Source organism: Salmo salar, chromosome 19, assembly GCF_965601325.2.
Source record: "Salmo salar chromosome 19, fSalSal1, whole genome shotgun sequence".
NCBI lineage: Eukaryota > Metazoa > Chordata > Actinopteri > Salmoniformes > Salmonidae > Salmo > Salmo salar.
This window is the reverse complement of record NC_138309.1, coordinates 68,733,546-68,856,953: the sequence shown is the minus strand read 5'-3', so window position 1 is coordinate 68,856,953 and position 123,408 is coordinate 68,733,546. Positions and strand designations below refer to the sequence as shown.

The 123,408-nt window shown below is 42.9% G+C and overlaps 2 protein-coding genes and 1 long non-coding RNA gene across 10 annotated transcripts; 1 reads left to right on the top strand and 2 right to left on the bottom strand.

The window, feature by feature from the left end:
- Positions 1-22,708: 22,708 nt before the first annotated feature.
- On the bottom strand, positions 22,709-48,439 carry LOC145862325 (uncharacterized). Its single transcript, XM_082965923.1, has 2 exons — positions 25,159-48,439; positions 22,709-24,968 (listed from the first exon to the last, which is right to left on the bottom strand). Exon 1 carries the CDS (start codon positions 30,084-30,086, stop codon positions 28,221-28,223), a length of 1,866 nt encoding a protein of 621 aa, XP_082822049.1. The 5' UTR covers positions 30,087-48,439; the 3' UTR covers positions 22,709-24,968; positions 25,159-28,220.
- On the bottom strand, positions 22,709-53,592 carry LOC145862326 (uncharacterized). The gene is made up of 2 exons (XR_014381686.1): positions 52,809-53,592; positions 22,709-25,245 (listed from the first exon to the last, which is right to left on the bottom strand). It is a non-coding gene; the product is annotated as an uncharacterized LOC145862326 (long non-coding RNA).
- eif3c (eukaryotic translation initiation factor 3, subunit C) lies at positions 48,474-118,251 on the top strand. Of its 8 annotated transcripts, XM_014159281.3 has the most exons (27): positions 48,474-48,626; positions 59,235-59,355; positions 59,441-59,506; positions 60,299-60,488; positions 60,578-60,703; positions 62,919-62,970; positions 63,350-63,462; positions 75,028-75,152; positions 75,563-75,725; positions 77,492-77,583; positions 77,936-78,077; positions 78,593-78,721; positions 79,035-79,128; positions 79,423-79,610; positions 81,571-81,795; positions 92,582-92,773; positions 97,126-97,297; positions 103,076-103,235; positions 103,541-103,606; positions 104,303-104,390; positions 104,582-104,747; positions 109,452-109,493; positions 111,069-111,113; positions 111,328-111,375; positions 111,942-111,983; positions 112,468-112,509; positions 117,581-118,251. In XM_014159281.3, the coding sequence occupies exons 2-27, from the start codon at positions 59,255-59,257 to the stop codon at positions 117,850-117,852; spliced, it is 3,141 nt and encodes a 1,046-aa protein (XP_014014756.3). In that variant the 5' UTR covers positions 48,474-48,626; positions 59,235-59,254; the 3' UTR covers positions 117,853-118,251. The 8 variants fall into 8 exon arrangements, with proteins under 8 accessions (XP_014014756.3, XP_014014758.3, XP_014014757.3 ...); XM_014159283.3 differs by lacking the exon at positions 111,069-111,113; XM_014159282.3 differs by lacking the exon at positions 111,942-111,983.
- The last annotated feature ends 5,157 nt before the right edge of the window (positions 118,252-123,408 follow it).

Sequence of the window (123,408 nt, the reverse complement as noted above, 5' to 3'; positions counted from 1 at the left end):
ACTTTGGTTGCTCTTATAGATTTGGACTCTTATACAGAAAAGGAACAAGGTTATTGTCTTTTTATAGTCAAGCCGACATGGGTCAGTGAAAGAATGTTCCAATTGCCAGATGATTAAGAATCCATGTGGTATAGCACTGTCTGCAACTAATCTTGATATAAAGTAATAGATTTAGACACAGTTTTAAAATATGAATATAGCCTACATTACAGCCGTACACTATCGATCCTATTCAATCACGCTTCCCTCAATGATGCGCATGCAATGTGCCAAAATTAGTAATGCGTTCAGTTATCCTCTTCCTCATATGGATGTATACTGGACATCTCAGCCTCAAGAACAGCATTTCTATGAGCTATTACCAAAATGCCAATTTTTAAATTTGCTCACGTTTAGACCGCTCATCAGAAAAGTTATTTGTAGGACAATTAATAGGCCTATTTTACAACTGACTAATGGGATTTTATGTTGTCTCTGTGTTTGATAAAATAATAAATACCAAGAACTAGCTTACCTCAGGTTCCAGTTTGTTGCAGGCCTACTCTGAACTGAAGTTTATCATCTTATCGAAGAAGCCACTGAAACACCAAAAGATGGACTCACCAGCAGGCCCACTTTCTCATGCTGGGAGGACTTTCTGGACAGTTTGGGTGAGTTTATGCACTGAAATTATTTACTGAAGGACACCGTTTCTATAGCCTACAGAGAATGATATATTATGCACAGTTGTCCGTGGTACTAGCTTTTGTTACTATTACTGGGTCGTTCCACCAATTCTGTGCCTTTTGAGAAGTCTAACTTGGACCAAAAAGGTTTCACCTAATTTTAACATTCTGTCATAAAGAGCACATGTTCAACTTAATGAAAAACATGTTTCCCATCTCAAAATGTTAAATAAAAACATACAAGTAAGTGTCTATTAACTAGAGTCGATTGACAGACCGGTGCGTCAATCTAAGTCACATTATTAAAAAAATACCCATCAAAATCTGTCCGTTTTTTTGTTGTTGCATTGGATGCATCTAAATCCACCGCATCCGCCGATGTTGCACTTACGCATCTGAGGAAACCAGGCACCATCCTTACGGTGAAGCATGGTGGTGGCAGCATCATGCTGTGGGGATGTTTTTCAGCGGCAGGGACTTGCAGACTAGTCAGGATCAAGGGAAAGATGAACGGAGCAAAGTACAGAGAGATTCTTGATGAAAACTGGCTCCAGAGCGCTCAGGATATCAGACTGGGGTGAAGGTTCACCTTCCAACAGGACAATGACCCTAAGTACACAGCCAAGACAATGCAGGAGTGGCTTCGGGACAAGTCTCTGAATGTCCTTGAGTAGCCCAGCCAGAGCCCGGACTTGAACCCGATCGAACATCTCTGAGAGACCTGAAAATAGCTGTTCAGCCAACCTCCCCATCCAACATGACAGAGCTTGAGAGGATCTGCAGAGAACAATGGGAGAAACTCCCCAAATACAGGTGTGCCAAGCTATGAAGCTGTAATCGCTGCCAAGGTGCTTCAACAAAGTACTGATTAAAGGGTCTGAATGCTTGTGTGAATGTGAAATATAAATGAGCAAAAATTTCCAAAAACATGTTTTTGCTTTGTCATTATAAGGAATTGTGTATAGATTGATGAGGGAAAAAAACGACAATCCATTTTAGAATAAGGCTGTAATGTAACAAAATGTAGAAAAAGTCAAGGGGTCTGAATACTTTCCGAATGACTTTTTCAGACCCCTTGACTTTTTCCACATGTTATGTTACAGCCTTATTTTAAAATTGATTAAATAAAAACAAATCCTCCAAAATCTACACATAATACCCCATAATGACAAAGCGAAAACAGAAACCTTATGGACATAAGTATTCAGACCCTTCACTATGAGACTCGAAATTGAGCTCAGGTGCATCCTGTTTCCATTGATCATCCTTGAGTGTTTCTACAACTTGATTGGAGTCGACCTGTAGTAAATTCAATTGATTGGACATGATTTGGAAAGGCACACCCTTGTCTATATAAGGCCCCACAGTTGACAGTGCATGTCAGAGCAAAAACCACTCCATGAGGTCGAAGGAATTGTCTGTAGAGCTCTGATACTTTTTATTTTTTATTTTATTTTACCTTTATTTAACTGGGTAGGCCAGTTGAGAACAAGTTCTCATTTACAACTGCGACCTGGCCAATATAAAACAAAGCAGTGCGACACAAACAACAACACAGAGTTACACATGGAAAAAACAAACGTACAGCCAATACCACAATAGAAAAAATCTATATACATTGTGTGCAAATGAGGTAAGACTAGGGAGGTAAGGCAATAAATAGGCCATAGTGGCGAAATACTGGGGTGCAAAGGAGAAGAAAAAAAATAACAAAATGGGGATGAGGTAGTTGGATGGGATATTTACAGATGGGCTATGGACAGGTGCAATGATCTGTGAGCTGCTCTGACAGCTGATGCTTAAAGTTAGCAAGGGAGATATGAGTCTCCAGCTTCAGTGATTTTTGCAATTCGTTCCAGTCATTGGCAGCAGAGAACTGGAAGGAATGGCGGCAAAAGGAGGAATAGGCTTTGGGGGTGACCAGTGAAATATACCTGCTGGAGCATGTGCTACGGGTGGGTGCTGCTATGGTGACCAGTGAGCTGAGATAAGGTGGGGCTTTACCGAGCAAAGACTTATAGATGACCTGGAGCCAGTGGGTTTGGCGACGAATATGAAGCGAGGGCCAGCCAACGAGAACATACATGTCGCAGTGGTGGGCAGTATATGGTCCTTGGTGACAGAACGGATGCCACTGTGATAGACTGCATCCAATTTGCTGAGTAGAGTGTTGGAGGCTATTTTGTAAATGACATCGCCGAAGTCAAGGATCGGTAGGATAGTCAGTTTTACGAGGGTATGTTTGGCAGCATGAGTGAAGGATGCTTTGTTGCAAAATAGAAAGCCGATTCTAGATTTCATTTTGGATTGGAGATGCTTAATGTGAGTCTGGAAGGAGAGTTTACAGTCTAACCAGACACCTAGGTATTTGTAGTTGTCCACATGTTCTAAGTCAGAACCGTCTGGAGTAGTGATGCTGGACGGGTGGGCAGGTGCGGGCAACAATCTGTTGAAGAGCATGCATTTAGTTTTATTTGCATTTAAGAGCAGTTGGAGGCCACAGAAGGAGAGTTGTATGGCATTGAAGCTCGTCTGGAGGTTAGTTAACACAGTGTCCAAAGAAGGGCCAGAAGTATACAGAATGGTGTCGTCTGCATTGAGGTGGATCAGAGAATCACCAGCAGCAACTGCGACATCATTGTTGTATTCAGAGAAAAGAGTCAGCCCGAGAATTGAACCCTGTGGCACCCCATAGAGAATGCCAGAGATCGGTACAACAGGCCCTCCGATTTGACACACTGAACTCTGTCTGAGAAGTAGTTGGTGAACCAGGTGAGGCAGTCATTTCAGAAACCAAGACTGTTGAGTCTGCCGATAAGAATGTGGTTATTGACAGACTCGAAAGCCTTGGCCAGGTCGATGAATACGGCTGCACAGTATTGTCTTTTATCGATGGTGGTTATGATGTCGTTTAGGACCTTGAGCGTGGCTGAAATGCACCCATGACCAGCTCTGAAACCAGATTGAATAGAAGAGAAGGTACGGTGGGATTCTAAATGGTTGGTGATCTGTTTGTTAACTTGGCTTTCGAAGACCTTAGAAAGGCAGGGTAGGTTAGATATAGGTTTGTAACATTTTGGTTCTAGAGTGTCTCCCCCTTTGAAGAACGGGATGACCGCGGCAGCTTTCCAATCTTCAGGGATCTCAGACGATACGAAAGAGAGGTTGAACAGGCTAGTAATAGGGGTCGCAACATTTGCGGCGGATAATTTTAGAAAGAGAGGGTCCTGGTTGTCTAGCCCAGCTGATTTGTAGGGGTCCAGATTGTTCAGCTCTTTCAGAACATCAGCTATCTGGATTTGGGTGAAGGAGAAATGGGGGAGGTTTTGACAAGTTGCTGTGGGGGGTGCAGGGCTGTTGACCGGGGTAGGGGGTAGCCAGGTGGAATGCATGGCCAGCCGTAGAAAAATGCTTATTGAAATTCTCAATTATAGTGGATTTATCGGTGGTGACAGTGGTTCCTAGCATCGGTGCAGTGGGTAGCTGGGAGGAGATGCTCTTATTCTCCATGGACTTTACAGTGTCCCAGAACTTTTTGGAGTTTGTGCTACAGGATGCAAATTTCTGTTTGAAAAAGCTAGCCTTTGCTTTCCTAACTGCCGGTGTATATTGGTTCCTAACTTCCCTGGAAAGTTGCATATCGTGGGGGCTATTCGGTGCTAATGCAGTACGCCACGGGATGTTTTTGTGCTGGTCAAGGGCAGTTATTTCTGGAGTGAGCCAAGGGCTATATCTGTTCCTGGTTAAAAAGAAATTCAGTGGGGCATGCTTATTTAAGATGGTGAGGAAAGCACTTTTAAAGAATCACCAGGCATCCTCTACTGACGGAATGAGGTCAATATCCTTCCAGGATACCCGGGCCAGGTCGATTAGAAAGACCTGCTCGCTGAAGTTTTTTAGGGAGCGTTTGACAGTGATGGGGGTGGTCGTTTGACCGCAGACCCGTTACTGACGCAGGCAATGAGGCAGAGATCACTGAGATCCTGGTTGAAAGCAGCAGAGGTGTATTTAGAGGGCAGGTTGGTCAGGATGATATCTATGAGGGTGCCTGTATTTACAGATTTGGGGTTGTACCTGGTAGGTTCATTGATCATTTGTGTGAGATTGAAGGCATCTAGCTAAGATTGTAGGACGGACGGGGTGTTAAGCATGTCCCAGTTATGGGTCACCTAACAGTATGAGCTCTGAATACAGAAGGGGGGCAATCAATTCACATATGGTGTCCAGGGCACAGCTGGGGGCAGAAGGTGGTCTATAACAAGCAGCAACGGTGAGAGACTTGTTTCTGGAGAGGTGGATTTTTAGAAGTAGAAGCTCTAATTGTTTGGACACAGACCTGGATAGTATGACAGATCTCTGCAGGCTATCTCTGTAGTAGATTGCAACTCCGCCCCCTTTGGCAGTTCTATCTTGTCGGGAAATGTTATAGTTAGGGATGGAAATTTCATGATTTTTGGTGGCCTTCTGAAGCCAGGATTCAGACACGGCTAGGACATCCGGGTTGGCAGAGTGTGCTAAAGCAGTGAGTAAAACAAACTTTGGGAGGAGGCTTCTAATGTTAACATGCATGAAACCAAGGCTTTTACGGTTACAGAAGTCAACAAATGAGGGTACGGCTAAAGGCTATAAGAACTGGTTGTCTAGTGCGTTCGGAACAGAGTAAAACTAACAGGTTTCTGGGCGCGGAAGAATAGATTCAAGGCATAATGTACAGACAAGGGTATGGTAGGATGTGAATACAGTGGAGGTGGGAGGTGAAACAGAAGGGCTCGCTAAGGCATATTGAGCAGGGCTGGAGGCTCTACAGTGAAATAAGACAATAATCATTAACCAAAACAGCAATGGACAAGCGATATTGACATTAGGGAGAGGCGTAGCCGAGTGATCATAGGGACCGCTGGGAAGCATAGGGGGACGTCGCGACGGAAAAAGTCTGTTGTAACCCTCTCGGACGGTTAATTCAGCAGACCAGACGTGTTTGATTGGCAGGGCTCTGTGTAGGCGGTAAAAGGGTCCAGGCCAATTGGCAAAATAGGTATTGTAGCCCAAGGAGTGGCTGATGGACCTCTTCAGCTAGCCGGGAGATGGGCCTAGCACGAGGCTAGCTCCAGGCTCACTGGTGCTTGCTTCGGGACAGAGACGTTAGCTAGGGGGTAGCCACTCAGATAGCAGGTAGCTAGCTGCGATGATCCAGGTGAAAAGGTTCAGGGCTTACGGTAAGAAACCGGAGATGTGGAGAAAAAGCAGTCCGGTATGCTCTGGGTTGAATCGCGCTGGGCATACTGGCAGGAGTTGACCAGGCTAAGGTTAGTTGATGACCGCTAGCAGTGGCTAACTGACTACTAGCTAGTAGCTAGTTAGCTGGCTAGCTTCTGTTGGGAGTTCTGGTTCTAAAGTATAAAAAATTGCAGATCCATACCGCATTGGGTGAGGCGGGTTGCAGGAGAACATTTTGAAACTGAGGTTAAAAAATATAAAAAATATATGTGAAATATATACGAAGGAAAAAAAGATATATACACAGGACACGACAAGACAAAGACGTCTGAACTGAGACAGGATTGTGTCGAACATTTCTGCAGCATTGAAAGTCCCCAAGAACACAGCTGCCTCTATCATTCTTACAGGGCATTCAAAAAGTATTCAGACCCCTTGACTTTTTCCAGATTTTGTTATTTTACAGCCTTGTTCTTAAATGGATTAAAGTGTTTTTTCCCTCATCAATCTACAAGCAATAGCTCATAATGACAAAGCAAAAAACATTTTTTGCAAATTTATATACATTTATATAAAAAAACTGAAATATCACATTTACATAGGTATTCAGGCCCTTTAGTCAGTACTTTGTTGAAGCACCTTTGGCAGTGATTACAGCCTTGAGTCTTCTTGGGTATGACCCTACAATCTTCTCTGCAGATCTTCTCTGCAGATTCTCTCAAGCTCTGTCAAATTGTATGGGGAGTGTCGCTGCGCAGCTATTTTACAGGTCTCTCCAGAGATGTTCGATCGGGTTCAAGTCCGGGCTCTGGCTGGGTCACTCGAGGACATTCAGAGACTTGCCCCGAAGCCACTCCTGCGTTATCTTGGCTGTGTGCTTAGGGTGGCTTTCCTGTTGGAAAGTGAACCTTCGCCCCTGTCTGAGGTCCTGAGCGCTCTGGAGCAGGTTTTCATGAAGGATCTCTCTCTCCAGTCCCTGCCACTGAAAAACATCCCCACAACATGATGCTGCCACCAACATGCTTCACCATAAGGATGGTGCCAGGTTTCCTCTAGACGTGACGCTTGGCATTCAGACAAAAGAGTTCAATCTTGGTTTATCAGAACAGAGAATCTTATTTCTCATGGTCTGACACTTTTAGGTGCCTTTTGACAAACTCCAAGCGGGCTGTCATGTGCCTTTTACTGAGGAGTGACTTCCGTCTGGCCACTTAACCATAAAGGCTTGATTGAGGTGCTGCAGAGATGGTTGTCCTGTGATAGGTCTCACAAGCTCACAGTACAGGACTGTAGAGTGCTGAAGCGCGTAGTGCGTAGAAATTGTCTGTCGTCAGTTGCAACACTCACTACTAAGTTCTAAACTGCCTGTGGAAGCAACGTCAACGTCAACTCTTCGTCGGGAGCTTCATGTAATGGGTTTCCATGGCTGAGCAGCCGCACACAAGCCTAAGATCACCATGCGCACTGCCAAGCGTTGGCTGGAGTGGTGTAAAGCTCGCCGCTATTGGAGTCTGGAGCAGTGGAAACGCTTCTCTTGAGTGAGGAATCACACTTAAAAATCTGACAGCCCTTCGGATGAATCTGGGTTTGGCGGATGCCAGGAGAACGCTACCTGCTCAAATTCATAGTGCCAACTATAAAGTTTAGTGCAGGAGGAATAATGGTCTGTGGCTGTTTTTCATGGCTAGGCCCCTTAGTTCCAGTGAAGGGAAATCTTAACTCTACAGCATTCAATGACATTGTAGACGATTCTGTGCTTCCAACTTTGTGGCAACAGTTTGGGAAGGCCCTTTCCTGTTTCAGCATGACAGTGCCCCCGTGCACAAAGCGAGGTCCATACTGAAATGGTTTGTCGAAATCGGTGTGGAAGAACTTGACTGGCCTGCACAGAGCCCATGATCTCAACCCCATCAAACACCTTTGGGATGAATTGTAACGCAGACTGCAAGCCAGGCCTAACGCTTCGAACACACCGACTGCGTCATTGCATCACTGCTACGTAACATTTTGCGCAGCTAGGCAACTATACTGATGCAGGTACCTTTTGCAGATGGTCGCATGCGGTTGTACACATGGAAGAGAGAATCATTTTCACAGTATCCTCAAAACCGTGTCTTTTTGACACAACTGCTGACAGCTACAGGGACATAAACACAAAATATGCTGCTTGGAGACAAGTGTCCACGATAGTAGGATTGCCAGGTCAGCTTAGTAGTGAGCATGTGCTAGATGTGGCTAGTTAGCTAGCTAGCTAACCTAGCTTGCTAACCTAGCCAATGAGGTGTGTGTGTGTGTGTGTGTGTGTGTGTGTGTGTGTGTGTGTGTGTGTGTGTGTGTGTGTGTGTGTGTGTGTGTGTGTGTGTGTGAGAAAGAAAGAAAGAAATAGTCAAATAAATTATGCTAGTTACTACCCCTGATAACTTTATCAAATAATCATGTTTGAAAGAGTGTGAGTATGTATGTCATAAATAGTCATAGAAATGGAAGATACTACTGTACCCCTGATAATTTGGTCAGATAACCGTGTGTGTGTGGGTGTCTATGTGTACAGTAGGTGACATGTCCATGATAGCTATCTAATAACTATAGGTATGCTAGGTAATGGTTTGGCTTATCATGTCTATGTAGAAGAAGACTGTAGGAGGAAGTGGAGAGGACTCAGGGACAGGTATCAGAGAGAGAGAAGGGCAGAGAAAGAGAAGAAGAGGTCTGGGTCAGCAGCTTCAGGCCAGCAGCCTTGGCGCTTCTGCCACATTCTTTCTTTTCTGGATCCATTTATTGTGCCTAGGGCAACGAGTGGCAATTTTACAGCCAGACCCTCTACTACGTCATCCACAAGTGTTGTCGCCACCGGTGCATCAAGACCCTCAATGTCACCTACAAGTGCGACCATCGCCTCCACCGGTGCAGCGAGACCCTCTACAATGTCTACATCATCCACAAGTATGACCACCATCGGTGCAGCCATGGAAGACGATGAAATGGAGGAAGCACCTCTGGATCTAGGACCACCTGAGATTATTATGAACCTCACGGAAGTGACCACTGAGGACCTCGGTGAACAGGATGTGGCCGTGGAGACAGAGAGAGAAACGAAGAGGAACAACGTCACACCAGGCGTCATCGAAGGTTCCAGCCCCCAGATCCACTCAACTCATTTCAGCAGAGGCTCCTCCAAGCCGTCGAGAGGGATGCAGCCCAAGCTGATGCTCACAGGAAGGAGGATGAAGAGACCCTCTTTGCCATGAGCCTGGTGCCAACCCTGAAGAGGCTGCCTCAGCAAAGAAAAGCAGCAGTCAAAGTTAAAATGTATCAGCTGCTTTTCGAAGCCGAGTTCAATGGTACGTTTTTTTTCTTCTTCACATCACAGGTAGTGTCATAAGTGTTGCGACAGTGAAGTAGGTAATTCTTTACAGTATACTCATGTAGGCTAATTGGTATTTCAGATCAAAGTATTAATATGAGGCAAATGTACAGCTGTTGTTTCTAGGTTAGAAAATATCCCAAAACAACAGTTTACTGTCTAAATATTTTCCTGTCATATTCATCTTTATCTCTGAAATACAAATTCCATGAGTAAACAGCAAGTATTACCAACTTTACTGCACTGTTCCAATATTTATGCCTCTAACTACACTATACAAGCAGTATTTAGTTAACATAAATCTCACCTTTTATGGTTTTCTTTTATGTTAAGCTTGTATGTGTTGTTTTTCTCTTCCCTTCCAGAGATGGAGTCCATTTAGCCGACCAGCTCACAGGAAGGACAGGAAGAGGAGAGGAGTTGTCTGGTTGTTGTTTTTGACCTCCCTCATTGTACCTTTCTTTTCACACACGTCCGTTCCGTTTAAATTCAGTCAATTCATAAAGTCATTTGTTTATAAAGTCTCGGGATAGCATTCATTATTAGTGTTACATAGATTTCTGAATTGACAGAATTGAAACTCTGTTATAGGAATTTTATACCTTGATGATAATAATCAATAATCAATTCGCCTTGACTAATGCCCAAGGTTTGTAAGACAATGGGTTAAAATAATTAAGCAAGGACTCAGCTTTCTGCAAAAGGTTTCTGTAGCTTTATTCAGAGAACGTTCTGCCGTCAGGATAACAAAACAGTCATTATATAGTTCTTGCTTACTTACGCACATGCATTTACACACAATCTGTTGGTGACCTGCAACCCCCATAAACTTCTCACACTGTTTGTCACCTTCTGGCTCTTATCAAACTCATACACCGAATAATTCACAGATGCTCTTTTTTAAATGTTTACACGCACACACACCTCTTTCAATAGTTGTATTTTTTTTAAACATTTTTTACAACACACATACCTGTCATGTTCTTTCCTGTACTTGAATACTTATTAAATTATGTTTTCATAGTCAGTTGTTTCATTTGTTTATTAATATCTCATTTAGACTTAATCTGCTAATTTCTTCCCTACACCTTCGCAGATCTAAGACAAGATGAAAGTAAAAACACATTCTCTTCCTAATTCATTTTTTTCCCACCTGTATTTTGTCAGGCCAGTGAACATGGTGGTAAACTGTACTATTTGTATGGACCCTAGGTTACCCTTTCCCTTAGTTATCATACTAACTGTATGTCGTATAACCTTAATTAGTGCTCCTGCTCACCTGATGTACCATGCCAGGTGTGTATAATACTGACGTTAATGAGAGAGGGAAGGGGTTTTAAGGTGTGGTCTTTACTCCCAAATGTCACTTAAATATAGCTTCCAAATGAAGAGAGACAATGATACATAAAGTAATCTGGGGGGAAAATTATATTTTATGGACAACGGTGGATGGTTCTTAAAATAACCTTTGTGTTATTGGGCTCTTCAAAGAGCTGTTTCACTCCATGGCATACTGCCATGGAACTTCACCTGCTGGCGATGAGAAGTAGGTGGTCAGCTTCTCCCTCACCTGGAGTGCCTGTCTGGGGGCGTTGTTGGCACCTGCCCTGGTGACATCAGGTAGGTGACCATTTGGTGTGCCCATCTCCATCCGGAGCGGGTCCTGGAATGACCTCCGGCAGGTAGTTGTGGAGAACACATGTGGTCTTCACGCAGGCATCGACATTTGAGGGGCTGAGACCAAGCACTCTCCGATACATTCTACACCGGGCTGCCAGAATCCAAAAGGTGCATTCAACAACTAACCTTGCCCTGGACAGTCGTTTGTTAAAGATCCTTACAGGCTTTGGCAATGGCAGCTGGCGTCCAGCGGAGGGCCTCATGAGGTTGGGTCTTAAAGGGAAGGCCTCGTCGCTGACGAAGACGTGGGGAACAGGTCCCAGGTCTTCAGCCCCAGGGAGTGATGCAGGTGGTGGAATCTCCAGGGTGCCATCCTGAAGTGCCTGGCCAAAGGCAGAGTCCCGGAGGGTCCCGCCATCACTTCCCTTGCCATAAGCACCAACATCGACAACACGGAAACAGTAGAGGGCATCTACTACAGCCAAGAGTACAACTGAATATGTACCCTTGTAGAATTGCGAACCTGAGCACGGTGGAGCCTGAATTACTACATGTTTCCCGTCAATGGAGCCAAGACAGTTGGGGAAATTCCACCTCTCCAGGAACTCGGCAGCGATGGCCCTCCAGTCTTCCTCCTTGGGGACAGGCATGTATTCACCAACCAGACAGTCCCAAATGGCTTGTGCCACAGAGGGGACAATGTCTGCCACCGAGGACCGTCCAACTCGGAAGCTGAATCCAATGGTCCTGTAGGAGTCCCCTGTCGCCAAGAATCTGAAATATAATTCAAAATAATGATCAGTATTGTGTGTAACTTGAATTCCACCCACATATTCTATCTACTCATATATCTACCTCATTACTGTTTATTATGCTCTACAAATTATATTGTAATACTCATCAACCATCATTAACAATGCCTTGAAACAGTACAATTCAGTCTATGACTATATCATTAAACTATAGCCCAGGCCAACTCTACTCTTAGAAAGAATGGTACTATCTACTTCAAATGGTTCTCTGGCTTTCCCCACAGGAGATCCTTTTTGTTTCCAAGTAGAACCCTATTGGGTTCCATGTATAACATTTTCCCCAAAGGGTTATACCTGGAACCAAAAATGGTTATCCTATGGGGAAAGCAGAAGGACAGTTTTGGAACCTTTTTCTCTGAGTGTATTTGAGTCCAATAAGAATGTAATGAATGACTGTAACTGTCTTGAACAACAAGGGGTCCTGGAGAAGAGTAGCCTACCTTCATCAGAGCAGAAGGCACCCCAATTTTCTTTTCATTTGGTAACATTGCATAATTAAAAAATTATTATAAACCAACTTTGGGAAAAGTTATAGTCCTAATGAACATTCTGTAAAAGTACATCTGATGTCTAATAGGGACTATTAACTAGAGAGCCCTTTAGCTAGCTAGGTTGCACATAAAAACAATGTATCAAATATCAATAGTAAAAACTAAAATAGTTGTATTTTTGAAAAATTTGAATTTTGACATTTATTTGGATTCAAATTTGCCGCTCTTGAAATGCACCTGCTGTTGATGGAGTGCACCACGGGTGGCACGCTAGCGTCCCACCTAGCCCATAGAGGTTAAAAATGTACTAGAATGTAGCTTACCGGAGACAAATCGCCAGGCGTTCAACTGGGCTGATGGACTCCCGGTAGTTGGTATCCATCCGGGCGATCCTGGCTCCAACCATCTGGAGCAGGTGATCGAACTGGCTTCGGTCCAGACAAAAGTAACTTCGGAATTCCTCTCCAAACAGTCGAAGCTCTTGAATGAGACGGTGGGACTCCCCTGCCTGCTTTCGGGACTTTAACCATCTCTGGACCCACACAGTTCTGCGCTTTCGGCGGGGCTGGTCCCGGCCCAACAGCGCAATCAAGACCACCTTCCTCAACGTTGGTCTCATTGTTGAAAGAGCCGACTCTGCCACCTTGACTATTTATTATGCATTTCGCTCCAAAGCAGCATTTTGGAGGGAAATTATATTATAGGCTCTCACAATTCATTTGTGGATGTCATCGAATAAATAATATACTTGGCAAATAAATCAATAAAAAAATGTAAAGAAATTCTCCAGTCAAACTGTTGTTATTATGTAATCCCACTTTGTTTTACTGGATATGTGTGCAACAAAAATTCAACATTCACATTTTGCTACTTTCTGTCAAGTCTATGCATAGAATTTGACGCATACGTTCGATAAATAGAACGTATGCACCACACAGAACGCACTGCAACTGCCTCTGCAACGCAATGCTGCTAGGCAAACGCAGCGTTCCATTGGAAATGAATGTACTTCTGGTGTATCGAAACGCAATAACACAGTCGGTGTGTTCGAAGCGTAATCGCCCAGCATCAGTGGCTGTCCTCAATAATGCTCTTGTGGCTGAATGGAAGCATGTCCCCGATGCAATGTTCCAACATGTAGTGGAAAGCCTTCCCAGAAGAGTGGAGGCTGTTATAGCAGCAAAGGGGGGACGAACTCCGTATTAATATCCATGATTTTGGAACGAGATGCTTGACAAGCACATACTTTTGGCCATGTAGTGTATGATTAAATGTATTTAATAATTTAACCAAATACTGGTGTTGTGGTTATTTTACTATGAGCTGAGGAGGTTTAACATAGTACACCAGTCCTACAGTACGTTACCATTGCAGAACGAGTAGTCAATGTATCATGCCTTGACTACTGCAATGGCTGACAAATTGTGGGATCACAGACCATTGTGTCATGGTAATACATTGTAAACCACTAAAATGCTTTCATGTTCTTTCACTACATGCCGCAAAACCATGGTATATTGACTCCATCCATGGTAGAATGGTCACTACCATGGTCATTACCATGGTCACTTCCTGCCATGATTTTTTGGTCACTACCATGGTAGGAAAATACCATGATATTTCCACTAGTACCATGGTATTTTCCTGCCATTGTGTTTTGGTCACTACCCTGGTAGGAAAATACCATGGTAATTCCACCAGTACCATGGTATTTTCCTGCCATGGTTTTTGGTCACTACCACGGTAAGAAAATACGTACCATTGTATTTCCACCGGTACCATGGTGTTTTCCTCCCATGTTTTTGTTGGTCAAATAACATGGTATTTTCCTGCCATGGTAGTGACGGAAAACTTGTGATAGTACCGTGTTTTATTTTCATTGTACTACCATGGTACATTTTTGTATGGGAATTATCAGAGACGCTTAATAAAGTAACTTAAAACATGTATTTTCTGCTGCTTCCATCACTCGGATCTGATCTGACAGGGTCTGGATACAACCAGGTCTATATGGAATGGGTCAAGTTGTCCTCAGGTCCGTTCGGAACAGGGACTCTATATTTTATAAATGTATTTATGCATATCAGGTCCAGGTGGGAAAGCCAGGTCCAACTTTTTGGAGCCGATAAGACCTCTAAATTGGAGTTATTTTCATGAAATAAACACACACAGTGATTTATTAGACATACAGTGATGATTTAAAAATAAAATTAAAAGGACTGCATGGGGGATTTAATCCTGTCAACTATTTAGTTTATGTCTCCTCGTTGAGGGGGTTGACCCCGGGGGGAGGTTGACCCCTCTAGGTATCCCAAAAATATATTAAACAATAATTTTGAATTGGGCCGTTACTACTGTAGGCCGGAGAAACGCATTGAATAACACATTCAGAAATGGCAAAAAAAGACAGTAAAAAAAGAAATAATAAGAAACAAGGTTTTGAACAATCTTACCCCTTCATTCGGGTAGGATTTGTGTTTCATTTTATCGTCTTTCCTCAACTCACTTGTAGTTTTGTTCATTCAGTAAGTATTGATAAACTTGGCCAATTCCTCATTGTTTTCTGTATGAGAAAATGTAAAGTGTAAGTGTGATATCTTTCGCTCGTTCCCATTCTCTTTCCGATTCTGTCTCAATGTCTCTTTTCCATTTCTCATCTCTCACTCCATCCATCCTTTCAATATGCAAATCAAATGTATTTATATAGCCCTTCTTACATCAGCTTATATCTCAAAGTGCTGTACATAAACCCAGCCTAAAACCGCAAACAGCAAGCAATGCAGGTATAGAAGCACGGTGGCTAGGAAAAACTCCCTAGAAAGGCGAAAACCTAGGAAGAAACCTAGAGAGGAACCAGGCTATGAGGTGTGGCCAGTCCTCTTCTGGCTGTGCCGGGTAGAGATTATAACAGAACATGGCCAAGATGTTAAAATGTTCATAAATGACCAGCATGGTCAAATAATAATAATCACAGTAGTTGTCGAGGGTGCAACAAGTCAGCACCTCAAGAGTAAATGTCAGTTGGCTTTTCATAGCCGATCATTGAGAGTATCTCTATCGCTCCTGCTGTCTCTAGAGAGTTGAAAACAGCAGGTCTGGGACAGGTAGCACGTCCGGTGAACAGGTCAGGGTTCCATAGCCGCAGGCAGAACAGTTGAAACTGGAGCAGCAGCACGGCCAGGTGGACTGGGGACAGCAAGGAGTCATCATGCCAGGTAGTCCTGAGGCATGGTCCTAGGGCTCAGGTCCTCCGAGAGAAAGAGAGAATTAGAGAGAGCATACTTAAATTCACACAGGACACCGGATAAGACAGGATAAATACTCCAGATATAACAGACTGACCCTAGCCCCCCGACACATAAACTACTGCAGCATAAATACTGGAGGCTGAGACAGGAGGGGTCAGGAGACACTGTGGCCCCATCCGATGATACCCCCGGACAGGGCCAAATAGGCAGGATATAACCCCACCCACTTTGCCAAAGCACAGCCCCCACACCACTGGAGGAATATCTTCAACCACCAACTTACCATCCTGAGACAAGGCCGAGTATAGACCACAAAGGAGAAACCTCTACTCCTAAACAAATATCTAAACAGTACAACTACCGAGTGAAAAGAAAACCCCGTGGTGCAGACACGCACCCCTAACATAGTAACACATACAACCAATCCCGCACAAAGACTAGCAGGCAGCGGAGGTAGACAAACCCACTGAAATCAACTAAATGAAACACAGGTGTGACAAAACAGACAGACACAAACGAAAAGGAAAAATGGATCGGTGGCAGCTAGTAGGCCGGCGACGACGACCGCCGAGCACCGCCCGAACAGGGAGAGGAGCCACCTTCGGTGGAAGTCGTGACAGTGGGAGAGGCCACCAGTTGGCCAATTGACCATCACCAACTCAGTGAGATCTATCTCCTTGTCCTTCTTGCCTACAAGCCACTGTGTTAAACCAAGTCCCAAGGAGGGGACTGGTTTGTCTTTGAAGAAGACTTCATATTCCTGTTTTGCCATAATTAAGCATGTGAATCAGAAAGAAAGTGTCATTACAACTCAAAATTCTTCATAAACATGCAGCTGGCTAGCTATTTCCATATGAGCTAAATCCACTGTTTCATTAAGTTATCACATAGCTGACTAACACACTTTGCAATTTAGGTAGCTAATAGCAGACTTAGAAGCTATAGTTTATTATATGACATAAACTTGTATTAAATCATAAACAGCGGATTTGGCCAATATAGATTAGCTGGTCACCTGGCTAGCTACATGTTTAATTACAACCATAGAGACATAACTGTTCTAACTAGCTAGCTATGTCAACACCAACCAGTTAGTGGAGCTTGCTAGCTAGAACCTAACTAGAACCTAACCTAAAGTTAGCTTAGCTAACGTTAACAAGCTATCTCGCTAGAACGAATGTTAGCTGCCTAGTGCTATTTAGCTAGCATTACCTAGCTAGCACCAAATATGATGTATTCCTTTGCTAGCACTAAAGTTAGCTAGTTAAGCTAACACGCTAGCCTTAGCTTGCTAACATTGCAAAGAAACCACTACTTAAGGACACCAATAATAAGAAGAGACTTGCTTGGGCCAAGAAACACGAGCAATGGACATTAGACTTGTGGAAATCTGTCCTTTGGTCTGATGATTTTTGGTTCCAACCACCGTGTCTTTGTGAGATGCAGAGTAGGTGAACGGATGATCTCCACATGTGTGGTTCCCTCCATGACGCATGGAGGAGGAGGTGTGATGGTGTGGGGGTGCTGGTGACACTGTCAATGATTTATTTGGAATTCAAGGCACACTTAACCAGCATGGCTACCACATTCTGCAGTGATACACCATCCCATCTGGTTTGCACTTAGTGGGACTATCATTTGTTTTTCAACAGGACAATGACCCAACACACCTCCAGGCTCTGTAAGGGCTATTTGACCAAGAAGGAGAGTGATGGAGTGGTGCATCACATGACCTGGCCTCCACAATCACCCAACCTCAACCCAATTGAGATGGTTTGAGATGAGTTGGACCGCAGAGTGACGGAAAAGCAGCCAACTCATGCTCAGCATATGTGGTAACTCCTTCAAGAATGTTGGAAAAGCATTCCTGGGGAAGCTGGTTGAGAGAATGCCAAGAGTGTGCAAAGCTGTCATCAAGGCAAAGGGTGGCTACTTTTAAGAATCTCAAATATAAAATATATTTTGATTTGTTTAACATGTTTTGGTTACTACATGATTCTATACGTGTTATTTCATAGTTTTGATGTATTCACTATTATTCTACAATGTAGAAAATAGTAAAAATAAAGAAAAACCCTTGAATGAGTAGGTGTATCCAAACTTTTGACTGGTACTGTATATTCATGACAAGATATAAAACAGTAATTTGTTGATTTTATCAGACACTGTATCGTGCCCTTATACGCATGCCTTTAAGCATTAATCATTCTCGTCTTGTCTTTATGCTTCGGGTCCACAGTCAGCACACAGCTTCGGGGGTTTGTGTAAGCAAGTCCCACAAACAAATCGGTAGCACTGCACACAGTTTTCATGGGCCTTGTTTTGTGTGCACCTGTCGCAAGTGTCGCATAATTTTTCTGAAGCGGTTGTGTGGCATAGTCTCTCGGGAAAAAGTCCACCCCATACCTGTCAGACCAAAATAACTTCTCATCCATATTCTTTCAGCTGTATGCCCCGCAGACATACAAGTGTGGAATAAATGCTTTGAGTTCATCTATAGACATGTCCCAGGTACTGTTTCCTTTTCTGTGCGCAGCAGAACAATCTCTGGTGTTCTGCAACATTTGCATGTCATATAAACTCGTCACTCTTTTCTACCCAAACCGTGCCATCCCTCCCAGACTCCTGTCTCACCATGGTAATTGGGATCACCCTCTCAGTTATCTCTGTTCTGGTTTTTCTGTGGCAAGGCTCAGGCACCGGAGACTCGAAGTCAAAATCAAAATCAGATGAAGACTCTTCATCAGGAACGTAGATTTCAAGCTCAATATGCGTTCCTCCATCCTACTCCAACTAATTTGTTCAGTTCGGCTTGCCATTGTGAACTACACACATTGTATGTTGTGTACTCAGTGTCTGGTTTGACTCTCCGAGGGGAATTATATAACTTTTCCAGCCTTTCATAATAAAATAATTAGACCGCCCACAATTCTTCAATTCTTCATCATCATTACACTATTGTTCTAAATTCAATCATCCTCTTCACCCTCATCACCCTCATCATTCAGATCAATCAAATTCAATCACCCTATTCACGCTCCTCATCAGTCACATGCACCATTATCAATTTCAATATGTTTTCTATCGCCCATTCATCGACTGACAACAGAATAACATATTTTTATTTTATAATGTTACTGTTTTTTGCTGAGTAGCCAGAGCAATGCTGCCGCACGAGTGGTCATGTGCTGAATGCATGGATATTCTTGGAAAAAGTGAAATTTGGAAATAGAGTAGCACCTCCTGAATTTTGAGTTATTTGACAAAGGTAAGTATCATAGAAATTGCAGAACATGCTCTTTCTGATACTATATAGAAATCAATATGTTTTACCTGCATGTGACTCTGAAGGAAGATTTAATAAAGTGATCCTCTTTTCCCTGAATCTGTCAATTGCAAGATGCGCCCATCTCTTCATGTACAATTTGACAACTGATAGGCCTAATTGTCACGTCCTGACCAGAAAAGGGGTTATTTGTTATTATTGTTTGGTCAGGACGTGGCAGGGGGTATTTGTGTATTTATGTAGAGGGGTGTTTGATTTATGTATTCCGGGGTTTTGGTCTATGTTGTATGTTTGTTTATTTCTATGTCTGTTCTAGGGTGTTTAATTCTATGTTTAGGTATTTGGGATTGGGGCCTTCAATTGGAGGCAGCTGTTTATCATTGCCTCTGATTGAAGGTCCTATAATTAGGAGTATGTTTGTTTTGGGAATTGTGGGAGGTTGTTCTTTGTACTGCTATGTGAACCTACAAGAATTTCGTTTGGTTATTGTTTTGTTTTGTTTATTAGTCGTGTTCACAATAAAAGTTAAGATGAGCACTCAACCCGCTGCGCCTTGGTCCAATTACTACGACGACCGTTACACTAATATTGTCACTCATCAGATTATTGTCAATTTAATCTTGTCATAGGCTCTCTTATTATGTGTGAAATTAGTTTATGTATAGTTTAGGTGTAGTTTTGATGGGCCTGCTGTGCAGGCTGACTGGCATTGTTTGTTTCCCGCTCATCAACTTGGATAGAGTCAAGGATATGTTTTGCATTATTCTAAAGACCTAGAATGTTTTTGTTTCCCTTACAATAAATTTGTTTAGTAATAGAGTTACAGTAAATAAAACAGTCCTGTAACACCTTTTTACAAAGTAAAACGTAAAAGAGAATGGTATCAACCTGCCAAAGCTGGGGCTACAGAGTGGCACAGCGGTCTAAGGCACTGCATCTCAGTGCTTGAGGCGTCACTACAGACACCCTGGTTTGAATCCAGGCTGTATCACAACTGGCCGTGATTGGGAGTCCCATAGGGCGGCGCAAAATTGGCCCAGCGTCGTCTGGGTTTGGCCGGTGTAGGCCGTCATTGTAAATAAGAATGAGGTCTTAACTGACTTTCCTAGTTAAATAAATGTTAAATATTTTTATATTTTAAAATTAATTGTCATAACACAAACTCATCATTACAATAATGTTGTTCTAAATTAAATCAACCTCTTCGCCCTCATCATTCAGTTAGGCCTAATTTAAATTTGATTATGAAGTAACTTATGAAGCAATTATCGCCCATTCATCCATTTGTCATTCATTCAGTGAGGAGAGAGAGGTGCATTAGATGGGTACCAATGTGAAAAAAAAACAAGTAAAAAGGCTCGAAATACTTTTCTGTTTGTGATTTTAAAGTTCTGACAAATGAGCAGTGTAAAATACAAACATTTAGGAAATGTCAGAAAGGAGCAGGACACATCTTTTTTGGAGGCGATGTTTTTTCTTTACAAAATCAAACATCAATGGCCGTTGGCCTATGGCGGATTCTAGTGTTAAGAACGGTAAAAAGGCCCCTATTGTTGGAACTACTTCAGAGGTGTCCTTTATCTTCTTCAACTGTCCCGTATATGAAAAGGATCCCTCACAGATGTTACACTAACTTAAATTTTATACGAGTCGGACAAGTTACAACAACATATCAAGCTGAGACTCAGCTGAGAAAATATGTGTTGTACAAGATATAGCTACATAGAATGTTATATGAGAATCCCATGTAGGCCTGTCTCTGACAACAACAAAAAAATCTTGGTTGACCGAAAGTCGTCTGGCAGAATCTGCAAAAGACAGCAGGAGTGGGAGGATTGTTCAAAATTGATTGGCCCAACATTTTTATCGTGTATTTTTCCATATGTGACCGACCGGCTCAAATCGGTCTTATGTAGCAAAATTTGAAATTGTGTTTTTTACATTGGATAAAAGTTTGAGGAACAATGGGAAAGTATTTCTGATTTGAAAGTTAATAAACTTGTAAACTCACTTTTGAGAAAATGGCCTTTGAATGTTTTGGTACCTACTGGAGAGCTCTCCTTTGTCTACACCCATTCAGCATTGTTCACAACCTCTTAAGCCAGCCCCACCATCTCTTTAAGGATTCATACAGTATGTGAGGTGACTTCAACTTCTTCAGTGACAACAACACTGTTGATAGCCGTTTCTTCCCCATCACTGTCATCAGAAGACTCTACAATATCTTCAATTAAAATGTTTTTACCGAAATCAGGATTTCCTCATCGTCTGATTCATTTTCAGAGTCAGAGAGAGTCAGCATGACACGATCATCCTCCAGAAAGTAGCTACAAATTTTTCCCACTGACCTTTGTCAATAGCACCTGATAAATTCAGGGCATCAATGTTATTGAGAGCAGTAGCAACATATTTGCAGTTCTCCATGATTAACGCTATATTTAAAAAAAAAACTGCAGTAGGAAGGATTATCTACGTATAACAAGCAGTTCATTTTATAGACACAAGATGCTACACTGCAGACCAATCTGAAACTCATCTCTCGGGCATGTCCAGCCCACTCATTATCTCAGTCAATCATGGCTAGCGGGAAGGTTCCTGACTTTTTCTTTGGCTGAACCAACTAGGCTCGTAATTTAACAAACGTATCCATATTTACAGATTGCATTAAAGTTTATTATTAAGTCACATGAAAGTTCACATGTTCGAGAAGGCATTTCTGCCCCAAAAAATGCATTTTGATAAAAATAAAAATAAATAACGTTCAAACAGCTCCCCTATGAAATCATGACTTGCGAAATGCGCCTAGTTTCCTGAAACGGGTAAACATATACACACCCTATGTGTTTTAATAAAATCAACTATATTCATTGAGCTTGTCTGATGCTTATGGTTTGATGAAGTAAGACAAATGCCTGAAGAGGGCGCCAGAGATCTAGATAACCAGAAGAAAAAAAACTTTTATTTTTAACCTTTATTTAACTAGGCAAGTCAGTTAAGAACAAATTCTTATTTACAATGACAACCTACCCCGGCCAAATCCTCCCCTAACTCAGACGACACTGGGCCAATTGTGCACCGCCCTATGGGACTCCCGATCACGGCCGGTTGTGATACAGCCCAGAATCGAACCAGGGTCTGTAGTGACACCTCTAGCACAGAGATGCAGTGCCTTAGACCGCTGCGCCACTCAGGAACCTTAACCTGACCCAGCTATTCTCCTCCCACTCCTGCTGGCTTTTGCAGATTCTGCCATTACTCTCCTGAAGTTGCCGGTAATAGGCTACACGAGGAGTCGACAACCTTGCTCATGTGGAATGCATATTTATCTTACCATATCTACCGATCTGCGTGCCAGTTATGGTTTTCATATATACATTTTGGAGAAAGTTTCATTTAATTTATAATAACGTCTTCATATCTCAATCGTTGTCATGTTGTTAATCAAAATTCTATCCAAATCTAAAAGAAAATTATACAAACCTAAAAAGTAATTTTTATTGCCATTGCCAACTATGTAAAAACAGCCTACATAAAGCCAACAAATGAAAACATTGCAGACCACAGGTAGAAAATAACATGATAAAAATAAATATCCTATTCCTCCAGCCCAAAGCTTGTGCTAGAGAACTTGTAACATTGTATAAAATATTCTGGGCCCTCTAAGTTCCAGTGCCAGTGAGCTCAGGACAGACACAGCTGTAGGCTATTTGCGCAAGGGATAAGAAGCAGTGCTCGACTTGAGTACCTGAAATGTCCTATTGCTTGAGCTCCTGTTCCTCTAATACAGTGGTTCCCAAACTTTTTATAGTCCTGTACCCCTTCAAACATTCAACCTCCAGCTGCGTATCCCCTCTAACACCAGGGTCAGCACAGTCTCAAATGTCATTTTTTTGCCATAAGTGTAAGCCTGCCACACACACACTGTGTGAGTTTTTGTCACAACCCGGCTCGTGGGAAGTGACAAAGAGCTCTTATAGGACCAGGGCACATATAATAATACAGCAATAATCAATCATTTTGCTCTTTATTTAGCCATCTTACATATAAAACCTTATTTGTTCATCAATAATTGTGAATAACTCACCACAGGTTAATGAGAAAGGTGTGCTTGAAAGGATACACATTACTCTGCAATGTTGGGTTGTACTGGAGAGAGTCTCAGTCTTTTAAATCATTGTCTACACACAGTCTGTGCCTGTATTTAGTTTGTATGCTAGTGAGGGCCGAGAATCCACTCTCACATACAGTTGAAGTCGGACATTTACATACAGCTTAGCCAAATACATTTAAACTCAGTTTTTCACAATTCCTGACATTTAATCCTAGTAAAAATTCCCTGTCTTAGGTCAGTTAGGTTCACCACTTTATTTTAAGAATGTGAAATGTCTGAATAATAGTAGAGAGAATTATTTCTTTCAGATTTTATTTCTTTCATCACATTCCCAGTGGGTCAGAAGTTTACATACACTCAATTAGTATTTGGTAGCATTCCTTTAAATTGCTTAACTTGGGTCAAACATTTCAGGTAGCCTTCCACAAGCTTCCCACAATAAGTTGGGTGAATTTTGGCCCATTCCTCCTGACAGAGCTGGTGTAACTGAGTCAGGTTTTTTCCTCATGATGCCATCTATTTTGTGAAGTGCACCAGTCCCTCCTGCAGCAAAACACCCCCACAACATGAGGCTGCCACCCCCATGCTTCACGGTTGGGATGGTGTACTTCGGCTTGCAAGCCTCCCCCTTTTCCCTCCTAACATAACAATGGTCATTACGGCCAAACAGTTCTATTTTTGTTTCATCAGACCAGACGACATTTCTTCAGAAAGTACGATCTTTGTCCCCATGTGCAGTTGCAAACCGTAGTGTGGCTTTTTTATGGCGGATTGGGGGCAGTGGCTTCTTCCTTGCTGAGCGACCTTTCAAGTTATAGGACTCATTTTACTGTGGATATAGATACTTTTGTACCTGTTTCCTCCAGAATCTTCACAATGTCCTTTGCTGTTGTTCTGGGATTGATTTGCACTTTTCGCACCAAAGTACATTCATCTTTAGGAGACAGAACGCGTCTCCTTCCTGAGCGGTATGACGGCTGCGTGGTCCGATGGTGTTTATACTTGCGTACTATTCTTTGTACAGATGAATGTGGTACCTTCAGGCATTTGGAAATTACTCCCAAGGATGAACCAGACTTCTGGAGGTATACCATTTGTTTCTGAGGTCTTGGCTGATTTCTTTAGATTTTCCCATGATGTCAAGCAAAGAGGCACTGAGTTTGAAGGTAGGCCTTGAAATACATCCACAGGTACACCTCCAATTGACTCAAATGATGTAAATTAGCCTATCAGAAGCTTCTAAAGCCATGACATCCTTTTCTGGAATTTTCCAAGCTGTTTCAAGGCACAGTCAACTTAGTGTATGTAAACTTCTGACCCACTGGAATTGTGATACAGTGAATTATAAGTGAAATAATCTGTCTGTAAACAATTGTTGGAAAAATGACTTGTGTCATGCACAAAGTAGATGTCCTAACCGACTTGCCAAAACTATAGTTTGTTAACAAGAAATTTGAGGAGTGGTTGAAAACGACTTCAACTGTATATACTTCAACGGTGTTTACAAATCTTGGTCCTGGGATATCAATGCTTACACATTGTAACTATGCAATTGACTATAAATATGATTTAACTAGGTAAAGGCTGATTTGTAATTCATATATACAGAAATAGAATTTTAAAAACAGTACACTTCACTTCCTATGCATCATGTAAATACTCAAGCCGGTTCATCTCAGTATCAAATTTCCTTCATCTGCATTGATCTGATAAACACAGGATTGGTGTATTATTTCATCAAATGAGAGACTAAATTTCAACAAGTAGAGAATGTGAAACGCTTTATTGAAAGAATTTCATTATCCAAGTGTTTTAAATATTATAATATTATATTATAAATACAAGTTCTATCTGTACTTCAATACACATATGGTGTGCATTATAAAAACAGAGGAAGAAAGAGGAGGTGGCGAGAGAGGTGTAAAAGACAAAGGGAAACAGGTAAGAACAGAGGAGCAGAGAAGGCAGCTATGATTAATGAATCATAGTGCTACCCTAATATTCTCTCAGTTCATCACAATTACATAATAGTGTCTCTAGTTGTGTCTCCTAACCAGCCTTGGGCTCCCAGTCGGCCCGAAGGTTATCTTAAGAGCGGGTGAGGTGGCGATGACGGGTCTGGGGATTGGAATCCTCTCTCACATCAAAACATACCTGCAGACGAGAGACAGATTGAGAGAGAGAGATAGCATGTTTAAGCCTTTTTTCTAACACTGTCAGTCATCATACTGATCAGGAGGTGAAATGCAAAACTGACCTTGTATCATGAACTCTGGGACTACTGCATCTCTATCTGTATTTAAATGTAAAACATCTCTTTAATAATACTTCCTGTTGACCCTACCAGGTGACCTCTCACATCTGATCATGCTGCGCCCTCTATGTAGCCAGTTCAGATGTGGGAGGGGTTCACCAACACAGCTGATATAACCTAGAGGATTTAGGGAGAAGGGGAGAGAGGGATGAAGTGAAGGAGAGACACTGTTATTGACAAAATTAGATAGTTAAAGAGACAGTGTTCAACAGGAATATGTGTGTGTGGCCTCACTTTGTTTCCACACTGCGTGGCTGCAGAGTACTTTATGCTGAAAAACCTGCACAGACACACGAGGACAAACAATATAGCGTAGTTCTAGAAATAAAGAAGTGTCTTACTGTTCTCCATGGTTGGCCCTCTTGCCTATTCTTTGAAGGTGGAAGGAGTCACAGTTATACACCTGAGCCAGCTTACTGCACAACGCAATCAATCAATCAGATTGATACATGTGTGTAGGTGTGGGTAATAGGGTGTCTAATTATAGGGTGTTGATTTTAAGTCACCAATATGGGTGACTTAAATAGACTGTTTTGTTTTTGTACAGACATCACACTCTTACCTAAACAGCTGTCACGTCCTGGCCAGTATAAGGGTTAATTGGTATTGTAGTTTGGTCAGGACGTGGCAGAGGGTATTTGTTTTATGTGGTTCGGGGTGGTGTTTTGGAAAAAGGGTGTTTGATTTAGTGTTTTTGGGTTATGATCTATGTTTACGTATTTCTATGTTTATCTAGTTAGTTGTATGTCTATGTTTGGTTAATTGGGGTGGACTTCCAATTGAAGGCAGCTGTGTGGTGTTGCCTTTGCTTGGAAGTCCTATATTAGTTGGGTGTGTTTGTTTGTTTAATTGTGGGAGATTGTTCTGTGTTTAGCCTTGTGCCTTGCCAGACTGTCGGTATATCGTTCGTTCTCTTGTTTGTTGTTTTTGTGTTCATTTTGATTTAATAAATGTTCAAAATGAACAAACACAGTCCTGCTGCATTTTGGTCCTCCTTCACCGACTATAACCGTGACAACAGCACCCTCACTTGAGAAGTAGAAATCAAAGGGAGAGAAACTGGGAATTGAAAAACTGCAGACATAGCTAAGTAAATGGAAGTATACTCTTATTGCAATGTGGATGTCTCTTAAAATAGCATTTGGTTGTGCATAGTTTGGTTGTGCATAGTGTAGTCTATGGTGTTGCCAGGGAACAGCACCCTCTTCAAAGAAGTAGGAGGTCAAGATCTCCCGCACATAGATTGCCTCTCTTGCTGCATTGATGGACCCCATCCTTGAAATATCCTGCAGAGCAGCGGACTTCTCCTCTGGCACACGGTGGCGAGCTTCAGATCCCCTCCTGGTCCTCGTGTCCATCCTCATGAAGTTATTCCGGACATAGGTAGCCTTCACACGCCTGAATTTCCTCCAGGAGGCAGTTCCACATGGCCCTGTTCACCCAACCTTGCAGTGCTCTACATGGTAAGTGCAGGCAATCGTTTTGAAGGAATTAGTTACAAGGTAACTGTAGGAATATGGAAGATAATGTCATTATTAGACTTTTATATCACAGGATCATTGTGGATTACTAAAGTATAATATCCCTTAACAAATCATGATAACAATGGATTTATAGATGTTGTCACACCCTGATCTGTTTCACCTGTCTTTGTGCTTGTCTCCACCCCCCTCCAGGTGTCACCCATCTTCCCCATTATCCCCAGTGTATTTATTATCCCCAGTGTATTTATACCTGTGTCCTCTGTTTGTTTGTTGCCAGTTCATTTTGTTTGTCAAGCCTACCTGCGTTTTTACCCTTGCTCCTGTCTTTTTCTAGTTCCTGTTTTCCTGGTTTTGACCATTCTGCCTGCCCTGACCCTGAGCCTGCCTGTCGTTCTGTACCTTGTCACACCACCCTGGATTATTGACCACTGCCTGCCCCGTGTTCTAGTAATAAACTTTCGTTACTTCGAAACTGTCTGCATCTGTGTCTTCTCCTGAAACGTGATAGATGCATGTGCACAGACATGTGCATGTGACAATAGCAGGATCATATCAAGGATAGCATCACAAATGAATACATAAATACCACTTGAAGCTTGATGAGTTGATCAATTGAATCAGCTGTGCAGTGCTAAGGCAAAAACAAGAATATGCACCCCTTTGAGTCCCCAGGACCATGACTGAGAAACACTGATCTTTATTGGGACATCTTCATCTGCAGACAGGCTTTCACAGCTCTCTGTATCTGAGGACAGAAAACATCACAAGAAACTGACTTCATAATACTCAAATTAGACCACACTGAATATTATGTTACTATTATATCTATCCTTACTTCTAGGGACTGGAACTACACAAAGTACCTGCCCTATCCAGAATAGCCTACTCTCTCACTTTGACAGTTGGGGCTGCTATCCTTTCACCCTCCTCCATTGCTGTTAGCTAACGTTAGCTACCTACAAATGTATTTGTCATTTTTTTTTACAGTTAAATACATCAAAATAGCTAGCTAATATGAAGTTAGGTGTCACGGTCGTCGCTAGAAATGGAGGACAAAAACGCAGCAGGTATGTGTATACTCATCTTTATTTACCGGAAAAGAAGGAAAAGCCAAACAAACACGTATACAAAACGATGAACGACAAAATGACAGCCTTGAAGGCACCATAGCAATCCAAGAACAATCTCCCACAACAGACAAACACAAACACACCCTCATATATGGGACTCTCAATCAAAGGCAAATAGACAACACCTGCCTTCAATTGAGAGTCCCAACCCCAATGAACTCAAACATAGAAACAGACACACTAGACTCAACAGAATTACATAAACATAGATCAAAAACCCGGAAATACTAAATCAAACGCCCTCTTACCAACACACCACCCTGAACCACAAAACAAATACCCTCTGCCACGTCCTGACCAAACTACAATAACAATTAACCCTTATACTGGCCAGGACGTGACAGTACCCCCCCCTTAAAGGTGCTAACCCCGGAAGCACCTTAAAAAATTAAAAAAAAAAAAAAAAAAAACACAACCCCAAACAACAAAACAAAAATTTCCCCTCTACTAAAAGGGAGGGAAGGGAGGGTGGCTGCCGTCAACGACGGCACTGTGCTACACCCCCCCTCCCCAACCCACCTATATCAGGAGGTGGCTCCGGTTCTGGCCGTTCCAGGCAGTCTGGGCGGTCTGGCAGCTCGGGACAGTCTGGGCAGTCTGGCAGCTCGGGACAGTCTGGGCAGTCTGGCAGCTCGGGACAGTCTGGGCAGTCTGGCAGCTCGGGACAGTCTGGGCAGTCTGGCAGCTCGGGACAGTCTGGGCAGTCTGGCAGCTCGGGACAGTCTGGCAGCTCGGGGCAGTCTGGGCAGTCTGGCAGCTCGGGGCAGTCTGGGCGGACTGGCAGCTCGGGACAGTCTGGGCGGACTGGCCGCTCCGGACAGTCTGGGCGGACTGGCCGCTCCGGCAGTTCAGGGCGGACTGGCCGCTCCGGCAGTTCAGGGCGGACTGGCCGCTCCGGCAGTTCAGGGCGGACTGGCCGCTCCGGCAGTTCAGGGCGGACTGGCCGCTCCGGCAGTTCAGGGCGGACGGGCCGCTCCGGCAGTTCAGGGCGGCCTGGCCGCTCCGGCAGTTCAGGGCGGCCTGGCCGCTCCGGCAGTTCAGGGCGGCCTGGCCGCTCCGGCAGTTCAGGGCGGTCGGGCCGCTCCGGCAGTTCAGGGCGGTCGGGCCGCTCCGGCAGTTCAGGGCGGTCGCGCCGCTCCGGCGACTGTTGACTGGCGGGCAGCTCCGGCGACTGTTGACTGGCGGGCTGCTCCGGCGACTGTTGACTGGCGGGCAGCTCCGGCGACTGTTGACTGGCGGGCAGCTCCGGCGACTGTTGACTGGCGGGCAGCTCCGGCGACTGTTGACTGGCGGGCAGCTCCGGCGACTGTTGACTGGCGGGCTGCTCCGGCGACTGTTGACTGGCGGGCAGCTCCGGCGACTGTTGACTGGCGGGCAGCTCCGGCGACTGTTGACTGGCGGGCAGCTCCGGCGACTGTTGACTGGCGGGCAGCTCTGGCGACTGTTGACTGGCGGGCAGCTCCGGCGACTGTTGACTGGCGAGGCTGGGTTTACGCACTTGAAGCCTGGTGCGTGGTGCTGGTACTGGGCGTACCAGATTGTGAACACGCACCTCCAGGCTAGTGCGGGGAGTGGGAACAGGACGAGTCGGACTGGGTTGACGCACTTCCGGGTCCGCACGAGAGACAGGAGTTGGAAACCCAGGGCTATGGAGGCGCACAGTCGGTCTTGATCTTACCTCCTGCACAACCCGTCTTGGCTGGATGGAACTAGTAGCCCTGTACGAGCGGGGTGCTTGTACAGGGCAGACTGGGCTGTGCAGGGGCCTGATGGTAGCCGTGCGTAGAGCGGGAGTTGGGTAGCCTGGTCCTCGGAGGCGTACCGGCGACCAGATGCGCTGCGCAGGCATCCTCCTACCAGGCTGGATGCCCGCTCTAGCACGGCACCTGCGAGGGGCTGGAATAACGCGCACCGGACTGTGCGTGCGTATGGGTGAGATAGTGCGCTCCTCAGCGAAACATGGCGCTCTCCACCTCATACGCTCCTCCATATAACCACGGGTAGCTGGCTTCCGGCTCTTCCTAGGCCTAGCCAAACTACCCGTGTGCCCCCCAAAAAAAAATTCTTGGGGGTGCCTCTCGTGCTTCTCCCTCAGCGCGTCCATGGCCTCGTACCTCCGCCTCTCTGCCTTGGCTGCCTCAATTTCCCACTGCGGGCGGCGATAATCCCCAGCCTGGTGCCAAGGTCCAGCCCCGTCCAGAACTTCCTCCCAGGTCCATTTCTCCCGCCAGTCCAACTCGAAGTCCCCTTTCTTCTGCTGCTTGGTCTTGTATTGGTGGGAGATTCTGTCACGGTCGTCGCTAGAAATGGAGGACCAAAACGCAGCAGGTATGTGTATACTCATCTTCTTTATTTACATAGAAACATAGAAACAGACACACTAGACTCAACATAGAATTACATAAACATAGATCAAAAACCCGGAAATACTAAATCAAACGCCCTCTTACCAACACACCACCCTGAACTACATAAAACAAATACCCTCTGCCACGTCCTGACCAAACTACAATAACAATTAACCCTTATACTGGCCAGGACGTAACATTAGGTAGCTGGTGATATTTATTTAACATATCTAGCTATCCATACAGTATGTAAAGTTGGCTAGATAGCTAGCTATGTTAGCAGCTCATTTGAGTTAGCCTGCACTGTAGCTAGTTAACTAATAATACATCGTTTTTTTTACATTTTCGAAATGTATTTACTTACTTGAATAGGTTCTCCCAGCCATATGGACGATTGGAAACAGGGCAGCAAAGTTTGTTTGTCACCAGAGCGTTTTAGAGCATATTACTATTTAACTATTTACCCATTTAATAATCAGACATTCATGCAAACTTGCTATGCTGAATTCTTGATGCACAATCGAACGTGCTGCCATATGCTGCCAGCACGCCCACAAGCGAGCCATTCTGGGCGGCCTAAGCAGCAAGATGCAATTTACCGTGTGCTAGTGAATACGAGCAGTCAGTGAGCATTTATTCTTTGCCAAGATAATCCATCCACCTGACAGTTGTGGCACATCAATAAGCTGATTAGACAGTATGATCATTACACAGGTGCACCTTGTGCTAGGGACAATAAAAGGCCACTCTAAAATGTGCAGTTTTTTAACACAACACAATGCCACAGATGTCTCAAGTTTCTTTTTTTTTGTGGATGGGTGGTCCTCATAATCCTCATATTCTCTTTGTGTTCAGATTTTGGCTCTCTTTATTTAAATTGCAATAAATAAAGGCCAACTAAGTAGTTTCCACTGTCATGTGGCAGCACAAGTGGGCATTTGATTTGCGAATTCTATTTACATGTGTGTTTACTGTGCTACAGAAACACCGAATGCGCACTGAATTAAAGGGTAACTACATTAACTACATTGCAGTGCTTTACCAAGATGCATGACAAGGTTAGAAATACTTTGTGAAGCCTCAATTTAAAATGATTTATAAAGTCTTTATTAGATCGTTTTTGAATAAGTTCCTCAAGTTCTTTTTGTTTTTCCTCTAACTTATTTTGTATCTTTGTAGTATTGTTTTTTATTGCTATCTACCTGTACTATTAGTTCATGGATTTCCCTTGTTAGTCTTGTCTCTTTAGCCAGAAACTGCTTTATTATTATTGATGAATATTGAATTGAATGACCTCTGAAGGTACATTTAAAGGTATCCCAAACAATAAGGGGATTTGCTGAACCTATATTATACTGGAAACATTCTGTTATAAATTATTTTGTCTTAATTAAAAATATATTTTTATATTTGACCTTCATTTAACTAGGCAAGTCAGTTAAGAACAAATTCTTATTTTCCAATGACGGCCTAGGAACAGTGGGTTAATTGCGTTGTTCAGGGGCAGAACGACAGATTTTTACCTTGTCAGTTCAGGGATTTTATTTTGCTACCTTTCTGTTACTAGTCCAACGCTCTAACCACTAGGCTACCTGCTGCCCCGAGTTGTCCTCCAGTAAACTTTGATTAAATTTCCGATATCCCTGTCTACGTGGAAAATCTATGAGTTATGTAAAATACCAATTAGATGATGATCCAATCGCATTCTGTCTCCTACTCAAACTTTTTAACCTTTGATGCAAGAGAGAAAGAGACAAGAAAGTTGTCAAGACGACTAGCTTGATTAAGTCTCCTCCATGTATATCTCACTAGGTCAGGTTTTTTTAGTCTCCAAATATCCACTATTTCTAATGTGTCCATAATATTTGTGATTTCCTTAAGGGCACTGTGATGATAGTTTGTAGAGTGATTACCTTTACGGTCCATTGAGGTACTAAACACTGTGTTATAGTCTCCTACCATAATGATTTGATCATTTGTTGCCTGTAAGTTCAATAAATTGGTATAAATGTTTTCGAAGAAGAATGGATCATCCTGATTTGGACCATATAGATTAATGAGCCAAATCTCTTTTTCGTCCACTTTCTTATTCAAAAAGATCCACCTTCCTTGCAAATCATTCCTGACTATTTGCACATTCAGATCAACATTTTTGTTAATTAATATCATCACACCCTTTGAGTTCCTTTGTCCATGACAGAAAATGATTTCACCACACCAATCCTTTTTCCACGCAACTTCATCTAAGGATGTAGAGTGAGTTTCCAGTAAACAGTATATGTTAAATTGCTTTTCGTTTAGCCCATGTAAAGACTGATCTTTTTTTATAATCTGCTAAACCGTTACAATTATTACTGGCTATATAGTGCGTATAGCCTTAATATTTATGATGATAATTGTAATCCATATCATATCACCGTCATTGTTGCATCATAATTACCTTTAACATCATTGAAAAACACATCCCAGCATTTCCATAGCAAATGACGTTTCAAATGATCATAAAAGAGACCTTGCATTACTCTAGAGATGGCTTCACTACAGTACAAATGTATTCCGTACAATATTGTATTATTCCCCAATGCCCCTATTCTGATATCTTCCCCTTGCTTGTTGTAAACATAGAGCAAACAATAAACACATTAAATTATAAAACAGTTCTCGACAATAGAGGGAGAGAAGAGAAGGAGAGAGAAGACAGCGAGATCAGCTGTGTGTATGTATAAGTCCATATGTGTAAGCGAGCATGCAATTGATTATGTGTGTGTTCATATCCACTTCATAGTGTTCAGATATTTTTACAGTTCTCATACTTTCTTTTTTGCGTAATCTTTAAGTCCCTGTAGAATTTAGTACAGCCATGGTTTTATGGAGCTGTCTCAGAATAGCTGTCCACAATGAGTAAGGCACGCTTACCCTTCTCCCTTTGTTGCCTTTGTACTGGATACAGTCTCTTACGACGTTCGTTTGTCTCCCTTGGAAATTGGTCATTGAGACCGAATTTGTTCCCTTTAAGCTCCCTTCCCCTGCTTTTGATCAGCTCCTTTTGTTGGTAGTGTTCAAATCGGTCGGGGACCCTTGGTCTTGTCGCTCCGAGCTCCAAGTCTGTGTACTCGGTGGAAAGCCACCTTGTTTACAGTCTCTATAGGAAGTTTCAAGGCGGATTGCATGAATTCTCTGATCGCTCCCTCTGGATTATTGGATGCATCCTCAGGAATCCCAGAAACTCGTTAGCGATGTTAGATAAATTAGCTGGCTAGCTAGCTACATATTCTTCATCTTGTTTAATTCAACCAAGCTATTTGGCCGGCCGATCTCATGCTTGCATGGTGATTGATTGAGCTCACTACCGTTACTTTACTGGTTTTTTTTCAATGGTTTCTGACAGCGGCAGCTGTAGTCGGACTTGTGAAGTTGAGGATGGATGCAAATTCCTTTAGCTAGCTAACATTAGAGTTTACCTTAAATTTGATGTAGCCAAGTTAGTTTAGCTAGCTAGCTATGTTTCTAAAAAAAAATATTTATGTACTTCAATGTAGAGGTCAAGTCCAATGAATAGACAGCTTTGTTTAGATACACTGAATGAGTGGAAACTGGCCTCTTTGATTCCAAATTTTGAGGTTAATTAAAACTGAGAAATTCATTTTTGAGAGTAGGGACTTAGCTTTGGTTGGGGGGGGGGGGCACTGATGTTCCTTAACCCTGTGTAAAACAGCATCTACGTCTTCCACATTGTCATTGAAAACCAAAAGTACAACCTTAATGGAAACTTGAAAGACAATTTCACCAGAGCCTCTTAGAACCATGCAGTCACTTTGGGACTAGATGCGTTAAATGCACAGCTACCATAGATAGTCTGGCCTTCATTTTACCATACTTGCTTTATTGTTAATTTGTACAAATATTCTGTCACTGTGACCAACCTGACACACAACACACACATCAGGCTGGGAGCAGCTCATGGGAACTTAGGGGTAAAATGCCTTGCTCAAGGGCACAACAGCAGTAGGTAGTATACAGAGATATTGTGGCTGGTAACCCTCTGGCTGACGGATCACTCCCTGCAGATTTCCCAGCAAGCAGACAGGGGTTCGAATATCGGCCTGCCTTTCTAACCTTGAAGCTACTTGTGGTGGATATTTTAATCAATAATGAGGAGAGACAAGGTCAATCACCAATCAGGATATTAACTTTATTAAAAACTTATCGATAAGGGAGCTGGTCACACCACCCACAAAGTGAATAGAGTGAGAGACCACTTAGTGGAGTGAGCCTCTGGTTTATATACTATCTCAGGATAGGTGCAACCTCAGAGATGACTTACAATGGTTCCAAACACTAACCTCACACATCCTGTGACAGACCTTGGCCCCAAATACAGAGAACTTGTTGTTTTGTTCAGTACTAAGACCTTAAAAGGACATTTGATGTTACTTAATCTCCACCCTGCTAAAAAGGGAACCAGGGGAAAGAACAATCTCCCCCATTGCCCAAGGAGGCTGTGACTGATGCACAGACATTGTGGAGACAAGTGATTGGTTCCCCATTACTCACACCACCCCTTCACATGGTTTGCAATAGGTAAAGACACATATTCACACATGGAAAAGATGTTCCCTTCTGACCTCCTTTGCCCTATTCTCTTTCTGATATGCTGCACCGCAACAGGGACATGTGATAGACAAGCCTGACTTCTCCCCTCTCTGGGCCCCAGGCGACTGAGGCCCATATGAGGGAGGAAGTGCAGCCACCAACACCAGAGTCTAAAAGGAGACATAACAACAGTAATTAAAACATGTAAGCATATTCTGCAAATGAGACACCTTATAGCAATGTTACTTAGCTAATTCTGATTTTCCCCCCACATACTGCAGCCCCTATTCATTTAGCTCTTTCCTCACTTCCTTGCCTTTGTTCAACCATTTGATCTGGCTTATCAACCCTTCCCTCAAAGTATTTCATTTTTACATTTAGTTATTTAGCAGACACTCTTATCCAGAGCGACTTACAGTAGTGAATGCATACATTACATACATATTTTTTTTTTTCTGTGCTGGCCCCCCGTGGGAATCGAACCCACAACCCTGGCGTTGCAAACACCATGCTCTACCAACTGAGCTACAGGGAAGGCCCAATTTCATACATTACATACATATTTTTTTTTTTTCTGTGCTGGCCCCCCGTGGGAATCGAACCCACAACCCTGGCGTTGCAAACACCATGCTCTACCAACTGAGCTACAGGGAAGGCCCAATTTCATTTAGAAATGTCCCTTACAATCTCCCCCCTAGTGGTTAAGCCTAGCATTTAAGAGCGTTGGGCCTGTAACTGATAGGTTGCTGGTTCGAATCCCAGAACCAGCAAGGTGGAAAAATCTGCCGCTCTGCCCTTGAGCAAGGCAGTTAACTCCCAACAACAACTGTTCCCCAGGCGCCGAAGACATGTGTCGATTTAGGCAGCCCCCCCCCCCGCACCTCTCTGATTGAGAGGGGTTGGATTAAATGCAGAATACACATTTCAGTTTAATGCATTCAGTTGTGCAACTAATTAGGTACTCCGTTTAACCATCTGTTAAAAGCGGAGGAGATAGACCAGGAAACACTCTTGTTTTTGGATGACTTGTCTATAGCCTTAAGGTAAGAAGAACATAAAAGCCTTACACGCAGTAAGTATTCTGTAAACACCACCTTTTTTATACATGAGGGGAGGTCCTCGGACACCCACATGAATACATAGGACTGTGGACACACCAAGCGACACACAGTCTTGCCAGGTACATGTTGAAAGATGTTTAGATTTTTTAAACTGATTGTTAAAAGAAGCGTGTAATTAATTGAATACTTTGTGCTCACAACAGAGTCAAATGTGAGAGGGCAGCCCAGATGACCAAGTGGCTGAACAACATCTGGCCTGCAAACCAGGTTTCAGAGTACATGAATGAGACCGCAATCCAGAGGGCTCAGTGGACCAGACAGAACGGGGCAAAGACAGTTGAGATAGTCAGAAAGTATCCACGTCTGCTGGATACTCCAGGCATGATGGGTTAAATTTTTTACAAAAACATTAGACTTTTCATTCTGTTTGCTGTGAATAACTAGCCTGGCTGACGCGACCCACGTGACTCACAGCACAGGGAGAGCTGTGACTACACTGGTCTGGAAAGGAGGCTGTTTGTTCATGCAATATTAGCTAATACATTGTGCGACGGTGTTTGAATGGTTCTCTCAAATGTAATTTTTTTCTCAGGGTTGATGCCTCTCATTGTTTGGATTTGAAAATCTGACCATTGTAATAGTAGGGGGTGGCGCTCCACGTCTACTCCCGCTCCCCAGCGCTCAACATCGCCAGTCTACTAACCACCGGTCCGGGCAACCCCTCATTATGCACACCTGACAACCCTCATTATGCACACCTGCGCCCCATCATGAGGCACACCTGGACTCCGTCACTACCCTGATTACTCCCCCTTTATCCAGCACAACCTAGCAACACTCTTCAGGCAGTATTGGTTATGTTTCCTTGTCAGACATTACGCTTGGTTTTTATCATTCTACGTTCATTATTATTAAACTCACTAACTGCACCTGCTTCCTGACTCGACGTTACAGAATACTGCCTCAACAACAGGAAGCAGCAGTTAATCAGGACATCTCCCAGATGGTGAGCAAACAGAGACACCTACTTGACACCACACACAAGGTTCTGCAGGCTCTAGTTTTGTCAAATCTTGATTATTGTCCAGTCGCATGGTCCAGTTCTGCAAGGAAAGACCTAGTTAAGCTGCAGCTGCCCCAGAACAAAGCTGCGCATATTGCTCTTCATTGTAGTCAGAGGGCTGATATAAATACTATGCATGCCAGTCTCTCCTGGCTAGGATTTGAGGAGAGACTGACTGCATCACTTCCTTTTTATAAGAAACAGGAATGTCATGACGTTGGCCTGTGGGTAAGGTTTATGACCCCCCCCCCATAAATACCTTTCTCCCTTCCCCTCTCTTTCTGACCCTACTGAAGGACTTGAATAGCCTGTGTTAAATATAGAGAGTCTGGGAACATCAAACAAATGGGGAAAAGGAACCATATTTTGGTAATAAAACAAGTTGGAAATATGCTTGGGAACGTAATGAGTATGGATGTCAGTTTGGTTGTCATCTGAGACATTATGACTGATGACAGGACGACATAAACTGTACCTGAGAAAGTATACACCCTCTAGTTATCAGAGTAACATGGAATTGTTATGCAATTGAAATGTTTGATATTGAAATTGTTTGTTAGGAGATTAAATGTAATTTTAGCTTCCAAATGAGAGAACTGGGTTTTCATAAGGAAAGTGCCCTGCTTGATCAGTGGCCCACCCCTGTGAAGAGACAGCGGTTATAAACGATGAAACACATCCTTCCCCCTCTCCACTATATAAGCCTTTGACGAAAAGATAACCACATGTTCCAGTACGTGAGGTCTGCAGCCTCTACGTTAGAAGGACACACGTCAAGTACAGAACTAAGCCAACCTCGGCGTGAGCTTTGGTGGCGAATGGTATGAACTTTGAGCTTATTCACTACAGAAGTGATGCTCCCTAGCCGTTGAGTTAGCAGCGCCGCTGTAGACGGGGGCTAGGAAAGGACGGACGACGGATCCAGTCTAACAGACAGACGAAGATACCACCACGTATCCAATTTACCACCAGAGACATTCTTCCGAGGACAGGAAGATCTGTTGGCCAACCCAGCCAGCATCTACGACCAATCTACCGAAGCGCAGCTCAGAGTAAATATTTATTGCATTTTCCTTTTCCAAATGGGCGGTAATTTAGAATGCATAAGATAATGTATTTACAATAGCATAGGTGCTGTTTCTTTGTTCCTAAGTCTTCCCGCTCTTTCATTCAAGCCCAACCCCCTTTCCTTTGTGTAACCAGCCATCATGTATGACATCATTTGTATTCGGTGTATTTGTAATTCTGTGTGATTAGTTTAGGTATTTAGTAAATAAATAATTAAACCCAATTTTGTATTGCTGATTCAACTTGTTAGCCAGGGTTCGTGAAGATAGCCAAGAATTTACAACTTTCATTATGAGACTGAAAATAAGATAAGGGTTAATATTGACTGCTATCGATGTAAAATATGACTAAGTATTTTAAGAGTTTATTCGGAAGATAACGGCTCTATAAACGTTCTTCCGTGGTGCCCCGACTTTCTAGTTAATTACATTTACATGATTAGCTTAATCAGGTAATATTAATTACAGAGAAAGGATTTTATAGGTTAGCATGTCATATCACTTAATCCGGCATAGCCAAAGACACGACAGGAATGTGTTAAATTCCAAATTGTTTGCATTGTCAACTTACACACAGCTCTGAAACACACACTTACCCCACTAGACATGCCACCAGGGGTCTTTTCACTGTCCTCAAATCCAGAACAAATTCAAGAAAGCGTACAGTATTATATAGTGCCATTATTGCATTGAACTCTCTTCCATCTCATATTGCTCAAATAAACCGCAAACCTGGTTTCAAAAAACAGAAAGCAACACCTCAGGGCACAACGCCGCTCCCCTATTTGACCTAGATAGTTTTTGTATGCATTTTGGGGTGGCAGGTAGCCTAGTGGTTAGAGTGTTGGGCCAGTAACCGAAAGGTTGCTGGATTGAATCCCCGAGCTGACAAGGTAAAAATATGTTTTGCCCACTGTAGGCCGTCATTGTAAATAAGAACTGACTTGCCGAGTTAAATAAAGTTTTAAAAAAACAAATATTTTTTTAATGGATATGTAGGCCACGTGTGCACTGGATACACTAATCTCCGTGGCCATCGGTCTGGAATACCTTCTCTGGGACAGTCGGCACACCCATCGCCTCTCTCCCTCCTTCGTTGACTAGAATCAGAGCCTGAACCAATGGAGGTAGGGGCCACATGCCTCCCCGCGGCTGAGCGACGCTGTCAGAGACAGTTTGACCTCTGTCCCGATTGTGGCCAGGAGGGGCACCAGCTTCAATGGTGTCCCAACCCGGAATCCACGAGAGCAGAGGGACAGCTCCGTGATCATCCATCTCTTGGGTTAGGTGTGAATAATCCATCACTTTCCGCTAAACCTTTTTTAGTATCGATTTCACTAGCTGGCTGTCCCTCATATATTGTTTCTACAGCTCTAGTGGATTCCGGTGCTGCTGGGAATTTTATTGACCAGGCCCTTGCCTCCTTCCTGCACATCACCTCATAGCTGCGCTCCTCTCCATTTCCAGTTCAAGCGTTGGATATACGACCATTGGGATCTGTCACTATTACGCACGTCACAGCTCCACTCACCCTCACCGTGGGACCCAAGCACCAGGAAAACCTTCTCTTCCTCATTACCTCTGCACCCATGCACAAAGTCATCCTTGGCCTCCCGTGGCTCCAACTCCATAATCCCACCATCTCCTAGTCAGAGGGGAGGATTACCACCTGGGGCCAAAATGTCAGATTATGTGTTCTCCCGCACCCTGTGGTTCCACGTCGGTGGAGGGCCCTGTGAGTGTCCGCGAGCCCATTAATCGGTCCTCCTGTATTGTTAGCCCCGTGTTTTGGGATGTAGATGAGGACATCCGCCAGGGTCTGGAGAGGGTTCCTGCCAACTGGCCCCCTGAGCGCAGCTACATCTCCACGGGGGTCAGAGATTGGTTGCTGACCTGGGCACATCCCTCGCCACTGGACACCCAGGTGTCACCCGGACCACTCAATCCCTTTCTGAGAAATACTGATGGCCCACATTGATGCAGGACGTTGCACACTATCAACTCATGTTCAGTATTTACTCAATCTAAATCTCCCTGGCACGCTCCAGCAGGTAAACTCCTTCTCGTGCCTCAGCAACCCTGGTCTCATCTGTCTGTTGATTTCGTCACTGATTTTCCCATCCTCTGATGGTTTCACCACCATTTTGGTGGTTTTGGACAGATTCTCAAAATCATGCAGTTTCATCCCTCTCTCCATACCTCTCTCCAGGTCGTAGAGGCACTGTTCCAGAAGGTCTTCCAGCACTATGGCCTTCCGGAGGATATTGTCTCCGATCGTGGCCCCCAATTTACATCACGTGTATGGAAGGTTTTCATGGAGAAGCTAGGGGTCACGATCAGCCTCACTTACCATGGCAATCTAACGGGCAGGTGGAGAGGACAAACCAGGAGCGGGGGAAGTTCCTCAGTAGTCACTGCCAGGACCAGCGGGGGGAGTGGGCCCGATTCCTTCCATGGGCTGAATACGCCCAGAATTCATTGCGACACTCCTCCATCGGGCTGACTCCCTTCCAGTGTGTTCTGGGTTATCAGTCGGCCCTGGCTCTGTGGACTACGAGCCAGACCAACGCTTCTGCAGTGGGCGAGTGGTTCAGGCAAGCAGAAGAGGTATGGAATGATGCCCACGTGATCCGCCATCAGAAAGAGCAGGCAGCTCACCACAGCAGTGAGGCTCCCGTGTTTCATCCTGATGTTCGCATCTGGCTCTCCACCAGGAACCTCCCACTCTCTCTGCCCTGTAAGAAGCTGAGTTCCCAGTTTGTTGGGCCAGTCAAGGTCATACGGCGAGCCAACAAGGTAACATACAGATTACAACTCCCCACTAACTACCGTATCTCTCCATCTTTCATGTTTCCCTTCTCAGGCCGGTGGTTCCTGGTACCCTGGCTGATGCCGTCCACCATGACACACCTCCGACTCCCTTAGACATCGAGGGGAGCCCTGCCTATGTCGTCAGATCACTCCGGGATTCCCAAAGTCGTGGGGATCGGCTCCAGTACCAGGTGGACTGGGAGGGGTGCCGTGCTGAACATTCTAGTTCCCAACATCATCCAAGAATTCCACCTTCGCCGTCCGGCCCGCTCCTCGCCCTCGGGGCTGTCCTCCTGGCCGGCATTGTCCTGTGGCTAGTGCCACACGTCGGGGATACTGTTACGTCTATTCCCTGTCTCCGGTGCGCGATTTCACCGGTCCTGGCAAACCCTCATTATGCACACCTGGCAACCCTCATTATGCACACCTGCACCCCATAATGAGGCACACCTGGACTCCATCACTACCCTGAGTACTCCCTCTTTATCTAGCACTCCCTAGCATCACTCTTCAGGCAGTATTGGTTATGTTTCCTTGTCAGACGTTTCTCTTGTTTTGTATTGTTCTATGTTCATTATTAAACTCGCTAACTGCACCTGCTTCCTGACTCCCTACGTTGACGTTACGCTGTGGGGTGTTTTAAGTGAGAAAGACTTTGAGGATAAACAACCAGAGAAGAGCCAACCACAGCCCCCTTCGTTTTCTACGCATTGTGCCGACAACATCAAAGAGCCATACCAGACTATGAAGTTAGGAGGACTTCAAAAGTTAAGTGTTAGCCAGGCAAGTGATTAACTACAATGGAAAGTAACTGTTTTTCTGGCTACAACAAAACACAATTTGGGGCAGGCTCTCACAATAATTAAACAGCATTGGGTGTGAATACAGTGAGAATGTGGATCTGAGCAAGTGTGATGTCAAACATTTATGGATATGTACAGTATGGAAATTCTAACCAATAAGGAGAGACTTTGTTATTTCTTCAAACAATAATTTTAATATCAATTCATTATTGCAATAATGGAGCTGGTCAATGACCACCCATAGGTGATTGTTGAGGGCCCAATGATTCTGAGTTGGGGCTTGCCTTATATAGCCCAACCTTGTTACATTTCCTTAATCCATAAGCTATGAAAATAGTCGCACACTCCATAAACTCACAGTAATTTATTGGGTAAATCACCAACCTCATCTCCTGTTTGTCGGGGAGATCACTTGAATGGGCCAACGCCGTATGGGGGAGAGAAGGCGCAGCGTTGGTCCACTACGAGGATTTCACCTGCCGCTTCTGGGCAGTATTCGATCATCCACCTGAGGGGAGAGCGGCGGGGGAACGGTTGTTCCATCTTCGACAGGGGATGAGGAGCGCACAGGACTTTGCAATGGACTTCAGGACCCTGTCAGCCAGCACGGGATGTAATGAAAGGGCCCTGATCGACCATTACCGGTGCAGTCTACGTGAGGACGTTCGTCAGGAGCTGGCATGCAGGGACACCACCCTTACCCTCGACCAGCTGGTGGATTTATCCATCCGGCTGGATAACCTATTGGCCACCCGCGGACATCTGGATCGGGGCCCATCCATTCCATCCCGCAGCACCTCCAACCCTACACCTATGGAACTCAGAGGTGCTGCTCTGAGGGTGACTGGAGGGGGGGGGGGGGGGCGTTTCCTGCACCACATGTGGCCGCAGAGGGCATACTGCTGGTCGGTGCTGGGGAGGTTCCCCAGGGAGTCGAGGCAGCAGGCAGGGCACTGGTGGATCATCCCAGGTGAGTAGGCACCCGACTCACCCAGAGCTCCCTGTTGCGCACGTGTGTGTGTGTAGAATTTCCTGAGTTTTCCCCGCATTCCCAGCAGAAGGCGCTAGTAGATTCAGGCGCAGCTGGGAACTTTATTGACCGTTCATTTGCACTTAGATTAGGGATCCCTATTGTTTCTGTTGATGTGCCCTTCCCTGTACATGCCTTAGATAGTCGTCCTTTAGGGTCGGGGTTGATTAGGGAGGTCACAGCTCCACTATGTATGATAACGCAGGAGGGTCATGAGAAGAGAATTAGTCTCTTCCTGATCGATTCTCCTGCGTTTCCTGTGGTGTTGGGCCTTACCTGGTTGGCCTATCATGACCTCACTATTTTGTGGCAACAGAGGGCTCTCAAGGGATGGTCACGTCAGTGCTCAGGGAGGTGTGTAGGTGTTTCCATAGGTGCAACTATGGTGGAGAGTCCAAACCAGGTCTCCACCATGCACATTCCCCCAGAATATGCCGATTTGGCTCTCGCCTTCTGTAAGAAGAAGGTGACTCAACTACCAACCCATCGACGGGGGGCTTGTGCGATAAATCTCCTGGTAGACGCAGCACTTCCCAGGAGTCACGTGTATCCTCTGTCACAGGAGACGGCGGCTATGGAAACATATGTCTCCGAATCTCTGGGACAGGAATACATTCGGCCTTCCACTTCACCTGCCTCCTCGAGTTTCTTTTTTGTGAAGAAGAAGGATGGAGGTTTACGCCCGTGTATTGACTATCGAGGTATAAATCAGATCACGTTGAAGTACAGTTACCCACTGCCTCTCATAGCCAGTGTAACAGAGTCATTGCACAGGGCGCGCTTCTTCACAAAATTGGATCTCAGGAGCGCTTACAACCTGGTGCGTTGTCCGGGAGGGGGATGAGTGGAATGCTCCATCAGTCTTCCAATCCTTTGTAGATGAGATTTTCAGGGACCTGCACGGGCAGGTTGTAGTGGTGTGTATATAGATGACATTCTAATATACACCGCTACACGCGCCGAGCATGTGTCACTGGTGCGCAAAGTGCTTGGTTGACTGTTGGAGCATGACCTGTACGTCAAGGCTGAGAAATGTCTGTTCTTCCAACAGTCCGTCTCCTTCCTAGGGTACCGCCTTTCCGCGTCAGGGGTGGAGATGGAAAATGACCGCATTTCAGCCGTGCGTAATTGGCCGACTCCAACCACGGTAAAGGAGGTGCAGCAGTTCTTAGGGTTTGCCAACTACTACCGGAGGTTTATCCAGGGCTTTGGTCAGGTAGCGGCTCCCATTACCTCCTTGCTGAAGAGGGGACATGTGCGACTGCAGTGGTCAGCTGGGGCGGACGGGGCTTTTGGTCACCTGAAGGCTCTGTTTACCTCGGCTCCCGTGCTGGCTCATCCTGATCCCTCCTTGGCATTTATAGTAGAGGTGGACGCGTCCGAGGCTGGGATAGGAGCTGTGCTGTCTCAGTGCTCGGGTACGCCACCAAAGCTCCGCCCCTGTGCTTTCTTTTCAAAGAAGCTCAGTCCGGCGGAGCGAAAGTATGATGTGGGGGACCGGGACCTGTTGGCTGTTGTCAAGGCTCTGAAGGTGTGGAGGCATTGGCTTGAGGGGGCTAAACACCCTTTCCTCATTTGGACTGACCACCGCAATCTGGAGTACATCCGGGCGGCGAGGAGACTGAACCCTCGCCAGGCAAGGTGGGCCATGTTTTTCACCCTATCCTACAGACCAGGTTCCCAGAACGCTAAGGCAGACGCACTGTCCCGGATGTATGACACAGAGGAGCGGTCCACGGATCCCACTCCCATACTTCCGGCTTCTTGCCTGGTGGCACCGGTGGAATCAGAAGTAGACGCGGACATCGAGCGGGCGTTACGTACAGAGCCCACTCCCACCCAATGTCCAGTTGGGCGTCTGTACAGTCCGCCTGATGTCCGCGACAGCTTGATCTGTTGGGCCTACACGTCACCCTCCTCTGGTCATCCTGGCATCGGTCGGACAGTGCGCTGTCTTAGTGGGAAGTACTGGTGGACCACTTTAGCTAAGGGCTTGAGGATTTATGTTTCCTCCTGCTCGGTGTGCACCCTAGACAGCTGCTCAGAGGGAAATTACAACCCCTACCCGTTCCACAACGGCTGTGATCACACCTATCGGTGGATTTCGTGACGGATCTTCCTCCGTCACAAGGAAACACCACGATCCTGGTCGTTGTTGATCGGTTTTCTAAGTCTTGCCGTCTCCTTCCTTTGCCCGGTCTTCCTACGGCCCTACAGACTGTGAAGGCCCTGTTTACACATGTCTTCCGGCACTACGGGGTACCTGAGGATATAGTGTCTGATTGGGGTCCCCAGTTCACGTCGAGGGTCTGGAGGGCGTTCATGGAATGTCTGGGGGTCTCGGTCAGCCTTACCTCAGATTTTCCCCCCGAGAGTAACGGCAGGTGGAGAGTTAACCAGGATGTAGGTAGGTTTCTGCGGTCCTATTGCCAGGACCGGCCGGAGGAGTGGGCAGCTTTCATCCCCTGGGCAGAGATGGCCAGGTTTGTGGGGCCATTTAAAGTCCTGAGGAGACTGAACGAGGTTTGTTATAGGTTACAGCTCCCCCCTGATTACCGTATTAAGCACTCGTTCCATGTGTCTCTCCTCAGGCCGGTGGTGGCTGGTCCGCTCCAGCAGTCTGAGGTGTGGGAGGTTCCTTCGCCCTCTCTGGACATTGAGGGGGCCCGGCGTATACTTTACAAGCCATCATGGACTCAAGGCGTCGGGCGAGGGGCCTTCAGTACCTCGTGGAGTGGGAGGGGTACGGTCCGGACGAGAGATGCTGGGTGCCGGTGGAGGACATCCTGGACCCTTCCTTACTGCAGGAATTTCACCGTCCCCACTCGGATCATCCTGCACCTCGTCCTCCGGGTCGTCCCCGAGGCCGGTGTCGGCGCACTCAAGGGGGGATATTGTCACGACTTCCACCGAAGTTGGTGCCTCTCCTTGTTCAGGCGGCGTTCAGCGGTCGACGTCACCGGCTTTCTAGCCGCCACCGATCTACGTTTCTTTGTCCTATTGTTTTGTCTTGATTGTACACACCTGGTTTCCATTACATTATAATTTATTCCCTATTTAACCCTCTGGTTCCCACATGGTTTTGTGCGTGTTTCATTAAATGAAATGTAAGTCGCTCTGGATAAGAGTGTCTGCTAAATGACTAAAATGTCAAATGTAAAAAATGGAAGAAGTGCAACTGCCAACACCAGAGTCTGAAGGGATATATTCTAATATTCTAATAACAAGTATATCACATAAGCAGATAAGACATCTTAGTTATCCATGTTACCCAACTAATTCTGATTCATCCACCACACAGATCACGCTGTAGTATGGTTTCTATTTGCATTTATTAAGGGTCCCCATTTGCTGCTACCTTCTTACTGGGGTCCAAACACATTAAGGCACTTACATTACACATAAAACAGTACATTATATAACATTATTACACCACTACATATCTACAATACAAAAAGTTATAATACCACCATACAATAATATTACAATGTACGTGTGTGCTAAAGTTTGTGTGCGTATGCGTGTGTCTGTACCTGTGTGTGTGTGTCTCTTCATAGAAGAGACCAAAAAGTGTATTTTTATCTGTTCCATAAGGTGTATTTTTATGAGTTTTAAAAAAATCTGATACTACTGCTTGCATCAGTTACCTGATGTGGAATAGAGTTCCATGTAGTCATGGGTCTATGTATAACTGTGCGCCTCCCATAGTCTGTTCTGGACTTCGGGATTGTGAAGAGACCTTTGGTGACATGTCTTGTGGGGTACGCATGGGTTTCTGAGTTGTGTGCTAGTAGTTTAAACAGACCCTCGGAGCATTCAGCTTGTCAACACTTCTTACAAAAACAAGTAGTGATGAAGTCAGTCTCTCCTCCACTTTGAGCCATGAGAGATTGACATGCATATCATTAATGTTAGCTGCCCTGTTCTGAACCATTTGTAATTTTCCTAAGTCCCTCCTTGTGGCACCTGACCGCACGACAGAACAGTAGTCCAGTTGCAACAAAACTAGGGCCTGTAGGACCTGCCTTGTTGATAGTGTTGTTAAGAAGGCAGAGCAGCGCTTTATGGACAAACTTCTCCACATTTTAGCTACTGTTGTATGTTTTGACCATGACAGTTTACAATTTAGGGTTACTCCAAACAGTTTAGTCACCTCAACTTTTTCAATTTTAACATTATTTATTACAAGATTTAGTTGAGGTCTAGGGTTCAGTGAAGGATTTGTCCCAAATACAATGCTTATAGTTTTGAAATATTTAGGACTAACTTATTCCTTGACACCCATTCTGAAACGAACTGCAGCTCTTTAAGTGTTGCAGTCATTTCAGTCGCTGTAATAGCTAACATGTATAGTGTTGAGTCATCCGCATACATAGACACACTGGCTTTGAGTAAGCCAGTGTGTCTATGTTGTTAGTAAAGATTGAAAAAAGTAAGAGGCAGCTGCCCAGGGGAATTCCTGATTCTACCTGGATTATGTTGGAGAGACTTCCATTAAACACCCTCTGTGTTCTGTTAGACAGGTAACTCTTTATCCACAATATAGCAGGGGGTGGAAAGCCATAACACATATGTTTTTCCAGCAGCAGACTATGATCGATAATGTCAAAATCCGCACTGAAGTCTAACAAAACAGCCCCCACAATCTTTTTATCATCAATCTCTCTCAGCCAATCATCAGTCATTTGTGTAAGTGCTGTGCTTGTTGAATGTCCTTCCTTATAACTGGGCTGAAAGTCTGTTGTCTGTTCGTTTACTGTAAAATAGCATTGTATCTGATCAAGCACCATTTTTTCCAAAGTCTACTAAGTGTTGGTAACAGTCTGATCGGTCGGCTATTTCAGCCAGTAAAGGGGGCTTTACTATTCTTAGGTAACATAATTACTTTTGCTTCCCTCCAGGGTTGAGGACACACTTATTAGTAGGCTTAAATTGAAGATGTAGCAAATAGGAGTGGCTATATTGTCTGCTATCATCCTCAGTAATTTTTCCATCCAAGTTGTCATACCCCGGGGGCTTGTCATTGTTGATAGACAACAAAAAAAAATTCGCCTCTTCCACACCCCCATACGGAATTCAAAATTACAATGCTTGTCTTTCATAGTTTGGTCAGATACACTTGGATGTGTAGAGTCGGCATTTGTTGCTGGCATGTCTCATTTGAGCTTTTCTCCTTTGCCAATATAATCCATCCACCTGACAGGTGTGGCATATCAAAAAGCTGATTAAACAGCATGATCATTACACAGGTGCCCCTTGTGCTGGGGACAATAAAAGGTCACTCTAAAATGTGCAGTTTTGTCACAGATGTCTCAAGTTTTGAGGGAGCGTGCAATTGGCATACTGACTGTAGTAATGTCCACCAGAGCTGCTGTCAGGGAATTGAATGGTCCTTTCTCTATCATAAGCCGCCGCCATTTTAGAGAATTTGGCAGTACATCAACTTCAGAACCACAGACCATGTGTAACCACGCCAGCCCAGGACCTCCACATCTGGCTTCTTACCTACGGGATCGTCTGAGACCAGCCACCCGGACAGTTGATGAACCTGAGGAGTATTTCTTTCTGTAATAAAACCTTTTGTGGTGAAAAACTTGTTCTTATTGGCTGGGCCTGGCTCCTCAGTGGCTGGGCGTCTCCCAGGCCCACCCATGGCTGCGCCTCTACCCAGTCATGTGAAATTCATAGATTATGGCCTAATTTATTTATTTAAATTGACTGATTTCCTTATGTGAACTGTAACTCAGTAAAATCGTTGAAATTGTTGCATGTTGCATTTATAACTTTGTTCAATATACCTTTTAACTTCTTTGCAACTACTTAGCTTAGCTACTTAGCTAACCCTTTCGCCTAACTTCTAACCCGTTCCTCCCCGTCTCTGGCCCACACTCCCGTACAGTAGGTGGCGGTAAGGCACCATTGGATGTCAACCGCCGATACACGCCACAGAAGCTGTTTTGTGAATTCTTCCCTCACTTTCTTTCTTGACGCAAGTGCCCGGAAGAGACTTTCCACGCTCTCAAATTTGCCCGTTAAATCGCAAAACTGGATTATAAATCATTCCCAAGTGATCAGACGCACCACAGGACGATTTTCAAAAGGACGTAGGTTAGTCCCTCGCAATGATTTGTTTGATCTGTCTTAAATAGCGTTTATATTTGCTGGGAAAGTTTGGGCCGAGTGTGTTAGCAGCACTCAAGTTAACCTGTCATCGTTTTTGCCGTGAAAAGGAAGCGTTCACCGTTATTTATCTCGTTGGCTAACTATCCATTTCACAGTGCGAGAAATACGGCAAAAATGGTTATTTTACTTGCTACCTTGTTTATCTGAATTAGTTAACATGCTAGCTTGTCAGTCGTTTTACAAACGTGTCAGTTTAGCTAGCTACTCAGTGTCTTTGGGTATACGACTTGTGCATCATTCATACGTAGATTGCTAGCCAACGTTAGGTACTGATATTGTTCACTGGGCTGGTGTTTGCTACATTGCTAGCTAACTAGTTACTAGGTGTTATTATTGTGCCGTGAAATATCAGTTGCAACATTAACGTTACTGGCCAGCGCTAGCTAATTTAGCTACTTGAAGTGTGTAAGTAAATTCTATATGGTGTGCTAGAGTGCGCTCTGGGCGATCGTAAACTTCAGAGCGTTCCGTTCTGGCAGAGGAGTTCGGTTGATCCGAGCGTTCTGACCTCAACGGCAGTCAAGCACCCAAGTTAACAGGCTGGCTTGCTACTGCTACACAAATGAGAGAACCTCACTGACTATTTCTACTCGCCCTAGCAGAGCTTGTAAGGCAGTTCGTTATCCAGGGCTTTGGCGACTAACTGTGCTGCTGGCAACATTGTTTTGCGACGTTTACTGACACGTACATTCATACACTCAGATGAGTGCTCTAAATAGGCTGGAAACATGACATTTAACGCTTTTTCTTCTGATAAAAACTAGTTAATTGCATCCGCCGTGGAGCTCAGTTTCATAATATTACCATCTGTCCCAACTGCATGCCGTAGTAACCTCGAAAAAACAGGCATTATTTTAGGGCATTTTTCACCCTGCCAGCTCCTATTAGTTCTATTGAGCACCGTGGCACAAACTCGCCTTCTGAACGTTCTATTCCCAGCCCATTGTTCTGTTACAATGCCTGCGTTGCTATTGTTGGCAATGAGACATACCCACGTTAAACTCATATAGGTGAGCGTTGCAAAATAAATGTAGAAATCTGTTATTCAAATATTACACCCACACTGTTCGTGTGAGTCAACGAGAGTCTGCGTTGCCAAGGGCTAAAATAGAAGTCGTTCCTATTTCTGACGCAGATCACGCTGCAAGTCCTGCCTCTCCCATCTCCTCATTGGTTTATAGAAGCAGGTACCCACGTGCCATCTCCTCATTGGTTATGAAAGACGGAACTGTTGCCGGTTGTCGTGGTAATACTATGAAAGTTTAGATGCCAATCACCATACAATTTAAACGAAGAAAAAGCCTGGAAGGAGGAGAGATGACTAGAAACGATTCAGTTGACTGTTTTTGTGTGTGGATTAATTGTCGGTGTAGAGGACCTTGTGCATTTCAGCTAAAATAACAACCTAATGTTTAACCCCGGACAAATTAGCTAGCAACAGTAAGCTAGTTAAATAGGACAAATTAGCTAGCAAGTGCAAGCTAACTAGCTAAATTGCCATAAATGTTTCATGCTTTTTGACCTGTCCCCAAATTAATGTCATTGGTTCAGAGTTTGTTTTGATATTTTAACCTGTTATGGCTAGGGGGCAGTATTTTTTGCATTGTATAACATAATGTCCTAGGGTTGTCATCTGATGAAGATCATCAAAGGTTAGTGCTGCATTTAGCTGTGGTTTTGTTTTTTGTGACATTATATGCTAGTTTGAAAAATGGGTGTCTGATTATTTCTGGCTGGGTACTCTGCTGACATAATGTAATGTTTTGCTTTCGCTGTAAAACCTATTTGAAATCGGACAGTGTGGTTAGATTAACGAGAGTCTTGTCTTTAAAATGCTGTAAAATAGTCATATGTTTGAAAAATTGAAGTTTTCGGATTTTAGAGGAGTTTGTATTTCGCGCCACGCCCATCATTGGATATTGGAGCAGGTGTTCCGCTAGCGGAACGTCTAGATGTAAGAGGTTAACCTGCTTGTCGTGATCGCGTTTGGTGTAGGGGGACAAAATAAATTTATGCACGCCCGTTTGGGTTCCGTGTTTCTGCATAGTGCAACTTTAACCTCTCTAGGGTCGGCGGGACAAATTCGTCCCACCTACTCAACAGCCAGTTGAATCCCGTGGCGCGTTATTCAAATACCTTAGAAATGCTATTACTTCAATTCCGGTGAATTTACTAAATTACTCACGATAAACGTTCACAAAAAACATAATTATTTTTAAGAATTATAGATACAGAACACCTCTATGCACTCGCTATGTCCGATTTTAAAATAGCTTTTCGGTGAAAGCACATTTTGCAATATTCTCAGTAGATAGCCCGGCATCACAGGGCTAGCTATTTAGACACCCACCAAGTTTAGCACTCACCAAAGTCAGATTTACTATAAGAAAAATGTTATTACCTTTGCTGTCTTCGTCAGAATGCACTCCCAGGACTTCTACTTCAATAACAAATGTTGGTTTGGTTCAAAATAATCCATAGTTATGTTCAAATATCCTCTGTTTTGTTCGTGCGTTCAAGACACTATCCGAATGGTAAAGAAGGGTGACGCGCACGACGCATTTCGTGACAAAAAAAATCTAAATATTCCATTACCGTACTTCGAAGCATGTCAACCGCTGTTTAAAATCAATTTTTATTCAATTTTTCTCGTAAAAAAGCGATAATATTCCGACCGGGAATCTGTGTTTAGGTTCAAAGACGATAGAAAATAAAAACATGGGGTCGACTCGTGCACGCGCCTCAGCCCATTGTCCTCTGATAGAGCACTTACCGAAAGCGCTAATGGGTTTCAGCCTGGGGCTGGAATTACATCATTCAGCTTTTTCCCGCCTTCTGAGAGCCTATGGGAGCCGTAGGAAGTGTCACGTTACAGCAAAGATCCTCAGTCTTCAATAAACAGAGTCAAGAAGCTCAAGGAATGGTCAGACAGGCCACTTCCTGTAAGGAATCTTCTCAGGTTTTTGCCTGCCATATTAGTTCTGTTATACTCACAGACACCATTCAAACAGTTTTAGAAACTTTAGGGTGTTTTCTATCCAAAGCCAATATATATATGCATATTCTAGTTACTGGGCAGGAGTAGTAACCAGATTAAATCGGTACGTTTTTTTATCCGGCCGTGCAAATACTGCCCCCTATCCCCAACAGGTTAAGCACGGGAGGTATAGAAATACCACACATTTAACAGGTCTACTGCTTTTTGCACATTATTTCAATGAGAATGTCAGATATAACTTGCATATGAATTTGGTCAGATCGCCCACAAAGTTACATATTGCAGCTTTAAGTTTAATAGTAAAACAGTCTAGCTATATTTTTCTCTACCTTGAGTATAGAAATGTTTTTGAATTTGTAGTCCTGCTCAACCCTCGCACTTGCCCCACTGCAGTTCATAGCCAGATACCGATTAATCGGCCGTTTTTGTGTGTGTGTGTGTGTGTGTGTGTGTGTGTGTGTAATGACAATTACAATTACAACAATACTGAATGAACACTTATTTTAGCTTAATATAATACATCAATTTAATCTCAAATAAATAATGAAACATGTTCAATTTGGTTTAAATAATGCAAAAACAAAGTGTTGGAGAAGAAAGTAAGTGCAATATGTGCCATGTAAAACAGCTAACATTTAAGTTCCTTGCTCAGAACATATGAAAGCTGGTGGTTACTTTTAACATGAGTCTTCAATATTCCCAGGTAGGAAGTTTTAAGGTTGTAGTTGTTAAAGGACTATTTCTCTCTAAACCATTTGTATTTCATATACCTTTGAGTATTGGCTGTTCTAATAGGTACTTTAGTATTGCCAGCCTAATCTCGGGAGTTGATGGGCATGAAGTCATAAACAGCGCAATGACGAGCTGCTGGAAAATGCAGGAAAGTGCTGTTTGAATGAATGCTTACGAGCCTGCTGCTGCCTACCACCGCTCAGTCAGACTGCTCTATCAAATCATAGACTTAATTATAATGATAAATGATAAATTAACAGGCACCGCATCGATTATATGCAACACAGGACAAGCTAGATAAACTACTAATATCATCAACCATGTGTAGTTAACTAGTGGTTATGTTAAGATAAGTTTAATGCTAGCTAGCACCTTACCTTGGCTCCTTGCTGCACTCGCATAACTGGTAGTCAGCCTGCCACGTAGTCTCCTCATGGAGTGCAATGTAATCGGCCATAATCGGTGTTCAAAAATGCAGATTACCGATTTTTGTTATCAAAACTTGAAATCTGCCCTAATTAATTGGCCATTCCGATTAATCGGTCGACCTCTAGTTCGGATATAAATGTATACTATTGTTGGGTTGCGTCAATTCGAATCTGGTGTCGGAACAAAATAGTCACCACAGAGTAACTTCTGATTTCTTTGTACTTTAATTAATGCAAACACTTGAGTGGTAAGTATGTTGTTTGTATATACGGGCTCACTGAAACACCACGCAGGGCAGACAGAGAACTGAAATGACATCACAAGTTCTTCTTTAAATACTTCTTGACAGACGTAGTTCCCACTCCTTGCTGGGCCTGTCAGAGTAGAGACTGGGTGTGGTTTAGACTTACTCCAGCCTATCGTTGGCGTGCAGGTTGGTCCCAACCTCTTGACGCATCACATGTTGCCTGGCGTTGGATCTTATCTTCTTAGTGTATACTCAAGAGTCAGCAACCACTCAATTTCCAGTGATTTACTTATACTGTTGTTTCTCCACTCTACCTGTTCCTCACATGCTCCCCTTGTGATGGGTTTCACAACCTCCTATCAGTAAGTCAGCTGCCTACACCTTGTTACACAATGCACAGTTCTCTAAAACCCCTACATTGCACCCATTATCTTGTTATTGCTGTTGTTCAGCAAAAAGCTCTTGCAAAACCCTGTTTTAAAGCATCATCATTATGTCCACATGACCCACCATCACATGAGCCACTTTCTCTAACATATAGCAGTATTCAATTATCTATAGTTTATATACTTAATATTGTGGCATAGCTGCTCTGTTATTTTATATAGGTTATGCTAACAAATAGTTGGTTAAACCCTAACACTATGTAGAACAAACATGCCTCTGACATCTTGAATAAGGAATAACGTTGGCTCTATTAATGGAATTTGTATTTGCAATGTTTAAAAACTGGTAACATTACAAAACACATGCGAACATTTGGAGGCACAGAAAGGAAAATGGATAGAAAACAATTTATTGACTAAATCCTTCTTGCCACTACACTATATCACACCTGGTAAATAATTGGAGTTAATAAGGACCCAGTTACTCAAACTTGAGCACTTGGACCAGGACTCAAGGTTTTGATTTTGATTTTATTTGGATCTCTTTTAGTCCCCATTTGGACTAATCTTCCAAGAGTCCTTAAACATTAAAATACAATTTATAATACGAACACATTTTCACATATAACACACTATTACAAACATACATAATATACTAACATAATGACCCAATAAATACTCAATCTAAAAAATATTGATTCTTCATCTACTATAGTCCCACAACATTTCTATGTATTATATTTAAATCGTTTTAAAATAATGTTTAAATTTATATATTGAAAAGTTTCTGGTTTGCTCAGTTAATTTATTCAATTTCTTTATTGCTCTAAATTGAAATGTTCTTTTGCCTATTTCTCTTTTCTGTCTGGTTAACGCATAGATGGTGGACAATCTATTCCTAGTATTTACGGAATGTCTGTCTCTTACCAACTGATTACAATTGTGAATAGAACTTGGCTGTTTTAAATGATGTATATTATGAAATAAAATAAGCATGTTTTTTTTTCAATGATCTTATGAATTGATGACCAACCAAGAACATTGCGCATGACTGCAACAGAAGAACCATATCTCCACCTTAAAACAATCCTTGCTGCTTTGTTCTGTGCAATCTGCAGCCTCTAACTTCACTTGATGCATTTCCCCAGACCACAGAACAGTAGTTCACCTGACTCTCAATTAATGCTTGTGTTATTTGCTGAATAATTTTTCCTGGTAAATATTTAGCTATCCTTCTGATTATGCATGCTGTTTTAATATTTTTTACATAGATTAGTTATTTGAGACGACCATGATAAGCAGTTGTCTAGCTGCACTCCCAATAGTTTGGTTTCTGCCACTTCTTCAATTAGTACTCCTCCCATACTTAATTGTATCCCATGCTGTTTTGGGCTTTTCCTAGTTGAACAGACCAACATAACTTTGGTTTTCTTTGTGTTTAAAACACGTTTGTTTTGGCAAACCCACTCCCTGATATTCTCCAAATCTCCTTGTAAAGCTTGCTGTACCTGTTGAACCGATTGTCTTGCTGCATAAATTGTAGTATCATCTGCAAATATAGTAGCTTGAGTTTCAGCTAAGGCATAGGGAACGTCGTTGGTATATATTAAATAAAGAAGTGGCCCAAGGCAGCTGCCCTGCGGTATTCCACAGTTTAACACATGAGGGAAAGAAAATGAACCATTGATATAGGTGGACTGTTTCCTGTCAGTTAGATATGACTGTACCCAATTCAATGCTACCTCCTTAAAACCATAATGCATTAATTTTGTCAATTATTTCATGATCCACTAAATCAAATGTTGCACTGAAATCTAAAAATAGTACACTCACAAACTTGCCATTATCCATAGCATTAAGCCACTGGTCAGTCATGTCAACCAATGCAGTGGTAGTGGAATGGTTTTTGCGATAAGCATGCTGATTGGCTGTAATCAGATAATTATTTTCCATGTACTCCCATATTTGTCTACTCACAATACCCTCCAATATCTTAGAGTGTAGGGAGTAGACTAATTGGTCGACTATTGGCCGGAGTAATGGGTTCTTTGCAGTCTTTCGGAATAGGACACAGTTTCGCATGCTTCCATACATTTGCAAACAACCCCTTTTCCAGTGACCAATTAAATATGTATCTCAGTGGAACTGCAATCTGGGGAGCAGCACAGCGAAGTAAAAAATTGTCCATAAGATCATACCCTGTAGATTTACCATCAGGTAATGACTTCAATAGGTTTAACACCTCCTCCACTGACACCGTTTGCAGACTAAAAGGGCAGACCTTGTTGCTCATAATATGATCATCAATCCATTGGACAATAGCTTGTTTGGAAGAATGTATGTTTACATTGTTGCTCAGTAAATTAATTTTCTTTGTAAAAAAAAATCTGCAAAATGATTGGCAATATCAACTGGTTTGTTATTATTCTCCCGTCAACCTCCACACTAGATGGGCATGATGAGATAGGTGTACCAAGTAAGCCCTTAACTGTGTTCCATACATTTTTAGAATCATTTTTACAATCAATAAAAACATTGTTGTAAAATAACTTTTTCCCCCTTCGATTCAATTTAACTGAATAATTCTGTTCATCAATTTCTAATTTTGACTTGGCTGCTAAGACTTTTGCCATATTTCTTTGAGAAAAAGCCTCACCCAGTTCATCATCAATCCATGGAGATGGACGAGCACCAACTGTCCTCTTTCTTACTGGGGCATGATGGTCCATTACCTCAGTGAGCAAATCAATAAAACATTCTGTAGTGTGATTTTAAATCATCCTCTAGATAAATCAGCTCCCAGGGTACAGCAGCCAAATAATTTTGAAATATCTCATGATTAAATGTTTTAATTTCTCTTGACCACAATCCTAGGGGGTTTCTTTGGAACCTTGGTGTTCATGGTTATGGTCACAATATTATGGTCTGTCCAGCCCACTGGCATTGATCTGGCTTTTAAATATTGCAATGGTATATTAGAGAAAATCAGATCAATGCATGTGTCTGAACGATGACCCAACTTAGTTGATGGTCTAGTAGTATGTTGACATTTGAAACCATTTGTTTCAAACCACAGTTCTCGGCATATCTCATCAATTATGTTCTATTCGAATTATTGTGATCCTTCCAATTTATATTAAAATCACCCAAGATAAATACATCTCTGTTGCTATCTGTGGCCTGGTCAATCCCAGTACATAAGTCATCCAGATAGGACACCTTAGAGCTAGGAGGTCTATACACACATCCTACCAATATGGCTGCCTGGTGAGGCAGATGTACTTGAGCCCATAGTGCCTCTACTTGACATACATTAAGGTCATCCCTCCTCTTTAAAGGTATATGATTCTGAATGTACAGTGCTACACCCCCACCATTCCTATTCCTGTCTCTTCTCAGTAGACTATATCCATGAATGTTAATTTGCCCATCATTTACAGATGCATCTAAATGTGTTTTGGTCAAAGCCAAAATATGAATATTATTTAACTTGACCAAGTTAAAGACCTCATGTATTTTGTTAGGAACGCTACATACATTAACCTGAGCTATATGCAACCCTTTCCTTATCAAGTGAAGATCAATAGAGCATGTATTCGTTATAGTTGAAGTTGTCATGATACACTACAACAGACAAAATCTAATTTGAACATTAAATTAAAATAACCAGGGAGTTACTCTAGAGTCCCGATACAATTGCCCGCTGATATAAAGTTTATCCATCACCATGGAGACTCGTTGATTCAGGCAACGCTTTTCCTTCATGATGGGATATAGTTTTTTCCTCTTTTCATTGATCTCGGTGGGGAAGTGATCATTCATTCCAAAATCAGTGTTTCTGAGTTCTCTGCCCATGTTCTTTGTCATTTCCTTTTGCTTAAATTTGTCAAAACATGCAATAATAGCCGTGGCCTATTTCCAGAGGCCTTACCTATTATATGGACTCTGGAGAAAGTGACATTACGCATAACATCAGTAGGCAGTTTTAGTTGAGTTGACATAAAGTCTCGGACTATGACCTCACAGCCTCTGCTGTTGTCATTCTCCGGTATCCCTGAAAATATTAGATTTATCCCGCATTGATCGACACTGTACATCAAGCAAGGTTTCTTTAACTTGTTTGTTCTCCCTTTGCACCACCTCCACCTTGCTATGAATAGAGTCTACAGTACCTTTCAGCTCCGTGTTCTCTTTCCTTAGATCATCAATCTGACGTTGGCTGAATTCTAGACTGGCACATACTGCATTGATGTCCTCTCGTAATATATCCAAGATATCAAGTTTAGCAAGCCTTTCATTGATGGATTTTAACAAGTCAACATCCATATCAGTAAACCTCTCGCCACACGCGCCCTCTTACTAGGGGATGGTTTGGTTCCATCGTTGATACCAATTGGCCAACCTGATTTTGGTTTGTTTTGTTGATTGGGTTGGTTGTCCTTAGCAATGCTTGAATCCCCGAAACCAGCGACATGTTTCTAAGAGTTCGTAAGTATCTCTCGTCAATGAATCGTTCAAGCTCTTCAATGGATTCTGAATCATCCAGGAATCATCATTACAGGCAGAGCTAAACACACAAACTGTTCAGCCGCAACTGAAAACCGCTGACTTGGATAGGTTTAGTGACCAATTCACCTAAAAGATCAGTTCAAAAAGAGCTGTTAGTTCGTGAACAACCCGTCACTAGCCTACACTTGAGTGGGGACGATAAACTGAAAAATATCAACACCGATCATTTATTTTAGGCATTTTGCTGATATTGTTCATTACGATAAGTAGCCTATACTAGAAATGTGTAGTTTGAAATGAAATGCGTATGGTAATATAGGTGATTGTTAATGGGACAATTGATGGCTACAACCATCAAACCAGCAGTAGTAGTTTAAAGGATAATTTGAAAAAACATTGCATATTGATATAAACTTATCTTTCTATTTATTGTTCTTGCATCAGTTCAGGCAGTTTATCGCCCAGTTCTACTCACTTTAGCATTCACTGGCAAGTCTCGACAAGGGCACTCGAGTCCTAGGAGAATACAAACAAGGTTTTATTTTATTTGTCCCGATGTGATACCATGGACATAATTGCGTTATGATTTATGAATAACAAAGGGATATAGATTGACTTTGTTCCGTCAGTTCAACACCTTAATTAAACTAGTCAATACAAGCTGTTCGTCGTCAATCATCCAAGAGTAAATAGCCTATGCGCCCCGATTCCATGGCTGGCTATAGGCCTATGAAACACACAAAATAAAATAAATTAATGTGCTACAACCATAATTACGTACATTTCAACTCCTCTTACATTACACGTGATATGTACATTCACTCACAGGAAACGATGAAGAAGCGCCATACTCTCCCTCCGCCGTGAAAATAAATTTGACTGCAGCCAACCACAACGCACAAAAAATAATACGGGTACCGAGAGGCGGGGCAGACTGACGAACTAGCAGTTTTTTCCTGTCATTGCTCGCTCTGTGACTGACAGGCACCTGTCCTATCAATAGATCACTAGAAGATGTATTTGGTTCATTCTATCTAGAAAAGGCTGTGCAGACTTTTCTGACTGGTGAATTGAAGCTTTTAAATTAAATGAAGGCTTAATAATTTATGAAATGGAAATAGCACTTATGGAAAACACTTGGTTAAGAGGAAATGTTAGCTGTAATTTCAAGTTGCTTCTTCGCACCATGTGTTTGAGCACAATTATAAAATATCATGATTCCACCCCCACAGGTTGACGGCAGCCTTCAGCAATGTCACGTTTCTTTGCCACCGGGTCCGACAGCGAGTCTGAGGATTCCTCGTTGTCTGATGAGATCACCCCTAAAGTACCCGGCACTTCTTTCACCAAGCAGTCAGTACTACTTTCTCTCTCTGAAACCTCAGTCACTCTGACTGTTTTCACAGCTTTCTCACTTTTCCACATTTGTTCCCCGTAGGTCATTGCTGCTTCGTGACGATGAGGAAGACACCAAGAGAGTGGTGCGTAGTGCCAAGGACAAGAGGTCAGTCATTTACTCTACTTCCATGATCCATAGAACCATCTCCTTAGCCTTGTCCATGATCTGGTTGTGCTGTATAGCCAACTCCTATGGGGGCTTTTATGCCTGATAGGAGTTGGCAATACAGCATAGGCATAAACTGATCTGGGACCAGGCTACCACCCATAGGAGTTGGCTGTGCAACATAAAGATATCTGGGACTAGGCTACCATCCCCTGACGCTGATGCAATCTAGTATGTGTTGGTATGCCTGCCCTGGACTATGCCATCTACCCCAGGTGTTCCCAACCTATGGGGGAGCGTAAGACTTTTTTTTTTGTGCCATTCTCAATTCTTTGTACTAGTCTAAAACAATGCAGAAATCCGCAGTGCTTTAGGCTAGAAACAAGCTGTTAAATGGCAGAGGAATATGAGACTGATGCACATGGGAATATCTTTCGTTTGTCTCTGACATTCAGAAGCTGAACTACGAGGAGTCAAAGAAATTTGACTTTGCTTGGGAAGTAAACTTAAACAATGTGTTACTCTGTCGCTATCAATTGATCAAATCACTTTCTGTAAAAGAGAATGTAGAATAACATTTGTGGAAATCGGATGTAGACTTTATTTTCCTTATCAAATAGCCTACCTTAAAGATGTCAGGAGTCTAGTTAAACTATGTACAATTGCAGGAAATGAAAGTCGGGGCGACAATTATTTTCCTAGGTCCCTCAAATTAAACAAAATCAAACTGGTGTTGTATTTAATGTAGGCTATCTCAATAAACAATCATTAAGAAAAATGATTATGTCCTAGGTTCGAGGAGCTAACTAACCTGATCAAGACAATCCGCAACGCCATGAAGATCCGAGATATGTCCAAGTGTCTGGAGGAGTTTGAGCAGCTATGTCGAGCATTCCTCAAAAGCAAGACTATAGTGGACAAGGAAGGGATGCCTCCCTTCTACATCCGTCTTCTGTCTGACCTAGAAGACTATTTAAATCAGGTAAACATTCACAGTTTACACTGTTTCTATTAAGACACACACTCCTACCACTATGCCTAAGCACGATGATGGTTAATGTTTCCCTACAGCTTTGGGAGGACAAAGAAGGCAAGAAGAAGATGAACAAGAACAACGCCAAAGCACTCAGCACCCTGCGGCAGAAGATCCGCAAGTACAACAGGGACTACGAGACGGAGATCGCCAGCTATAAGGAGGTGAGGCTTTTCGCTATGACAACACATGATGGTAGATTCTTAGTCATGTTTTATTTTTTTAGCAAATAACACTTACTAATAAGGAACGCACATATAAAGCTACATTAAATAATCCAAATATGCGTTTTCTTTTGGCAACATTTTTGTAACCTTTTGGAGTCAATCACACGGGGAACGTGGAAATCGAATGCATGGGAGTGAATGAGAGAAGACGGACCGCGAGCTTCAACGGTGTCACGAGCATATAGTGTGTCAAATTAGGAAGCAAGTCTAATGTTCTTGCGTCTATGCGGAGCATTGCTGGTCAAATTTCCTGATAAATTGTGGTGATGGGGGGGGGGGGAGAGAGAGAATCAATAGTTATTTATCGCAATATTATTTAGAAAAATATTATATCGGTACTTTGACTCCAAGTATCGATAAATTAATGAAATGCTAGCATTAGTCGGCTGTATCTGCACCAAAACTCGGGTATATTTGATCCTATACCTTGTTCTCCGTCTTCTTAAATAGTCAGCCACCACGTTTTCAGCACTTTTATATCCATGGCTGATCAAAACTCATTTTCTCTTTCTTGTCTCTGAAGCAGACAAATAGTGAGCAATATGTTTGGAATATCAAATCTAACAAATTGTCAGATTAGACTGTTTTATGCATTGCTACCTCTGTAATTGTAGATAATAGGCAGAATCTACCACACCCCCAAAACCGATAAGTGGAGGTGCTGGAGGCAAAATGCTAAACTGAAAAAGTCTCTACACACTTCCAGTCTGGTTTTACTATTGTCTACATTGTAGAATAATAGTGAAGACATCAGAGCTATGAAATAACACATATGGAATCATGTAGTAACCAAAAAAGTGTTAAACAAATATTTTATATTTGAGATTCTTCAAAGTAGCCACTCTTTGCCTTAACTGCCAAGAGTGTGCAAAGCTGGTTTATTTGTGTGCTGAAAAAGCTCTGTTGGCATTTCTTCAAGGTGTTTCAATGCATTCTATTTGAATATCAAGTGCTGACAACATACAGAAGAGCTGTGTGCCACAGATTTTCTTCTACTTGTGTAGTAGTACAGTCTAATCTAAATTACTCCACTCTGAGCCATCCCAGAATCAGGTTTCATTTTATTAACAAGATAAATATAAACTACTGGTTCACAGTGCACACAGAACTGAGTCTGCATCCAAGAATCCTCATCCTTGCAGCCATGTTGCCGAATGCATTCTGACTCTCCGACAACGAGAGTGGTAGTTCCAGGTACACCCAGGTTTATTGACCTGGACACCTGTGAATGCGAGGTAACGAGAATATATGTCATATATGGTAAACACAAAAAACACCATACCGTTTTTCAGGAACCATATTCCAAAAGCCTTGATAAAATGGCACCTATCATATAGTGGTGCATACATGTATGCAGTAACAAGGGAAATTAGAAACAGAAGTGAAATTGATTCAAACATTCTATCAACATGCCTGGATAAGGGTGCATGAGGTTCTCCATGTAAGGGGAAAGCTGCCTCTCCCAGGAAACCATGAGGACTTGGCATTGTGGTACCTTGTAGGACTGCTGGTGGTGGTAAATCGAGGGTCTTCTGCAGCAGTTTGGACTAAAGAACTCTTGGCCGTATGCCCCTACATCCACCATTGTGAACCTGTACCAGGCATCTTCTGTCTCCGTATCTCGCCTATTATATGTGTTGCTTGGTAAATCAAATCTAGTAGATCCCGGGAAATTCGCATCAATAAAATGTTCATGCCAGTCAAGTGTCTCTGTACACGATTTTATTCTCTGCGTGTATTCTCTTCACTTGTTTGGCCGTAGATGGCTATTAACAGCTTATCGCCCTCTACTGTCCCAAGGTTATATTTTCCGCTTTCCCCTTACTTGTTTTTCAAGCGAATATCTTACGGCGCATTCGAGCACACTTGTTCGGTTCAGCTAGCCGACTTCGTCTAGCCAACAGCCGAACTGTAGCATGCTGACACCTTTACTCCAAAAGACTCACAGCTGTAATCACAGCCAAAGGTGCTTCTACAAAGTATTGACTCTGGTGTGAATACTTATGTAAATCAGAATTCACTTCGTTGTATGACGTCCCCCGTGTGTTTTCGGCTTAATACATCTTTCCCAAGACACTCTGAGCCAGCGTGAGATGCTTAGTTCCTACTAATGGCTTCGTGGTATAATAGCAATCTTTTCTCTCTCTTTCAGAACCCAATGCTCTCTGCGGATGAGGAGGATGAGAAGGATGAGGTTGAATCAGGTGAGTTTCTTACCATGCCTTTTCATTACACCTCGATCTATGTCTACAGTAAATGCCATTAATGAAAGACTCAAACGTCTGCTTTGGTAATTTGGGTGATAGCTCATAGTAAAGAAAGTAGCCTTGCCGAGCCAATAGGGCAGGAGCCTCCCTCCTGTTTCGATAAAGAGGCAGCTTGATGTACAAGTAAACCCCCTGGACAGGAGGCTAGTCTATTGCAGGGACTTACCCCAGAGACGCATCGGGTCCCATTTTTCTTTGGGGATTGACTCTCCACCATTACAATCTCAGGATGACATTGATGCATTCATTCTATTGACTAGCCACTGTTTTAACTGCTGTTTCTTTTAGAATCACCCATCTTCCTTGTTGTCTGTAGGGGTGTCGTCAGATAGTGATGACGAGCCGGGAGACGCCAAGAGCTTCCTGAAGAAGAAACCGGCCGCCGAAGCACTGCCGCCGGACAGCAGCAAGTTCCTGAAGGGAGCAGCGGTAAGATGGAGGACACGCTCAGTGGCTCTGTTGTAGTGCACAGTTAACTCACTCGACAATTCTACAAGAATACGTTTAGTAAGCCAGAAATGTGACACTTTATCTATTTTTGTCAAGCCTTCTACCACCGACAGTCAATTTCATGGTCTACCATCACTTTAAAGGGGCAGTGCAGTCTAAAACATGATTTTCATAATTTATGATATTTCCACAATGGGGGAAATAACACTGACATTTTGAATATGATAATGCCCTTTTTGTGTAAAAGTTATTCTTATTTTTTTACGTCTCGAATTTCATCCTCTTCAAGTGGAATTGAACTTTTGGCCCACCGCTTAACGACACAAGGCGAGCTGATTATAATAGACCAATGACCATATCCTCCTACTTCTGCCAGTCCCACCCGGTCAAATTGGTAGTCCTTATTGTTGACATGCATAGGAGATGTAGCTAGTTATGCACGGCAAAAAACAAGGGTTTGTGCAGTAGCTAGCTGCAATGCAGCAAGTATTTCTTTGCACTGTCTTCCATCAGAGCAATCACTTCGTCTGATTTGGCTTTGATTTTATTTCACTCACTCAAGTGCCATAGAAATTAAGCTTGAACCTGAGCATATGCACCGCACACTTCAAGGTAGCTAGCCAGTGGATTTGCAGCTTTCATCCTCCATAAAGGGGCTGTCCCATAGCTACATCTTGCATCCGGAAGTGGCAGCAAGCATTCAAGAAGTCTATTATTCTATCTAGCTATTATCCTTCAATATGACGGTCTTGATATTGTGGCTCTGCTGCTAACGAGCTAACGTTAGCTAGCTAGCCACTAGCCTCGACCACAACGTGGATAACTAGCTAGCTACTTACCTGATGTGACATTTGTATTTACATGAGTACCTTTAGCTAGCTACATAAAAAGTAATGTCAGAATTGCTTTCTGTAAGTAGGCAGATGTTGCATCCAACAAACTATACTTTAAAAAAACATGAACGCAAAAATGTTAATTATTTTACTGAGTTACAGTTCATATAAAAATAAATGAATTAGGCCCTAATCTATGGATTTAAAATGACTTGGAATACAGATATTCATCTGTTGGTCACAGGCGTGGATCAGAAAACCAGTCAGAATCTGGTGTGACCACAATTTGCCTCATGCAGCGCAACACATCTCCTTTGCATAGAGTTGATCGGGTAGTTGATTCTGGCCTGTGGAGTGTTGTCCCACTTCAATGGCTGTGCGAAGTTGCTAGATATTGTTGGGAACACAGTGTCGTACACGTTGATCCAGAGCATCCCAAACATGCTCAATTGGTGACATGTCTAGTGAGTGTGCAGGCCCTGGAAGAACTGGGACATTTTCATCTTCCAAGAATTGTGTACAGATCCTTGCAACGTGGGGCCATGCATTATCATGCTGAAACATGAGGTGATGGCGCGGATGAAAGGCACGACAATGGGCCTCAGGATCTTGTCACGGGAGCGTTGTGCATCAAATTGCCATCGATAAAATGCAATTGTCCATCGCTTATGCCTTCCAATACCATAACCCCAACGGCGCCATGGGGCAATCTGTTCACAACGTTGATATCAGCAGACCGCTCACCCACTCAACGCCATACACGTGATCTGCGCTTGTGAGGCCGCAGAGCCATTCTGGGATTTAGCTAGCTAACGTTAGCTAGTAAGTAGCTAGTTTCGACCGCAATTAGCTAGGATACTGACATGACATTTAGCTATATTTGTGATTCTGACATTGCTTTGTTATGTACAGGTACCTAGGTAAATGCATGTCACGTCAAATTCGAAAATACGCTGAAGGTAGCTTACTGGATCCCCAATCTAGGGATAGTGTAGGCTGACAGTTTATGCTGTAAAGTTTACATTGTGGGAGGCAAAAGAAGCTCTGCATAAAATATTAATGCATCGCTAAGTTCATAGAACCGTGGTTACGTGCGTAACTTCCGATAGCCCCTAAATGCGGTTGTGATAAACAGTGCTCTACGTTTTTCTCCTGCAATGTGTTTTTCTCCTGCAACTTCTGTACAGTTGGAGCTATAAGCTATTATGATCCCATTTCTGAAAGCTAAGATTCTCAGAAACCCATCTGTTTCCCTTTACAACGCTCACACGCTGCACAGGACTCGTTAGTTGTGCTGAGCAATTCACATATTTTTTTAACAACTAATTTACCAAACTCTACCTGAAAATACATGATATAAGTGATTGATAGTTGGTATTCAACAGTCAAAAGTATGTCTTGTTTACTTTGAGGAACTACTAAAATAGTGATTTTGTCAGACAGCATAGGCAGCAGCTCTATAGAGATCTTGGAATGAAATAATAGTCATCAAATAGGCCTAAAACAAATGTACTATACACAACTGAAATATATTTTTGTGATTTTGAATAAATGGTCGTTCATAAGCAGTAATTGGCAGTCACCACCATCATAGGACTTATTCATTTTTATTCTGTTACAGAATTTGTTCTTAACTGACTTGTCTAGTTAAATAAAATGCAAATAAAAATTACAGCATTCAACCCACAGTGCATTTAATGTCTAAAAAAATTTCTTTAAAACTGTGATTGATAAAAAAATAAAAAAATGAAACCGAACTGACCTCAAAGCTCTAATCGCTCAGCCCTACTCGCTAGACCAGAGCATAATCAGACTAAGGGGAAAAAGCAACATCTTTTCTACACTCATACACAGGTATTGCCTTGTGATCTTCCGATCACTTCTCAGTACCTTTTTGAATCATTTCAGCCACTTCAAATACACTTCCTTCAGATTTGAGATACTGTCAAACTGATTTTGTAATAAACTGTCATAACCCCAAATAAAATGTTTTACTTTGGCTGTGATTGGGTTACCAATTAGCAATAACAATTTTTATGCCACCGCATTCTATAGTCAAAAGGTAAGTGTGCAGTGAATATTCTGTTTCAGTCTAGCACATTTTGGTATGGATATGAAAGTGATTCAATGTGTTGCATCTCATATTTTGGCTTGGTTCCCTGGGCATCCCGGAACTCCTGGTGGATGCGAAGGTCTAGGCACTCTGTTCTTACAGCCCTGATAGCCCCAGCACTAACTGACTAAGCTCCTTTATAGGCCAGGTGCCTGTAATGACTACTAATGTCTTCTATTAATCATACAGCCAATCACAGAGACGAGTAGCCCCTGTTCAGTAATAATTCCCGCTTAGTCTTTCAAAGGGCATGGTTTAGCCACAAGTTATATTGCACATTTCTGTCAATTTTGCTGCCAACTAACCGGCTCTCGGTTAACAAACGGTTACATGTGTTCCAAATAGATTAAAATAACATAACTAGGGCTGTTGCTGTGACTGTATTACCGCCACACTGGCAGTCACGAGTCATGAAGGCAGTCAAATTTGGGCTCCCGAGTGGTGCAGCTGTCTAAGGCACTGCATCTGTGCTAGAGGCGTCACTACAGACAATTGCTCGATTCCAGGTTGTATCACAACCGGCCGTGATTGGGAGTCCCATAGGGCGGCGCACAATTGGCCCAGCGTCATCCGGGTTAGGGTTTTGCCGGGGTAGGCCGTCATTGTAAATAAGAATTTGCCTAGTTAAATAAAATAAAATCCATGTGACCGTTTAGTCACAGTAATTAGACTTCGCCAAGCTCTGATGCTGCTGATGGTCAATAGTAGCCTACCAAACTGCAGCACTCTATTGTCCCTCTAATTGCTCTGAAATCAATGCAAATGTAATCGCAAATCTAATCAAAACAATTAATGGAAGCCCATGAGCTCGTGTTGCGCAACATTTTTACACTGCCCTATCAAGCAAAAAGGCGGTAACTGCTCATTTGGTTGAAAATTAGTTGTCATTTTTTTTCTACAATAAATACATGCTTAATCAGGTGGACAAGTATCCTACCTCTGTGATTGGAGAAAACGGGGGTCATGTTAAAAGTAACAGCATAAAGTTACTGTGAAACCAAGGTAAATGAAAGCCATTTTTCTCAATCCAACGCTATGAGCAGTTACTGCCTTTTTGCTTGGTAGGGCAGTATAGGCTATGCAATTGCGCAAGAGTGATGGCCTCTATTAAAACGAAGATCCCATCAGCAATCTCTAGGCTAGGCCTACTATTTATTTCTCAACTTTCCTAATATTAAGCACATTGCTTATCTTTACAACAGGAGTATAGCCTACTTGGCTGGCATGAACATGAACCACGGGAAAAGCATCATCCATTTACTATTTAAGTGCATAGATGACGTGTATTTTTCCCCCCGCTGCCCCTGTTTAGAGACAGGTGCATGATAATGGTCCATTCTAAATCAAAACAAATTTCACACCTATTATTTAGTATGTGTAAAGATAAGATTAAATCAAGAGTAGTCTGGTGACAATATTAGCCAATTATACAAATTGATTTGAAAATATATTTGTCACATGTGCCGAATACAACCAGTGTAGACCTTACAGTGAAATGCTTAACCAACAATGCAGTTTTAAGAAAAATACCTTTAATAAAAGTAACAAATAATTAAAGAGCAGCAGTAAAATAACAATAGCGAGGCTATATACAGGGGGTGCCGGTTAGTCGGGGTAATTGAGGTAATATGTACATGTAGGTAGAGTTATTAAAGTGACTATGCATAGATAATAACAGAGTAGCAGCATAAAAGGGGGGAGGGGTCAATGCAAATAGTCTGGGTAGCCATTTGATTAGATGTTCAGGCGTCTTACGGCTTGTGGAAGCTATTTTAGAAGCCTCTTGTATCTAGGCTTGGCGCTCTGGTACCGCTTGCTGTGCGGTAGCAGAGAGAACAGTCTATGACTAGGGTGGCTGGAGTCTTTGACAATTTTTAGGGCCTTCCTCTGACTCCGCCTGGTATACAGGTCCTAGATGTCAGGAAGCTTGGCCCCTGTGATGTACTGGGCTGTACGCACTACCCTCTGTAGTGTCTTGCGGTCGTAGGCCGAGCAGTTGCCATACCAGGGAGTGATAGAACCAGTCAGGATGCTCTCGATGGTGCAGCTGTAGAAGCTTTTGAGGATCTGAGGACCCCTGCCAAATCTTCTCATTCTCCTGAGGGGGAATAGGTTTTGTTGTGCTTTCTTCACAACTGTCTTGGTGTGCTTGGACCATGTTAGTTTGTTGGTGATGTGGACACCAAGGAACTTGACGCTCTCAACCTGCTCCACTGCAGCCCCGTCAATGAGAATGGGGGTGTGCTCGGTCCTCCTTTTCCTGTAGTCCACAATCATCTCATTTGTCTTGATCACGTTGAGGGGGAGGTTGTTGTCCTTGCACCACACAGTCAGGTCTCTGACCTCCTCCCTATAGGCTGTCTTGTCGGTGGTCAGGCCTACCACTGTTGTCATCGGCAAACTTAATGATTGTGTTGGAGTCGTGCCTGGCCGTGCAGTCATGAGTGAACAAGGAGTACAGGAAGGGACTGAGCACGCACCCCTGAGGGGCCCCTGTGTTGAGGATCAACGTGGCGGATGTGTTTCCAACCCTTACCACGTTGGGGCGGCCCGTCAGGACAGTCCAGGATCCAGTTGCAGAGGGAGGTGTTTATTCCCAGGGTCATTAGCTTAGTGATGAGCTTTGAGGGCACTGTGGTGTTGAACGCTGAGCTCTAGTCAATGAATAGCATTCTCACATAGGTGTTCCTTTTGTCCAGATGTGAAAGGGCAGTGTGGAGTGCAATAGAGATTGCATCATCTGTGGATCTGTTAGGGCGGTATGCAAATTGGAGTGGGTCTAGGGTTTCTGGGATAATGGTGTTGATGTGAGCCAGCCTTTCAAAGCACTTCATGGCTACAGACGTGAGTGCTACGGGTCAGTAGTCATTTAGGCAGGTTACCTTAGTGTTCTTGGGCACAGGGACTATGGTGGTCTGCTTGAAACAAGTTGGTATTACAGACTCAGACAGGGAGATGTTGAAAATGTCAGTGAAGACACTTGCCAGTTGGTCAGCGCATGCTCGGAGTACACGTCCTGGTAATCCGTCTGGCCTTGTGAATGTTGACCTGTTTTACGGTCTTACTCAGATCGGCTGCGGAGAGTGGGATCACACAGTCGTCTAACAGCTGTTGCTCTCATGCATGTTTCAGTGTTACTTTCCTCGCAGAGAGCAAAGTGATTTTAGCTCGTCTGGTTGGCTTGTGTCACTTGGCAGCTCTCGGCTGAGCTTCCCTTTTGTAGTCTAATAGTTTGCTAGCTCTGCCACGTTTGCCGAGCGTCGGAGCTGGTTGGGATATGTACGTACAGTCACTGTGGGGCTGACGTCATTGATGCACTTATTGATGAAGCCAGTGACTGATGTGGTGTACTCCTCAATGCTATCGGAAGAATCCCGCAACATATTCCAGTCTGTGCTAGCAAAGCAGTCCTGTAGTTTAGCATCTGCTTCATCTGACCACTTTTTTTTACAGACTGAGTCACTGGTGCTTCCTGCTTTAATTTTTGCTTGTAAGTGTTACGCCCCTGAAAAAGGGGAGAAATAATCACGAGAGTGATACGGTATTGTTTCCTCACTGAGAACTTTTACTGCAATGATTTTACAAAAGTAACACATTTTACCAAAGTAACACATTTTACAAAACAACAGATCTACAGGAAAGAGCTAGTGTTGTAGGGTACAAGGCTTATTCAAGTCACAACAGTATACACTGTAATTCACTGAAACATACACTCATTTCAATATAACTGTCAAGCACAAAGCTTTAACGCAGTAAACCATAACTTAATTTATCAACAGTCAATAAAGTGTTTGAAAAACCATTACACAAATAACACCGCAAAATATCTTATTAACGACGCACATGTTCATTCACGATCGACATAAAATGGCAGCTACTCTCAGTACAAAGCTAGCCTTAGCTGCAACCGAGCAGGGCTCATATTACTCTGCAAACGTAACTCTAACTTCCTCAAGATGTTACTAAGACACACCTTAAACACTCTTGACATGTTAGCGAGTTATTACATTTAAATGACTCTGTTTTATCATCAATAACGTACCTGAAAAAGGGGAGAAATAATCACGAGTGATACGGTATTGTTTCCTCACTGAGAACCTTTACTGCAATAAGGAAAAGACCGCGATTTCCCCGCGAACTTGGGTGGAGACCAGAGCAATCGATCTCAGGCTCATCAGCATTTAGTAGATCACAGATTAACACTTTTCCCCTTCAATTAGGCACCACAAAATAAAGTAATCAATATAACATTTACACATTCCTTTTACAATTCTTACCCTTTGTACACTTGATGGATTTTAACTTTTTAACACAATTATATGAATGTTATCAATCTCTATCAACTAATACAGAATGCATGATCTTTTTAACCTTAGATGTTTTAAGATCCTCACATACTATGAACTTACTAATACTTTTTAATGTATAACAGGCTATGAGTATTTCCTTTAACCTGTCACATAACCAGGAATCGGGAGGTTCAAATAATGGTCAGTTTTGCCAAATGGAGGGTGAGGGAGAGCTTTGTACGTGTCTCTGTGTGTGGAGTACAGATGGTCTTGATTTTTTTCCCCCTCTGGTTGCACATTTAACATGCTGGTAGAAATTAGCACAAACTGATTTTAAGTTTCCCTGCATTAAAGTCCCCGGCCACTAGGAGCACAGCCTCAGATGAGCGTTTTCCTGTTTAATTATGGCCGTATACAGCTCATTGATAGCGGTCTTAGTGCCAGCAACAGTTTGTGGTGGTAAATAGACAGTTACAAACAATACAGATGAAAACTCTCTAGGTAGATAGTGTGGTCTACAGCTTATCATGAGATACTCTACCTCATGCGAGCAAAACCTTGAGACTTCCTTTGATATCGTGCTCCAGCTGTTGTTTACAAACATAAATAAACTGCCACCCCTTGTCTTACCAGAGGCTGCTGTTCTATCCTGCCGGTACAGTGTATAACCCACCAGCTGTATGTTATTCATGTCATCGTTCAGCCACGACTCTGTGAAGCGTAAGATTTTCATTTTTAATGTCCCATTGGTAGGATATATATGCTTTTAGTTCGTCCGTTTTATTATCCAGCGATTGTACGTTGGCCAATAGTATCGATGGCAAAGTCAGATTAGCTACTCATCGCCTGATCCTCACAAGGCAACCCGATCTCCTTCCACGAAACCTCTGTCTCTTTCTCCTGCGAATTACGGGGATGAGGGCCTGTTCGGGTGTTTGGAGTAAATCCCTCTCGTCCAACTCATTAAAGAAAAATGATTAGTCCAATTCAAGGTGAGTATAATAAAAGCATTACATGCATAATTGCATTTGCTGTCACTTTTGATAATGTTATTTTCTGCTAATGGAATATTTGTTTATAGCCTACTGCCATGTGCACATTGCTGCTTTTATAATGTGAAGAAATTGCCTAATAGTTTATCAACATTTAAAGCTGAACGTTCTGATCTGTTGCGTCAGCCACATGTTGCATCAGCCACTGTCCCAGACTGTTTGGAATATTTATTTCTCGCACAGAATAGAATAGGTCAACTTTTGTACTATGGGGGATAGTTGATTGACATAGGCTAGTGCTTTTGCTGTTTGTTAGGCCTACTAATCTTGTTGGCTGACCAAAAGTAAATGTGCACAGTTATTCCAATATCTTCAGAATGCACCTCAGAATTGGATAAGGACATGCGCTGTTGCATCCCCGAAATGTCTGTCTTCACTTGTAGCCTCTGAGAGACCCAAACACTTGATGGAGAGCCATGTGAGTGAGAGGTGCTTCGGAGCACGCAGCGCTCAGGAAAAAGGGCATAACACAGCACTCCAGGCCAAGGGCACAACGGCCACTGGCCACAAAAGGATTTTTGTTTTAGGGTGCATTACTGCCACACAATTCGAGGCATTTTCAAGTGCTTGTCAATTTGTTAATGAGACTATTGGCGTGTGTACAGCCTGCGCAAAAAAACAAAGCAGAGGTCATGCCTTTCAAGCGACTTTTTTCAAATTGTCAGAGTCGCATCATGCAGCCTTACAATGTATTCAAAATCAAAACATATAGCCCAATGTTTGTAGAGCACACTGTTCTATACATCAATAAATCAAAATGAAGCATATAGTACTACCTATTTCTTTGTTAACCGCTCGACACAGAATAGCCGCATGTGCACACTCCCTCAAATCATTGAGAAAATATCCTTTCTATTTTATTCAGCTTTGTTCAATTGTATTCTTCATACTATAAAATAATGCCATGGAATTCTAAGCAAATCTTGTCTGCTAAATGAACTAGTGTAGCCCACAGCCATTTGGCTATTGTTCTTCTGTAATAGACTATATTTTCTTCATATCATGCTTCTTTAAACCTGTCTAAATTAATGGATTTATTGTGAAGGTGTAGGCTATTTTAAATGGATTTTTTAAATGGAGATGTTCGACGTCTGCATCAGTGGCTTGTAGGCTATGTGTGGAAGCCAGGAGATGCTAAATGTTTATGCTAATTAACGGTCAATTACCGTGAGAACGACAGTTTATTTGCTTGACAATAACCGGCTGACTAAATTTCGTGACGGCCACAGCCCTCCCGGCCCCCGTCCCCGCAGGAGGCCTTTTTGGTAGGCCGTCATTATAAATAAGAATTTGTCCATAACTAACTGACTTGCCTAGTTAAATAAAGGTTACATTTTTAAAAAAGCCCTAAACGTGACCAACAGATAATATTATGCGTGCATACAAGGAACTGACATTGAAACATGCAACAGTAGCAAGCCAATCCTCTCACAGCCCCCCAAAAAAGGCTATGTTATTGAACATACTTCTCTAATGAAGCAACCAATATAAAACAATTTCAAACATTTTCCAAAATGCTATTCCTGGGAAAATACCATTCTAAATAGCGCACCTGATGCGTGTGGTTCCATATGTGACAGAGCTGAAAATCTCCAACATAGAAAGAGGGGGAGTCTAAAGATGCAACAACTAAGATGGGTTGCTAATATGACTAGGATTGTGCCTTTCGCTTCTGGATAGTGAAAGAAAGTTGATATGAAAACCAATAGAACAGGAGAGAAATGCTATTTTAATGGCAAATTAGGAAGTTTTTATAAAATTGCCTCTACGTTTCTATGGTTTGATTTTGGCTAGGCTGGCTACTTTGAAGCAAGGTAAGACATGCCTCATAATATAAAGTAAAATGTCCAGGTTTCATACAATTTGAATTATGTTTTTAAAATGCATACTTCCTCCAGTTGCTAGGTGGTGGGTGACGCTCTCATAGTGTTGCCTATTGTATTGCCCATGACTGGGTTCAATTAATAAAAATAGTAGCAATATCATGCTGAGATCCTCCTCTTGTTAATTGTGGCCATCAAAACTGTTTTTAACATGCGATTGCATTTAGAATTGTTGCGCAATGACTGTGCTTACACGTTTCACTCCAGCAGCATCCAGCTGTTTGAGAGCTGCGTTGTCCAACTGGTGATATTATTCTGCTCATAGCCTACTGTGCTCTGTAGCATATCCTGTGTGTGTTTGATAAATAAGCTGTATGACGAACTAACGAATATACACGCATCAATTGAATTCCACTCCATTTTGCTAATTCACCTATTGTCCGATAAGCATGAATGGTCAAATGTATTTTTTTGCCGCTAACCGGTTAACATCCCTAATATAGACCCAAGATTGTTCTGCTATGGGGGCAAAAGTTCTATTTTACTTTTTCCAGAGAGCATAGTAGTTGAACTATGACCTATAACTGATTTTTAGTCGGAATTGTCAATGGGTAGGGGCTATGGGTCTATCTGTGATTCACTGTATGACTACTTGAAAACACATTTGTAGTGTGTGTAGGGGCAGTGGTCAACAACCATCCTCCTGGAGATCTATTCTCCGGTAGATTTTCACCCAACCATCACAAATCACAACAGATTCTGCCAAACAAGTTGTTGTTGAGAAGCTAAGTGTAATTGTGTGTTTGCAATACTAACTCTTCCGCCTTTCCTGTCATGGGATGAGTTTATAGTAATGTCAGTGTTCGAGCAAGCTGGTGAGGACAATGTAAATAAAACCACAACTTTTCTACTTCATGCCATCATGACAACTCTGCTGCTGCTCTACATTTTAGACCTATCTGATTATGTTTAGCTAACACCCTCTTACTTTCTCCATGATCTGTTTTCCTCTCACAGGAACACCTTCCAGAGCTTGAGCACATGTAAAACAATAACTGGAAAAGATACTTGCATGCTATGATCTAGACTTTCTTTATAACCTTGTTTACGATCTGGTCCTGCATCTTCTGGCGACCTACTGCATCTTCTGATGACCTATTGAAAACCGTGCAACAATGATACTGCAAATTAAGATGCATGATGTATGCCTTTTTTTAGTTTTGATGACAAAATTAATCCTATATGCTTGTCGAAGTTCGTCGCTTTCTGGGTCCAACTGAAAGTGAAATAAATTATTACAAATATATTTTGGTGGTGTTTTCAATAAATTAATAGTGATTGATTAGATATACAGGGATGATTTAAAAATTATATTAAGACTGCATGGGGGCTTTAATCTAACTCGTATGTAATAACAGTATATGTCTTCAACAGGATGAGGAGTCTTCCAGCAGCAGTCATGTGGATGACGAAGACTGGGACTCAGACACCGCGGAAAGCGGCAGTGGTAGCGAAGACGAAGAGGGCAATGACGCCATTGCCAAAATCTTCCTCAAGAAGTCAGTCCCTGTCCTTTGTACCTTGTGCGTTAGGATGGAATTATTGTGGATTGAGTCAATATCACTGCCTCTGTAACCAAACATTCCTCGAAGTCTAAACATCCTGCCCTTGACTTTCATTCGCTATATCTCACTCTGTATGTTAAACGATACTCTAGGGCAGTGCTCGGCAACAGACAGCCTGCGAGACAAATTTGGCCCCAAAGCGATTTTATTTGGCCCCTCAATATTTTCTTAGTTAATAAAAAAATTATATAATGTCCCGGCCCCGCAACCTGCTGCGCCTGAAAAAATTGTCTGACGACTGAATCTAGTTGCCTACCCCCTGCTTTAGAAACTCGTCTCTGACATCAGATCAGTTTTACACACTGACCAAAATGTATTCACAACACCTCATTCTGTCTTGCCAGGTCTGGTAGTGAGGTCGAGCGACACACCAGTGAGAAGAAAAAGGAGGATAGGAAGAAGAGACACAAGCGGAAGGAGCGTGTGGAGGAAGAGGCAGAGGAAGAGGCCCAAGAGGAGGACGAAGGAGAATGGGAGAAGGTGAAGGGAGGAGTGCCCCTCGTTAAGGTGGGTAATCAAGTCATGGCACTCCACTTATCTGTATGTATAGTTGGTGTTCATTAACCACCAAATGTAAGAATTGACAAACGGAGAGGGACCACCTGAGCTTTACTAATAAGAAACACTAATTTTTTTGTTTTCCATTGCAAAACCTTTTAAAGCATTTTCTCTCTAGTCCCCAAATGAACACGACCCAATGGTCCTATATGGTCATAACGCGTCTCAGAGTAGAAGTGCTGCTAATCTAGGATTGTTTCTGCCTTTTAGATTGTAATGACCTGATCCTAGATCAGCACTGCTACTCTGAAATGCTTTGAGTACAGAGCCAAACCTGCCAGTGAATGTGGATAGTGCTAATTGCTTTTCCCTACAGGAGAAGTTTAAAGGTTAGGTAGCATGAACGTAACCACATTTAACATATGGTTAGTATATGCATCAAAAGTCCCAATGCAAAGTTGCACCTCACTTTTACATTTTTTGTGTTATTACATAAAACCTATCCGAATGTTGAAGTCATGCCAGAAAATGTTTTTGTGGGTTCTGATGTAATATGGAGGACCCGGCAAGCCAGCCTATTCCCTATAATGTAAACTCCAACAGAAATAACTTAGAATTCAACCAAATCGTTTGCACTCAATTACATTTTCAGCCAACTTACAAGCAAATACTTCATGAATTTATTGTTGCAAGCTGATTTGTTGAGGTTGCTAGCCAACCAGCCTGCTAACGTTATGTTAGCACAGAATGCGTCAGCCAGTTGCTTTAAACACCATGGTTACAACTACATTAAAGTAAACCAAGTTTTTGGAAATGCATAACGCCATCTAACCAGTTATCAAACAATGTTGCCGGTATATGCAGTTCTTAGCCAGCCAGCTAAAGTTTGTTATTTTAGCCAGCTAACTAGACTAGCTAGCCAACCACCACGGGCGACATAACTAAATAGTAAGCCAGAAAACAACACCACCTGGTCTAGCACAGGAACCCATAGAACACACACAAAAAAGCCAGCAGATATAAAGTACAGAGAGTGGAGACTGATATACGGCTGACTTGGCTCCCAAAGAATGGCCAAGGAGAGAGGCACTTCAAAGGGAGAGGCCATTTCACCGGCAGAGGGGAGAGTCAGCTAATCCTATAGTGAGGCAAATCTAAAGTAGATTCCAGAGACATTCCAGAGTCGGCATTGGGCTCCAGGCAGATTGAAGTTATCACAACAGCACAGTCAGTCAGCTACTGTAGTGCGTTAGTACTAAGCTAAGGTTGAAAAACTCAAAACACGTCAAAGTTGACCAAATAAATTGTAGGACGAAAAACGAAGAACATACGAGGTACTAAACAATTAGAGCAGGCAGAAATAATTTTCCACTTTCCTTTTGCACCAGAGGCAAGCCTGCCGGTGCAGAAGTCAGAGCTGCTTAAAGCAGGCGAGCAGGATCATATGCCCCCCAGGTGTGGGGAATTTGATTGGCTGTTTACATCACACCACCTCGTGATTGGTAAATTGTAGCTCATCATTGCCAGCTGTCTGTCTGCATGGCTAGTGGCTAACATTAGCCAGCTTAAGCTAGCTAACGCGGAGTAGATTCTCCATATGACTTTGAGAAAATAGTTAATTGTGGTTATACAGAAATAAGTGAATAAATATGTTAAAAAAAACACAACTGTTTGTATTTATAGCTAACCAGATTGTACCTGCAACTAAGTTACTAAGTCTTTGACCACACTGTGTTACTTTAGTGAGTAAAAACTCATGCTTCCTACCTTTTAAGATGTTTGCCAAGGGAACAGAAATCAACACAACAGTTGTGGTAAAGAAACTCAACGAGATTCTGCAGGCCCGTGGAAAGAAGGGAACAGACAGGTACGACTTATTTGACTACATTGACATAAATGCTCTGTCCCAGAATGTGCCCCTAGTCGATGGCCCTTTGTAGATCTGAAAACAATGGTGAAGTAAGCAATATGGTATTGGTTGTACCTAAGGCTATGCAAAGTTTTTTTTGCCTTTCACAGATATAGCACTTTCATGTCTACAAGGGGACATCCAGGTAGGGTTTTGGGGTTTCTTTTGCGACCAGATAAAAACGCCATTAGGTAAAAACCGCCATTAGGTAATATGACACCTAAGCCTGAAAAGACCCTGAACTAACTTAACACTGTCCCTACACCTGTTATTCCCTCTACCTCCCTCCTCTACATTCTGCTTTGTTCAGAGCTGCCCAGATCGAGCTTCTCCATGCCCTGGCCAACATCTCCAATGAGAACATTCTGGGCGAGGGCATCCTGGTCAAGATCAAGTTTAACATCATCGCCTCCCTGTACGACTACAACCCCAACCTGGCCGCCTTCATGAAGGTCAGACTCACTGGTGTTAAATTCCAAGTTGTTAAATGCTTATTTGTTAAATTATTAAATGGTTAAATTGCTGAATTTTAAAACGTTCGTAGTCTGAAGGGGTTGAGCCTGAGCGGTCTTAATTCTGCCACCTCTATATGAAATGACAACACATTTGAGCATGGAAAAAATAAGAATATTTAATGTGCAATTCTACAAAAATGGCAATTCCATCCCTTTTAACCCCCCCCCCCCCATAGCAGTTGGGGGGGAAATGTGGTGGGGGAATGTATTAAATGTAAAAACAAAGTTATTGGACAAGTTGTACTTTATCTGTTTTTAGAAATGTCTTCTCAGCATCAATTACCTTGATTCTCCAAGTACATTTACCAGGAATTTGACCTGGTGAAATGGTGCTGACAACCATAAACTCCCGTTTTCGTCCTGGATTCTCCCGTATCCGGCCCGAGTGTGACACCAATTCACACTAACATCTCCTCATCCATTTTACCTGTCCTGCCCCACCCCTCTCCCAGGCTGATATGTGGAAGAAGTGTCTAGACTGCATTGACGAGCTGCTGGACATCCTCTTTAACAACAACAACATCTTTATCGGCGAGAACATCGCCGAGGACAGCGAGAACCTGGCCATTACTGACTCTCAGGTAATTCTCTCACAGAAAACTCTTAGTGGTTGATTGAGTTTCTTTCAGTGAATGAATGAATGAATGAATGATTGATTGGTTAATTTATTTGAACTACTCCAAACGAGTAGTTCCCCACAGGAACAGGAATACATATACAGTCAAGAACAAGCAGTATGTACATTACAAAAACCTATCAAATACGTTAGTGTTTTACTTATTGCCATTGTGGTCCTTTTGTCAAGAAGACAGGCATGGCAATACACTTCATATGATAGGCTGCAGTTTGCAGTAGATGGTACAAATAAATTCAGTTTCTCTATCTGTTCCTCAGCCATTCAGGGTGCGTGGCTGCATTCTGACCTTGGTGGAGAGGATGGACGAGGAGTTCACCAAGATCATGCAGAACACTGACCCCCACTCTCAAGGTGAGGCCCTCTCATAGTGTTCTCGCTATTTTAGATCCACACCCGCATTTTCACATTATCCAAGTCACTTGTGCGTCTGTCAAAGACTAACTTAATTGATACTCAATCACTATAGACACATGAAGTAAATGGATTAATAGAATAGACAGCAATAGAATTCCTATGAAAACCTGTACATAACACACATTATTGGGATCACTTTTTTTTACCTATGAAAAACCATACCCTGATCTCTTTTTCACACCGACTTTAAATTTCACACGGTGATATTTAATCACTCACTCCCTCTCCCAGAGTACGTGGACAACTTGAAGGATGAGGGTCATGTGTGTGGCATTATCGACCGCCTGCTGGGCTACCTGGAGACCAAGGGCAGCACGGAGGAGGTGTGCCGCGTCTACCTACGCCGCATCATGCACACCTACTACAAGTTTGACTACAAGGCTCACCGCCGCGCACTGGGCCTCCAGGGAGAGACCAAGGTAAGGAAACGGACAGAGACCCCATCATGAACACAAAATTACTTTCAGGTTATGGGTACACTCAATATGGCAGCCGGTCCACCAATCATAGAACTTGAATGGGAATGTATGTTTTAGTAGTTATATTTCTATGTGCCCCATGGCTGCTTCTCAATTGTCTGAAATGACTGTCTCTTTCTCGTTTTAAATTGCAGGATAGGAGAGATGTAAGCAATGTGGCGGATACTTACTAGGAATTTGTGTAAAACGTTTGAACGAAGAATCATAAAAGGACGTGAATTCACACATTTCTGAACATTAACAATCCCAATTTCTTTTAAATGTTTAAACATCACACCCCTAGTCATAACCCAACCTTGTCCTCACGTAGTGTCGTAACGATACTATACCAGGCCTAGTATCACGATACCATAATTAGAAAAAAAAGTGGCCTAGCATCCTGTTCGCCCTGTCCCCTGAACGCTTGGTCATGTTTTCTAAACGTTCTCCAAAAACCTGTCGCTGAAATTCACACTTCTACTCAACTCATTGAGTTTAACTCCACACTGTTAAGTGAAAAATAGAATACTGCATAGAATGGCTAATTTGCTCATATTTGCCAAGGCCTACCTGTGATTTAGTGGGAGGAAAGAAAAAAACATGCATCATGATTTGCATGTCATTGTGTCAGTAAGGGGAAAACACTGCATGACACCTTTGCTCTTCAGTTCACACACACACACTCTCCCTCCCTTCCTCACATACTGTCTCCCTCACTCTTATAAAAAAAAAAAACACACCCCTCTCTCTCCCACAAACACACATACTTCTCCCATCTTTTAAAACATTAGGCACCAAACAGAATTTAAGGAGCACAAGAAATAGATTTTTGAAGTGGTTTAGGCTTACTATTAGGCCTATATGAATCCTACCTTTTGAAGCACATCTCATGAGTAGCAGACCCTTTCTTCCTGTGCCAATCAAATAAGCCTAAACCAGGTTGTTACTCCCACTCGTTCTATTCTGGTTAGAGCCAGTTTGTACTGTTCTCTGAAGGAAGTAGTACACCGTGTTGTACGAGATCTTCAGTTTCTTGGCAATTTCTCGTATGGAATAGCCTTCAATTCTCAGAAGAATGGACTGACGAGTTTCAGGAAGAAAGTGCTTTGTTTCTGGCCATTTTCAGCCTGTAATCGAACCCACAAATGCTGATGCTCCATATACTCAACTAGTCTAAAGAAGGCCAGTTTCATTGAATCTTTAATCAGAACAAATCTTTTCAGCTGTGCTAACATAATTGCAAAAGGGTTTTCTAATGTTTAATTAGCGTTTTTAAATTATAAACTTGAATTAGTTAACACAACGTGCCATTGGAACACAGGAGTGACGGTTGCTGATAATGGGCCTTTGTACGCCCATGTAGATATTCCATTAAAAATCATCCATTTCAAGCAACAATAGTCATTTACAACATTAACCATGTCTACACTTTCCGATCAATTTGATGTTATTTTAAATGGACAAAGAATTTGCTTTTCTTTTAAAAAATAAGGACATTTTTAGGTGACCCCAAACTTTTGAACGTTAGTGTATATTATTCAAACTGACGGAGGAATAGATGCGGACGGAGAGAAGCAGGTGAGGGCTGGTAGGTGTTGCTGATGGCTGATTACAGCTGCCATACGTGAAATGCGCATGAAAAGTGAAGTGGATATTATTGAACCTGCGCATACAAGAGACTAGTAACTGACTTTATAAACATTTTATAACAGGCAGGCGCCAGTAGGTTCTTTAGATTGTTAGGGCTGAAAAGATTGGTTATTATCATATGAAACCTACTACGGTATTTTCAAATTTCTAATTGTCATCACATTTTGATTTCGTGGTACCGGTATACCGTGCAACACTATACTCGCCTACTATTGAATTGTCACTTTATCCCTCTCCCCCTTCTCTCTTTGTCTCTGTATTTCCTCCCTAGTCTGAGCAGGATGCGGAGGAGAGTGAAGGCGAGGACAGTGCCTTCATCATGGACCGCCTGTGCAAGTTCATCTACGCTAAGGACCGCACAGACCGCATCCGCACATGTGCCATCCTGTGCCACATCTACCACCACGCACTTCACTCGCGCTGGTATCAAGCCCGTGACCTGATGCTCATGAGCCACCTGCAGGATAATATTCAGCACGCTGACCCGCCTGTACAGGTATGAGCACGTGAGTGTGGACACACACACACACACACACCACACACACACACACACACAACAGGGCAGCACCCAGTATGCCAAGCTGTTCATACATGTAGGGAGGGGCACACACACCTGCTGGGCAACATCTGGCAGGCTACAGGGCTCCAGACTAACTCTGGAGCCCTGCCACTAAAACACACACTTACCCTTGGACAAAGGAACTTAATAACATATTTAAGGAAGCTGAGCTACAAAGCATATTTAGAAACAAGTTACGATGCAATGTCAACTTGATCAGACACAAGTTAACCCTTACCTACAAAGCAAAATGGGCAACTGATATATGGCTAAAACCAAAGCTCAGAACTTATAACCAGATCAAAAACACCTATGATCTACAACCCTATGTTACCTGTCGCTTAACAAGAAATCAAAGATCCTTGTGAGCGCAGTTGAGAACCAGGATACTGCCTCTGGCAATTAAAGAAGGTAGCTTCAATGCCATAAATTAAGATGATTTGCTCTGTACAGCCTGTGATTTAAGGGAGATACATTTTACTGTACTTTATATGAAGATTTGACTAACCCTGTTTGAAGAAAATGCAACAGAAACCAAAACTAATGAGGAAAAACTTGAATGGCTATTCAGAAAAGGTTACATATTTTGTACTGAACAAAAATATAAACGCAACGTGCAACAATTTCAACCATTTTACTGAGTTACAGTTCATATGAGGAAAGCAGTCAATTGAAATAATTTCATTTGGCCCTAATCTATGGATTTCACATGACTGGGCAGTGGTGCAGCCATGGGTGGGCCTGGGAGGGCGTAGGCCCACCCACTTGGGAGCCAGGCCCACCCACTGCGGAGCCAGGCCAAGCCAATCAGAATGAGTTTTTCCCCACACACACACGCCCTCAGACAATCCCACAGGTGAAGAAGCTGGATGTGGAAGTCCTGGGCTAGCGTGGTTACACGTGGTCTGCGGTTGTGAGGCCGGTTGGACGCACTGCCAAATTCTCTAAAACGACATTGGATGCAGCTTATGGTAGAGAAATGAACATTACATTCTTGGGCAACAGCTCTGTTGGACATTCCTGCAGTCAGCATGCCAATTGCGCGCTCCCTCAACTTCAGACATTGTGTTGTGACAAAACTGCACATTTTAAAGTGGCATTTTATTGTCCCTAGCACATGGTGCACCTGTGTAATTAGCTTCTTGATATGCTACACTTTTCAGGTGGATGGATCATCTTGGCAAAGGAGAAATGCTCACTAACAGGAATGTAAAGAAACTTGTGCTCAACATTTTAGAGAAATAACATTTTTGTGCGAATGGAACATTTCTGAGTTTTTTTTTCAGCTCATGAAACATGGGACCAACATTTAACATGTTGCGTTTTATTTTTGTTCAGTGTATTTCCGACGCTTGGAAGACGCAACAAGACAAGTTGTATAACTGAAAGGTTTTTGTTTTGTTTCAATTGTTGTACACTGACTGCACAAAACATTAGGAACACCGGCTCTTTCCATGGTGTACTACCCAGGTAAATCCAGGTGAAATCTATAATCCCCTATTGATTTCACCTATTAAATCCATTTAAATCAGTGTAGATGAAGGGGAGGAGACGCATTTAAAGAAGGATTTTTTTAAGCCTTGAGACAATTGAGACATTGCATGAGTGCCCCATTGAGAATGAATGGGCAAGCCACATATTTTAAGTGCCTTTGAACGGGTATGGTCCACCACCCATGGACCTTGCAGAGTCCATGCCCAGTCTAATTTGAGGCTGTTTTGGGGGAAAAAGGGGGTGCAAGTCAATATTAAGGTGTTCCTAATGTTTTGTATAGAGATCAATCGATAATCGGCTATCAGCCCTTTTATATTGGGTTTGCCAATATATGTAGAGGGTAGTCCCTGTATGTATGTGTGTATATATATATATACTATACAAACATATACTATATGTGTGTGTGTGTGTGTGTGTGTGTGTGTATGTATGTATGTATATATACACATATATGTATGTATGTATATATGTATGTATGTATATATATACCATTCTTCTATTTGGTTGCAAGAATTGTGTATAGTAATTTAAATTGAAAAATGAGAAGTTTTGAATCCAGCGTTGTTTTGCATATCAATTCATTAACCATGTGCCATGGAATGGGTACATCGAAAATCTCTTCCCAACTATTTTGCCATTTATATGGCACAGCTGTCAGTTTTTTTGGTCCTTAAATGAAGTTGGTTTATGTTTTTATTTATCACACTTTTTTCTTTAACCATTTATGTTCTTTAATACAGGGCCGACATTCAAGTTCCTTACTTTTTTCCCCTTCTACTTGCCTCTTCCATTTTTGTGGTAATGCTGCAATTAATTGGTTGTCATTTTGGGTAGAGCAGCCATTTCCATATGTCTGTGTTAGCTGCATGTGTGACAACTCCACCAGTCATATTTATGATATCATTCACTAAAATTCTACCTTTTGTAAATGTTTTTTTTTTTATCAATTAGAATATTTGAGTTTAACCACAATATTTGTTCTATTATTTGTTCTGTCTTTTCAGGTGGATTAAACTGAAATTGCAACCAACTTTCTAAGGCTTGTTTAAAAAATAACGATATTTTGGAGATTATTTCCTTTTCAAACAACAAAGTGAGCAGGTGTAATCTGAATAAAGGGAAAAAGGCCATTCTTGAACATTAGGATGAGATATTCCTACCAATTTAGTAGAGAACCAGTTTGGATTTAAGTATAACTTTTATGACTGATGCCTTTAGTGAGAGGTCTAATGCTTTAATATTTAATAATTTCTGGCCGCGGGATTCATATTCGTTATATAAATAGGCCCTTTTAATTTTGTCTGGCTTGCCGTTCCAAGTAAAATTGAATTTTGTTTTTGTTCATATAATTTAAAAAGTATGTCACTAAGTGTAGGCAAAACCATAAGCAAATAGGTAAACTGTGATATGACTAAAGAGTTCATCAGGGTGATTTTTCCACAAATAGACAGGTATTTTCCTTTCCATGGTAGCAAGATCTTATCTATTTTTGCTAACTTTCTATAAAAATGTATTGGGAGTGAGCTCATTTATTTATTTTGGGATTTGTATACCGAGTATGTCCACATCTCCGTCAGACTATTTAATTGGGAAACTACATGGTAATGTAAAAGTACAAAAAAAAAAGTGATCCAATACGTAACACTTATCATAATTTGGTTTTAATCCAGAGAGGATAGCAAAAGTATCTAGATCCTCTATAAGGCCGTGGAGAGATTCTAATTGTGGTTTTAAAAGGAAACATGAATCATTAGCATACAATGACACCTTTTTATTTATTTTTTTCATTTTCCAATTAAGAACATTCAAAACAAAAGTGAAAAGATATTAGACTACAATAGGACAAAGTGACAGTAACAGACGAGCGTAACATTTTTTTTATTGCTGCTCTTTGATGAATGCACAAAATTGAAGTTGCTTTAGGAGTGTAGAATTTAGTCTCCATCTATATGCTCCATTTACCTTGGTAGGAATGGAGATTGATAATACCAGAGGAGAATGGTCACTAAGCAATCAGGGGAGATACTCGATATCTAACACTCTATGAAACAGTTGGGTCGGGAGTAAAAAGTGATCTATGCGTGTGTGTTGTGTGGGTGCAACTGTCTCCAGATGTCTAGTAAATTGAGATCTTTCATGAATGACATGGGGAGCTTGCTGGCTTTGGTAAGAAGTGAGGGTTTATCAGAGGACCTATCAAGAACTGTATCTAAACAAAAATTAAAATCTCCTCCGACCAGTAGCCATCCTGGTGGTGCTTGAGCGACCTGAAGGAAGACATTTTGTATAAACATATGGTCATCGAAGTTAGGAGCATAAATATTCAATAGGGTCCAAGACTGAAAACATATGCCCCTGCACCAAAACAAACCTGCCCGAGGGATCAGAGATGGTGTTGTTGACGCAGAAGGGGATGTGTCTACTTATCAAAATTGCAGTTCCTCTTGCTTTGGCGTTAAAAGAGGACGCGAAAACGTGTCCTACCCATTCCCTCTTCAATTTCTTGTGTTCACTGGCTGTAAGATATGTTTCTTACAGCCTTTAATTTCTTAAGGTATGTATAGAGTATTTTCCTCTTAACCGGGCTGTTAAGACCATTTACGTTGAATGTGACATATTTTAGTGGATTAAGCATAGGTTGGGTTTCAAATATGTAACCGAATGGAAATCTCTCATGTGGAAATAGTCAGGAAATGTTTCAACTTTGGTTTGAACACAGAAGTGACCTATGTGTCTCTTTAGGTAGGACTAAAACAACAATCCCAGCAATCAAACATGAATATACTTGTAGAGATACGTTGCTGCTCGCTTTCCATCTTGCTCTTACTAGCTAAACCTTGGCGTAAACTAAAACCTGCGAGCTCTCTAAGTTGAAAACAAACGTTGTGAATAGACATTTATGGCTGAATATTTACTGCCCACGGTAAGGGCTGCTTAAGTCTCTTTTCAGGAGAGGAGAAACATAAATGGGGGGGAAAGCAGTGGGCCTAAGCCCACTTATTTGCTTCGCCCAGTGGATATTGACTAAACCAAAATATACTCTCCTGTAAATATAATAGAACTCACCCCGGGAAAAAAACGGTTAGTTGAAAATGTACAAATCAGTTATAGCGACTGGATAGCGGGGTAAACGGATCCAAATTGCAAGAAGATATCAGCAGGTCGGTCCGAATAAGAGAGAACAAACAAACTGCATCTTAACCCCCACAGAGACCATCCTGGTTCAGACGCAGTTCAGTTCTTTGAGAAAAGTGAACACTTCTCCCGGTGTGTTGAAGAGATGGCTTCGGCCTTTGTACTGAACTTTCATCCGCGCAGGGTGGATGAGGTAGCCGGTGATGTTCTTCTCCTTCAGTGCTTTGGAGGCAGGTCTGAACTGTTTGCGACATCTGGCGAGATCCACGCTCATATCCGGGAAAAGGCTGACCCTCTTGCCATCGATGGTGATGTCCCCTTTGGCTCTTGCGAATTGCAGTATCTTCTCTCTGTCTTGGAAACGGAGGAACCTGATCAGGACGGCCCGTGGGGGCTCATCTGGCCGGGGTTTTGGCGCTGATGTTCTGTGGGCGCATTCGATTTCCAGCGGCTTGGTGAAGTTGATTATGCCTAGGACATCCGGGATCCATTGAGTGAAGAAACGGACCGGGTCACGGCCCTCGCTGTCCTCTTTCAATCCCACCACATGGATATTGCTACATCTGCTCTGGGTCTCCATCTGGTCTACCTTGTTTTTGAGGTAGGCATTGTCCTTCTGCAGTTGTATCAGAACCTGGTCATGTCGAGCGATGGTATCTTCAACTGTGCTAATGCGCAACTCAGCCTCAGTCGTTCATTCATGGAGGATTTCAGGTCGTCAATGGAAGAATGGAGTTCAGCCGATTTCTTGTCAATTTTCATAGACCTTTGTTACCATCCTGAATTTCCCGGAGGAGCGTAGCCAGCATGTCGGCAGGCTCGCAAGAGGCCTGGAACTGTCGTCTGAGTTATGCTGAGTTAATGCTAATCTTGCTAGCTGTAGCGTTATCTTGGGAATCAACGAGGTTTTGGTCGTCCTTCTTGCCTCTCGGTCGGAGGTCCATGGCTCGTTGGGAAGGTAAGTACTTGACAATTTATCAGCCGATGTTAGAATATTGTTTCAACGTTGTTATTTAGGTAATAATAGAATAACTTTGAAGAGCTCGGTTTGTCAACGTCTGCTCAGCTCCGTGGCATCACGTGCTCCAACACCTTAGTTTTTAAACCACCAATTTATAATCCCTTAATATTATTGTTTGATCTAATTTTAACAGCTAACATTTCAATGGCAATAATAAATAGAAACGCCGATAGTGGACAACCTTGTTTTACTCCTTTAGATAGTTTAAAACTTTCTGAGATGTATCCATTATTTACTATTTTACACCTAGGGTTACTATACTTAATTGTAACCCATTTTATAAGATTCCCCAAAATTGAAATATTCTAGTCTAGGCATTTATATATAAACTCCAGTCGTACTTTATCAAAAGCCTTAATACTATGGAAACCAGGTCTGGTGTCCCCGACATTTCATAGTATTCTATTGTTTTCAGTACTTGTCTTATATTATCTCCAATGTATCATCCATGTAAAAAAAACTGTCTGATTAGGGTGAATAATATCTGATAATACTTTTTTAATTCTATACACCAAGCATTTTGCAAGGATTTTTGCATCACAACACTGAAGTGTAAGAGGTCTCCAATTTTTTTAAATGGACTGGATCTTTATATATACCACTTGGGTCCTGTTTCAGTAATAATTATATCAGACCTTCTTGTTGCGTGTCTGATAATCTACCATTTATATAGGTGTGGTTGAAACATGCTAATAATGGTCCTCTGAGTATATCAAAAAAAGTTGTGTATACTTCCACTGGTATGCCATCCGGCCCTGGAGTTTTCCCATCCTTAAAGGCCCCAATTGCATCAAGAAGTTCCTCCTCTGTAATTTGGCCTTCACATGAGTCTTTCTATACAGATGTTAATTTTACATTATTATTAGGGAAAAAATCCATACAATTAGTTTCAGTTAGTGGAGGAGACTGAAACGAAAACATATTCTAAAAGTACTTTACTTCCTCTTTCAAAATATCATTCGGTGAATCATGCGTGACTCCATCATTTGCAACAAGTTTTAATTAAAAAAAATTGGTAGCATTTCTATTTTGAAGATTGAAAAAGAATTAGGTTAATTTTTCCCCATATTCCATCCAGTTCGCTTTATTTTTTTTAAATATATTACACTGGATCTCTCTTGAATAAGTTCCTCCATTTCTTTTTGTTTTTCCTCTTAACTTATTCTGTGCCTCTATGGTACTGTTGTTATTGCTATCTAACTGTACTGTTAGTCCTTCAATTTCTTTTGTTAATAATCCTTTGTTAATTGTTTTGATCTAAATTGCTTTTGTTTTATAGATGAGTACTGAATTGCATGGCCTCTAAAGGCACACTTAAAAGTGTCCCATACAATAAGGGGATCTGCTGTACCCATGTTATGTCTGAAAAAGTCAGTTATAAATTCTTCTGTCCTAGTTCGAAACAATTTATTATGTAGTAGGCTTTGATTAAATTTCCAATATCCTCGCCCACCTGGAAATTCTGTAAGAGTAATATATATGCCAATTATGTGATGATCCGACCGCATTCTATCCCCTATCAACACTTTTTGAACTTTTGGTGCCAGAGAGAATAGCATAAGAAAGTAGTCAAGGTGACTTGCTTGATTAAGCCTCTGCCATGTATATCTCACTAGGTCAGGGTATTTAAGTCTCCAGATATCCACTAATTCCAATATATCCATGACATTCATGATTTCCTTAAGTGCATGAGGGTGATAGTTTGTAGTGTGATTTCCTTTCCTGTCCATAGAGGTATTTAAGACCGTATTAAAATCTCCCACCATAATAATAGTGTTGCTTGTAGAGTTGATAAATTCTTATATTTTCAAAGAAGCTTGGATAATCATTATTTGGACCGTATAGGTTAATAAGCCATATCTGTTTATTGTCCAATAACATATTTAAAATAATCCATCTACCTTGATAATCTGTTTGGACAATTTACACATTTGGATCAAAATTACTGTTAATTAAAACCATCACCCCTTTTGAATTTCTTTGCCTATGGGAGAAATACACTGCTCAAAAAAATAAAGGGAACACTAAAATAACATCCTAGATCTGAATGAATGAAATAATCTTATTAAATACTTTTTTCTTTACGTTGTTGAATGTGCTGACAACAAAATCACACAAAAATAATCAATGGAAATCCAATTTATCAAATTTATTTAGAGTGGATTTGAAGTCACACTCAAAATGAAAGTGGAAAAGCACACTACAGGCTGATCCAACTTTGATGTAATGTCCTTAAAACAAGTCAAAATGAGGCTCAGTAGTGTGTGTGGCCTCCACGTGCCTGTATGACCTCCCTACTACGCCTGGGCATGCTCCTGATGAGGTGGCGGATGGTCTCCTGAGGGATCTCCTCCCAGACCTGGATTAAAGCATCCGCCAACTCCTGGACAGTCTGTGGTGCAACGTGGCGTTGGTGGATGGAGTGAGACATGATGTCCCAGATGTGCTCAACTGGATTCAGGTCTGGGGAACGGGCGGGCCAGTCCATAGCATCAATGCCTTCCTCTTGCAGGAACTGCTGACACACTCCAGCCACATGAGGTCTAGCATTGTCTTGCATTAGGAGGAACCCAGGGCCAACCATACCAGCATATGGTCTCACAAGGGGTCTGAGGATCTCATCTCGGTACCTAATGGCAGTCAGGCTACCTCTGGCGAGCACATGGAGGGCTGTGCGGCCCCCCAAAGAAATGCCACCCCACACCATGACTGACCCACCGCCAAACCGGTCATGATGGAGGATGTTGCAGGCAGCAGAACGTTCTCCACGGCGTCTCCAGACTCTGTCACATGTGCTCAGTGTGAACCTGCTTTCATCTGTGAAGAGCACAGGGCGCCAGTGGCGAATTTGCCAATCTTGGTGTTCTCTGGCAAATGTCAAACGTCCTGCACGGTGTTGGGCTGTAAGCACAACCCCCACCTGTGGACGTCGGGCCCTCATACCACCCTCATGGAGTCTGTTTCTGACCATTTGAGCAGACTCATGCACATTTGTGGCCTGCTGGAGGTCATTTTGCAGGGCTCTGGCAGTGCTCCTCCTTGCACAAAGGCAGAGGTAGCGGTCCTGCTGCTGGGTTGTTGCCCTCCTACGGCCTCCTCCACGTCTCCTGATGTACTGGCCTGTCTCCTGGTAGCGCCTCCATGCTCTGGACACTACGCTGACAGACACAGCAAACCTTCTTGCCACAGCTCGCATTGATGTGCCATCCTGGATGAGCTGCACTACCTGAGCCACTTGTGTGGGTTGTAGATTCCGTCTCATGCTACCACTAAAGTGAAAGCACCGCCAGCATTCAAAAGTGACCAAAACATCAGCCAGAAAGAATAGGAACTGAGAAGTGGTCTGTGGTCCCCACCTGCAGAACCACTCCTTTATTGGGGTGTCTTGCTAATTGCCTATAATTTCCACCTGTTGTCTTTTCCATTTGCACAACAGCATGTGAAATTTATTGTCAATCAGTGTTGCTTCCTAAGTGGACAGTTTGATTTCACAGAAGTGTGATTGACTTGGAGTTACATTGTGTTGTTTAAGTGTTCCCTTTATTTTTTTGAGCAGTGTATATTTCGCCCCCCCAGTCCTTTTTCCACTAAACCTCATCTAAAATTGTTGAATGAGTTTCCTGTAAACAATAGATATTATATTCCTTCTCTTTTAGCCAGGTAAATACTGGTTGCCTTTTCTTATCTGCTAGGCCATTACAATTGTAACTGGCTATACTTATTTCAGCACTTACCATAATGAGACACAACTTTCAATTCTAATTATCAAAATTTGTTTGTAAACGTAACATGATGATTGAGTGTCTATATAGCTGTACCATGATATTTGCATTGCTACGAAGTAAACCTCCAATTGGTCCCCACTATTCCACCCTCTAAAAGCCCTCCTCATCCCGAGTTGGGTTGTGAGCCCATAGCCCTGAAGAGACTGAGATCCATCCTTCGAAAAGAGCACACAGTGCAATTTACAGAACAGAAGTAGATCAACTGCCAAATGCATTTCCATCTCCCTCACCTTGATTTGTATTATAGAATCCTGTTTCTTATTTTCCATAATTAGCTATTAATATTTGTAGTAATGTAGGCAATTTATGGAAAGGATTTTACCTCTCACCAGTCTCGCCATTACCAAAATTACATTTATTACAAGCAAGTATTATATTAGCAAACAATTGTTGTGAATCATCTTCTATTGTCCCTAACATCTTTTACTCCTTCGCAACAGTTGTGGGATACACACATACACCCACACACTCATACACACTCCACCCTTTCCCCCCACACAACCATAGGCTCACATTCTCAACAGTTGCACCATCCCTGAGCCCAACTCAAGAAAGGTCTTGATTTACAAATGCATATACAGTTGCAGCTGTATGAGAAGGCCTGCAAGACCGTGCAAAACAATGGGCAGGAATGGAGAGGTTTTATTAACCATTGTCACATCCTAGATGGTCAAATGTACACCTTTTCCCTGAAACACCCACAACACGGTCCCCTGTATTGACCATATTCCCAAGCATCTCCATGCAGTCTTTTGATTTTGTGCCACCAGGGCCTATCGTAAGAAGTTGAACGCATTAATGCGTTCAACTTCTTATGAGTTCCGACGGTTACAACAACCCAAAACTAACATAGCAGCCTTTGTTATAAAAACGGTGCCTAAAATCTCTTTCTGAGAGTTCAGAAATCCATTTTTATGTCTACACAAGCTGTCTACTTGATGTGCCCAGTGGGAGGGAGTGACTGGCTCCCGCTAGTGAAATGGGCAGTGCAGACACTTTGATTGCAGGGATTAAGTGAGCCTGTTTGACCAAATCCTCAAAGTTTAAGCCGCTCCAAAAATTGAAAGCTTTGAGTGAAGTGACCGACTAGAATTTGCAGCTGGCACTGCTGCGACCAAGTAAACATTATACTTGCACAGCCAAGTCAAAGAGACGCAAAATGTGATTTAAATGGTCCCACTCTAGAGCCCTGCGCTAAAAGAAAATGTGTGCGTATGTACACCTAGCCACACACTGCTAGAATTATGTGTGTGTGACCATGTCTCCCCCAACTCTCTCCCCCCTCCAGATCCTGTACAACAGGACCATGGTGCAGCTGGGGATCTGTGCCTTCCGCCAGGGCATGATCAAGGACGCCCACAATGCCCTGCTGGACATCCAATCGAGTGGCCGCGCCAAGGAGCTGCTGGGCCAGGGCCTGCTCATGAGGAACATGCAGGAGAGGAACGCCGAGCAGGAGAAAATCGAGAAGAGGCGACAGGTAATCTACGGCTCAGCTAAACTAAACTCTGCGAAGAGACCACTGGTAGGTTACGGCTAGGCTAATCCCAGCAGAAAAGACCAGTGGTAACCTGAGGATGGGCTGATTGAAGCCAGCAGAAAAGTAGAGGATTGAGAAGAGACTACATGTACGCTAGGCTAATCAAAAACAACAGAGGAGACAATAGGTAGGCAAGGCTAAACCCAGCAGAACTAATGACCGGTAGGCTAGGCTAAACCAAGAAGACGACGCAACAGGTATGCTAGGGTTAGGCTAGGCAAGGCTTAACCAGCCGAACAGGAAAAGTTTGAGAGAACAGGTAGGCCAAGCTCGGCTAGACTAAATATGTAGACTAGGCTAGGTGGAACCCATATGCACGGCGGGATCAGCATCCTCTTCCACATAAGTTCTGAGCTGGAAAGCGAAAAGACAGTTATGACAGATTTTCACGTTATTATGCCTGGAGATCTATTTGTTTATTGTTTAGGCCTAACAGTGTATTTACTGTTTAACGGATGCGCTGCATCACGTAAAAAAGTTACGTTTTTAGCGGTTAATTTGAGTCATATGAATCAAATCTTTCAAACGATTATATTTGATTAAACGAATGGTTCACTTTGCCGTTATAGTAGTTGGGATTGGTTCAATCGCAGTGACTCAAAATAATTGTAGGAAAAAATATTAGGTCTATCCTTCCTTTTGGATTATGTGGCTGCAAAACTTGTTTTGTAGATACTTCAAGTTGATTTTGGCATTCAGTTTATAGGGAATTGCAACTCAATAGATGCTAGTCAGCCTGCAAAGTGAGGATGAGAAGGTACATTTCCTGAAGAAAATGGGTCTGGTTGCTTCAGCTGTATAAAAATATTTGTATTGTAGTGGGATATGTAGAATTCAAGCTGAATAGAAGCTGAAGCACTTTGTTGCAGTAAGAATAGGGCTGATTACTTTAGTAGACTGCTATATATTTGGTAGCCTGGCGGGTAGGAGGGTAGGGCCAGTAAATTAAAGGTTGCTGGATCGAATCCCCGAGCTGACCATGTACAAATCTGTCGTTCTGTGCCTGAGCAAGGCAGTTAACCCAATATTCACCGGCGCTGATGATGTGGATGTCCATTAAGGCAGCCCTCGCACCTCTCTGATTCAGAGGGGTTGGATTAAATGCGGAAGACACATTTCAGTTGAATGCATTCAGTTGTACAACTGACTAGGTATCTCCCTTTACCTATATTTCAGTTAGCACATCCATTTAAAAAAAGGCAGAACTCTGGAAAACTGCTTAAAACTGTGCTTTCCTCAGCCTAGACAAGCTTTCAATGGTTCTATCCAACTCCTGACACCAATGTAGTTAATTAAGGGGGTATCCTGACCACGACTGAAACTGTGGTCCCTGTGGCTGTCGTTCCAAAACCATTATACCAAAAGGCTAAAGGTCACTAGGTGTTGTACTAACGTTGACTCACTTTTGAAAAATATGAAATCCATTAAACAGTAAATCAACTTCGTATCGTCTTAGGATGATATACACTACATGCCAAAAGTATGTGGACACCTAATCGTGAAACATCTCATTCCAAAATGATGGGCATTAATATGGAGTTGGTCCCCCTTTGCTGCTATTACAGCCTCAACTCTTCTGGGAAGGCTTTCCGCTAGATGTTGGAACATAGCTGCAGTGACATGCTTCCATTCAGCCACGAGCATTAGTGTGGTCGGACACTGATGTTGGGCGATTAGTCCTGGCTCGTGGTCGGCGTTCCAATTCATCACAAAGGTGTTTGATGGGATTGAGGTCAGGGCTCTATGCAGGCCAGTCAAGTTCTTCCACACCGATCTCGACAAACCATTTCAGTATGGACCTCGCTTTGTGCACGGGGGCATGGTCATGCTGAAGCAGGAAAGGGCCTTCCCAAACTGTTGCCACAAAGTTGGCAGTACAGAATCGTCTAGAATGTCATTGTATGCTGTAGCGTTAAGATTTCCCTTCACTGGAACTAAGGGGCCAATCCCGAACCATGAAAAACAGCTCCAAACCATTATTCCTCCTCCACCAAACTTTACAGTTGGCACTGAGCATTGGGGCAGGTAGCGTTCTCCTGGCAATCGCCAAACCCAGGTTTGTTCGTCGGACTGCCAGATGGTGAAGCGTGATTCATCACTCATGGTGACCTTAGGCTTGCCTTTCGGCTGCTTGGCCATTTCATGAAGCTCCCGACGAACAGTTCTTGTGCTGACGTTGCTTCCAGTGGCAGTTTGGAACTCGGTAGTGAGTGTTGCAACAGAGGACATGTTTTTTTTTACGTGCTAAAGCACTCTGCAATCCCGTTCTGTGAGCTTGCATGGCCTACCACTTCGCGGCTGAGCAGTTGTTGCTCCTAGACGTTTCCACTTCACAATAATATCACTTGAAGTTGACCAGGGCAGCTCAAGCAGGGCAGGAATCTTACGAACTGACTTGTTGGAAGCATGGCATCCTATGACGGTGCCACGTTGTCGCTGAGCTCTTCAGTAAGGTCATTCTACTGCCAATGTTTGTCTATGGAGATTGCATGGCGGTGTGCTCGATTTTATATACCTGTCAGCAATGGGTGTGGCTGAAATAGCCAAATCCACTAATTTGAAGGGGTGTCCACATACTTTTGTGTATACAATACCGTTCAAAAGTTTGGGGTCACTTAGAAATGTCCTTGTTTTCCATGAAAACATACATGAAATGAGTTGCAAAATGAATATGAAATATAGTCAAGACGTTAACAAGGTTATTATAAATAATAGTGTCCTAACTTTGCTTTCGTCAAAGAGTCCTCCATTTGCATCAATTACAGTTGTCAATTTGTTGAGGTAATCTGAAGAGATTTCACCCAATGCTTCCTGAAGCACCTCACTAAAGTTGGATTGGCTTGATCGGCACTTCTTACGTACCATATGGTAAAGCTGCTCCCACAACAGCTCAATAGGGTTGAGATCCGGTGACTGTGCTGGCCACTCGATTATAGGCAGAATACCAGCTGACTGCTTATTCCCTAAATAGTTATTGCATAGTTTGGTGCTGTGCTTTGGGGCATTGCCCTGTTGTAGGAGGAAATTGGCTCCAATTAAGCGCCGTCCACAGGGTATGGCATGGCGTTGCAAAATGGAGTGATAGCCTTCCTTCTTCAAGATCCCCTTTACCCTGTACAAATCTCCCACTTTACCACCACCAAAGCACCCCCAGACCATCACGTTGTCTCCACTATGCTTGGCAGATGGCGTCAAGCACTCCTCCAGCATCTTTTCATTTTTCAATGTTCTTCTTTGTGATCCAAACACCTCAAACTTAGTCTGTCCATAACACTTTTTTTCAAATCTTCCTCTGTCCGCAAAACACCAGTTTCAACAGTGATGCTGTTGGCCTTCTAGGCAGAGTTCCTGGGTCTGTGTTCTTTTGCCCATCTTAATCTTTTCTTTTTATTGGCCAGTCTGAGACATGGATTTTTCTTTGTAACTCTGCCTAGAAGGCCGGCATCCTGGAGTCGCCTCTTCACTGTTGACGTTGAGATTGGTGTTTTGCGGGTACTATTTAATGAAGCTGCCAGTTGAGGACTTGTGAGGCGTCTGTTTCTCAAACTAGACACTCTAATGTACTTGTCCTCTTGCTCAGTTGTGCACCGGGGCCTCCCACTCTTTCTATTCTGGTTAGAGCCAGTTTGCGCTGTTCTATGAAGGGAGTAATACACAGCGTTGTATGAGATCTTTAGTTTCTTGGCAATTTCTCGCATGGAATAGCCTTAATTTCTCAGAACAATAATACACCGACAAGTTTCAGAAGAAAGTTTTTTGTTTCTGGCCATGTTGAGCCTGTAATCGAACCCACAAATGCTGATGCTTCAGATACTCAACTAATCCAAAGAAGGCCAGTTGTATTGCTTCTTTAAATAGCACAACAGTTTTCAGCTGTGCTAACATAATTGCAAATGGGTTTTCTAATGATCAATTAGCCTTTTTTAAATGATAAACTTGGATTAGTTAAGACAATATGCCATTGGAACACAGGAGTGATGGTTGGTTATAATGTGCCTCTGTGCGCCTATGTAGATATTCCATAAAAAATCAGCAGTTTCCAGCTACAATAGTCATTTACAACATTAACCATGTCTACACTGTATTTCTGATGAATTTGATGTTATTTTAGTGGACCAAAAATGTGCTTTTCTTTCAAAATCAAGGACATTTCTAAGTGACCCCAAACTTTTGTGTGTGTGTGTGTGTGTGTGTGTGGTGTACTAGAGCCTCCTTTATGAATATTGTACAGTGATACACTACACTGACTGTGATTAGTTTACAACGTGACATTGTTATCCATCTTGTTCCAGGTGCCCTTCCACATGCACATCAACCTGGAGCTGCTGGAGTGCGTGTACCTGGTGTCTGCCATGTTGCTGGAGATCCCCTACATGGCGGCCCACGAGTTTGACGCCCGCCGCAGGATGATCAGCAAGCAGTTCCACCACCAGCTGAGGGTGGGCGAGAGGCAGCCCCTTCTGGGTACGTACAGTAGGCTGTGAAGACAAAGCAGGATTGTGTTCATTAGGCACCAATTGGAAGAAAAATACTGAAACTGGGAGGAACTACCAGGACCTGTCCAATAATAAATGTTCTTTTTTTCCTTTTTTTTTCTTCGTTGAGTGCCCTAATGTACACAGCCTGGTTTTGGACCAAAATGTGGGCGTACAAGTAACTCATACCTAGATAAGAGACGGACAGGATTTAAAGTGGCAGTGCAGTCAAACATGATTTCCTGTGTTTTATATCTATTTCCACACTGAGTTTGGAATAATAGTGTGAAATTGGGAAAATTATGATAATGCATTTTAGTGTTAAATAAAAAGGTAAACATTTTTATTTTTTAAACTAGGCAAATCAGTTAACCTCTTACATCTAGATGTTCCGCTAGCGGAACACCGCTCCAATATCCAATGATGGGGCGTGGCGCGAATTACAAATTCCTCGAAAATCCGAAAACTTCAATTTTTCAAACATATGACTATTTTACACCATTTTAAAGACAAGACTCTCCTTTATCTAACCACACTGTCCCATTTCAAAAAGGCTTTACAACGAAAGCAAAACATTAGATTACGTCAGGAGAGTATCCAGCCAGAAATAATCAGACACCCATTTTTCAAGCTAGCATATAATGTCACAAAAACCAAAACCACAGCTAAATGCAGCACTAACCTTTGATCTTCATCAGATGACACTCCTAGGACATTATGTTATACAATACATGCATGTTTTGTTCAATCAAGTTCATATTTATATCAAAAAACTGCTTTTTACATTAGCATGTGACGTTCAGAACTAGCATTCCCACCGAACACTTCCGGTGAATTTACTAAATTACTCACGATAAACGTTAACAAAAAACATAACAATTATTTTAAGAATTATAGATACAGAACTCCTTTATGCAATCGCGGTGTCCGATTTTAAAATAGCTTTTCGGTGAAAGCACATTTTGCAATATTCTGAGTAGATAGCCCGGCCATCACAGGCTAGCTATTTTGACACCCACCAAGTTTGGTACTCACCAAACTCAGATTTACTATAAGAAAAATTGGATTACCTTTGCTGTTCTTCGTCGGAATGCACTCCCAGGACGTCTACTTCAACAACAAATGTTGGTTTGGTTCCAAATAATCCATAGTTATATCCAAATAGCGGCGTTTTGTTCGTGCGTTCAAGACACTATCCGAAGGGTGACGCGCCGGCGCGTATCGTGACAAAAAATGTCAAAATATTCCATTACCGTACTTCGAAGCATGTCAAACGCTGTTTAAAATCAATTTTTATGCGATTTTTCTCGTAAAATAGCGATAATATTCCGACCGGGAGACGTCGTTTTCGTTCAAAGACTGAAAATGTAAAATGGACTCGCGCGCACCTGTCTCATTGTTCTCAGGTCGACCACTATCCAAATGTGCTACTGTTTTTCAGCCATGGACTGCAGAGTCATCATTCAACGTTCTGGCGCCTTCTGAGAGCCTATGGGAGCCTTAGAAAGTGTCACGTTACAGCAGAGATCCTCTGTTTTCAATAAAGAGGCTAAAGAAGGCCGAGAAATGGTCAGAGAGGGCACTTCCTGTTTGGAATCTTGTCAGGTTTTGGCCTGCCATATGAGTTCTGTTATACTCACAGACACCATTCAAACAGTTTTAGAAACTTTAGGGTGTTTTCTATCCAAATCAAACAATTATATGCATATTCTAGTTTCTGGGCAGGAGTAATAAACAGATTAAATCGGGTACGTTTTTTATCCGGCCGTGAAAATACTGCCCCCTATCCATAACAGGTTAAGAACAAATTCTTATTTTACAATAACGGCCTACCCTGGCAAAACCCTCCCCTAAACCAGTTGACGCTGGGCCAATTGTGCGCCGCCCTATGGGACTCCCAATCACAGCCGGTTGCGATACAGCCCGGGATTGAACCAAGGTCTGTAGTGACGCCTCTAGCACTGAGATGCATTGCCTTAGACCGCTGCGCCACTCGGGAGCCACAAAAGAGCTGCATGAAAAGACAGCCTGAAATTTCTATTTGTTAGGCTAGGTGGGGTTATGGACTGCCTGGTGACCAGGCGATATAAGTTAATAGACCAATAAGAGTTTGTCCTTCTCTCTGCCAATAAAACCAATAACGCCCCTCTCTGACCACTCCCAGAATTCTTGCTTGAGAAATAGCATTTTTCTAAGAAGCTGTTTTTGTGATTAAATACGGATGCATTGGACATAAGGATCAGGCCCTTTCAATTTCTGCCTAAAATGACATACCCAAATCTAACTGCCTGTAGCTCAGGATCTGAAGCAAGGATATGCATATTCTTGATACCATTTGAAAGGAAACAGTTTGAGTTTGTGGAAATGTGAAATTAATGTAGGAGAACATAACACAATAGATCTGGTTAAAGATTAAAAAAAAAATAATTTAAACATAAGTTTTCTATTTTTATTTTTGAAAAAGAAAAGCCATACATTCAGATAGGATGCTGGAGAAAATTTAGATGGTGTCCACAAGAGGGCAACAGTATATGTGCAAAGTTTCAGACTAATAACTTCAAGAGCTACATGACATTTAGTATGAAGTAACCCAGGTGTCCCTTACGAGTTGCCCAAATGTACCCAAGTGGCCGAATTGGTAAATGGATACATTTTCAAGAAAATAACTATAGAGAACATACAAAAATGCTATGCTAATTCAAATACAAGTTTACACACCCAGGAATGTCATACATGATGGATCATTAGCTTCTCTACATAAACGGTACTAACAGGAGATGTGACAAGAATGCTGATCCAATGTCTCCAAACACAGAAGTGAAATATTTAAGATAAGGGCCAAGTTAGCAGCCAGCAGTGATCTAATGTCAGTGGTGTAAAAAAAATATATATATATCTATTTTAGAATTATAATATTTGGAACACCCTGAGTCCTCTACACAATATTGTGCTGCTGATGCCAAGTCCCATGGCAGTCTCTTTCTGCTATAAAGCAGAGGGAAGCAGAACAAGTAGTGCAGGTGATGGGAGATTCTTGTGACACAGAGCACGACGCCTCCCTGCTGTGGCCTTTTGGCCCTGAGGCACATTCATGTCTGCAGTTATGTATTTGGGCAGGTGAACACCACTGGTGGCAGGAGTAGAGGGGACAGAAGGTGCTGCAGTGGACTTTGTGCCATAGTCAACAAGCTCCTGGATGAGCAGCTCTCTGAAGGCTAGCTATGTCAGGGGGGCTGTCCATAGCTCTTAGCCATTTTCCTGCTGGAGGATGAATGCATTTACCACAGCAATGTCGATGAAGTGATAGAACAAGGTCTTGTACCATTTCATTGTCTTGTGGAGAACATTGTAGTAGCCTATCAGAATGTCTGACAGGTCCACACCTCCCATGCGCTTGTTGTAACCCTTTACAGCAGCTGGAATGGGGGGCGTTTTTAGTGGTCCACAAGTGTATGCACACACAGAATCGGCCAAACAAACAGTTTGTCAACCCATTTTGTTGGCTTGTTACGCCTATATTGTTTGAGGCCAATTCTAGCCTTTGAGGCTACCATCCTCTCATCTATGGACAGGTTTTGGTCGGGCTGAAAGTGGGTCTTGCAGGCCTCAACCATGCTGGGGTAGAGAGGTTTAATTTTGCAGAGCCTATCAAAGCTTGCTGTGCCTCTCTTGTCATTGTCGTCGTTAGCTTGTGGGTCACTGATATGAAGCGCCCGCGAGTTAGTCAGAAACCTTTTTAGTAGATATGACAGTGGTGGGAAAAGGCAGTTGGTAGAGTGTTGAGCTTCTCCAGTAGTCCTTCAGGTTTTTCAACTTCACAAGCCCCATCCATGTAAATGACCAGTGAGATGTAACAGTACAGGTCTTGGATGGAAATGGGCTTCCATGCCTCTTTCTTGCCTGCTTGCTTTTTAGCCCCATACTTGTTGGTGTTAGACACCAGCGAATCAAGAACTGACAAGGAGGAACATCTGTAAAAGATGGAGCCTGTTCTTTCTAGTCATGTTCAGCCGAGGTTCTGGCTGCCTTTTCGGCCAAAATGTTGGTGGAAGTGGCTCCAAATCATCATCTAGCACAGTGTGCCAATGGTCCCCTGCCTCTTCGGTTACAGCTGTTGCACTTCCCCTCTGCTTCTTGGCTGGCCTCTTCACACCTCTAGATGGCCAGGTTGGGGGTCGGTGTGGAGCAGGAGACGGCAGGGGTCAGACTGGATGAACCAGCTTCAACATCTGAATGAGTGGGGGATGGACACCTTGACTTTGGGGGTTCCCATTGTTCATCCGAGTCCCTGGCACTATGGAAGTGTTTTGTTGTTGTGCACTATCCTCAAACAATAGCATGGTATTTTTTTTGCTGTAATAGCTGCTGTAAATTGGACAATGCAGTTAGATTAACAAGAATTTAAGCTTTCTGCCCGTATAAGACATCTATATGTACCGGAAAATTGGTGGTTGTTTACAACGTCGTTCTAGTCACATTATGCATATTGAGCAACAACTGTCCCATTAACAGGACACTGATCCAGCAGAGGTTAAGTAAGACATAGGGGCGAAAGAATTTAGTTTTTTTTCCCCCGGATTGGCCTTTATGATATCCAGTAATCCCGAGATGTCAACACACAATGTACATTAACTTCTTTGGGCTCAAATCCCGTTAACGGAATCGATTTGACAACATCCGGTGAAATGGCAGAGCACCAAATAAATAAAAAATTATTACTAATATTTAACTTTAATACATTCACAAGTGCAACACACCAAATTAAAGCTTAACTTCTCGTTAATCTAGCCACCGTGTCAGATTTCAAAAAGGCTTTACGGTGAAAGCAAACCATGCGATTATCTTAAGACAGCGCCCAGCATACCAACACATGAAAATCAGATTTCAACCCGCCAGGCGCAACACAAAAGTCAGAAATAACGATTTAATGCCTTACCTTTGAAGAACTTCTTCTGTTGGCACTCCAATATGTCCCATAAACATCACAAATTGTCCTTTTGTTCGATTAATTCCGTCGTTATATCTCCAAAATGTCAATTTATTTATTCAGAAAAACACCGGTTCCAACTCGCCCTGCATGACTACAATATATCTAAGTTACCTGTAAACGCTGTCCAAACATTTGAAACAACTTTCCTAATACAACTTTAGGTATTTTTTAACGTAAATAATCGATACAATTTAAAACTGGATAAACGGTGTTCAATACCGGATAAAAACAATGTGAAGCGCGTGACCTGGAGCGCACATCAAAACAGAGTGCACTAGGCTGGACCCTCGTTCTGAACTGCCGTACTTCTTCATTTCTCTAAAGAAAAACATCAACCAATTTCTAAAGACTGTTGACATCCAGTGGAAGCGATAGGAACTGCAAGCAAGTGCTTTAGAAATCTAGATCCACATAGAAAACCCATTGAAAACACTGTCACCTCGGGGTTTCGCCTGCCAAATAAGTTCTGTTATACTCAGACATAATTTTAACCGTTTTAGAAACTTTAGAGTGTTTTCTATCCAAATCTACCAATTATATGCATATCCTAGCTTCTGGGCCTGAGTAGCAGGCAGTTTACTTTGGGCACATTTTTCATCCGGACGTCAAAATACTGCCCCCTAGCCCAAAGAAGTTAGACAAACATGTACTTTGAGGAAAATGGGTGGCTAAGAATCCTTACGATAAGATTGTATAGCTGATACAGACAAGTACAGATACAGCAATGGACATACATAAAACACTAAACAAATTCATCCCTCTCTGTGTCCCTTCCAGGACCCCCAGAGAGCATGCGTGAGCACGTGGTCGCGGCCAGCAAGTCCATGAAGATGGGCGACTGGCGCACCTGCCACTCATTCATCATCAACGAGAAGATGAACAGCAAGGTTTGGGATCTATTCCCTGAGACGCAGTGCGTGCGAGAGATGCTTGTCAGGTCAGTGTGTCAAAAATGTATCATATAAAAGGTCTTCTTTAACCCCTGTTATGCAACTGTCCCTTGTTTTATCAGTAGTCAAGTTTCAGTAGGTAGTATCAACGAATCGCAGCCTGGAATGGTTGAATAAAATTAATTCAATTAAGTCCATAGAAGGACTAATAAAACAACCCTTTAGAAAAATAAAGTTGCACACTAGTATACAAGTAGTTTGTAATTTCATGACTGAATTAATGTTTTGGCAACACAGTGCATCCTTCAGAGGTAGCATTCCTGTAACGTTTCCTGATGGTTTGTGGTTGCAGGAAGATCCAGGAGGAGTCTCTGAGGACTTACCTGTTCACCTACAGCAGTGTTTACGACTCCATCAGGTAATAACTTATACAACTAATCGGGCGGTTTCCCAGTTACAAACTAAGCCTAGTCCTGGACTAAAAATAACTTTCAATGTGGATTCTCTATTCAATGTTCTATTCTTAACTACTGTAGCCTGGTCCCCAACTGTTTATTATTGCCATCTCCTATGGCATGACAACGACCATAGGGATTACCTTCCAAAATCCCATCTTGTTCACTCAGCTATTGGATGTCTGGTGAACTTCATGTTTGGATTTCTGCCTGAGTCGGTGACATTCAGCACTCGCATTTGATTGGCTGTGAGTAAAAATGGTGTTTTCCCTCCGGAGAGGCCTTGTCTTTAATTTTTTTGGCCATATCTCAGTTTTAGTTGGCTTTGCGGCATTCGTTGCAAGTCAACATTTGTTTTTGAAACACAACGTCTTTTAGGAACTCCACCCATGCAAAATCTTTGATTGGTTTGATAAGTGTCAACCCGTCACTGGTTTCCATCTAGACTACCGAACTCAACCCAAGCAGGACTACTTCCTGAGGAGTTACATCCCCAGGCTTTCTAACTACTGTGAGAAGCCTCGGATTCTGAGGCTACCATTTGGTTATACAGCACAAAATGATCTGGGACCAGGCTACATCTACTGTGCCTCATATATAATTAGCTTGCCTGGTTAAATGGATAAATACAATCTTTCTCCTTCCCCTTTGTGTCTCAGTATGGCGACACTGAAGGAGATGTTTGAGCTGGAGCTGCCCATGGTGCACAGCATCATCAGCAAGATGATCATCAACGAAGAGCTCATGGTAAAATCCACGGCATCAATGTGTCATGTGTAGACCGTTCAGCACCATAGAATTAATAAAGCTAGATGATGACATTTGTTTTATGAACCTGGAGCTGTAACATGTTTTGTGTGTGTGTCTCTGAATGGCTTTCACCTGTGTGTCGGTCTGTCTGTCTGTCATCTGTGTCTCCTCTGTCTTTCCTCCCCCAGGCATCCCTGGACCAGCCCACCCAGACGGTGGTGATGCACCGCACAGAGCCCACCTCCCTGCAGAACATGGCCCTGCAGCTGGCAGAGAAGCTGGGTGGCTTGGTGGAGAATAATGAGCGTGTCTTTGACCTCAAGCAGGGCGTCTACGGCGGCTACTTCAACAGAGGTTAGTGGAGCAGCAACATAGAATACATGTGCAGAGCCTTTCGTCTAGTGGTAACACCTGACTCCTAGCACATACATGCCAACCGCAGAGACTGGGGTTCGATCCCCGTGTCCACCCTTCTAGGGCTGGCACGGTAATTGTATAACCGTGTAACTGACGATTATGGATGAAGACCGTAAATAAAATAACCATCATAACCGTTCTAATAGATACATTTTATTGTATTTTTAAGTAAATATGCCCAATAGCGTAAGTGTACATTAATGATTATAGTTTAACGGATTATCTCATTCTCCTCCCTCTATGCTCTCGCTCCTTAAAGAATTTGCTCGTTTTGATAATATGATCTGTATCTACCTTATGTGCTCTGGCTATATGTTTTATCTGGTTTGTAAAGATGCTAAAAGACACCATTTCTGCTGAAATTAACTACCAAATGTGATTATTGGTGAGTGTGGACCTTTATAAGGGAATGTGAATCTGAGTCAGTGATGAAATCGTTTTTGACTAGATAGGATACAGCTTTTGTCAGATTTGACTTTGTAGCATGTTAGAACTTCCGCAGCAGTTTAGGATAGTAGGTTAGGATAATTAGTTTAAGGTTATGAAAAGGGTTAGGGTTAGATAAAATGGCCCCCAAAAATATTTTGACCTGAAGTACTGTAGTTCATCTCCTCCTCATGGACTGCATCAGATTTGCCCGTTCTTGCTGTGAGATGTTACCCCACTCTTCCACCAAGGCACCTGCAATTTCCCTAGCCCTCACCCTCCAATCCAACAGGTTCCAGATGTGCTCAATGGGATTGAGATCCGGCTCTTCGCTGGCCATGGCCGAACACTGACATTCCTGTCTTGCAGGAAATCACGCACAGAACAAGCAGTATGGCTGATGGCATTGTCATGCTGGAGGGTCATGTCAGGATGAGCCTGCAGGAAGGCTACCACATGAGGGAGGAGGATGTCTTCCCTGTAACGCACAGCGTTGAGATTGCCTGCAATGACAACAAGCTCAGTCCGATGATGCTGTGACACACCGCCCCAGACCATGACGGACCCTCCACCTCCAAATCGATCCCGCTCCAGAGTACAGGCCTCGGTGTAACGCTCATTCCTTCAATGATAAACAAAAATCCGACCATCACCCCTGGTGAGACAAAACCGCAACTCGTCAGTGAAGAGCCCTTTTTCCCAGTCCTGTCTGGTCCAGCGACAGTGGGTTTGTGCCCATAGGCGACGTTGTTGCCGGTGATGTCTGGTGAGGACCTGCCTTACAACAGGCCAACAAGACCTCAGTCCAGCCTATTGCGAACAGTCTGAGCACTGATGGAGGGATTGTGCATTCCTGGTGTAACTCGGGCAGTTGTTGTTGCCATCCTGTACCTGTCCTGCAGGTGTGATATTGGGATGTACCGATCCTGTGCAGGTGTTGTTACACGTGGTCTGCCACTGCGAGGACGAACAGCTGGCCGTCCTGTCTCCTGTAGCGCTTTCTTAGGCGTCTCACAGTACGGACATTGCAATTTATTGCCCTGGCCACATCTGCAGTCCTCATGCCTCTTTGCAGCATGTCTAAGGCACGTTCACGCAGATGAGCAGGGACCCTGGGCATCTATCTTTTGGTGTTTTTCAGAGTCAGTAGAAAGGCCTCTTTAGTGTCCTTTTCAGAACTGTGTCCATAATTGCCTAACGTCTGTAAGCTGTTAGTGTCTTAACGACTGTTCCACAGGTGCATGTTCATTAATTGTTTATGGTTCATTGGACAAGCATGGGAAACAGTGTTTAAACCCTTTACAATGAAGTTCTGTAAAGTAATTTGGATTTTTAAGAATTATCTTTGAAAGTCCGCGTCCTGAAAAAGGGACGTTTCTTTTATTTGTTTGTTTGTGTGTGTGTGTGTGTGTGTGTGTGTGTGTGTGTGTGTGTGTGTGTGTGTGTGTGTGTGTGTGTGTGTGTGTGTGTGTGTGTGTGTGTGTGTGTGTGTGTGTGTGTGTGTGTGTGTGTGTGTGTGTGTGTGTGCGCGCGCACAGGGTCATTCCATACTATGAAATAGGTAGCATTTGTGTTAAAAAAAGGTGACCCATTTTTCCCGTGTCCAAGGGCATTGAAATATTTGATATTGATTTATACACTTTGTTCTGTTGGAATTTAGAATTCCCAAATCAAAGCTTTTGTACGTACGCCCGCCCGCCCCATGTGGGACTATAATTTACAACCATTGAACCAAGAGCCAACTGTTTTAGAAAACTGTGCCACCAATTAGTCATAGGGGTTAGGGAAAAAAGCTAGTTGACTATAATAGCCTCCACTTTTCTGGGAAGGCTTATCAGTAGATGTTGGAACATTGCTGCCGGGACTTGCTTTCATTCAGCCACAAGCATTAGTGAGGTCGGCACTGATGTTGGGAGTTTTGGCCTGGCTCACAGTCGGCGTTCCAACTCATCCTAATGGTGTCAGAGGGGCTCTGTGAGGGCCAGTCTAGTTCTTACACACCGATCTCGACAAACCATTTCTGTGTGGACCTCGCTTTGTGCACGGGGGCATTGTCTTGCTGAAACAGGAAAAGGCTTTCCCCAAACTGCTGCCACAAAGTTGGAAGCACAGAATTGTCTAGAATGTCATTGTATGCTGTAGCGTTAAGATTTCCCTTCACTGGAACTAAGGGGCCCGAACCATGAAAATCCCCCAGATCATTATTCCTCTTCCACCAAACTTTACAGTTGGCACTGTGCATTCAAGCAGGTAGCGTTCTCCTGGCATCTGCCAAACCCAGATTTGTCCATTGGATTGCCAGATGGTGAAGCGTGATTCATCACTCTCGAGCACGCGTTTCCACTGCTCCAGATATGCTGAGCGCTTGTTGGCTGTTTTTCCTTCACTCTGCTCTCTAACTCATCCCAAACCATCTCACTTGGGTTGAGGTCGGGTGATTGTGGAGGCCAGGTCAACTGATGCAGCACTCCATCACTCTCCTCCTTGGTCAAATAGCCCTTACACAGCCTGGAGGTGTGTTGAGTCATTGTCCTGTTGAAAAACAAATGATAGTCCCACTAAACGCAAAGCAGATGGGATGGCGTATTGCTGCAGAATGCTGTGGTGGCCATGCTGGTTAAGTGTGCCTTGAATTCTAAATAAATTAGATGATGTCACCAGCAAAGTACCATCACAACACCTGCATGCTTCACGGTGGGTATCACCCATGCGGGGATCATCCGTTTACCTACACTGCGTCTCACAAAGACAGTGGACTCAGGCCAAACAATTCTGGACTTGGCCCAAACAATTCTCTTCTTCTTATTGGTGTCTTTTAGTAGTGGTTTCTTTGCAGCAATTAAATCATGAAGGCCTGATTCACGCAGTCTCCTCTGAACAGTTGATGTTGAGATGTCTGTTACTTGAACTCTGAAGCATTTATTAGGGCTGCAATCTGAGGTGCAGTTAACTCCTAATGAACTGATCCTCTGCAGCAGAGGTAAGTCTGGATCTTCCTTTCCTGTGGCGGTCCTCATGAGAGCCAGTTTCATCATAGCGCTTGGTGGTTTTTGCAACTGCACTTGAAGAAACGTTTAACCTTCTTGAAATTTTCCAGATTGACTGACCTTCATGTTTTAAAGTAATGGACTGTCGTTCCTTTGCTTATTTGAGCTGTTCTTGTCATAATAGGGCTATCTTCTGTATACCACTCCTACCTTGTCACAACACAACTGATTGGCTCAAATGCATTAAGGAAAGAAATTCCACAAATTAACTTTTAACAAGGCACACCTGTTAATTTAAATGTATTCCACTTTACTATCTCATGAAGCTGTTTAAGAGAATGCCAAGAGTGTGCAAAGCTGTCAAGGCAAAGGGTGGCTACTTTGAAGAATCTCAAATATAAAATATATTTTGATTTGTTTAACACTTTGTTTTGGTTACTACATGATTCCATATGTTATTTCATAGTTTTGATGTCTTCACTATTATTCTACAATGTACACAAGTAAAAATAAAGAAAAACCCTTGATTGAGGAGGTGTGTTCAAACTTTTGACCGGTACTGTATATAGTCATATAATCCTCATAGCCTACACGTTTATTTGTCTTTGAAAAACACATGTGTATGAACTTTGAATTTGGTCATGTGGAAATGTGCCTTACTGCCTTTTGAATTTTGTAGTGTAGTCAAGGAAGCATCATGCTAAATATATTGGCACGCTCCATTGCCAAATAAGGCATGCTGTCACATGCTTTTATAGTAAACTTTGACGTGGTACCAGCCAGCACATCTAGAGGGGAGTGTGTTTCATACCAAACTCCTCCCTTCTCAGGGTGCCTCGACATCACGATTTCAATGGTAGTTTAATTTATGCAACAAACTGTCAAAATGAAGACCAGAATTATCTTATAAATAATCTGGTTTTAGATGGAGAAAGTTTTTCCTGAAATGTACTATTTTTAAATGTGGCAGCTTCTAGGGCTTTTATCCCAACGTTCCAATATGGGGTAGAATGACATGCCTTACTCCTATATAGTCCAACAAGAACACTAATACTAGCATACTGATTATGTATCAGTGTTTTTTGTATGCCCTGTTGTGTGACATGATGAAATTTGCCACAAATACCACTTATTGAATCATCTTGGTGCCTTGGGACACACAAGGCACCACATACAAGTAACACTAAGTGATTTTAACGGGTCCTGGTTGTGTGTGTGTGTGTTACAGATCAAAAAGGCTACCAGCAGAAGCAGGGTGGCTACAACAGAGGTACATTTTTACATTTTTTTTAGTCATTTAGCAGACGCTCTTATCCAGAGCGACTTACAAATTGGTGCATTCACCTTATAATATCCAGTGGAACAACCACTTTACAATAGTGCATCTAAATCTTTTAAGGGGGGGGTTAGAAGGATTACTTTATCCTATCCCAGGTATTCCTTGAAGAGGTGGGGTTTCAGGTGTCTCCGGAAGGTGGTGATTGACTCCGCTGTCCTGGCGTCGTGAGGGAGCTTGTTCCACCATTGGGGTGCCAGAGCAGCGAACAGTTTTGACTGGGCTGAGCGGGAACTGTGCTTCCTCAGAGGTAGGGAGGCGAGCAGGCCAGAGGTGGATGAACGGAGTGCCCTTGTTTGGGTGTAGGGCCTGATCAGAGCCTGAAGGTACGGAGGTGCCGTTCCCCTCACAGCTCCGTAGGCAAGCACCATGGTCTTGTAGCGGATGCGAGCTTCGACTGGAAGCCAGTGGAGAGAGCGGAGGAGCGGGGTGACGTGAGAGAACTTGGGAAGGTTGAACACCAGACGGGCTGCGGCGTTCTGGATGAGTTGTAGGGGTTTAATGGCACAGGCAGGGAGCCCAGCCAACAGCGAGTTGCAGTAATCCAGACGGGAGATGACAAGTGCCTGGATTAGGACCTGCGCCGCTTCCTGTGTGAGGCAGGGTCGTACTCTGCGAATGTTGTAGAGCATGAACCTACAGGATCGGGTCACCGCCTTGATGTTGGTGGAGAACGACAGGGTGTTGTCCAGGGTCACGCCAAGGCTCTTAGCACTCTGGGAGGAGGACACAAGGGAGTTGTCAACCGTGATGGCGAGATCATGGAACGGGCAGTCCTTCCCCGGGAGGAAGAGCAGCTCCGTCTTGCCGAGGTTCAGCTTGAGGTGGTGATCCGTCATCCACACTGATATGTCTGCCAGACATGCAGAGATGCGATTCGCCACCTGGTTGTCAGAAGGGGGAAAGGAGAAGATTAATTGTGTGTCGTCTGCATAGCAATGATAAGGTAAGTGCCAATATTGTACACACAGGTCTGCCTTAGGGTGTGTGTTTCCGTACCACTGACCACAATATTATCCTTATCAAACCTGCACATTTCTTAGTGGATGCAACGCAGGAGGTTGCTGTCCTGTATTTTGAATGTTGTAATGATGTATTTTTTTTTTCTCCTAATGCATTGAGAGCTAATTAATATGCATGTTTTATTTAATATGTGTGATTGTGGTGGTGTGTATTGCCCATTTCTCACTATTGAGCCGAGCTGTACTGCACTGGCCTGGTTATACATCCACCATAAATACTGGAACCGTGCCAAAGAGAACAATGTGAAAATAAAGTATTACGGTTGCACAATGAGATTGGCTGGCACGATGGTGTGAAAAAGGTATTGGTGCCTGTAGGCAATAGGCATATATTGTGTGGGGGGAAAAAACAGGAAGATTTTTAATTTGTAAAAAAAAAAAAAATGTGGATCCGTGTGTGTGTGTGTGTGTGTGTGTGTGTGTGTGCCCACGCTCATTACGTGCCGCAGCTGTGTGTTTCTAAACTGTTTTCACTGTACGGTTTCAGACCAGAGAGGCAGTTACCAACAGAAGCAAGGCGGTTACAACCGAGGTGTTTAAACTAATTGATTGAAATGCATGCTTGTCTGAATCTTATAAGATAGCGACTGTGTATGTGTCTTATTTCAGTTTGTATGTGAGAGACAGACATTTTTATTATATGTAGTCAAACGTGTTTTTTTCCGCACACATGACGTGTCACAGGTGTGTGTGTGTGTGTGTGTGTGTGTGTGTGTGTGTGAACTGTTTTCATTGTACGTTTTCAGACGGTCAGAGAGGCGGCTACCAACAGAAGCAAGGAGGTTACAACAGAGGTGCTTATGATTATTTCTACTCCCTTTATTTTCTAAAGAATGTCTTTATTAAAAAAATGAAATGGTTATAATATTTTTAAAGCCACCATCAGTCACTAGTCTAGAACCATCAGGATGTGGTTGTGTTTAGGCAGTTCTTGAGAAACATTGGATACTGTAAGTTAGAATGTCTAAGAACACAATGTATTCATGGGTTTACTGTTCTGTAAATACTGTAATTGTTTAAAAGAAAAATGTGTCTTTGGGAGAAAAAAAAACTGCAATTAAATGTTTAATCCATTTTATTTAAGGATTGCTCTAGCTTAAACTATGAAACAGAAAGAACATGTAATTGAACCCAGTAACAGCTTCTTGCTATGAGAAATATTTGACCTAAACCCGCATGCAAGATGTAAGGTCAATTGATGAAAGCGTAGCTGAAAAGCTAACTTGATTAGAAAAAAAAGTGTGAACAAGCACAAATGTATAGACATTATTAAAGTGCACAAGTCATTTGTGGATTATAATTGGACACATCCGTTGTGGCCTCGCTCGTGCTTACAGTTTATGGTTACGGTTGGTTTCAGACGTCGGCGGTTACCAACAGAGGCAAGGCGGTTACAACCGAGGTGCTTAAGAACCATTTTATACCACCTTTTATTTTCTTATGAATGTCTGAATTTTTCTTCTGTTTCTTCTTAAAGCCACCGTCAGTGAGCTGCAGTCCTCTCTTTTCCTATTTCGCAATGCCCAAGCCTTTGGCACTATTAATAGTTGTTTAGAATGGGATTTGACAGAATGGGATAAACATAATTATCCTTTAAGTGTACTAATTTCATTTAATTATATACCATCGTAAAAACAACGCATTGTTTAGGTAGGTCTAAAGAAACCGGTATTTCAAACATACTATCAACTTCATATTTAGTTGGAGGGGAAAAAACACATTTTGTTTGATTAAGAAAAGTACCCTAAACCCGCATGCAAATGATGAAAGTGTAACTAACCACCGCATAAGCACCCAATGCAAACAAGCACAAAAGTCATTTTTAGAATATATTGGACACATTAGTTGTGGCCTCGCACATGTTTACCGTTTATGGTTGGTTTCAGACGGAGGCGGTTACCAACAGAGGCAAGGCGGTTACAACCGAGGTGCTTATTCATTTATACCACCTTTTATCCTCTAAATGTCTGCATTTTACTTCTGTTTTTTCTTAAAACCAGTCTGTGACCTGCAGTCCCCCCTTATCTATCATCCCTTCATGCCTGAACCTTTAGGCCACTCTAAAAATGTCCCCCCAACATTTCATTCTCTTCATTCTCTCTCGCAGTCTTTCACTTCCGTTCTTCGCACAACTTGTTAGAATTGAATACTTTCCGAATGCAGAATTGTTAGAATTGAATACTTTCCGAATGCACAGTACAGTGCATTCGGAAAGTATTCAGACCCCTTGACTTTTTTCCACATTTTGTTACGTAACAGCCTCATTCTAAAATTGATTGTTTTTTTTTCTCTCATCATACTACACACAATACCCCATAATGACAAAGCAAAAACAGGTTTTTAGACATTTTAGCAAATATATAAAAAATAGATCTCATATTTTTTTTACATAAGTATTCAGACCCTTTGCTATGAGACTCAATTGACCTCAGGTGCATCCTGTTTCCATTGATCATCCTTGATCTTTCTACAACTTGATTGGAGTCCACCTGTGGTAAATTCAGTTGATTGGAGATGATTTTGAAAGGCTCACACCGGTCTACAGTGCATTCGAAAAGTGTTCAGACCTTGACTTTTTCCACATTTTGTTACGGTACAGCCTTATTCTACAAGTGATTAAATTGTTTTTTCCCCTCAATCTACACACAATACCCCTTAATGACGAAGCAAAAACAGGTTTATAGAAATTTGAGCTCATTTATTACAAATTTAAAGAATGACATTTTACGTAGGTATTCAGACCCTTTACTCAGTACTTTGTTGAAGTGCCTTTGGCAGCGATTACAGCCTTGAGTCTACTTGGGTGTGACGCTACAAGGAGTTTCTCCCATTCTTCTCTGCAGATCCTCTCAAGCTTTGTCAGGTTGGATGGGGAGCATCGCTGCACAGCTATTTTCAGGTCTCTCCAGAGATGTTAGATTGGGTTCAGGTCCGAGCTCTAGTTGGGCCACTCAAGGACATTCAGAGACTTGTCCCGAAGCCACTCCTGCGTTGTCTTGGCTGTATGAACCTTCGCCCCAGTCTGAGGTCCTTAGTGCTCTGGAGCAGGTTTTCATCAAGGATCTCTCTGTACCTTGCTCCGCTCATCTTTCCCTCGGTCCTGGACTAGTCTCCCTGCCACTGAAAAACATTGCCACCACCATGCTTCACCGTAGGGATGGTACCAGGTTTCCGCCAGACGTGACGCTAGGTATTCAGGCCAAAGAGTTACATCTTGGTGTCATCAGACCAGAGAATCTTGTTTCTCATGGTTTGAGTCCTTTGGGTGACTTTTAGCAAACTCCAAGCGGGCTGTCTTCCCTTTTACTGAGGAGTGGCTTCCGTCTCGCCACTCTACCATAAAGGCCTGATTGGTGGAGTGCTGCAGAGATGGTTGTCCGCCTGGAAGATTCTCCCACCTCCACAGAGCAACTCTGGAGCTCTGTCAAAGTGACCATCGGGTTATTCTTCATCTCTCGATTGCTCAGTTTGGCAGTGGCCGGCTCTAGGAAAAGTCTTGGCGGTTCCAAACTTCTTCCATTTAAGAATGATTGAGGCCACTGTGTTCCTGGGGACCTTCAATTTTTTGGTACCCTTCCCCAGATATGTGCCTCGACACAATCCTGTCTCGGAGCTCTACGGACAATTCCTTCGACCTCATGGCTTGGTTTTTGCTCTGACATGCACTGTCAGCTGTGGGACCTTATACAGGCAAGTGTGTGTGCCTTTCCAAATCATGTCCAATCAATTGAATTTACCACAGGTGGACTCCAATCAAGTTGTAGAAGCATCTCAAGGATAATCAATGGAAACAGGATGCACCTGAGCTCAATTTTAAGTCTGATAGCAAAGGGTCTGAATATTTATGTGAAGGTATCTGTTTATTTTGAAAACATTTTTTAAAAATTCTAAAACCTGTTCACGTTGTCATTATGGGGTTTTGTGTGTAGATTGAGGAGACCTCTTTAAAAATGTAATCCATTTTAGAATAAGGCTGTAAAGTAACAAAATATGGAAAAATACAAGGGATCTGAGTAATTAACAAATACACTGTTTATAAGGTCTAGCAGTTGGCAGTGCATTTCAGACCAAAAACTAAGCCATGAGGTCGAAGGAATTGTCAGTAGAGCTCAGAGACAGGATTGTGTCGAGGCGCAGATCTTGGGAAAGGCACCAAAAAATGTCTGCAGCGTTGAAAGTCCAAGAACACAGTGGCCTCCAAACTGAGCAATCGGGGGAGAAGGGCCTTGGTCAGGGAGGTGACCAAGAACCCAACGGTCACTCTGACAGAGCTCCGGAGTTCCTCTGTGGAGAAGGGAGAACCTTCCAAGAGGACAACTATCTCTGCAGCACTCCACCAATCAGGCCATTATGGTAGTGGCCAGACGTAAGCCACTCCTCAGTAAAAGGCACATGACAGCCCACTTGGAGTTTGCCAAAAGGCACCAAAAGGACTTTCAAACCATGACAAGATTCTCTGGTGTGATGAAACCAAGATTGAACTCTTTGGCCTGAATGCCAAGCGTCACATCTGGAGGAAACCTGGCACCATGTTTTTCAGCAGCAGGGACTGGGAAACTAATCAGAATCGAGGGAAAGATGAACAGAGCAAAGTACAGAGAGAGATCCTTGATGGAAACCTGCTCAGGACCTCAGACTGGGGCGAAGTTTGACCTTCCAACAGGACAACTACCCTAGCACACAGCCAAGACAACGCAGGAGTGGATTCGGGACAAGTCTCTGAATGTCCTTAAGTGGCCCAGCCAGAGCCGGGACTTAAACCCGATCAAACATCTCTAGAGAGACCTGAAAAAAAGCTGTGTAGCGACGCTCCACATCCAACCTGACACAGCTTGAGAGGATCTGCAGAGAAGAATGGGAGAAACTACCCAAATGCAGTTGTGCCAAGCTTGTAGCGTCATACCCAAGGCTGTAATCGCTGCCAAAGTTGCTTCAACAAAGTACTGAGTAAAGGGTCTGAATAATGGTGTAAATGTCATTTGTTTTTTATTTGTAATAAATTTGCAAACATTTCTATAATCCTATCCAAGAATGCTCGAGGCTATAATCTCTGCCAAATGTGCTCCATCAATGTACTGAGTAAACTGTGTGAATACCTTTTATTTATATATATATATATATATATATATACTGCTCAAAAAAATAAAGGGAACACTTAAACAACACAATGTAACTCCAAGTCAATCACACTTCTGTGAAATCAAACTGTCCACTTAGGAAGCAACACTGATTGACAATAAATTTCACATGCTGTTGTGCAAATGGAATAGACAACAGGTGGAAATTATAGGCAATTAGCAAGACACCCCCAATAAAGGAGTGGTTCTGCAGGTGGTAACCACAGACCACTTCTCAGTTCCAATGCTTCCTGGCTGATGTTTTGGTCACTTTTGAATGCTGGCGGTGCTTTCACTTTAGTGGTAGCATGAGACGGAGTCTACAACCCACACAAGTGGCTCAGGTAGTGCAGCTCATCCAGGATGGCACATCAATGCGAGCTGTTGCAAGAAGGTTTGCTGTGTCTGTCAGCGTAGTGTCCAGAGCATGGAGGCGCTACCAGGAGACAGGCCAGTACATCAGGAGACGTGGAGGAGGCCGTAGGAGGGCAACAACCCAGCAGCAGGACCGCTACCTCCGCCTTTGTGCAAGGAGGAGCACTGCCAGAGCCCTGCAAAATGACCTCCTCCAGGCCACAAATGTGCATGTGTGCTCAAAAGGTCAGAAACAGACTCCATGAGGGTGGTATGAGGGCCCGACGTCCACAGGTGGGGGTTGTGCTTACAGCCCAACACCGTGCAGGATGTTTGGCATTTGCCAGAGAACACCAAGATTGGCAAATTCGGCACTGGCGCCCTGTGCTCTTCACAGATGAAAGCAGGTTCACACTGAGCACATGTGACAGACGTGACAGTCTGGAGACGCCGTGGAGAACGTTCTGCTGCCTGCAACATCCTCCAGCATGACCGGTTTGGCGGTGGGTCAGTCATGGTGTGGGGTGGCATTTCTTTGGGGGGCCGCACAGCCCTCCATGTGCTCGCCAGAGGTAGCCTGACTGCCATTAGGTACCGAGATGAGATCCTCAGACCCCTTGTGAGACCATATGCTGGTGCGGTTGGCCCTGGGTTCCTCCTAATGCAAGACAATGCTAGACCTCATGTGGCTGGAGTGTGTCAGCAGTTCCTGCAAGAGGAAGGCATTGATGCTATGGACTGGCCCGCCCGTTCCCCAGACCTGAATCCAATTGAGCACATCTGGGACATCATGTCTCGCTCCATCCACCAACGCCACGTTGCACCACAGACTGTCCAGGAGTTGGCGGATGCTTTAGTCCAGGTCTGGGAGGAGATCCCTCAGGAGACCATCCGCCACCTCATCAGGAGCATGCCCAGACGTTGAAGGGAGGTCATACAGGCATGTGGAGGCCACACACACTACTGAGCCTCATTTTGACTTGTTTTAAGGACATTACATCAAATTTGGATCAGCCTGTAGTGTGGTTTTCCACTTTAATTTTGAGTGTAACTCCAAATCCAGACCTCCATGGGTTGATAAATTGGATTTCCATTTATTATTTTTGTGTAATTATGTTGTCAACACATTCAACTATGTAAAGATACAAGTATTTAATAAGATTATTTCATTCATTCAGATCTAGGATGTGTTATTTTAGTGTTCCCTTTATTTTTTTGAGCAGTGTGTGTGTATGTATGTATATATATATAATATATATATATATATATATACTGCTCAAAAAAATAAAGGGAACACTAAATATATATATATATATTATTATTTTTTTTTTTTGCTTAGTCATTATTGTGTGTAGATTGAGGGGGGGGGACAATTTAATCAATTTTAGAATAAGGCTGTAACGTAACAAAATGTCTTGGTCTTTTCAGCTCTTTGTCTGGATGTTTTACTTTTCTGTTCACATTTTCCAAATTGAATCTCTTTGAATCGTACTTTTCTTTCTTTCTCCATCTTTGTTTCTCCCCACAGATGGAAACAGAGGCGGTGGTGGCTACCAGGGGCAGAACAGGGGGGGCTATCAGGGTGGTGGTGGTGGTGGCGGCGGCTATCAGGGTGGTGGTGGCGGCGGCTATCAGGGTGGTGGCGGCGGCGGCTATCAGGGTGGTGGTGGCGGCGGCGGCTATCAGGGTGGTGGTGGCGGCGGCTATCAGGGTGGTGGTGGCGGCGGCGGCTATCAGGGTGGTGGTGGTGGCTACAGGGGAGGCTACAAGGGAGGCTACCAGGACAGGAGAGACTACTGAGCCAGAGGAGCCGCCCTTGGAACCTGGTCCAACAGAGCCAGCCAGTCTTCATTCCAAAACAACATTATCTTGGGTTGTATCACTTGACATTGCAGCTCTACTATGCTTTTCTCCCTTTGTACAACATTGATCAGCTTTCCCTCTACATGACAGGCTTGAAAACCGTTGTACTTATACAAGTCCGTTTCCCTATATATTTAAAGTTTGTAGGATATATCTGAATTGCCTATGCTTTTTGTCGAGTGTGAATGTGTTTAGAATGGTGTTGAATAATTGTGTGTGACAAGATTAATGCATTTGCAGTGTGACAGGGGTTTTCTTTTGGCAGTGTATCAGGGTCAGAGACATGTCAAGTGAAGTATTTTCAGTTGTAACCTCTGAAATAAACATTTGAATTAATATATGGTTTTGTCTTATTCTTTAAGTCCATTAAAACATTGTTTTTTGGAGACGAATCAAAACATTGTTGCCCTCTAATGATAACTGCTGCAAAATCAATCTGGCACCTGACACACATCTCTTACCCAGCGACACTAGACTAAAGCTGTACTCAGGAGAGCTAATGAGCTCTATGGGCATCTTTGAGACCCACTGTGTTATTCGGGGGGCCAAAAACAAGTTGAAATTTGAGATCATGAAAACCAGTCAACATCTTCTCTCAGGCTCTACATGCAAACGCCTGGGACTGAGTTTACCGTACCATATGACCAGTACATCGTGGACCCCTGTCCAAAGAACAGCTACTCATCAGATATGACGATGTATTCAACAAGCCCGTTGAATTAGTACCTGGGGAGGTACTACACTTTGAATTGGATGAGAGTGACACTCCTGTCCAGTGTGCTCCTCGCAATGTACCCATTGCAATGAAAGTGGCTGTGAAGGCCCAGCTGGACAAGTATGAGGCTGATGGCCACGTGACTGACCCAACTGACTGGATCAGCAATATGGACATAGTGAAAAAGTCAGAGAAGCTGAGAGTTTGCATCGACCCAAAGCATCTGAACCAAGCAGTATAACGCTCCCTCTACATCATGCCGGCACTGGAGGATGTCCTCTACAAGCTTCCCAAGGCCAGGATTTTCACCTTGGTGGACACCCGAGATGCATTCCTGCAATGCAAAATGGCCGAAGAAAGCAGTTTCATGACTACCTTCTGGACACCCTAGGGTCGCAAACGCTGGCTCAAGCTCCCGTTTGGTGTCTCCGTGGAGCCTGAGGTATACCAACGGAAGCAGCTCGAGATACTGGCTGGGCTCAAGGGCATTGAACCCATCGCTGATGATGTCCTGATCACGACCTCGAGGTGAAGCTCCTGGCACAGATGGAGCACTGCCAATCAGTTATGCTGCGCCTTGGCCTGAAAAAGCTGCAGTTCAAAGTGAGAAGTTCACTACCATGTGTAACAGTGTAGGTTCCGTCCCTCTCTTCGCCCCAACCCGGGCTCGAACCAGGGACCCTTGCACACATCAACAACTGACACCCACCGAAGCATCGTTACCCATCGCGCCACACAGATGTTCCATTGACCAGATTGGCACACGTTCAACAAATCTAATCTAACAAAGTGAATATTCTTTAAATCCGTCATGATATATGCATTTTAACATGCCCACAATGTGCTTACTTAAGTCCGATTTGGATATATTTGGCTGTTTTCACTGCATAACAGGTAGAAGTTGTCCCTTATCAGATTTAGAAGCGACTGCTAACTCCCGTTAGTATAAACTCGCTAGCATACAGAAATCGTTGATGGTAGTCAGTCGTTTAACCGTAATGCAGTTGATTGGTGAGGATGACATGAACATGTGTTGGGGTTGACATCCATACAAGCGTTATACTCTCATGTTTACCTCGACATAGTGTAAAATACACATAAACAATAGCCTAAATGTAGACATTTCTTTCTGGGGGGCAGTGAGGAGACCATCTTTCCCCCACGTTTCCAGAGCAATTCCATTTTTTTGGTCAAGTTCTATTGACCGCTTTACTGCATCTGTGGCTGCCTAGTATTGTGATGCAATAATTGCTATTGTATGTTTGAATGTTCTATCAACTGATGCTGGATTGCCATGGTAATGTAGAATGTTCATTCAAATTATGCCAACTGATATGGCTCATGCAATGGAATGGGTATGCGTTCTATGGAAAATAATCAACTACGTAGAACGTGTGTTCTAACCTTCCACGTAGTGGAAGTTGCATTATGTTCAAGAGAACATCGAGCCCCGAGTTGATTATCCCTTTCACACCATGGCTATAATTGAACACATTTGCTGCTAAAAATGTGTTCATTTGACGGTAAAAACGTGTTCAACATCATAGAAATTGAATGAATAGATCGGACTTAGAAGCTCTAACGCTGGCAATTTGACCAGTAAAGTCATGGGTACACTTGCAATGGCTGCCTGGTATTGTGATGCAATCATTTCCATGGTATTTTGTAATGTTCTGCTGGATTGCCATGGTAAAGTAGAATGTATAATGAAATTATGCTAACTGATGTTGCTCATGCAATGGAATGTATTTTTGTAATGCCAGTTCAGCTGACTCAACAAATCCCAGAACAGATTGAAGGGTACACTTCCTGCTTTTTCTTTCTGGCAATGGTTACACTCAAAATGTGGTGATTTTAGCATGTAAATCATGGGATACATGCCAGCAAAGCCACTACACAACACTGAACAATACATTAATTGCACTATAACGGTGTCAAACGGTGCCCACAAACTGTTAGGGTCTACATAAAGCTGTCCCAACAGCAGAGTCCCAACACCTTACCACTGTTACACCTGGCTATCAGCGGAGCCTTGTCTGGCAGCGAAACAGTTCATTCAGCCTCATTTACTGCCTTTTAAAAATACATAGCTGATATGGCTGACTTCATTAAACAAATGTGGTGTCTAATGACAATTGAGATGGACAAACTATGGCATAAGGGGACGACAAGTGGATAAGAGGCAATCCGTAATTTCGATTAAGACAATGAGCGAGCTAGGACGTCCATAGTCAATACAACTATTTGTTCAGCACTTTTGAAATGTACAGTGACAGAATTCAGAACATGGGCCGTTCTTAATGTTCTCCCTGTACACCAATTCAGAATCGTAGGATAAATACTGGGGGCATATAAGCAGACAATGAAAGCTCTTACAATATTCAATGATTACATTTTTCAAAAACAGGTTAAAGGCTACATGTGCACCACCAAGTCAGAACAGTAGGCGAAATTATTAGGGTGAGGAAATGGGCTACTAACAGCTTTCTACACAACATACACATATTACTTTCTTAGATACACTATACATATCTCCCTGGCATATTAAATCATTTATGCAGCAGCATACAAGACATTTTTGGACTCACCTTGTTGTGCTGTGCTCACTTGAACAGGAAGGTGGGGAAGCGGTCCTTCGTGGGAAAATTGTCATCAAAGTCTGTCACTCTCTGGATTTATGGTGCTTTCAAGACAACTGGGAACTCTGGTGGGTGGAAAAAAAGTTTGAATCGGGATGACGTTAGTGATCTTCAAGTCGTAGCTCTAGAAAGAGGCCAGAGTTTTGAACTTTCATCAGACTTATTTTCCAAGTCGTAGCTCTTTTTTTCAGAGTTCCCAGTTGTCTTGAACTCACTAAAATCAGATTTTGCAGTTCCGAGTTAAGTTGTTTTGAGCGCGGCACAAATCATGCTTCATTGACAGCATGGCCAAGAAGAGTATTTTTTGGTCTTCCCTGTGGCTCAGTTGGTAGAGCATGGTGTTTACAACGCCAGATTGGTGTGTGCAACGCCAGGGTTGTGGGTTTGATTCCCACGGGGGGCCAGTACAAAAAAAATAAATGCATGAAATGAAATGTATGCATTCACTACTGTAAGTCGCTCTGAATAAGAGCGTCTGCTAAATGACGTAATTGTAATTGTAAATAATTTTAAACTTGGAAAAGAGCCCCTTAATCCCAGATTTGGGACCACACAGCCACTCCACTGAATAGCAGGCTAATGATTGCTTTGCAATGCTTGCAGTTAGCCACTGATTCCTTCCAAAGCACTCATTGTTGAATTTGCGATTTCCAACTTGTTGTGTAATGTTTGTCCAATGGCTAATGAGCACAGATACATTTTATCAAAAACATTTCTAAATATGATAAGGATTTGCCAGTAGATTGTCGACTTGATTCATGACTGCTAAGATTTTGAAAGTCCAATCAAAGCTACTGTAGATATAATGTGATTTGATGTAATTTTATCTGTCGCCAATGACCTTGAGCCTTTTTGGATGGGCACTTCTAATGTAACTCTATGGGCAGCACCCAAGGGGCTTGAATTTTCTAGCTCTACCGTTAGACTTGGCGGTGACGTAGTGTCCCCATGAGTGACAGAACACTGAGCCCATCACGGCGCAACGCTCTGTATTTTCTGCTTGCTTGCCCCACCCCCACAGAAAGCCCTGAGCTAGGCTGAAACACCTGCATTTTGTAGCTGCCTTAAACAAGAAAACAAAAAGAGACCATGTTTGTATGCGGCTTTATTAACTCAATGATATATATTTTTTTTACATTGTTTGCAAACTGATATGTGACACGTATTAATGCCAAAATAACATGCAAAACAGTCAAGCCCACCCAAATAAATCTCTTTTGAGCCCCACATTTTTAGGGCTCTGAACGATGGGTCGCCACTGGTCAGTCCACCCATTATGACATCATTACTTGACTGGAGACACCCTTTCTATTCATTTTATTTCTATGTTCAACATCCACTGAAGTAGATAACAAGTTTACTAGATATATACCCTAGTTGCCTTGGTAACCAAACCATCAATCCTAGTTTGCTATTATGAAAATCGAATTCAACAGTACGAATAATGTTTTTAATTAGACTTTCGCTTTCAAATGCAGCTTTAACATAGAACATGTAAGAATTAACTATAGCCATTGAATTCTACCGTGCTGATATAGCGTGTGTTAGAGGGAAACAATGCATGCTCAAGAATGCCCTTCAGTCTCCTCCTTGCTGGCATCAAAAGTTAAAAAAAGTATAAATAGATAACCGAATGCGATCGGACCACCATCTAATTGGCCTCCATATAACTCTTACAGAATATCCACGTGGATGGGGATATTGGACATTTAATCAAAGCCTATTGGATGACAATTTAAGTCTGCAATCTGGATTCCTGTCTCATTGAAGTCTCATTGAAGATCTTGATCACTTCTCTAGCCTCTGGATTAAAACCTAATTATGACAAGTGTACCATATTACGTATTGGATCGTTAAAAAATTTTTACACTACCTTGTAGTTTACCAATAAAATGGGTGGATGGTGAAGTAGACATACTTGGTATTCACATCTCAAAAAATATAAATGAACTAACCACAATTTCAATAAAGTTAGCAAAAATAGATAAGGTTCTGCAACCATGGAGATGTAAATACTTGTCTATTTATGGAAAAATCACAGTTTACTTACTTACTAATGGCACTGCTTACTCCAGATGACTCTTTTGGAAATCATATGAGCAAAAAATATTTCACTTTATTTAGAATGATAAGCCATAC

Coding starts and splice junctions, on each gene's coding strand:
- LOC145862325 (XM_082965923.1), bottom strand. CDS start 30,086: ATGAGTATACACATACCTGCTGCGTTTTGGTCCTCCATTTCTAGCGAC.
- eif3c (XM_014159281.3), top strand. CDS start 59,255: ATGTCACGTTTCTTTGCCACCGGGTCCGACAGCGAGTCTGAGGATTCC. Junction 77,584..77,935: donor GGAAAGAAGGGAACAGACAG/GTACGACTTATT, acceptor TGCTTTGTTCAG/AGCTGCCCAGATCGAGCTTC. Junction 104,391..104,581: donor TCATCAACGAAGAGCTCATG/GTAAAATCCACG, acceptor TTCCTCCCCCAG/GCATCCCTGGACCAGCCCAC.